The 141,986-nt window shown below is 40.8% G+C and overlaps 10 protein-coding genes across 18 annotated transcripts in view; 3 read left to right on the forward strand and 7 right to left on the reverse strand.

The window, feature by feature from the left end:
* Positions 1–7,151: 7,151 nt before the first annotated feature.
* On the reverse strand, positions 7,152–23,126 carry LOC308410186 (UPF0524 protein C3orf70 homolog B-like). Its single transcript, XM_080903358.1, has 2 exons — positions 22,569–23,126; positions 7,152–9,628 (listed from the first exon to the last, which is right to left on the reverse strand). The coding sequence occupies exons 1-2, from the start codon at positions 22,750–22,752 to the stop codon at positions 8,931–8,933; spliced, it is 882 nt and encodes a 293-aa protein (XP_080759484.1). The 5' UTR covers positions 22,753–23,126; the 3' UTR covers positions 7,152–8,930.
* An 865-nt stretch (positions 23,127–23,991) lies between these two features.
* Positions 23,992–34,516, reverse strand: ehhadh (enoyl-CoA, hydratase/3-hydroxyacyl CoA dehydrogenase). The gene is made up of 7 exons (XM_080902102.1): positions 34,261–34,516; positions 32,876–32,979; positions 31,807–31,976; positions 31,337–31,448; positions 29,870–29,974; positions 26,802–27,143; positions 23,992–26,370 (listed from the first exon to the last, which is right to left on the reverse strand). The coding sequence occupies exons 1-7, from the start codon at positions 34,332–34,334 to the stop codon at positions 25,118–25,120; spliced, it is 2,160 nt and encodes a 719-aa protein (XP_080758228.1). The 5' UTR covers positions 34,335–34,516; the 3' UTR covers positions 23,992–25,117.
* Positions 34,517–34,653: 137 nt separating this feature from the next.
* On the forward strand, positions 34,654–43,599 carry tmem41aa (transmembrane protein 41aa). The gene is made up of 5 exons (XM_080902113.1): positions 34,654–34,944; positions 36,523–36,673; positions 37,155–37,316; positions 39,183–39,321; positions 40,264–43,599. Exons 1-5 carry the CDS (start codon positions 34,763–34,765, stop codon positions 40,476–40,478), a joined length of 849 nt encoding a protein of 282 aa, XP_080758239.1. The 5' UTR covers positions 34,654–34,762; the 3' UTR covers positions 40,479–43,599.
* A 1,685-nt stretch (positions 43,600–45,284) lies between these two features.
* igf2bp2a (insulin-like growth factor 2 mRNA binding protein 2a) lies at positions 45,285–110,534 on the reverse strand. 6 transcript variants are annotated; one of them, XM_080902103.1, is made up of 16 exons: positions 109,964–110,534; positions 108,670–108,730; positions 73,396–73,444; positions 71,319–71,370; positions 66,752–66,815; positions 65,620–65,910; positions 63,359–63,493; positions 56,550–56,672; positions 53,339–53,474; positions 50,036–50,173; positions 49,391–49,483; positions 48,547–48,669; positions 48,096–48,170; positions 47,814–47,945; positions 47,458–47,571; positions 45,285–46,240 (listed from the first exon to the last, which is right to left on the reverse strand). In XM_080902103.1, the coding sequence occupies exons 1-16, from the start codon at positions 110,136–110,138 to the stop codon at positions 46,142–46,144; spliced, it is 1,860 nt and encodes a 619-aa protein (XP_080758229.1). In that variant the 5' UTR covers positions 110,139–110,534; the 3' UTR covers positions 45,285–46,141. The 6 variants fall into 6 exon arrangements, with proteins under 6 accessions (XP_080758229.1, XP_080758230.1, XP_080758232.1 ...); XM_080902104.1 differs by having other exon boundaries at positions 49,391–49,459; positions 109,964–110,529; XM_080902106.1 differs by lacking the exon at positions 109,964–110,534 and adding an exon at positions 109,490–109,638.
* Positions 110,535–115,382: 4,848 nt separating this feature from the next.
* On the reverse strand, positions 115,383–121,424 carry tra2b (transformer 2 beta homolog). 3 transcript variants are annotated; one of them, XM_080902112.1, is made up of 8 exons: positions 121,309–121,424; positions 118,821–118,960; positions 117,175–117,334; positions 116,875–117,063; positions 116,669–116,784; positions 115,948–116,082; positions 115,758–115,828; positions 115,383–115,667 (listed from the first exon to the last, which is right to left on the reverse strand). In XM_080902112.1, exons 1-8 carry the CDS (start codon positions 121,330–121,332, stop codon positions 115,657–115,659), a joined length of 846 nt encoding a protein of 281 aa, XP_080758238.1. In that variant the 5' UTR covers positions 121,333–121,424; the 3' UTR covers positions 115,383–115,656. The 3 variants fall into 3 exon arrangements, with proteins under 3 accessions (XP_080758238.1, XP_080758237.1, XP_080758236.1); XM_080902111.1 differs by having other exon boundaries at positions 115,758–115,825; positions 118,821–121,412; XM_080902110.1 differs by having other exon boundaries at positions 118,821–121,411.
* Positions 121,425–123,540: 2,116 nt separating this feature from the next.
* Positions 123,541–125,288, reverse strand: LOC308409791 (high choriolytic enzyme 2-like). The gene is made up of 8 exons (XM_080902777.1): positions 125,220–125,288; positions 125,081–125,140; positions 124,846–124,998; positions 124,628–124,745; positions 124,362–124,540; positions 124,184–124,265; positions 123,975–124,099; positions 123,541–123,887 (listed from the first exon to the last, which is right to left on the reverse strand). The coding sequence occupies exons 2-8, from the start codon at positions 125,115–125,117 to the stop codon at positions 123,874–123,876; spliced, it is 708 nt and encodes a 235-aa protein (XP_080758903.1). The 5' UTR covers positions 125,118–125,140; positions 125,220–125,288; the 3' UTR covers positions 123,541–123,873.
* Positions 125,289–126,338: 1,050 nt separating this feature from the next.
* Positions 126,339–128,130, reverse strand: LOC308409790 (hatching enzyme 1.2-like). The gene is made up of 9 exons (XM_080902776.1): positions 128,005–128,130; positions 127,885–127,927; positions 127,733–127,795; positions 127,489–127,644; positions 127,271–127,388; positions 126,961–127,139; positions 126,776–126,857; positions 126,550–126,674; positions 126,339–126,464 (listed from the first exon to the last, which is right to left on the reverse strand). Exons 1-9 carry the CDS (start codon positions 128,062–128,064, stop codon positions 126,448–126,450), a joined length of 843 nt encoding a protein of 280 aa, XP_080758902.1. The 5' UTR covers positions 128,065–128,130; the 3' UTR covers positions 126,339–126,447.
* A 471-nt stretch (positions 128,131–128,601) lies between these two features.
* Positions 128,602–132,756, forward strand: LOC308409792 (uncharacterized protein). Of its 2 annotated transcripts, XR_013974081.1 has the most exons (7): positions 128,602–128,731; positions 128,938–129,047; positions 130,543–130,680; positions 130,759–130,880; positions 130,962–131,045; positions 131,735–131,803; positions 131,918–132,756. XR_013974081.1 is itself a non-coding variant. In XM_080902778.1 (5 exons), the coding sequence occupies exons 1-5, from the start codon at positions 128,681–128,683 to the stop codon at positions 131,018–131,020; spliced, it is 480 nt and encodes a 159-aa protein (XP_080758904.1). In that variant the 5' UTR covers positions 128,602–128,680; the 3' UTR covers positions 131,021–131,108. The 2 variants fall into 2 exon arrangements, 1 of the variants encoding a protein (XP_080758904.1); XM_080902778.1 differs by lacking the exons at positions 131,735–131,803; positions 131,918–132,756 and having other exon boundaries at positions 130,962–131,108.
* Positions 132,757–132,919: 163 nt separating this feature from the next.
* On the forward strand, positions 132,920–137,564 carry ankzf1 (ankyrin repeat and zinc finger peptidyl tRNA hydrolase 1). Its single transcript, XM_080902774.1, has 16 exons — positions 132,920–133,019; positions 133,378–133,522; positions 133,606–133,727; positions 133,800–133,902; positions 134,002–134,213; positions 134,316–134,431; positions 134,557–134,710; positions 135,028–135,250; positions 135,350–135,448; positions 135,571–135,738; positions 135,828–135,974; positions 136,086–136,368; positions 136,483–136,594; positions 136,685–136,852; positions 136,937–137,007; positions 137,124–137,564. The coding sequence occupies exons 2-16, from the start codon at positions 133,402–133,404 to the stop codon at positions 137,248–137,250; spliced, it is 2,226 nt and encodes a 741-aa protein (XP_080758900.1). The 5' UTR covers positions 132,920–133,019; positions 133,378–133,401; the 3' UTR covers positions 137,251–137,564.
* Positions 137,565–137,715: 151 nt separating this feature from the next.
* glb1l (galactosidase, beta 1-like) overlaps positions 137,716–141,986 on the reverse strand; it is a 5,999-nt gene continuing 1,728 nt past the window's right edge. The window contains exons 4-16 of the mRNA XM_080902775.1: positions 141,800–141,860; positions 141,638–141,732; positions 141,372–141,552; positions 141,224–141,282; positions 140,404–140,525; positions 139,524–139,564; positions 139,263–139,381; positions 139,109–139,183; positions 138,935–139,024; positions 138,702–138,815; positions 138,413–138,544; positions 138,050–138,277; positions 137,716–137,922 (exon numbers count right to left, since the gene is read on the reverse strand). Coding sequence (XP_080758901.1) covers positions 137,719–137,922; positions 138,050–138,277; positions 138,413–138,544; positions 138,702–138,815; positions 138,935–139,024; positions 139,109–139,183; positions 139,263–139,381; positions 139,524–139,564; positions 140,404–140,525; positions 141,224–141,282; positions 141,372–141,552; positions 141,638–141,732; positions 141,800–141,860 — 1,521 coding nt within the window. The 3' untranslated portion in view covers positions 137,716–137,718. The remainder of the gene's footprint in view (positions 137,923–138,049; positions 138,278–138,412; positions 138,545–138,701; positions 138,816–138,934; positions 139,025–139,108; positions 139,184–139,262; positions 139,382–139,523; positions 139,565–140,403; positions 140,526–141,223; positions 141,283–141,371; positions 141,553–141,637; positions 141,733–141,799; positions 141,861–141,986) is intronic.

The following is a 141,986-nucleotide window of genomic DNA, read 5'->3' on the forward strand; positions in this document are numbered from 1 at the left end:
TAATAAATGAGATTTCAGTTTACTCATTTTGGGTTTAGCACAGAAACATTTTGCTCGGAATAAATTGCAGCAAATCAAGGTCTCTTCCTTATTTGACTTATGCCATCTGATGATTAAGCACTGCAAATGTACATGCAAGAAATGTGAGTGAAGGTGAGCTGCAGTCGGGGTGCATCTATCGGACTCTCTGTAGTCAGGATGAGAGCGTAAAAGGAGGATGATCAAAGGAAACAGAATCAAGTTGGAAGATGAAAAAAAAAATACTTTGGACTTAAAAGGAAGATTGAGCTAAGGTTCTGCAGTAGTTGAGATATTCTCCAGTTCTAAGCATGTTTGTGAGTGTTTATGGAGTGTCTTTTATGTGCGTTTGGATATGCCGTGCCTTTTAATTTGGTTAAGAGAGCATTTCAGCCTTTGGCTAAAAATACCAGCCTAACAGTTCGCAATTAATCTAATTTGTGGTAATTGTGCTCGCAAGGCTCGATGCACAAAAGCGAAGAGCGAGCACAGAAACAGAGCCAGGAAACGGAGCAGGAAACAAAGACAAACTAGCAGCACTGAGAGCAGGGGAATTAACAATCGGCTGCTGTTGCAGGATGTATACGGCTGCGGAGTAATATGAATTATGTTTACAATAAAAACCTACTCATTAACCTTGCTGAAGTATGTACAGTGTTTGTGGAAAACAAGAAATGTGACAATTTATTACAACCTGGGGTGCCTGCATTGATTGTATCACAAAGCCAAATGGACTCTGGAGTTGCATGTTGATTTATTTGCCATTCAGATTGCAGCTTAATGGACTGTTTGACATTTTGGGAATTACTGTTATTTGCCTTCTTGGTAAGAGACGGCTGTAAAGACAGGATCACTTTCATTGCTGGTAAATGTGGAGCTACAGGCAGCAGCTAGCTAGCTTAGCATGAGGACTGGGAACAGAAGCAATGAGAAAAGAGTCCTGGAAGTTCCTGGTGGAAGTAAAACAGTAAAATGAGATTTGAATTTTTTAAAAATGAATTAAGAAATCAAACATGTTATTTTGACAGCCTTAGAGGTGCTGAGAAAGACTTCGGACAGAGACCTGTCCCTATCGTACTCTTGCTAAAACTTACATGAGTCACATTTGTAAACCTCTCTTCAAGAACATTTTCTTTTAATTTTTTTTGTTTTGGCATGAGCTATGTATATTTAGATGAGAGGGTATAGTGTTATAGTATAGGGTGGTGTTAAGTTATAAGCTAATACACCCTTGATATTTTCTTTCAACCTTAAAGTACCTTAATCACTTCACTTTCCTGGACTGTGTCTGTGTAATTCCAGTTTTGAAATTCAGTCCACATTCTTGCTTGTCTGATTTTGTGCTGGACAGAATATTAATGGATGTTTCAATAATTATTACAAAAAAATTTCCTGTCTTTGCTTTTTAAGTTTGATTCAAGCATCGGAAGAATGAAGAAATATTATAAGCTGCTACTTATATACTTAAATAAAAAAGCAGAGAAGGAACTGCAGGCGTTAACTGTGTGTCTCCAAACCTCTAAATGCCCCAAAGCTAACTTTCTCTCCTTCGCTTCTGCCTTTATATCCATTAGAACTGGTGTCAGTCTCAACAACATACCACCTTTGACATTAGTACCAAGAGAAAAACTAGCTCCACTTCTCCCCATCCACCCTCCCACCGCCTAATCCCACAACAATAAAGAAAATCACACTAATGCACCGAGAAGCTGGAGGTCTGGTGCAGCCTATGACAGCTGAGGTGTAGGGGGTGTTCAGCCAGTATTTGCATGCTAATAGCGTTCGTGGGCATGATGGGAAAAAGGCTGGGGCGGGGGGGTGGTTGTGCCGGTGTCGCCGGTTGAAGAGCTTTTTGGAGGGCTGTGGTGGACACGGTGCAGCAGATCCAACCCTGTGATGCGGAAAACCATCTGCTGGTCCTCATCTGGTCCAGTCAGCAGGTCCATTTACACACTGCTTAATCAGATGTGTCTGTTTGATGCTCCTCCTCCTCCTCTCCTCTAGCACACACACACCAAGGTTTCTTTTCAAACCCAAATTAGCCGGTCTTATTTCCTCCTGCTGAGCTGCTGGTATCATGCACCTGGTTTTGGTCGACATCAAATATTTTATCTGATGATGCTGCTTGTCTGTTTCTGCTGTACAAGGTTCAGCTGCCGCTATTGTTTGCAGACATCTCTGTGTGTTTTAAGCTGAAATATTCGAAGAATATATGCGTTTTAATGTGAACTCACAAAACACCTCGGCCTTAAGTAGCATGCAGGATTCAAGGCTACAATAAAAGCAGCCTTTATTTCTCTTCCTCACTCTAACTTTGTGGTGTAGGTGTAATGTCCTCTATTTAGATGAAATTCAAAGGTTGGTGTGGGTGTACTGTAACTTAGCTATCCAGTAGAAAAATAAGAAAGAGCCCAGAAATAGCCTCACAGAGCCTTGATTGAAGCATACCAGTAATGACACCAATCACCTGTGAAACCACCAATTATGGTGCGGTAGGAAGAACCATAAACTCTGTGACATTTCAGAGCCTCTCACCAAGGAACTTTTTTTTTAAAACACAGAAGAAGTTTGAAAGTTTTAATGTTGCTTTTTGTACTTCAGTTCAAGGATTATGTGCTTTTGAGGATAACATTTTCCTTCAAGATCTCTACTCACGTTAATGGAGCCACAAAGCTCGTCCTCAGGTGCCATAACGGCGAAAATCTCATAATGCAATCATTCCCCTGAAACCAATGTTTTTTATGGTTGACAGGCTGCGGGCGTTTAGATTTAGAAAGCTTACGTCCCATATTTTTTCAGTCCTATCTGCTGGAAGCAGTCTGGGTCCGGCGCTGGCCTAGTTCAATCACTATTTCAGGCAACCCTTTAGAAAATATTAAACAGAGGAGAACAATACAATGTTTGAGTGGCGGCATTATGAAATGCTTTCACAGATGGGGGCCACATCTGTCCAAAGTGTTGTGAAGCAGCATCAATCGAGTGATAAGAATCAGCTCATGACTGGTTCACAAAGAGAGGTGCTGCAGTTTGGGGATGTTCAATTCTCTGAATGTTGCAGCTGTAACTCCATCATGAGGATGTGTACCTTACATGATTGGAAACATCGGCGTGCGCTGTCATCAGGGTTTACATGATTGCAAACCCTCCCCCGTACACTCAGGGTGCCTGCTGTTGATGAAATCCTCAAGCCGTTTGCTTTGTTTTCAGCACCATTTGGGCTTGAAAATAACAAAATGATTCTCTTTTCCCATTTAATATTATAATAAAATGTTCAGTACATAAAGTAATAACACAAAAAACATGTCTCTTTGACTTGAAACTCAAATTACACTACAACAGAGAACTAAAACATTAACCTTGTTCTCACGCAAACCCCAAAACTAAATAAATCTGCCTGCTCCTAATAACTGTAGTTCATGCTTCAATCGCCCACGAATGAAATAAATTACAAGGCAAAAAAATATTTAAGGTGCCCGAATTGACTTGCCTGGCTTTCAGGTTTGAAAGCCAGAACAGGCTTCTCCAACATCCTCTGTCTCTTTGATGTGATTAAGATGGATTCAAACATTTCTTCAGCGCACAAAAACCCACACTGGCTCTGTTAATGGCCACCATCCAGGGCCTTAAACCCATCAGCAGTGGTTATATAGGGTGAATGTAAAATAGTTTATTTCATTCATCTTAATGACTGGTTTTATGTATTTATTTATTTTATCAGTGAAGTATCCTCTCTCTGGGAAGGGAAGGTAGAGTCTTATAATTTAAACAAGAAGAAGTGTTTTCGAATTTTATGTGCAAAACAATAAATCATCCATTGCTGTGCAGCCCCAGACTAATCCATCAATGCAGACTATTTTACTACAACAAAGACAACTAATCACATTAAAACATGTCAGTGTGAGTCATTCTGCTATGACAAAGAAACCCCACGAGTTTTTCAAAAGGAATATTGGACGGTGAATCACCAGCTTTAAGCAACACAAAAGAGAACACTTTCAAAAACAGCCCTGTCTATCGACACCAAAGCTTAAAGCTGCTGTCTGCGGTTAGCAGAAGGAAAAGTCGTGCTCTGTGTCTAAAAAGTGCCTGAAATCCATTTCAAAGACAAGGGCAGATGCTGACGAAAAATGTAATGAATATTTCAAAGGCAGGGAATGCAGAGCTGCACTCCAGGTGACACTCGTGTTTATAGAGCTTATCAGACACCCATCACCCACAGAGCACGGCTCGGGCAAAGCCATGTGTCCGACTGATTATTAGCAGGGTGCTGGTGGGTTTTCCCATTACGTGCATGCCAATTGCATCAGGCCAGTGATAGGGACAGAATGTTGAAGCATAAATGGTCCCTTTGAGTGCCGCTGTTGAAGTTTAGCTCTGAATATGTAGCTATAGGGGGAGAAGGTATACTTCAAATATGGTGCTGGTTGTCTGTGAGGAACTGATATGGATTTCTAGGATGTGCGCTGTCAAATTGTAAATAATGGTAACACTTTAACTTCCAGATTTTAGTCATAAACGTTCCCATAAGCAGTTTTAGGTTTTGAAAAGTATCTCACTGTACTCTGTCTGACAGGTGGATGATGTTTGCTTTTTTAACCTGTCTGCCTGCCCATGATTAATGCACATGAATCTAAAACTCTGAAGTTTTAAATTTACTTCAGCTATACGCTGTGCAGCACGACCTGCATCCCTATGACTAACCTGAGGGCATTGCTACTTCGAGTGATGGGTGGGTGCTGATTTGTCTCATTCAGCATGCTGTACTCCAAGGAGTCAGCTGTTCAGTTTTCCTGTTAATTGCATTTTGCTTTAAGGAGACAAAATTAGCAACCTTTTTATTATCACATTGAGCTGCAGTTGTGGTCAAAGGTTTACGTTCTTTGCTCTCATGGAGTCCACGAATTTCGTGGTAAATTTGAGCTGTTAATGATTTCTTTGAACTGTTGCCAAGATGATCAACAATCAATTTAAAGGACTTTTAAAAACCAAAAACTGGGTGAGCATGTTTTAAATTATTTTGGAATTTCCACACAAGTCAAATGATTACATACAAGCTCAAAACTATAGTTTTGAGCTTATATATATATATATATATGTATATATACATACCTCCACTAATATTTGTTTAAATATCTCCTGGCAAAATGCAACTCGACCATATGCTCTTGAAAGCCATCAACAAGCTTCTGGAACAACTCTGGCTGGATTTTTGACCTCTCTTATTGGCAGAATTTGTAGAGTTCATTTAAATTCATTTGCTTGTTGGCAGAAGTAGGCTTGAGGTCGGTGCTTTGGGAAATCTATTCCAGAAGCTTAATTGGCTCTTTCTAAACAGAAAGAAACTTGTACACTCAATTCTTGCTTTTTAAAGTCATTAAACATGTATGATGTTCAATCATTCAACCCTGGAAAAAGAATAGTTCAAAGAAAATACCAGACCTTTTATCCCTTTTGGCAGTTCTTTAGATTTTGTGTTTATTTGAAATACAAATATGTGATTTAGAGACATGGAGTTCTCATTTAAGTAAATATAATGTAATATAGGAGATTATAAACAGAGGTATCTGGGAGTGATGCTTCTAATTTGCTTGCAGTTACACACACAAAAAGGTTAGCATCTATTTTAAAGAAACATTTTTAATAAGTTTCTGAGGATTCCCCATGAGAGCAGATGTATTTGATGTATTTCTAAAATCCTTCTCCTACTACTCAGGTGTGTCCCTGCTGGTACTTCATGTTTTCATTTTGTAACTTGGAACCTCTTTTAAGTATTGGGGATCTGCTTGTTTTGTTTTGCCCCATGTAGAGGAAATTGAGTTGTATGAAATTAAAAGGACATCTCCTTAGGAAGGTAATGTGGTTGTGCAAACATCAGAATGGAAAGAGTGAAACTGACATCCCTCTACAGCTTGTGTGACTCAAGCTGTGCCAACCTGGCCTGTGAAGCAGTCCTTGAACAAGGGCATATTTTCATTTGGTGTGTGACTTTGTGTGTGTGTGTGTGTGTGTGTGTGTGTGTGTGTGTGTACGTGTGTGTGTGTTAGCATGCTGTCACTGCTCAATGGTTCCTGCCAATCGAATGACTTTGCTGTGAGGGATTAACAGTAACAGTGATCTCTTCATGCAATCGCTCTGTACCATTTGAAAAAAATGGGAACTATTTCATAACGCCGTAAAAATGTGTGTGCGTCTGCACAGACCGGAGCGCGCGCGCACACACACACACACACACACACACACACACACACACACACACACACACACACACACACACACACACACACACACACTCGTATGCACACATGAAGTCCATCCTACGACTTTACATGTGCTTGCATCATCATCATCCCGCTAATTGAGCTTCCACATCTCCTGCCTGTTGCTGTACTCCCTCCACAAATTCTCTCTCAGGTTTTCCTCTTCTTCTCCCACTCTATGTCATCTGCTCTCCAGCATTCAATTCCACTCCTCTCCTCTTCATCTTTGGGCAGAATGTTGGATGTACATTTATATAAACTGATTAGCATTTCATCCAAGCCTTGGTTTTCTCTCTCTGCACAAAGGATCGATAGACACAATGCAAGGGGAAAAAGAAGCGTGGAGAAATCAATCTCAGTTTGCAGTCAAGGTGAGAAAGAAGCTTGCATGGTCTCTCATAAAATCTGCTGCTAGACGAAGTGTGGAGAAGACTGTCTGCGACAGAAGCCCAGAGGAAACCGGGAGGGGGTCTCTGTCTCCATCGAACAAGCTCAGTGTTTTCTGTCTTACATAAAGCTGAAGCAAAGAATGTGTCCAATCTTAAATCTTCCACTACAACCTACTCCCAATGTTTTTCCTGCCCCTTTAAAATGTTTAAAATGTGCAGCACAAAGTAATTAAAGCTTTCAAAGGCAGCAAGATACATACCTCAACACAGTTTAGATCAGACATCCACAGCTGAAATAGTGACTCAGTTCGAGTGTATCTCTCACTTTACTTTACTTTGTTTTTTTCTTGTTACCCACTCCAGCTCTGGAGAGCATTAGTCATCATCAGTGTGTCGTGTGGAGGACGTTTGAGTGCATTTTCTTTTTACAGAGGGTGTTCGCGCTGTCCACAATAGATGAACCAGGAGAGAGGGAAAAAAGGTGAGTTTCATTAAGATTTATTCATATGAAAATAATAATATAACAAGAATAAGAACAAAATGCATTTTTCTTCGACTGCATTATAAGGGACTGTGCTCAGTGTAATGTCCAGGGCTGTCCCTGAATAAAAACACCTTGTTTTAATAACTATTACAGGGTTTCTTTGTTCTTTGATAGCATGTTTTTAATTGGAGTTTGACATGAGGGAATCCTGCAAGTGAATGCAGTCATGCAAAATGATTTTTTTCTTCTTCTTCTTCATCTTTTTTTTTTAAACATCTAGTGCTTATAACATTGCAGCCATAAATATTTGTGATAACTGTGGTGATTTTTGCTGATAGCTCTCTGGAAAATAATGTTTTTAAACATTAAAATAAAAGACGCCGCCCAGCTTCATTTTACTATCTGACTAATAAGCTACTTGTTTCTTATGCCAATCACAACATCACAACAGGTATTCAGGCATCCTATCTCACACTCTAATATCTTTTAAGATGTAACCTACTACTCTAAAATGAATGACCTCCCCAGACCCCCCTTTTGGTCATCACGAAAAAGGCATTTCATTCTCAAAAGTCCCCAAACTAGTTAACAATGTAGGTTTATTATTATTATTGTTATTATTATTATGAGATTATAAATTAGATATGTTCCCTCAGCGATATTTGTCTCACTTGTGTCTACTGTGACAACTTCCCTCCCTGTCACTGCAGCTGTACCGGAGACGCGTCCGTGCTATTCAATTTCTCGGCTGCTAATAGAGGTCAGTGCAAGTCATGTTTTGCTTAACGGGACTGTCGTTCAGTTCAGCTTGACCAGAAAAGGTGGTCAGAAAAATTTTCTGTAAAGTCTGAGACATTTTTTAGAAGGTATAAGAGTATCCTTGGTCCTCACTGGCAGGTTCAGTATAGGAATGTGCTTCTCTGTAATTCTTGATTGTCAAACACTGACCTACCTACCCTACTGCCCGTGATGGTGTCAGTAAAGTGCAGACAAACTGTGGGCCACAAATCTTTTTAATAATGCGATAAAAGCAGGTGCGCCTGCTCTGAGCAGCTCAGAGCTAAGTAATTAAGGAGTTAAAAGGCCGGTGTGCTTTAGGCCCACGAGAGGTAGCTGGCCTTGTGGTTATTACGCTGAAGAGTCAGAATTACTAATATGTGTGGGTGGAGTCACTGACCGGAGAACAAGGGATGGCATGCTTATCTGCCACTCGAATGCTGAATTGCAGCGAAGTCTGACAGACTGACTGACTGGAGAACACAATAGTTACCTAACTGCTCATTATCATCATGAAACATACTCATACCACCTTGGTTCATACATAATTTAGCTCCAGTAATATATACCTAAAGAGAAGTGTCACAAAAAAAGTGTCCCCCTTTTCTTGTTTTCCTATTTCCTCTGATGTGCACCTACTCTAGATTCTTTTTTGTATTTTTGATTTTTCTCCACACGACCATGAGGAGGTCTTTTTGGTAAACTGTGCATGTTCTTGATATTCTTGTGCTTCTGTCTTTATTGTAATAAGTTCAGCAAATTCAATCCGTGCAGAGGATGCGGGCAGAGGAGAGGCTGTTTCAGATTGTAGGTGCGCTGTCCTCAGCCACCTGCAGGAAAACAAATTCATCCCAAAACAACCGGGCGAAGCCCTGCTGAAGCGTTAGGGAGGGGTTTGTTTCCTACTGGTCCATATGTCATAAATCCTTGAGAGTTATTCTCAATAATAAGCTTCTGCTCCGTAGATGTTCCTTATAGATCAATTCCACCTTGATGCCATGTCAGTTACACAGTTGTTTCAATCTTTTCGATGATTTCTATCATAGACTTGGAGGGAGAGAGCAGAGAACAGTCATCCTGATCCCAGAGGCTCCCAGGGCTGGAGTTTCCATCTGTGCTCAACTCGTCATCCTCCTCCTCCTCCTCCTCCTCGCTCTCCTCCTCACAGGACTCCAAATAGTGGAGACCGAGGGCGTTGATGCCGGAGTCCTCGGAGCTTGACGGAGAAGAACAGTGGTCCATTTTGGGACCTTTTACCTTATCCAGTGGGGAAGGGTGTTTGTGTTCACCGTATACCTGCTGCACTGGCTGCACAGGTGCAGGTGCGTTTTGAGTTGACGGTGTCGGTTTGGGCGGTTGCTGAGCCTGGCTGGGATTTTCGGGAACCGTAGGTGTAGCTGGAGCAGGTGGTGGGGGGGTAGGAGGATGAGGCGGCTCTGGCAAAGGAGGCGGGGGACGCTGCACGTAGCACATCTTCCCATTGATACGTTTGACGATGTAGTCGTCCACAAACAGGTCTGCGATCACGCAGTACTTCGGGGACTCCAGGTGAGGCGGGGACTTGAAGCAAGGGGCGAGTTTCAGGAAGCGCTCGGCCAGAGAGACGGACAGGTCGATGGTGCTGCTGTACTCTGAGCCAACAGGCGGCACGGTCGTGCTGGGCAGCTGGCACACATTGGTCATGGGCTGGTACACGTACTTGCCTAAAGAAAAACAAAACAAAACAAAACATGCAGTTACATTCATTTGTATTTTAACAATGACACCACTGCCTACTTGTATGGCAGAGCTGTTGCACATAGTGACAAACCCACACAAAATTATCCCCTAAACCACTTGTAGCATTTTTCAGCTAATCGTTTTGGTCTCCAGACCCACACCTTCACCATTTACTCCCACCTCTGGCATCTGCATATGTCATCAGTATGCAGCTGCTTTCAGAAAAAAAAGAAAGGAAAAACTCTTCAAACCCACTAAACTACCTGCCAAACACCAAACAACACAAAGAAAAATTCTGCAGCTAAATGTTGTGAAGGGTTTACCAGCTGATGGCTCAAGTGCTTTCCCATGCAAATGTTTAAAAGGAGGGAAAATAGCAAGGATTTATTATATTCATCTGAAAGTGAGAAACACAGCTCCCAAAAAGGCAAGAAAATGTCAGTATATAGTTAAAAAGAACACTAAGAGAAGAGGAGTGTGTTTGAGTGACACAATGTGCATCAACAAGCATCAATGATATGACAAGAATTTCCTTGGAAAAATCAAATTTGGGTTTTTGAGTAGGTTCTCAGTCATCCATGTCATTGTATTCTAAGGAGCTTGGAAGGAAAGCGACTGGACTTTAAATTTCTTGAAGAAATTTCGGAGTCCAATCGCTTTCTTCCCAAGCTTCTTGGACTACAGCGACCTGGATGACTGAAAACCTACACACCGTATATCAACAGCAAGCAATCTCAGTCACAACAGCAATGCTGGAGACAGCATGAGTACGTGAACGTCAACCACTCCCACACATTCCAGTACATGCCCAAATCTAAGAAAGATGCTAGCTTAACAAATCCCTGTCGATGTCACAGTAAAGTCATGCAAAGTCTTGCAATGCCCTTTGTTTATATTTTGTGACTTGTGGGGTTTTTGTTGTTGTTGTTTTTTTATCCAGCCATGCTTTTACTGTTTTGGCGGTGTGTTTGCGATTATTGTCACACTGAAAAATTTAACCACTGCCAATTAGATGCTTTCCAGATGGTATTGCATGGTCGAGCACAATATGATTGTTCTTTCCTGCATTCATTTAAGTAGTTTTGACAAAGACAAAGTCCCCACACTGCATCTATCTATCTATCTATCTATCTATCTATCTATCTATCTAAAATCAGATGATCACCTATTTAATCTTATGAGTAATTTTGAGATAATAAAGCATTTTCTGCTGCCAAATTAAAGACGCCTTTCTTCTTTCCAACATCTGTAATGAAACAGCAGCCAGACTGAAACAGTGTAAACTTTAGGCCAGCTGGAGCGGAGCAACAATCATTTCTGACCCTTCAATACTGATGCAAGACTCATTCTTCAAATATAAAAAAAATAAATAACAGGGTTTGTGTGTACAATATTTACAGCCGATGTTTTCATGATTAACACTAGAATTACTGACATAATATAAATACAAAGCTCTAATATATGAGGCAGCCTGCATTCTCAATCCAATAAATAGCATTTTTTCTGCACAGTGACTGTGTTTCTATAGTTTTTCTTTTTGGAAGACTCTAAGCCATGCCACATTAAGTTCTGCTGGTGATAGTTCAAAATAACAGCTCCCAGATGTTACTCATTGTTTGCAGCCCACCACCTCCAACTCTGTGCTGCCTGAATATTGCAGTTCAGATGTGTGTTTAACTGGCTCCCAGGAGACAGAGAGAAACTACAGAAGACGACAAGCCAACGCATCACTTCTCTTCCTCTCGTGGTGTGTCCTTGTCCTTTGTTTTAGTGGCTGCCTTGTTCCATTCAAACTCTTCTCCTAGGCTACACTGACAATATCAAACTGCTTCAAATTAGGGAGGAGGCCATCTTTTTTTTGATGAATGAACAAAGTGAGTTTTCAATGCTGAAGAACATTTTTTTTAAAGCAAGCACAAGCCTTACAGATGAGCTGCAGTGTTGTGGAATAACTCACGCGACCACCTCACTATTAAATTATACAAGACTGCGTTAGCCACGTGGCGTGCGAGGCGTTTAAGAGGATGTGGCTGGATCTTCAGACTTTGTAAATATTTTTAATATCAAACACAAGAGCTAATATTGATGCAGACAAAAAGGGAGGTAGAGTAGCTGTTCTGCTTAATGAGAGAAACTCAATGGTCCATGTTCAGACTGAGATGAGCCCATTCAGGCAGGCTTGAAAGCGGCAACAAATGAGAGCTAAAGCTGTAGAAGGAGATGTGTTGACATTTAGTTGCCTTTTTTTTAGCATATTACATCTAATTGCATTCATCCATCTGGAGTTTCAAATAACATGAGCAATACTAGGAGACAGACAGATGCACAGTCAGACAACAAAACAGACAGGCATATGGAGCTAACGCTACACCAACACTCCTCAGCAGCCCTGCAGAAGGAGTGCAGCTCGTCTGTAAATTTACAAGGTGTCTGCACTTTCTTAGAAATATCACTGTTTCTGTGAGCCCCGAGGACAGTACGGTATGTGTGATAAATCTCACTTACAATAATCTGAGAAAAAAAATGAGAAGAGAGAATCTTTATATGTTGGGGGAAAAAAAACAAGCTTCTGTTTTTTAATACTGGGACTATGTGCCGTATCCAATAAACATAAAAAAGACTGCAAGCCGGAAAACAATCATAATGCAAAAACAGAACCTTTTAAATGTTCTCATATTATTCATTCTTTAATTGCCAACGTGTGGAGAATCTGCAAGTGAAAAATACGACGTCATCTGAAGTTCTCGGTTCCTTATAACAGGTTGCGTGCTTGAAATAAATGAAGGCGTTGGACCAGATTTTTGTGAAACCCCCCAAAGGCCTCTGTATGGAAGGAAGAGTTCAAGGGTGACATTTGCTTAGAAATGAAGTCAGTCATGTCAACAACACAGAAAGAGAAACTCAAATATGTCACGGTCTGGCTGGGGCAGACCGTATGTGTTGCAGAGGAGGACTCAAACGCAGACCAAAACGTAGTGTGGATAAACAAAACAAGCCGTTTATTGAGGCTAGCAATGAGGGTAAAAATAATCGGGCATCGGTGAAAACTAAACAATAACCTAAACTGGGTGAACTAATAACAAAACATGAAAAAGCTTAACCATAGTGAACTGACATGGGTACCTGGGGATGAGACATGGATGAGCAGACGACCTGACAACAAATGACTGAAAGCACATGGACTAAATACACACAGGATGATGAGGGAAGTGGGAACACATGGGGAAACAGCTGGCACACATGAACATAATGACGTCACCGTGGGAGAGTAAAACTGAACACGATGAACACAGAAACACCAGACCTCTTCACAATAAAACAGGAAACATAAAGAGACATAGACATGACAACCCGAACTTGACAACGTAAGACACAGACATGAAACGCATGAAGAGCAGGGGAGATTTAACATAGTTGGAAACACGAGGGGGAAATAATAAGAACTAGAAACACCTAGGCATGATAACAAATGAACTTAGGAAACCTGACGGGCTTACATAAACTAAAACATCAAAACGCTGGGTCAACAGACCCAGGATCATGACAAAATAAGGTTTAAAAGAAACTACACCAGCTGGGTTTTTGTTTCATTGAGCGACCTTGGTTTCTACATCAATTAAACGCTTATTGAATTGTTTATTAAAGTCCTGTAGCCAAGGCTCGAGTCAGCTTAGTGTTTTTAATACCAGACATGATGAGTGGCGGGTTAATCTGAGTGAAAAACCGAGGTACACTTCATGCTCATATAGTAGCAATCACAAGGTTGGCCAGCCCTAAAGCATACTCTGCTTTTAATGGGGACCGTAACATAAAAATAAATATAATGTTGTTTTCAGTAAGACTTAACACCATCAGTTTAAACCATAAACACATCAGGAAAACTGTTTTCTGAGACCACAGATCAAGAGAGCCGAAGGATAGTTTTCGCATAGACTTCAGCGTAGCCAAACTTTTTTCTAAAACCCGAGGAGTCGCCTACTGTTGGCTGTTAGAAAGAATACAACTTGAAAGCACTTCCACATTGGCTCCAATGATTTTTCAGACTCAGAAGTTACATCCAAGAAACAGCTGACAATAGTAAACGTTTACAAAATTTACAGATGCTTTTAGTTTAAAATTCCTGAATAATTCTACTCTTGTGCACTTCTCTGTAGTGTGGAAATATCAGTTTGAAGTACCAATCTCTCCATAGCCAAAAACTAGAATTGAAATCCTGTTAAACTACTTTTAACTAGATTTTATAATCCAACAATATAAGTCCTCGCAAGACAATAATATGAGGTTTGGCCTTTTTTGGATGTGATACGAGCAGTCACCCCTCTACACACAAGTGTCCAGATCTGTTGTTAAGGAATTGCTTTCCATCTGCACAGCCTGCAGCTTTGCAGTGGTCATTGGTTATCAACCCAGCATGTCCGAGACATAATAGCAGAGATATGTGGACTAAATGTTTATCCTCCTGATTCAGAAAAGCCTTTTCTACTGCTGGCAGAGAGGGGGCGGGCACTGTCCTCCTGAAATAGCCACAGTGCTACAGTAAGAACATCATAAGTACAGGTTGGAGCACCTCATCTCTGTATGTTCATCCACTCAAGTTTCCAACAGAACAATCAGATCAGTGGTGGTGCTTGGACGCACGATCTGATATCCCCATGTTGGTGTTGATCCTGCATCATCAGGCTCAACATCGCACTGACCAACGACATTGTCTAAGCATTCAAGGGCAGAGATGGGCAGTAACATGTGACTTGTAACGCGTTACTGTAATCTGATTACCTTTTAAGTAGTAAAGTAACGAGTAAAGTAAGGGATTACTATTGCATAAACCGTAATTAGATTACCGTTACTTTCCCGTAGGAACGCTGCGTTACTGCGTTACTAAAACCGTGATTTGTTTGCGAGAACGTCTCATGACAGTGACGTAAGCGAGTGCGACGTTCGTGACAACAGCTGTGTGCAGATCAACAATGGATCATATATCGAGTACAGGAGAGAGTATGAGCGTGCAGCGTTTAAAACGTGGAAGTACTTACTTTGAGTTTGATTCCATAAAAAGTGACAAAAACATTAGTGTCCATCGTTCGTGGGAAGAAAACTTCTTTTTACACCGAAAAAAAACCCTAAACAAGCTCCGAGTACGCAACGACGTAATGGGAAATTCACAGAGAAACTCGCAGATTCTTCACCTGACCGCTGCAGCACACCTGCACCAGAGCACACCTCCGCCTACCCCACTCCTGCTTTACAGGTGAAAATAGAGCAACAGGACCGCTAGTCTTTGATTTTATTTATTTTCTGCTGTGTTTTACTTGCATCTATTTGAAAGAGTGAGTGTAAACACAAAAAAATATTTTATATTATGTGCTGGAATGTGCAGAAAATAGGTTTAAATGTTAAACTAATTTCTTCAAGTCAGAGAATGTTGCATATAATTAAATTTTTTGCTTGATGCATAAAGTTAAAAGATTAAAACTAATAAAACAAGTTTTAAAAAGAGACTTTTCCATTTGATTACATTTTGTATGATGGATTATGTAGAAAAAGTAGAATTGGGCTGAAAGATCTATCGCTTTATCACCTCTTCAGGTTGTAAATCGTGTTTTTAATAAGTAACTAAGTAACTAAGTAATTAATTACTTTTGAAAATAAGTAATCAGTAAAGTAACGGGATTACTTTTTGGGGGAAGTAATCAGTAATTAGTTACTGATTACTTTTTTCAAGTAACTTGACCAACACTGTTCAAGGGGTTAGCTAGTGCTATTAAAGGCTGTAGCAAACCAACATAAGTAACGTAAACTTGGCTAACAACAAACCTGACTTGACAGTATATTTATTATATTGTATAAATTAATAAAGAAAACACATGAAATGTTGATGGGGGGTTTTATACAATCAAGGACCTTTTTTCCCCACACTTGAAAGCTATGACATCACAACAAGAATATAACTATTACGATGCAAGAACAAAACCAACATGTGAATATCAGCTACACTATGCTTCGACACGAATACCAGCACCCAGCATACTAAAAGCCCAGCCTGGTCGCACTGATGACAATGCTGTGCACACAATTATTATTATTTTTTGTCTTTTGAGACCACTAGCTTGAAACTGCAGTAAATTGAGCCAATTTTGAGGTGTACAAATGAGTTCATTTGCGTTGGTAAACCAATTACCAATCCCGCCCCTGTATAAAACCAATCCACCGGAACTGAAAACTACCCACAGAATATGTTTGGGCTTTCCAAGTGATTAAAATTATGTAAGATTGATAAAACTTGCATTTCTTTTCTGACTAAAATAAATATTGCACTCAGCAATAGCTTTTATAGGGTTGTATGTACGTACACTGCTCAGTGACGACTGAAACCGACACCAGCTCTGTCTGAGCAGCTTTATTGATATTGAGCTGTACTCTAACAATGTGCTGCCCGGTGCTGCAGGCCTCGCATGACAACGTCAGACGTCAGTTGTTGGGTGACCTCTGCGTGTGCTGCCCCCGCTCTGTGCATGTTTGTATTTCCGCACTAACAAAGACCACATGTCCCGACAAAGAAAGGACAGTCTGCAACATTCACCACATGCTGCACAAACTCCCGGCATGGGACATTTTTCATTCATGGACAAAGCAAAAATATTCAACGTGTTTCTTTTCGTTTTGCATTTGTGAAATGAAAAGAGCTAAATTAACTATTATAAAGCAGTGTGCGTGCAGGCGATGCTGTGACTCACTGTTTAGCAGTTTTTTGAGGGCAACAGAATGAAAAGTGGAGTAATAACAAAACAAGCTTTATCTACACAGGCGAAACGTGAAGGGGAGGAATGACTCTCGACTGAAAAGCTTTTCATCACGTTACAATTAAAACCCAGCTAAACCCAACAAGTTCACCAGGGACCGATTAAAAGCATTTGGGATATAAATGAGGTCATTAACTAAAGGAGATGTAAATAAGCCAATGAAGAATTAACAGATTTTCATTACAAAATTCTAATTACGAAAGCAGCTTTTTCAATTTGAAAGCAGGGAATGAAAAGTATCTTCAATATATACATAAAAAACATCATCTGGATTATTTTAGTGATTATTTAGCTAGATAAAGTGTTGAAACCGGTACACAAAGAATGTTGCGTAAAGATGCAAAGTTATTTATAGTAAAACTCAAGAGTTGAAAAGGTTAATAAGGAAGTGGAAGAACAAGCAGCTTATCCCTGGGAGATGCAGATTGCTCAGAGGAGGGAGTCGAGTACTCCTCTGCTACCGCACGTCTCCATCTTGCACGCCTCCTCTCTCCTGGGCCTGTAGCTGGCCGAGGGCTGCAAAAACTGTTTTAATACAGGAGGTAGATTCTCTGGAAAATGCTGCCTGCAGCCCATCAGTCCCCTGCTCCCCTTCAAAATCACACTGTAAAAAATATCAACTCTTCTACTGCCCTACCAGCTGCAGCTGGATTATTGTTGACAAGCCCAACATGTAGTCAGCATCACACACACATTATGTCATTTCGATATTGGCTCACGTCGAAGCCTCAGCAGTGAATGAGTCATTAACATCCCCCTCAGTTTGATATTTTGCATGTTTGAGCTGAAGCCAACCGGCTTTACGTAGCCCACTGAATGTGCCACATACCAGTTCAAAGCAGCATGTTGGCAAAACCCATCGAACAAAAACAATTATTTTAGCAGATTGTTATCATTCCTCATAACAGCTGCTGCGCCCAGTCGGCCAGCGGATACTACAGGCTCCAACATCCGCTGCTCTTTGTGTTTAAATCTGGCCAACAAAAAGGGGCTGCGCTAAGGGGGAAACAACACAAGTTTCAGGTTTCATGGAAGAGGACGGTCCAACCCGGCATCGTGCTTCCTGTTTCATGCCTCCGGAGGCAGCCACTTGGAAGTCCACTGTTTAGTCTGTAACCCTAATGAAACACTCCTGACTGTGTCCCTGTGCACACAAAACAGTACACCACTGAAAAGCCCTCCACTGATTTAGCACTGCACTGCTTTAACACAGTTCTTTTATTTATTCTAATTAGAGAATACTTTTTTCTGGTCAATGCAATACAAACGTGACAGTTTGGTTAGAGATTCAAGTGTGTTGTGCAGGTAGCAGATAATGTAGCCACATGCAGAGATAAGGAGCAGGTTACAGATGTCTGTCAAGCTCACTTCTTTTCAACTGCACACCTCCAGCCTACACTGACTCAAGAGGCACTGAAGGGAATTCAAAGGGATTTTTTTTACCTTTACATGAGTGCTCCTCGCAATATGTAACCACACACTGATGTGTAAAATTGACAGAATTCCCCTTTAAGACTTTTTTTGTCCATTAAAAAGAGATACTGATCACTCCTGGCGACAATGGCCAAGAATCGATCTCTTAAACAATCTGTAATTATCTTATGAAATCATTCTGTGCACGCCAAAAGTGATCTATTGATGCTCTAGTGACCAATCAGCAAAGCAAGCCTTTGTTATAGCAGAGATTTTGGCCCGTCACAGAAAGAGAAACCACAGGCTGTATATAAAAAATGGCTGTAGGTGGCCACCGTGATGTCACCCCTTTGTTCGTGCCATCTCGTTCTAAAACCAGACACAAAGAACGGGGGATGTCTCTGAGAAATCAGGGGACACTGGGTGCTCATGCAGCCGTGATAGATCACCGACCTGCTTTATAATTGTTTTCAACTCTAATGGGGACTGTAATTTACAAAATAAACATAATGTTGTTTTCAGTAGGATGTGAAACTGGAGGTTGAGACCATGAAATCATCAGGAAGGTGTCTACTGAGGCCATTTGAGGGGTTTTTTTTCCTGTAGGCTTTTTCACAGTCTAACCAAAGAAGTCCCCAACTGCTGGCCATTACTTGACTCTGCTTTACAGTCTAAGGAGAATCCATAGGAACTAATAACAAGGCGCCGTTACACGCCAGTGTCCTGTAAGCCATTACAGAGACAATGAGCCAGCATGATCAATGCGCCCGAAGCAGCTAAACAAATTTCAGCCATTGTTGATTTTATTGCTTTCTGCGACTTGTCAAAGTGTCTTGTTAATGAAACAGTCGATTGCTTTTCCCTCGGTTAATGCAAAATCCAGGAACGGAACAAAAATGAATAAACACGAATAAAGAAATAATGCGTGGAAGCATTCTGGATATCACATCATGCATAAAAACACACAAAAAGAAACAGTTAAGGCTTTTTCTTGCCCTTTTAAATCACATCACAACAAATTTGCCACCTAAATTGTGGACCTGTTAAAAGTAACTGCATGCCAGCTGCGGTGTTTTCCTCTGTAACGATGTATTCTAAAGTTCAGCTCCAAGTTTCAGCAGTCTAAAGGAAGGGCTCATGTTACTTTCCAGCAACGCACACTAATGGAAAAACCACTAGACAGAGAACTAAAAGGTGCACTCTCTCTCCTGGAGCCTCCAACAAACCCCGAGCTGCATCTGATTGGACAAACAGCTCCTGCGCTGTCTGCCCACGAATTTAAAATCAAAACCATCACAGTGGCTGCTGTGCAGACTTTCCTGTATATAACAAATAGTTCAGCAAACTGTGCTAGCACTATTTGAAGGAAGAAATGCTATGAACCTTCTTCATTTTGATCAAAACACCGATTTGAATAAAGTAGCTGAAACCTCAATTCTATGCAAAGAAGAAGAAGACAATTTGAAGCCCTCTGCATGGGCAACAACTGAGCGTGGAAATTATGAATCCTGTGGACACGTGCTTCTTATTAATTAAGTAAGGACACGACAAAGTTGGAGTCTTTTCAGAACCGACTTGGTCAGGTATTCTTGTCAGATGGCAGTAACACAAACCTGTCCATTAAAACAAAAGCGATGCTCTGCATCCATCACTGATACACCAGCATTTAAAGCGACTGAAGGGCTGCAGATCCTAAACATGAGCAATCAATCAAAAACATCCCCTCAGGCCCGTGCTGACAATATATTGATCCCTTTATAATCGGTGAAGCTTTTTATGATTTGGCAGTGCTATAAATTTTGAACCCGTCACCAAACCGGTCAATACAGCACAGGGCTATATTCAACAAATCTCTGTATTTCCCTTTAGAAATAGTTGCGAGCTTCTGCTGCGTGGTGTAACGGATGAGACTGCCCTGGGAGCCTGACAGAAAGATCCCATTTTCTTGTATCTACAAGTTCAAAATTAGTCCTGGCAGAGTACAAGCAGACTGACAAGACTGTTCAGGACTCATTACAGACTCTGTTAGGCTTTCGTAATGAGTAATTCATTGCTCTGCTTGGTAATTGTAATCAATTCTTAAAGAATAAAGTGTGAGAAGTGAGAGAAGGAGGGAAAAAAAGTGTTCAGCCAGGTGGTTTCAGCGCCGCTTTGAGCAAAAGCCCTCATCAGACATGACATATTGGCGGTGACACTAAACACAGCTAATTACTGCTAATGAGAGGCTTGGACTGATGTTGTCACCAGCTGGGAACATTGCTTCCACCTACATCTAATTCTAGTTTCCACCATCTTTTTTCCGTGGTCGTTTTTGTTTTGTTTTTTGTCAAAAGTTTCCACAACTAAATGGAAAACACTGGAAGACCATCCAACATATTTTTCCTGTGCTAGCCTGCAGACATGATTTGAGTCTGGAAAACTGGAAGAAATGCATTGTGGATGCGTTCAGTTTGCAGCAGGCACATAAAAATAGAAGAAGCCAGGCGTTAAGTCACACCTAATCATCTCACGCTGCTCTACAGGTGAGATAATGGAAAGAATTTTAGTTTGTGAATTTAAATTGCTGAGCCGAGTCTTCATATGCAGTGACCTTTTGTATTTGTTTTGCTGGGAACCTATTAAAAATGTAATTAAAAAGGCAGTCCGGCAAGACTCCCTGTGGTGAATGCACAATTATCAGCTTCAGAATAAGTTTATACTCCAGGCGGCCGTCGCAGGCACATTCAAAATGAAAACGTGACAAGATAAGGCTGTTACAACATTTCCTGCTTTTGCATCCAGTGTTATTATGGATTTCTAGAGGAGAAGGGCGTGAGCCGAGCAGGAAGGCTTTGTGAAGGCGTGCTAGTGTACTTCTCTCACTGGGTGCCCTGGTTCTGCCTGATTCAGCAGTCTTAGCTGGTTTATTTTCACCGTGGTGCGAGGGGAACCTTTGAATTGCAGTGGAAGGAGATGAGAAGGTGAGAAGCTCCATTAGGATATGCCTGGTTCTTTCTCCTATATCATAACAAGCTCTGTGTCTATTTTGTGGCACATTTTCAGTCAGAGTGATGAACATTTCAAAAACAGAAAGGAGGAGCAAGTCTAAATGTTGACAAATGATGAAACACAGAATGGGCTTTGCGTGGAGTCATAAATGCTGTATGTGGCTTGTAATAAACACTGGAAGGAATTCATCATTTTTCTGCCACATCTGATATTTCAAAAACCGCCTGGCTCATTCCGGACGGAGGCGGGCGTCTAAATCCAACGATTACACAGCAAAGATTACAATGTGACTTGTGCAGTTGCACACTATAAGCTCAGAGTGAGTGGTGCAGGGTAGATGGTGATTGTGTTTTACACTGATCTGAGGATTTTCTGGGCAGCCAGAGATGGGGATAAATTAGGGCAGCACAGAGAGAGGGACATCCTGTCAGGTGCAGGCCCGGCTACTGGGAATCTGCGGTGGTCTCAGGGTGTCAGGTCGAGCGAGGTTCAAATGGCAAGCGTGGCGCACAAACAAAGTGGAAAGGAAAGGAAAGTGTGCGTGTGCGAGTGGAGCTGCACCCCTGCACTTCATCCCCATTACAGTCAATGCAATAGTCGATACAAATGAAATTACTACAAGGCTGCAGAGTTCAGTGTTGTGGCTCAAGAATAGCAGTTGAGTGCATGATACTTGTGTGAGCATGTGATGAGGGCTGTGGCTACAACATATTAAAGGATGGTGAAATATTCCATTTCTTGTTGTTGTCAACAAATTGCATTTTTCAGTAGGTAAAAAAATAATAAGGGTTCAGCCCTTCCAACAGTCCTCCCTGTTGTCTTGAAAAAAATGGGTCACAAAGACAGCTGTGGCTCAGGAATTTTCACAGTTAAGGCATAATACTAAAAAACGGGAGTAAATAGTGGATTTAGTCTGGGACTATTTTCAGCAGTGGATTAATACATATTCTACTGCCCTAGTGAGTGTTAACGACACTCACTGCCAATCTAATAAAAGAGTGATCTGCTTTTTTGGACAGCAGTGGCACAGAGAAGTGAATTATCAGACTGTAGGTCAATGGGGGAATAACTGTGTCTGGTCATTGTGTGCTTTTACGGGACTTTTGCTCAAAAATAAAACACGGAATCATCCTGAAAAGAGAAATGAAAGTGGTGACTCGGGTTTGTGTCATCAGACTGTGTCGACCAGTTTCACAAAGCCTGAAAAACAAGCTTAAAAAATAGCAGAGCTGTACAGTAGTAAATCTACTAGTAAATTTATAAATTGTTCAGCCTCCATTGTCTAGACGGCATAAACTATTCATACAGCAAGAAGAAGGGTAGGAAGAATTAACTTCGATCACATATAAACTGATGATGAAGTATTACAGGAGCGAGTACAGCAATAAAATGAAGAAGTTACACCAAACAAACAATCAAATAACAGGAAACGACATCAGCTTCTCCCGAGGGGAAGCCAATGCTGCCTGTAGGCGCATGTAAGAAATCAGACTGACGGACAACCTTTACATAATCTGTGAAGCGTTATAACTTGTTTAACAAATAAAGTTCATATCTGCCTCATTCTGAGCCTTTCAGTGGAGGAAGGCAACAGTGCTTGTGTGGTTTTAACTAAACACATACACATAACAACCAAATACCACGCACATTTGCCAGCAGTGCCTTCGGTGATAGTGAGAATCGATTCTTTGAAATAAATGCAGCTGATAAACTACAAACTTACAGTGACACCAGCCCAAGTGACAGCACCAGTGCAGCTTGAAGCACTTCCCGTGACTGTGCGTGGCGCATATGGAGAGTCCATCACAAGGCAGGAAATCTGGTCTCCCAGCGCAGCTCTTGGCCAAAGCCTGCGCCTCGTCCAACTTCTCGCTCTTCGGACACTTATGTGCTCCCGAGGCAGCCATGCCAACATTTCCTGTATCAAAGGGGGAAAAAAATAAAACACGCACTCAGGCTCCTCTGAGTAACCTACAACATAAAGGCCAGTGACCGAGGCGATGTTTACGGTCCGAGTCGCCCCGTAGAGCTTCTCTGCTGGAAGACAGACGCGAAACGAAACACGGTGGCTGGATGTGTGAATCCAAAGCAGCTCGGTTTACACAAAGGGTGGCGGCATATCCTGTAAAAGTCGAAGGGCGTCAGTCAAACGAGGAGGCAAGGGGGGGTAATGTCATGTGCAAAGCCTCCCGTGATCGTGATCCACACATTTCTCCATCCACCCCTCGCGTCGGGAAGCTCCTCTGTGCCCCTGGTGACGCGCGTACGGAACAACGGCGCGCATCTGAACTTCATCACACAACGGGAGGAGTCCACAAACACAAAGCCAGCTGCTCTGCACACTTCAAACACACACACAGGCTTTCATCAGACCCTCCAAAAAAAAAAAAAAAAAAAACTTCAAAAGATCAACGTCTGACTATGACATTAATATATTCCGCATTTCACCCAAGAGTAGCATTTTGATTGGTGGTTTTGATTCATGAAAGTCTGCTGCTAGATCTCGTACTATTTATTCTTAACACCTACGCATGGGCGTGCGTTATTTAAGTGCATTAACGGTTTCAGAAACTCTGCAGATCGGGGACAAATAAATAAAGAAAGAAAGAAAGAAAGAAAGAATATGGAGCAATACATCAACACAAGCCAGCTGCTCAGCGTGGAGTGTTTTTACCGCTAGGTGGCAACCCGAACATCTGTTCATTGCTGGACGTGGGATGGGATTTACTTGAGAGTGAGCCATTGATTTCTATAAACGCAATTTAGAGTTGCGCGTCTCCCCCGGCTCTCCTGTGTCATCGCTTCGGCTGAGTCAGCAGAAAACACAGACCCAAGGAGACCCTGTGGACAAGTGACGTGGAACCCCGTGAAGAAGCCAAATAAAAGCGGTGCACAACGCTACACTTAAACATATTCAAGCCCCAAAATGCCTGCTTGAAGTAATCTGATTACATGTTACATATATAAATATAATGTAAAATGTTTAATTTAATTGAAATATATATATTCAGCTTATACCGATCACACTTTCCTTAATGATTCATTATTTGACTAAATAAACTTTAGATTTTAGATATTGCATCATTTTGATGAGGACCAATCATTCATTTTTTTGTATAAATCACAACAGATCAACACCTGATTGTATAAAGTCTTTATTGGAAGAGTCAGATTATACTGTGCAGTATCATTAGTGACAACCAGGAAAAGCAAAAAGTTAATTTACATTCAAACGTTAGCATATTATGTGCCATATATGTTTTTGGTAAACAATTTTAAAAGCACAAACTTAAGTAAAGACATTTTATTCACAATTATTAGTTTTATTTCCTCTGTAGAGCTTCATCTGCTGCAATACATTCGCTGGCTTCAAAGCCTGGTCAGGTCTGTTTTTCACTGTGGCCACTCCTAGTATTGTGTCCACCTCCGTGTGTGAATAAAGTAGACAAAATATAAGAAATGATAATACAGTCAAACTGTACAAACTGTCAGTAAGATCAAAATAAAACGAGGCTGCAGTTCAAATCCAGTCTGAGTGATGTTCTTATCCTTTGGGCTTTTAAATCTGTATCTGTTGGTGCCGAGTGCCCATATTTGTTGAGGGGTCTGGCTTTGCAGTGTCCAAGTCATACTTCCCCCATGGGGACAATAAAGTATATGTCTGTCTATCTACAGACAACACTGCCCAGCCTCTCCACAGTGGTCTGGTCCACCAGAGACAGAATGACTAAGTGCTTTGCTGAACGCCACAGGAGGTCCCTCCTCCCCGCAGTCATCCATCTCTGCTGAAGATGTATAATTTCTTCCTTCTGTTATTCTTATCAGCTGACATTTCACGTACACTAAGATGACTTGCTTCCTGCAAATATCCCCAGTACTGTGCTGTTCATCTACTCCCGTCACACTTTTCTTTCAGTTTATTTTTCCAAATTATGGTTAATTTTCCTTAAAGCGCGTGCCATTCTACTCCTGAAGATTTGCACTATAAATTTTTTGGATCAATCTATTGTATCAATCTTTATTACTGCTACTAATACACAATAGACACTGTTTTTATTAGTATTTCATGTTGAACATATTCATCTATGAGGTGAGCAATTTTCCTGTCACGATAAAAAACAAATGCGGTTGGCAAAGACAGGAGGTCCGTTTTTGGTTTAAGGTAAATGCATTTAGTTTTACAGGTGCTTCTTATTATTTGATTATGCAAGTCAACATTTAATCAGCTTGTAAACTCAGAAGTGCATTAACACATTAAAGTTGAAATGTTGTTTACAGCTGGCTGCGGACTTTCTTAATCACTTCCCTCCACTTTTGGATTGGTGGGCTGCCGCTGGCCACCAGCTTCCTGAGCAAGTGGCAGGGCTGCAGGCTGGGCACATCAGGGTGAGCCTGGTAGTAGTGCTCGAGCCTCTCAAGGACTTTGTTTAGGCCAACTGTGGCAGCGTAAAACATGGGGCCTCCGTGGTGTCTAGGCCAGCTGTAGCCAAACACGTAAATGACGTCGATGTCTTCAGGCCCTGCGGCTATTCCGTCCTCCAGGATGCGGAAGCCCTCATTGATCATGGAATAGAGGCAGCGCTCCAGCACCTCCTGGTGGTCTATGCGGTGTGCCACCAAAGCGTGCCGGGCTCGGTACTCATCAAGGAAGCTGTGCAACCAAGGGTCAGGCTTAGCCACCTGACTGCCAGGTTTATCATACTGATACCACCCTCTGCCTGTTTTCTGACCAAACCGTCCCTGCTCGCAGAGCAGGTCTCCCAGGGGGCTGTACCTACGACCTTGTCGGAGCCTCGTTGGCTGTCCCGTTGTTGGGTCGGGCATTGCCAAGCCATCAGCCATCCTCACTTTCCAGCCCACATCAAGCCCAGAGAGGTCAGACATTCTGAACACACCCATGGCAAACCCAAACTCCTCCAGCACTTGATCCACAAACTCAGGTGTGGCTCCCTCTTCCAACAAGAAGAGGGCTTGTTCCAAATACGGCTTCAGCATGCGGTTCCCCACAAAACCCCGACAATTTCCAACCGCCACACTGACTTTCCCAATTTTCTTTCCCAGTTGCATGGCAGTTGCCACAGCAAGAGGAGAGGATTTTGGCCCATAAACCACCTCCAGCAGCTTCATGACGTGGGCTGGAGCAAAAAAGTGCATCCCAACCACAAGCTCTGGGTTGCGGGTTTGACAGGCCAGCTGGTCGATATCTAATCCAGAGGTGTTTGAGCACAGGAACGTGCTAGGTTTACAAACAGCGGACAGCTGCTGAAAGACCTTCTTTTTCAGAGCCATGTCCTCAAACACAGCTTCGATGACAAGGTCGACATCTGCTACCGACTGGATGTTACGGCCGTAATTGATCTTGTCTAGAGCAGGAGCGACCCCACGTCTCTTAGCCCCTCGCTCCAACATGCCTGATATTGCCTGCTTTGCCTCCATCAGCTGCTTCTCTTGAGTCTCCACAGCTACCACGGAGAACCCTGCCTGTGCAAGGGCAACAGTTATGCCTCTTCCCATGGTGCCAAGACCTGAAACGACAAAAAAACAAAACAAAACCAAAAATCACGCTGACTATAGGGGGGGGGAAAAATATCGGAACCAACAGCCATGCAAATGCCAGAGACATTTCTGTTAAATTACAGGATATAAATATATACACGGAACATTTTGTGCAATGCTAGACTGTAAATAGTTTTACATTGGCAGCATAGCGTTTTTCCAAAGCCTGCAATTTTAATACACAAGCTGCTGAGCTTCACATATCCAGATTGTCATACATCCAAGCCTCGCGGCAGGGAAGAGACATCCATTAAAACTCAGCTGAAGTGTAAACAAGGGCTTAGTTTCCATAGGCAACCTGGATGTAGAGATGCCACTCGGATAGTGAGATGAGTCAACGTGCTTGTGATAAATGAAAAGCTTGGGACAAGTAGAAATTAAAAGCCACAAAAGCCCTTACCAATCACAGCTGCTTTATGTACAGGCCTGGGCTTGCTCGTATCCCAGCGGGCTCCACTGGGCATGCTCCACCTGCCGACGGCTCTCTGAGCAAAGAAAAAGTACTGCAGAGCGCGGGCCTGGCCAGAGGTGAAGAGAGTAGCCATCAGCTCTCTCTCCCGCTCCATTCCCTGATTGTAGGGCAGGGTGGCCGCTGCGCGCACCGCCTGGACACACGCAATTGGTGCTATGGCTCCACGGGCAGTCCGGCGCACCTTCTGCATCACTTCCTCAAACAGAACAGCCACATCAGAGGGGCACAGACACGGATATGTGCTTATACGACGTGCATCCAGCGGCTGATCTGCAGGGGGGAAAAAAAAAAAAGAGAAAGAAAGAAAGAAAAAAAGGACGATGTGACCCCAGCCGAATGATCGCCTGCTTTCAGCTTCGTCACACTTCTGACAGCTAAACCTGTAGTCTGCAATTACATTTCTGATTTCTGTGCAGATGCCTCTGCACAATTCAACTTTTCAAACCGAAAAGTGCCTCCCATCTTCCAGAGGTACCACTCTTTTCCACCTTCTCAAATTTGTCAACCAGCTCTCAGCACACACAGTCCAGGTGTAATTGGTTTTTCAGGCACACTCATCCACTCAATCACTAGATAGCCCGGTAGCTTATACGTGCAGAGGGATTTGACAGACCATTCCCAGATAATGGGAGGGACCTTGCCAGTTTACTGTTACCATTCACCTTGAATAACGCAGATCTGAAACAGAATGAAAAGCAAAACAGACAAAATAGCAGGTAAATTTCCAACTGTGAGAGCAAAGAAGAGAGGGGGGGATAAACTGAATTCGCAATCCTTTGAGCAACATCATTTCTCCCCCCACGCGCCAAATTACATGAAAAGATTTAATATAAAGATACTAAAACTTTCGAACGTAAGATTTCCCATCTGATGTGTTCAAGTCTGAGGAACAATGACTGTGAAGAAGATGACCACTCGGCTAAAACCTTGTTAAAAATCTTAATTCCCGTTCCTGTCTCCTCTGACGTGATTACATGGGACAGTAGTCAGAATCCTTCACAGCTCCACTGAATTACACTCAGCCATGGGTCTGGGCCAGAAACTGGGTCACCATGGCAAAGCTTAAAGGGACAGTGGCCATATTTGATTATGAGTATCCACTTAGTAAGGAGGTATTTTGCCTAAAACAACATACTGTAAGTGTGGAATGACTTATGAGGGTCATTTTAAACCAGTTTAATGCACATTCTGTCTACAATAAATGTCTGTGAAGTATTGTGTGTCAGTGCAATGCGATTCCTGTGTAATTTAGGAGAGTATTATTGAAGCGCTTAATCTGTAAATGGTCGAGCTGTGGATTTGTTGCGCAGCAGTTGGGAATCCTGGCCGTCCTCACAGATGTAGCGGGACAGATGTTGCAACCGCTGGGGTAAAAAAGTTAATCTCGTCACCAGCCTCGACTCGCGAGCTTGCGTGTATATGGTGTGTGTTGTGAGTGTGTGTGTGTGTGTGAGTGTGTGTGTACATCTGCGAGGCCACACGTGCATCAGTTTAAGTGCAACTGCTCTTTGGATAAATATGTACCCACACACTGTGTGCACAGACTGATTGTACTCCGTGGGTGTCGTCAGCTGCGCGTCTCGATGTCACAAACAGTCACGCTCGGTTTGTAAAGTTAATTGCACATTTCTCGTCCCTACTTAAAACCCCTGCTAATCAACCTAAAAGACTGGAATATCTGTTAAAAACCTCCACAGATTCGGCCCGATCTCCTCAAATCTCCCATCTTGTACGCCGTTGGCTTCTCCGTCTGACTCACTCTAAGCCTCGGCTTTACCAACAACACTCACTTCCTCACCCACTCAAAGTCAACTTGGCAGTAGACTGCGGAGGGAAAAAAACAAAAAACATTTGTGTAAAAAAAATGTTTTTTAAAAAAAAAAAAAAGCACAAGACTGTAATCATCTTTTGATTGTAAATCAAACCTAAAGACTTAACTGTTGACGTTTTGTGCAGATGTAGTGAGATTGCTGCCAACATAAATGCCTTCGAAATGAGCCGTCACTGCCAAGAAATCTCACCAGAGATGAAGATGACATCTCTGGAATAAAAATAAATAAATCAAAAAAAAAAAAATCTAGCACGCACCCTACAGGGTAGTCATGAAAACATCATCTCACGTTCCTTTCGTGGAGAAGAAACATAAGCTCTCGCAGGGCTATGCCGAGGCAGGACTAAACAAAATGTACCTTCCCCTCACCGAACCACACAGCAGAGTGGGTGGTGTGTGCATTATTCTGCAGTACTAGAGGGAATATAGCACTCATAAATGCTCAAATGAATAAAGGGAATAGGACATTCTGATATGCCTCTCCGCTTTCTTGCTGAGTGTTGGATGAAAGGTTTCATAGTACTTGTGTCTGTATGCCTAATATGAGGTTGCTTAGCTTAGCGCAAAGACCGGTAAAAATTGAGGCTTTTTTCCAAAAAGTAAACTAGATGACTGAAAAATTTTGTCATACTTTTTCATTCAGGCTGAGTCTACCAATGCTTTCTGTCACTATTTATCACCATCTAGCAAATATGAATGGGCCGCTCTTTCCACTGACTGATAAATCATCCTAAACTACAGGGATGTGGCACACTTCGCAGCCCATTCAGCGAGTAAATGAGGCTGGTACGCACGTGTGGGGGAAATCCTCATCCTCCAAAATGACTGGTGAGGGCCCGTTATGAATATTCTAGGAAAGTTTGTCCCTTTTCGCCCTTCTGAATAATACAGCAAAAGCAGTGAAGACATCAGAGCACATCTGACAGATCCATGAAACATTTATGGCTTCTGTGGTGAAGGATCTGGCTGCTGCATTTTCTCCTTCCTTTTACTTCCACAACCTACATATCAGCGCTTCTTGATGTCAGACTCGCCTAAAATAACTGCTCTAGGTGGAATTTCTTCCCTGCTTCCACAGAATCAATTTTTAAACCAGTGAAGAGAGAGAGTATAATAAGCCAGTGAGTACCATTTGCTTCTTTTTTTCCCTTCATCCACATCTCACCTGCGACTCGCTGGGCAAACTTCACAGCTACATTCACAGTGTTGTGATCAGTAATCTGGTCCACTAATCCGAATTTCAGTGCCTCTGCGGCAGTCACGTGGCGACCTGTGGGAGACATGAGTGTCGTCAAGGCTCCATATGAATGATACGATGAACATAATATGAATTAATGATGACCGTTTCAGGTGACCTTGGCATTTAGACGCTTAGCTTAAAACCACATCATCTCCTGTTTTAGTTAAATAAAGGCAACGTCTCACAAAACTAAATAGCATAATAGAGTAAAATAGACTTTTAAAAAAAATCAAAAGATGAAGAATTATAGTTTGTGAGGAACATTTCAGACATTCTGAACAGGGCAGTGAATCGCTCCTGCAGCATCACATAGTAAAACGTTAATTCACGCTGACCTCTGCTGGTCATCAATGTAAACTGTCTCCTGGTTTATTTTGATTTTATTTTCAGTCACATGTGAAAAAAGAAAAAAAAAAACCCTTGCTGTTTCCATAGGAATTACAGGGGTAAGCAGCAGACAGGTGCTGCTAATCAAATACAGTTAAATAAATGATCATTAGCAAGTGTGAGCATTTCTATGAAAGCAGGAGCTTTGGTAGACTGCCAACATCCAAACAAATTCACCTCAAGGTCACAGCGTGCAACAATCAGAGAAACGGCAAAAAATAAAAAATAAAATAAACCAACTTAAGAGCAACATCTTAGGCCTTAGTTTGTTCGTTAAATATTAAAGTCATGGTTGTACAATCAGAGACACACTGAACAAATATGACTTGTTTGGTTTCCAGGAGAAAGCCTCTTCTCTCCAGAGGCAGCACAGCTCTATTTGCAGAATTGCATCTGAACAAAACATAAGACTTCTGGAACAATGTGATTTGGACAAACGAGACAAAGTGGAGATGTTTGGTCATAATGCACAGAAAACAAAACACAGCATCAGCACAAACACCTCACAACAACAGTTAACCACTGTGGTGAAGGGCTGATCATTCAGACTCTGTATACCAAAGTATTCTAGAGTCAAATATGAGGCTCTCTGTCCGTGAGCTAAAGCTCGGCCAAAATTGGGTCATTGAACTGGACGATGAGCCCAACCACAACAGCAAATCTACAACACTTGCTGTAGGCCCAGTGACTAATATGCTGTGTTGAGACCTTAAGAGAGCTCTGTATACTCAAATGCCAGCAAACCTCAATGAAATGAAGCAATGTTGTAAACACATGATGTGAGAGGCTATAAAGTCAAACTATTGCCTCTATAGGCGGTTCTACAAGCTACTGAATAGTTTCTCATTAGTTTTTAGCAGGACTGCATACAGTGACACGTCTGGGTGCTTTATTATCAAACGTTTTAGGGCGTGCTCTTCTTCAGAAACCAAAAGTTGCTGGGAGTCGCCAAGTTTAGGAAACTTTATTAATCAAAGTCAGACAGTGTTAACTTCTTTCTGCTACCTGTGGTGATGAGGTCCAAGGCAGCCGGGACACCGATGAGCCTCGGCAAACGTTGGCTTCCCCCTGCACCAGGCAGCAGCCCCAGAGTCACCTCTGGAAGTCCCACTCTGGCCTGAAAAGACATAAAGGCACAAAATTTGATAAACGGGACGTACTGAACTGTGGAGGTTTAGACATTAGAGAAAAATGTTTCTGGAAATATTCTTTGAATATGATATGTGTTATTCTGCCTGGCTTCTGTGAGTGACATAAATATCAAATGTATTCTGGACAGATAAGAACCTTTTCAAGTCTGACAGACAAACTCACTCTTTTTCTAGACATTTGCAAATTTATTAAAAAAAAACAAAAAAACATTATTATGCAAAAGCTTCACAACATGCCAGATACTGACAGACATCGATGCGTTACATCGCTGACATTAAAGAGACACTGGCTGACAGGGACAGAGATCTGAAGCATGAACTAACTTTAGAGTGTGCGATCCGATAATGACAGCCAAGTGCCAACTCAAGGCCTCCACCTAAAGCGATCCCCTCTATAGCTGCCACCACGGGCTTGGAAGCAGCCTCGATGGCATGGATCATCGGTATCAGGGGAGGCCCAGACATCTGTCCCCCAAACTCCTTGATGTCTGCTCCTGTTGCATAAATTCAAATTGACAAAATGATCAGAAACTTGGAGAAAGAAAGGTCATGATATGCAGATCAGCAATTCATTATTTTGTGTAGCTCTTTTCTACTTTTCTCAACCTTGTCTGACAGACATATTTGGGTTCTAGTTGAGAAAAAAAACACGTTTCTCTATTTTTCATATTTTATAGAATGAAACACAACGGTTAAGCAAATAAGCTCCAAGTTAAATGATGGTGGACATAATGACACAAATAGTTGAAAAATGTACAGTTTAGGATTATTTCTATGTGAAATTATTTACTTCTGGTTTTGCTTTTGTGTTTACACCTGCAAATGCCATGTATTGTATTGTTTACTGCATTATGTGTATGCAACAAATCACCTTTTAATGATGGAATATTAACATTAAATTAATAAAAAGGGCAAAAAAAAAACCTACTGAAAATGTGTTTATTTTGTTAGAGTATCACTAATATGTTTGGTTGCTTGTGAACTTCACTGACACAGCCACCCTGGGGCGCCTCTGTCAGTGCGCCCCAGGGTGGCTGTGGCTACAATGTAGCTTACCATCACCAGTGTGTGAATGGGTGGATGACTGGATATGTAAAGCGCTTTGGGGTCCTTAGGGACTAGAAAAGCGCTATATAAATACAGGCCTTTTTTTTTTTTTTTACTTTGTTCCCTTTTTAGGGACTCGAGGTGCCCACTCTGAAGGGAACTCAAATTGAAGGGAAAACACCAGAAGAACAAAGTGGGATCAACTTGATCCAATCTGTCATGGAGCATGTTTTTAAAATATACTTTAAAAAATAATTTCAATAGGATAAGTGAAAGAAGATGGGCAGACAGAGACACTTACATTATAAAATAAAAAATAAAAAAATAAAAAAATAAATGTGCATACCCCCACAGAATATCCCATTCTGGCCACAGATGACCACAGACTTCACTTCTGGCTCACTGAGTGCTCTCTGCATCAAGTCCACAATGCCTTGCCTCACCGCTGCACTGCATGAGGAAAAAGTCACGACTTTATTTGGCCTTTTTTTTCCACCCTTTGTGAAATTTGAAACTTAACAGTAAACTGTTCTGCTGTAGCCCTTCTTCACAAATTTAAAATAAAAGCATGTAACAAATACAGGCACAGCAGTATAAACTTTGATAATTAACATCTATGTACTTTATTTTTTTGATAATTTTATCTTACGAAGCTAATAAAATGCATCATACAGTCGATTTCCCGTTAAGGTACACATCAGAATAGAATAAAAAAAAAAAACAAAAAAAAAACAAGATGAGAAAATGTCTATAAAACAGGGCAACGATAGCATAACTAAGGAGTAAATAGATTCATTTATTGCTACAGCTTAAGTGACTTAAAGTAAACTTGTGAGGTCCAGTAAAGGTTCCAGGGTCCAGTAGATCACACTGTGGTTGGGTGAGTTTTTAGTGAGCTGTTAATTAATCACAGTTCTCTGTTGTAATGTATTAAGCCTCAAGCTGTTCCTAAAGCAGCGGTGGTAATAAATCACCCTGAAGTAAATGCCGTGAATGAGATTAACCGATCACTAAAATGTACTTAAAGGTATGAAAACCTACTGACTCTATATGCAGAAGAATGGCAGCTGCCAGTTTAGGAATAATCTGCATGATGAGACAGCAGTCTATAAAAAGTACCAACTACAAAACCTTTGTGTCTATTTGTAAACAGGCTGTAGACACCAGGGTTTATGAAGGGGTGTATATAAAATAAACAAAGGACCTGTTTTGCAAGTAGCGACTCTGCGCTCTACATTATAAGCAATCCACTTCTTTATGGCAAATTAAAATATCTTTATACAACTAATATGGTATTTGTTTTAATTTTCTACTTCCCTCTTGGCCAGATTTATTTAAAAAAAACATTAAGTATGATAAGTCTTTTTACTGGATAAATAAAGGACATAACAGTCACTTCAACTTTGGCACAGAAAGACTTGATATCACTCATGTTTGACAGATTATGGTTCAAGCCATTTACAACAGCAATCAGAGGATCACTCTCTCTGACGCCACCCTCTGGTAAAACACCTGAGTTACTATCTTCTGGTGCACAAAGCTCTCTTTCGTGATTTCTACTTTCTACTTTTCTACTTGTTCTTGTGTAAGCTGCAAATTGCTGTTGCAGCTACAGCTCTACTGTATATAAAATCAATCAGGCACATGTGAATTCGCATTACGAGACACGCTAAAAAATAGAAAAATGCAGTATAAGAAGTTGTGCAGACCAAGTTCATTAAATCGGCTCACCTGAGTGCATTAACGGGAGGACTTTGGAGAGTAATCAAGCCCACGGATCCCGAAACGCGAGTGTACTGAGCCATGGTGTCGAAGGAATACTTGGAGTTGTCGCACTCTCTTTTTTGCAGTGCAGACTGAACTTTGAAACTTGACTTTAATCCAGTTAGCAATCCTTCATCACCTTTGTCACACTTCCTCCCCCTCCGTGTAAACAAACGCTCTTCTTCTGCGGCAAACACTCGCGCTTATCGCCCCCTATCGGAAGCAGAGAATATAAATAATTATTTTTTCCCCGCCTTTTATATTATTGATATGTACTTTAATCTGACTATTAAATTATAAGATATACTTGTGGGTGCTAGTGGGTTAGTAATTTGAATATTTTAACTGTTCTATTGACATGGGGATGTGACGTCACTGCGGCGGTTGGTTGCCGCTTCTTGCCGTTGCTATTCTCGCTGACAGCAACCGGGACGTGAAGCTTTTTTCTGGCTATCAAACTCAGGGGAACATGCGTTCACTCGTAGGACTAATTACGGTTGTCGCCGCAGCCAGCTTGTATCTATATTCCCTGTCCTTGTACCTCCCCGCGGGACCAAGAAAGCGTTCTGTCCGGAGCGCCGAGGCTGGACATGTGTCCGAGGAGCAACAGCAGCAGCCCGGCGACTCCTTAGACGAAGAAGAACCCAGCAGGTGACTGGTATATTTAGCCGCTGGCTGGTAACCCATAGTTTGGGGCTTTGTTATATGCTGTGCATAATTTAGCTTTATTTAAATTGGACCCTGCTGGGTCACTAGTAAGCTAATGTTAGCATGCAGCTCATAAGGCACAGGCAGCGTATGTGCAGGCTTTTAACCCCCCTTCAAAAAGCAGTGACTCTAAAAACTAACTAACTCTAACTGAAGCCTCTTTTGGAAAAGCTAAAGTTAAAACAGCAAGTCCAGTTTTTGCTTCTGTTTTAACTTGTGAGGGTTGTCATCAGGTCATAATTGACAAGTGCTGTGTTGTTGTTTACTGTAGAAATGTAATTTGGTTTTAATACAGTAGATTAACAGTGTCCAGCTCTTCCTGCATTATTTTGCGTTTATCTGGGCTCAACCTTTTTTTCCCACTGAAGTGTAGTTTTGGTAATGAATGAAAAAGAACACGCTCAAAGCTGTGTCATCCCAAACCAAGTCACGATTTTTCCCATATAAAAGTTGCACCAAGCCAGGACTCTAAATTACATGCAGAGCATTCAAGTTTTCAAGCGAGGTCCCATTTTTGAGTGAGGAAACCTCCTTCCGGTGTTTGTGTCATTCAGATACTTCATAGAAAGAGGTGTAATGGGATCCTCATATCATTCATTAGCCTAAAATAATACTTTTGCTCATTAGGTACACTTTTTGACTGCTTGTTAACACAAATGTATAATCAGCCAATCACACGGTGTGAGTGGCAGTTCTCTGGGTGAACATGGCTTGTTTTCACAGCACATCAAGCCCTGAATCAGATGGGCTACAGGGCAGAAGATTACATAGGAAAAGGAAACTGATGCTGGAATTCAAAGCAGATTTTCCAGCACCCTCTGGGTACTTTTGTACCAGCTGACCATTGTTTATCACCACAGCCTACCTGAGTGTCATTGTTGACCAGGTTCTTTCCTTTATAGCAGCAGTGTGTCCATTGTCTTCTTCCAGAAGAATAATGCACTGTGTCAGATACACTAAATCTGGTTTCTTCAACATGAAAATTAGGTCATTGCACTCAAATGGCCTCCACAGTCACCAGATCTCAATCTAATAGAGCACCTCTGGGATGTGGTGGGATGGGATATTTGCATCCATAAATGTGCAGCTGACAAAATCTGCAGCAACAGTGTGATGCTAACTGTTTGACTCTGTCTCACAAAGAATGAACTTTTCAAAGAAACTCACTTCATTCTTTGTACTTATCTTGGATTGAAGTGAGATTTGTCAATAGTAAAACAGATGGTAGTTAGAAAAAATTGCAGTTTCTTTAAAAAATAGCTTAGTTTTTTAAGTGATGTAAAAAGACTGTTTTGGTATCAGTTTTAGCAGATTTTAGCAGATTTAGGTATAGGTATAGAACCATGTTTGTAGTCCCATCAGCAATCACATGGGTTACTCTTTTGGGTATTTAAATCTAAAAATAACTTTAAGTTAAAACATTTTTGATCACAATGATATTTTTTCTGTGCTGCCGGTCTTTCTGTGAACATGAAACTGGCCTGACAGAAATGACTAACTTAAATGTGAACGTTCTCACAGGTTAAAGTTCCCTTCAGACTTGGAGGAGCTCCGGGAACTCGCTGAACTCTTGCAGTTCTACAAGACAGAGCACACTGGATATGTCCTGCTCCTCTTCTGCAGTGCTTATCTCTACAAGCAGTCCTTTGCTATTCCTGGATCCTCATTCCTGGTAAGGTAATGTCTTGTGTACAGATAGATCCAGGATGATAAGGCAAGCATTGTGATGAGCACAAAACTGGTAGATTTCTTGTGCTGGTTGTCTTAAAAACACATGTAAAATCCTTTTAATGAAGCATTTTGTATGTTTAAATACATTACGAGAACACATGGGCTAAAATATGCCAAAAGTGTCACATCTTGTAGGTGTGAAAAGATTACATTTGCATGCAAGATGAAGGAAAATTCAAAAGGCACTTGGGCAGCATGCGGTATGCAGCTTGTGTCTCTTGTTTAAATAAATGCGGAGGATAAAAGAATATTCAGATAATGCAAATGACAATCTGAGTGGGCAGAACTGCCAAAATACTGGCTTCACACCAGTGTTAGATCACAAAGTATTTCTCTCCTTTCGCATGTAGAGACGCCACAGAGCTGTGTGTCAGATGATGCCTATTAACGCGGGCTTTTGGTCTCCATTTGTCATTGTGTAGAACATTCTTGCGGGAGCTATATTTGGACCCTATCAAGGACTGCTGCTTGCCTGTGTGCTCACAACTGTGGGCTCTACAATGTGCTTCCTCCTCTCCCAATTCTTTGGAAAACACTACATTGTGAACCTCTTCCCAGATAAAGTCTCCACATTGCAGAGAAAGGTATGACTGGGCTGTCACACAAACAAAACACGCTGAAGGAAACAAAGATAGTAAGTTTTTGAAATACCGGTGGACTAAAATTAAGTTGTTTTCTCAGAGATCAACTGTTAATTTGGCTGTGTGTGCTGTAAATAAACAGTAAAGAGGGCTACGCTTTATCTTATTTACAAAAATCAAAGGTTTTACCTGTCAAGCTATTATTAACAATAATACTTCCTACAAGAAGACATTGGCCATATCATATTATCACTTTAAGAAATCCAGTATACTCATTTTTACAAATAGAATCTGATAAATCAGTGACTTCTTGTCCTTGAAAAGGAAGAAATGGTTGACAGGTGTAATTTCAGACTCTGCTGTCAAATATGTAGAAGCGACATTGTTGTGTTCCCACACGAAGCCCAGGAGAAAGTTTGACACAGAGCCAGCCATAACCTAAAATTTCAGAGAGAACAGCTACCACAATGTCAGCTTTCTTTGTTAGGAAGGCCTTTCTACTTCAGGCTGTATGTGTGCTTATGTGAAAGGGGGTGTTTGCTACATCACTCTTCTTGCTCATAAAATAGATTGAGTCCCACCTACTCCAGTCAGAGACACCTGGTGATAGAGCAGGTGATGGAGATCTGTAAAGAATATGAAATATGTAACCACTGAAGGCAATACTGCTGGCTCAAAGAAAAAAAAAAAAGACAACAGGACAACGCTGGCAGGAAGTCATTAATCTTGTGAATTCACGAGTTTGTGTTGTTGTTGTTTTTGTTTCTTTCTGACAGCTGCACATTAATTCAATTCAATTTTATTTATATAGCGCCAAATCACAACAAAAGTCGCCTCAAGGCGCTTCATAGATACAGAGAAAAACCCAACAATCATATGACCCCCTATGAGCAAGCACTTTGGCAACAGTGGGAAGGAAAAACTCCCTTTTAACAGGAAGAAACCTCCGGCAGAACCAGGCTCAGGGAGGGGCGGGGCCATCTGCTGCGACCGGTTGGGGTGAGAGAAGGAAGACAGGATAAAAGACATGCTGTGGAAGAGAGACAGAGGTTAATAACAGATATGATTCAATGCAGAGAGGTCTATTAATAAATAGTGAGTGAGAAAGGTGACTGGAAAGGAAAAACTCAATGCATCATGGGAATCCCCCGGCAGCCTACATCTATCCGATTGTTAAGTGATGACGTGACGAATCCTACTTCCGGGCCTAAAGTAGTCTGCGTTTAATATGGCTTTTGTGTTGTTAACATGTTTAATGTTATGTATTTTCTTCTATTTAATCAATCAAGTCAATTTTTTTTTTCTCTTAAGTTTTAATAATTAAACCGAAAGAGATCAAATGCAGTAAAACCTGAGACATGGCTTTGCTGTGTGGGTCACAAAAAGAATAAGTTGAAGAGAACTGATCAAACACGCTCCTATGCACAGCTCACATGCTGACACAGCAGTGGCTCTCCCTGACCTAAAGTACTCCCTGGTGCTGAATGCTGAGTGGAGTCAGCTGCAGAGGGCGGTGCCAAGGACAGGAGAGAGAGATAACCCACGCGCACAGGCAAAATAAGGTAGGCCTGCTGGGCCTTTAACGGACGTATATGTACTGACAAGATGAGCTTCTTCGTAGCTGGTGGGTGTTTGGCAAATATCCGAGTATACTGAGAGTTATGCCAGATTTGGATTTGCATTATTATTCACCAAAAGGACTACTTGACTGTAACGCTTTGAAAAGATGACTCTTGGTATAGTTTTGCTGATGAGTTAACTTGCGCGTGACTAGTTGATGTGAACAGGGGACGAGAACAATGACACACACCTGCCGCCTGCCTCTGTAAATATCTCCAGCCCCTCTGATCTGTTCTCCTTGTCTTCCAGGTGGAGGAAAACCAGGACTGTTTGTTCTTCTTCCTGCTCTTCCTGAGGTTCTTTCCCATGACTCCCAACTGGTTTCTGAATATGTCTGCCCCAATTGTAAACATCCCCATCACCTTCTTTTTCTGCTCAGTCTTCATTGGTAAGCACACACAGATTTTCTGCTTGGTGACACTAAGTGAGGTACGTCTAGCACTCCACATTGAAAACAAAATACTGGATGACGATCAGCTTCAGCTTTTAAAATAGTCAGTCACTATTGACAGGCTAAAACCAAGCTTATTAGCTTTAACTTTTTGAATTATCGCTTCCTGGAAAACTCTGCTATATCTATTAATACGCCTCTAGATTTAGATAATTCTGTGCCTATAAAAAATCATAACCATATCTGACTTAAACTGACTGATTTCCTCGTCTTTAAACGAGTTGCAGGCATCTTTGATCTGGTCATGGTCATTAAACTTGCACAGAGAGCAACAACCTCTTTGACTTTGACTTTCAGGTTGAAAGTTAATCATATCATTAATAGAAAAGGAACAGAACAGGTATAAATGTTGGCAACAGTGTCGGCCACATGTGGGCTCTTAGTATCCAGCGCCCATCACACACATGAAAACATTGTTTTTTCCTTACTAATTTTGATAAATGCATTTGTTTGTTTTTAAGGGTATTAACAAAATTATTACTTATATGTTCGAAATAAAAATCGGATTGATTGTGATGTTGTTACTTACCAGCTCGTGCCAGGCCTCCTACAGCTTGCATAAAACCTAATTAAACTCCTCTTCACAGCACAGACTTAAGCCTGGTTTCTACATAGATATGCACACTAAGAATTTATATGGTGGCATATGCCAACACTCCGGTATAACCACATGAGTTGTAATAGAGTAAAAACAAGTAACTGTTTTTTAAAGGGGGGGAAAAACACAGTTTTCATGTGATAGCATAGGGTTAGGATTATGGGTTCTTGGGCCTTACAGGGTTAAGCAACAACAACACAACGCTGCATCTGTCATTGCAAATTAAGTTACCCATCGTGTTTCAGCACAATTTGTTCTTGCTCTATTGTCCGCTTCTTCAGGCCTCCTGCCATACAACTTCATCTGCGTCCAGACAGGCGTCATGCTATCCGAGGTGTCATCGCTGGATGACTTGTTCTCCTGGGAGCGGCTCCTGCAGCTGCTGGCCATCGCCTGCATGGCTCTGCTGCCTGGTGCCCTCATCCGCCGCTTCAGTCAGAAGCGACTCAAACTTGGCATCCAGTCACAGAATGGACTCGATAAGAAGGTCCAGTGATCCATCCTGGGACTGAGTTTGTTTGTTAACATACTGATGCCTTCTGCCCTCGAGAGCGAATGAAACACATACACACACGTGTAAAGTGCTTTACTGTTGCAGAGCCACCTGGACAAATCACAGTGGGAGTATTTGAGGAGAATTATGTCGTACCAGATATTTCCGTGCCACATGTTGGCACAGCAGTAAATGTTTATAGATGTAGGAATGTACAGTGGTGACACGAAGGGGCGGGGGGCATTTTAAGGAAATTTTGCTCTTGCACTCATGTTCAGAAAGCAAGTGTTCAAAGTGCCTGTTGTGGAGTTTTGAACTCACACTTCTACCTCCATGAGCACCAGAAAGAGATGGTGTAAATGTTTGATGGTTTTGTGGGGCTTTTATGATTTTTCTTTTTGGTTTATATGAGTATGTTATGTTTTTTTTTTTATTGTTTTGACAATCGCTTCTTGCAGTTTCAGTGTTAATCTTTCTTTTTTTGGGGGGGGGGTCATTTAGAGGCCAGAATTTGACCTCTGGAAAAGAAGCGTGACCGGATTAAATGGCTTGTTATATGGGACGTGTTTAACGTGTTAAGGTGTTCTCTGGTATTGTCTGAAAACCGATGTGCAGTTAATTTGGGTGACTGGAAGCTTTAATCCTGCTAGAAAAAAAATCCTTCTTTGCAGTCTTTTTGTTGGTTTAGCAGTAAAATGTCTTTCTTCTGATTTGTATATTTTGTTTTAATGTATGGGTTTCAAATTTAATACTTGGTGATCTTGTGCACGGTGCAAGATGAAACAGAACCACTGAGGAGAAGCTCCAGTGCACTCGGTGGATGAAGGGATTTTTTTTTTAATGGTTTTACTTACATCGGGCTTTTTTTCAGTGTGACTGACCTTTGGTGTGTCAGATTGTGAGAGGTACAAAACCTTTGAAATAATAAAACGTGAAAAGTTTTCTTTCAAATATTCTTTATTGCTCAGATCCAGGTTGCTCAGCAATACAGTTCACTCACAACTCAAAACAACAGCATGGCTGTTACCAGAAAGGCACGGATCCACGAGATGTAGTAACATTGGATCATATGTCTGTCCAGTGCACAGTCACCAATTACCTTGAGGTGTTTTTGGGACCTTTTGGCCTGTGGGAAATGTAGGACGTGAGGGTTTGTGACCTACTGAGGAAACAAAAGGAATCTCCCAAATGGTGAAGAGCAGTTAAGAGTCGGATCGATGTAAAACCACAAATTGAAGTATAGTGCTATATGACGTGTAGTACATACTGGATCGCCTGCAATAGTCTCATGCAAGTCTTTGCATTTTTCTCAGTTCACAAGTTAGGACGACAAAAAAACAAAACAAAAAAAAAAAAACCACTGCTGTGGTTCTGCACATCTGACCAGACTTGATCCTTCATCACCTGATCCATACTTGTTTTTGTTAATTTGGATGGTGTTGAATATTCAGTCCCATAGGCAGAACAACTTTTACCAGCACTTTTATTTTCAGACCTGGTTACTCTGCCCACTCATATCTACTTTGCATTTTCTTTTTCTTATCCCCCCACCTCCCCCATCCCAATCTTAAAATCTGTTTAAAATCCTAGCTAGGACACAATTTAACAGCAAGTAGTGATCTAACATGACTGGATAATAAAGAATCCCAGCTACTGCTCCAGACTACATTTAATCAGTGTAACTGACAAGAAAACCAGATCAACAGAAAACGAAATAAAGCCTAAGTTATTCAACCGCTGTGCGATATGACTAACAGCACTGTGCGTCCTTAGTGATGCGAGTGTGTTTTTTCTGATACTGAAATTAATGCCTAGCAACACCCTACTGAACCTAGAAACGCCAAAATCCTTGGAAGTAAAAAAGAAAGTTACTATGATGTTTGCAGGTTTTGCCTCAGATTGTGGCTGAGGGGAAACCTGCTCTTCTAGTAAAGAGCCAAAAACACAAGAGAGGCGGAGGCCTGAGGAGTCCTCTGCAATGCGAGAAAAGAACTTCAAATCTGCTCTAGGAAAAAAAAAAAAAGAGGGGAAAAAAACCCTACTCCTGCCAGTCAGACAAACCGTAAGTGACAAGATTCAATTTTCCAGTGCTACTGCGAACAGACATGCCCTACTAAAGTGAAGCAGCCCACCGCAGGAGTCAAGCGCTCCAACAGAAGCACTGTACTGCATTCGTGTGGGTAAGGTCAGGGTAATTGAATCAGGTCTGGCGAGCTAACATCATCAGTATGAGGTACTGTACCGGCTGTGGTGGAGGCGTGCTGAAGCAGCCCCAGGCATTGTGTGAGTTTGATAGACCTTTATGTTTTATTTTGCTAATCTGTGTTCACTGGGACCAAAAAAAAAAAAGGATCCTCATCTGATGGAAAAAAAAAAAAAAATCCCTAAAATAGTGCCAAAAACAAACTAACTTTTACTACATCATTTATTTATTATATTCCTTTACCCTACACTGGTTTTAGTAACTAACTAAGTCAGCCTTGGATTCAGAGGTAATTCTGAAATGTACAGCACAAAAAAAAAATAAATGTAATAACCGGTAGATCGATGAGAAAACCATTTAGAGGTCAGCTTGAGGGAGCCTGTGACGCTCTAAACTTCTCCCACCATTTCTCACAATGCAGGCGCAGACTTGTAGGTGTTATAGAGAGACAGAAAACGATGCATTAATGTGCGACTATTGTACATGTTTACAGATATACAGTTATCCTGTCGTACACAGTGACATTTCAACGACTAGAGTTGTTCTACATTCTACACAGAAGACTAGGGCTTCACACCACGTTCAAGAGTCCTGTCAGTGTATTTTTGCAGCTTTGTGTTTTCATCAAATCAACCCCAGAGGATGCTGTTATCAAATAGAGCTGGTAAAATTGGGTTGTTATAAAAAAAACAAAACAAAAGTAATTAATTTTTTTATGTTATTTTTTTCCACAAGTGAATAAACGTCGTGGTTTGTTGTTAAAAGTCTCAAAAAACCTGGAGGTACGGTTGGGAAAAACAAACAAAAAAAACAAAAACAAGAGGTACAGTCGGTTAGTTTCTGTTTCTATCAACTGATTTTTCTTTTTTTTTTCGTTCTCTTTAATTTCTTTGAAGGTGAAATCAGTACACAACATCCACATTCAGAACCACATCGGGCAGGTATGTACCCCTTAGATCCTGCTCTTCATTCCTTTCTAGCAAACAAAAAAAAAAAACTGACTTGGAAATTCTTTTGTATCATTAAGAGGTTGTATGGCGTCCAGGCAAACAGTCCGACAACGTTGACTACGGTTATTTTAGTTGATTTTTTCTTTTACAAAGTTTCACTAGTCGGCTGGACCTGAAGAGAGTAGAGATTACTGTAGATCTTTTATCTTTTTTTATTTCATTAAAAAAGAAAATTAAAAACGCTCAAAATGATTAGTTAACAAGGCATACAAAAATGTGGAAAAAGGGAGAAATGAAAGATTGGACTGAGGTACCCTGAAGCCTGAGGTAGATCACAATACTGACATGCGCACTGTTCACATCCCGACCACAAGTTAACGCGGTGGTTCACTTTTACTGCTTTCCTATTTTTTCAGGTTTTTATTCATTATATTATTATTCATAGTCTAGTTTTTGTTTTAGTTTTTTTCAAGAAAATAAACACTTCCCTTCAAAATAATATGGCAGTGTCCCACTGAGGAAAAAAAGAAAAGGACTTTGTCTTCTTTTTGTTTCTTATCAATAGCTCTCATGACAAAATAGGAAAAAATAGATTCATAAATATTACTCTCTCTTTTTATATATATATACACACACACGCACGCACGCACGCACGCGCACACACACACACGGAGGAAGCTGTGCGTATTGGCAATAACCTTGCGTCTGGAAGATGAAGCTGATGGGTGATGTATGAAAGGTGACAAAATAAGGCAACAAGCTTCTATGTTCTTCAAAGTAAAGCACAAAGGGACACCAGGACCTGCGTGTCCAGCGTGCCCGCAGAGCAGGCGGCCAACTCGCCAAAATAAAATTTTTTAATAAAAATCTTTTTTAAAAAAGTGAAAAGAACAGAGAGCAAGAGGATGACAATCTGTGTCGTGTGCCGTTTGGCCTGGCCTGCTGGACACGGCAGGGGTGATATCTGTATTTTTTTCTAAAAAGGCTGCATTTTGTACATTCACAGCTGTCATGCCATTTTTAGAAAGCTCCCTGACAAGAGAGGGTTAAAGCCAAACGCGGCTGCGGCTGGTCGTGTACCACAGGTCATACAGCGCCTCCCTAAAATCCAACCTCGCTGCCACCCCACACACCAGAGGTCTGCACCCTCCCTCCCCCTAACCCTCCCAACCCTGCCCCGAACCCTGTCCCCCTCCTTTACCGGGCCCTCAGCTCACATTCTGTGCTGGCCCTTGCGACGTCCTCATAAGGCCAAGCGTGTGGCGGCGCGCGTCCGAAGAAGACCGGTTAACGGGCGAACGCGCACCGCTCGTTAAGACGTCAGTTTTTGCTCTGATTAAAGAGGAGACGACGAGCGTGAACACAGACGATGTCTACTGCACAGCATGACAGAATTTTACTGATTACAAAAAAAAGAAAGAAAAAAAGAAAAATCCCTCAGTTGCATTTAACCTCTCTTGAGCAAAAGTGGCAGTCAGTTCAAGGTTATCAAAAAGCTACGGAAAATTTTTTATCCCATTTTAAAAAAAAAAGAAAAAAGAAGAAAAAACCCAAACAAAAACAAAAGAAAAGACATGGTGTCTGATGAGAGAGAGTGATGAGAAGTGAAGCAGAAATTAGAAGAAAAGAGAGAAAAAAAAAAAAAGCTTAGTATCAGATATGAATGGTGAGATATATTTGAAAGGGACGTTATCTTTTGCGTTGGCACACACACAGGCTTGTTACAAAGACTCAGAACCATTCACCTTATTTACTTATAGGGGTTTTCTTTTCAAATTTCAGTGGCCTAAAAATGGGAACAAACAAGGGGAGGCTGTCAATCAATCGATTACTCAGTCAATCAATCTCAGGTACAAGCAAAATACTAACACCAAGCTCTACTGTCATTTTGATGAATAAAATAACAGAGCATGCTCTCAGTGTGTATCCATACACGTTTCTACTGCATTAATACTGCTAAGGATATTTGATCTCACAATCTAAATATCTCAAACACGCGTGAGAGAAGGAGTCCGCTGTCGCTGGCTCTCGCTCTAACCCAAAATATCAATCACAATGCCTCGTACACGCTCGTGTTAAAATAGAGTTGCATTTTCTCCTTTTCTTTTTTTAGGCCTATGTTAGTCCAACTAAAGAGATAACGTTATGCAGGGAGACAAACTAGTTTTTTTTTAAACCGTGAAGACAACAGTTCCCAAATTTTCTGCCATTTCCGCCTTTCTTGTAGGTTTTTTTTTTTTTGGTCTTTTTGTTTCTTTATTAATTTTTTTTTTTTTAAGCTTCAGTACGATTTCTCCCAATCTATCTGCTCTCACAGGGCTGGCAGTGCACACAATGCCCTCAGCCTTTGGCTCTCACTTGTGTCCCCCCTAGCGAAGTTCTTTGGTTTTGATCCCGGTGCTGCTGGTCAGCCCTGCATGTCCCCCTTGGCCTTGGCCTTAGTCTGGATAGGTCTCTGTTCATTTGGGAGGGCTACATTCATTGGCTGGTGCCCACTGGAGCCACCCGGCTGGTCACTTGGAGTGGTGCGGTGACACAGCGGCGCCCTGCTGGTGCTTCTGTTCCTGCTGTTTGACCTGCTGAATGATCTCCCGGATCTTCCTCTGTGCAGTCTGTAGGAGAGATCAAGAATTAACACTGCAGCAGAACATAACAGGTTCAAGTAAGAATAATGAACAAAGTAAAGGACAATCATCAATAAAAATACAAGTGTAGACAGATACATTTAGGTAAATGCAGTATGCAAGCTTTATCTGAAAGAAAGCGTTACAGATATGAGCAGAGCAACATCCAAAGCTGTGTGTGTGTGTGTGTGTGTGTGTCTCCGCTTGTTTGTCAATTTTAATATTGCAGAAAATGCATGAGCCGATTTAAACTGCGCTCAAAAAGAAAAGAAAAATACAATTTTATACCATTTTTAAAGCACTTGGATGCATTAATCTGACTGCAGCCAACTGAGCCAACTAAATGTGATACGTGTGAAAGCCAGTGAACAGCTACCCATTTGTTTTCATTTTATTATTACTAGTTACTCATATAGACAGTTACATAACAGTTACATGCAGCACATTCAGCTTTGGGCTGATTAGATTTCTCCAACATCAGAAAACTTTCATGTCCAGCTGGTTACAATGAAAACAAATTGTACTACCAGCTGTCTACATCTGCCAAGCAAAAGATATGCGCAGCTAAGAGCTCAGCCAAGGGGGGCAATATTAATGTTAACATCCTCTCCTGCTGTCACAACCATGAGCCTCTCATTACAGGCAGATGGATGCTGCCTTCTACACAGTGATAGTAACGGCAGGCGGCTCGGCAGAAAGGAAATCCTTTTTACATAACAGAGGTCTGCACAAGTTTATAATAACTGGGTCACGAAAAAGGTTTTAAGGTTTTTAATCCATTACAGGCACTTTGAGCAACACAATATGGCTGCCATTTAGTTCAATTGTAGCAGGCAGACATTTATGCATCTCAAAAAAAAAAAAAAAAAAAAAAAAAAAAAAAAAAAAAAAAAAAAAAGGGGGGGGGGGGGGGGGGGGGGGCGGCTGCTCACACTAAAATAATCTAGATGGTTTTAGCACTGCAGGCCAGAAGAGAATACACATAAACATAGGGGAAGCATGTTGCGGCTGAACAAAGAGCCATTAGACAGAATACACCAGGTTTTATGATCATATAAAAATGTGGACATTACACCGCGTTTTATTGTTTTATGCGATTTAACAATGCCTTTTGTACGCTGTGGCTGCAGCTATTCTTTTGATACCTGTGCAGCAGCAGAACTAATTAGCCAAATAATGAGTATCGCTGGTTTAATTTTGGGTACCTGGCTGGCAAAGAAATGCCCACTGATTTTCACAAAGACCTCGTCGTTCTCATCAGGAGTTTGGTCCCGCGGTACGATGACCTCCGCGCTCGTAAGGTTCTGCAACTCGTTTACCTGAAACACCGACACAGACTCCCGTTATCACAGCCTCACTTTGAATTTTACCTCCAACCTCTAAATTGTGTTTAACTGAAACACCCCTTGAAGCCAATAAGTAATTGCAGTAAACACCAGTACGTGAGACTCTCACAGATAAAAATTTTATCATGTAAACATAACTAGCTCATTTAAATAAAAAGTTGGAGCAAGGCATTGTTGTTGCTGCAGTTTAAAGGACAATTCAAGCGCATGCTTACCGTCTTACCACCTTTACCGATGACCCTGCCAGCTGCACTTGAGGGAACCTTTATGTGCGTCTCCAGTTTGACCTCCTCCTTCGCAGAGAAGAAGTTTTCCTCTTTCAGCTTTCCAAATATCCGACCTTGGGCCTGGAATACAGAGGAGGGAATGAGGCAAGGAGAGACTGGGGAAAATGGGGACAAACAATGATCCACTGCTGTTATGAAAACTATTTATGAAGTTAATCCCCCCTCAAAAATTATTTAACACAAAGATTCATGCACATATGCAGGTTTTACCTTAAACTGAGCTTCTGGTGTTCCAGTAATGATGACCATCCTCTCAGTAACATCTGGACTCTCAGCCGGAGCAATCTGACACACACAGAAAGACGCAAATCAGATTTCTAGCTTCTGAACAAATTCATGCAGTATGAGATCATGTAAAGCTTGTGGCCAATAAAATCATGAGAAGAAAATCCCACAAATATATTGAATGCAACTGAAGAATCCAACAAAATGAATTGTCTCTGATTGCATTATCTGAAATGTTTCTCTTTCAACATTTTGAAATATGGAAATTGCTCCACCCCAGATCCATGAAATGCTGCTGGGTGAATGATGAGTTGAGGTTTATTTATAAAAAAAAAAAAAAAAAAAAAAAAAGACACTCGCTCATTAGATTAGCAACACTCCATCCTCCTCTTTCCCCTTTCTTACTGAGCACACTGTTGACAGGCAACAAACGCACCTTGATGGAAGCTCCGGCAAAGTGGGCAAGTTGTTTGATGTGCTGACCCTTCTTGCCGATCAGGGCCCCGACTGCCTGAGTTGGAATAAAGAGGTAGACAACCTCCTGTTCTGGAGCCTGTTGCTGAAAAAGGACCACACAGAAAAGAAAACATTTAAAGTACTTTTATTAAACTTTACTATTTATTTGACTGTGAAAGAAAAGAAAATGATTCAAATTGTCGCAAAAACGGTTTTGAACACACTTGACAGATACTTGAAGAACGGCCGAAAAAGCTGACACCACATGCAAGGGAGGCTAAATTAAGCCCTCTTTGGGTAAACATCGCCCTCTGGCCACGTCTGAATGGAATATTTCCTATTAGGGGTGATGCCTGCCCTGTGTTTTTGTTTTTCTTAGCATGGTAACACTCATGTAGTTGAGGTTTATAAAGTGAATTTTTACGAGCCACGGGATAACTCTGGGCTAAAAAGTCCCCTTCCAGGAATATTTGTGGTGTTCTGGTGACTGGGTGATGGTAAACAGGAATCCAGACTCTCTGTCCTACACAGACGCTGACTGAGGCGTTCTAACAGTCTGCTATTTACAAATCCACCTCATTTAGATCTGCCTTTATCTGTTTTACAGCAGGGTTCATGGTTTTACCTCCCATGCATAGAAGCTATTTGCAGAATCCACACAACCAGAAGAAACGTAAATCCTAAAGGGCTCTCTTTTCCAAAACATGGATTTCACCTGTTTTTGATTATTAAAGCAATCATCTATTAGGACAAACAAAAAACAAAACAAAACAAAGGATTCAGAGAGGAAACACTGACTGTAGTGCAGATTTGAGGGAACATACTGAGTGCTGGTGGGGGATGGCACTTGCTGGAGGAACCCCATACAGGCCACTGAGATGTGAAGAGTGACTCTGAAAGTGAAGTGACAAGCATGCCTATCAGATGGCATGTTAACACACATGTTAAAAGGCACAGGCACGAACACAAGTCAAGCTCTTTCTTCGGGGGGAATTTCAGGGTAGAAACTCGCAGTGAATCACACACTGAGTGTCTTGACTACGAAGCACGCACATGCATTCTCACGCACTGTCTCACGCCGCTTTGGCTCGCGCTTGTCAGGCAATGAGTGGAGACTTTGTTTTACTGACAGACTGACTCATCTCTGGAGAAGATGGGGGAATTCTGGTTGCTTCAAACTGTGTACAAAATCATGCAGGAAGACCTGAGTCAACACTGTAGTGTATTTTAAAAATGCACTTCAGAGGAGCCTGGTTTACCAAGTGTTGGAGATAAATTGCTTTATCAAGTCAATCTTTATCATGCACTTGATGTGGGTAAACCAGCAAAGGCAAAGTCATGCTCAAAGAAGCATTTTCAAAAATAACTTTTTCTTCCCTTTTATGGCCATGCGCTCAGGTAGTCTGTGGGAAAAGGGGAGGGGGGACCAAAAAAGCCTTCCCCCCCCAAAGAAAACAGAGGATACTCACTAAGAATGGGTTGTACCCTGCTGGCGCCACAGCAGGCACAGCGCTACGTGGTCCAGCAGCAGGGGGAAGCACCGGCAGACCAGAGGAGAAGATGCCCAGAGCGTTCAGGTTCAAGCCCGGGATCAAGTTGGCCTGTTGCTGAGCGGACAAAAAAAGAAGTGGCAGTGGCAGAGTTTTAAAAAGTTATCACAACAGAAGACAATTGCTTGGCATTTAATTAATGCGATTTTTTTTTTTAAAGAAGCTGATCGGATTTTAACTTTCATTTAATATCCAAAGCATGCAAAACAAAAAGAAAAAACACTGCAGTGATCTTGGAAAAAACATAAGTTGAAGAAAGATGAAGAAAACATACCAAACACAAATGACTTGTCCAATTAAGCACATTTTAAACTTTTTTCTTAAAGTTAATAATGCAAGCAATAAACAACAATTTTTCAAGTATTTTTTAATATAACAATAATAACAACTCTGAGCCTTTTATTTAATCTGATACATTAAAGTTGGTCACAAGCACAAAAAATATTTTCTGTTCTCACATCACTTCAAAGAACACCACATTTGTGCTGACAAATAAGGATGCAGAGCTGGAGGAAGTATTCAACAATAGTTATGATGACTGAGGAAATGTCTGAATAATTTATCAATGAAAAATATGTCCTACACGTTATTAATTATTAGAGATGGACCGAGCCGATATTACGTATCGGTATCGGTCCGATACTGACCTAAATTACTGGATCGGATATCGGAGAAAAATAAAAAATGTAATCCGATCCATTAAATATCACGAAAGCACCTCACAAAACTTGCAACACGCTGTAACTCACCTCAGAACGTTAGCACGTCGGAGCAGTATGCATCACGTGATAGAGCGGCTGTGGCATGCGGGACCTGTCGGTGGTCTGGATAGCATTTGGAGCTTCGCTAGCAACCCAGCATTTCATCTCCGACAAAGTTATCCCGAGAGAAGTACAGCAAGTGTGTAAGTCCATCTCTGAATGTTTGTAAAGCATTCCTGCGTTAAGCTTAACAAGCGACTGCCTCTTCTTGCTGCTACTTCAATCATGAAACTGCTTAACGATCAGCTGATCGGCTTTTCTGTCGCGAGTCCGTCTCTCTGGTTTGTTTTTGGCCCACTTTGCACCAGAAAGAGGAAACCAGCGGCTGAACAACAGCAGCACGTTTAAGCTTGATCAGCTGTTGTTAGAATGTATTTAATATTACTTTCTACTCGAGGATCTTTTTCTACATAGCTGACGCTGGTAACTGTGCAGGGGCGGATCTAGCAAAGTTTAGCCAGGGGGGCCGATAGGGCATTAACAGGGAAAAGGGGGCACAAAGACATACTTTTCTTTCTTATTCTCATTTAAAATGTCGAGCTTTTAATAAATAATTATCTGACAGCCAAAGTTTTAATTTGATGCAAAATGTATAGAAGTCCATTACTGTATATAGTAACTATTAAGTCTAATATATATACCCTAGTAAGCTATAGTACTTTTTCCTTTGGGAAGGTACCATCTGTGCAGTCTGCAATTTTGTTGAAGAAAGATGTTGAATCTATTTAATATTTCTTGAAAAATAATTGATTTCTGTGCATTTTTTTTTTCACACTGCATCAAATTAAGGTTGATTACGTCGATTAAGCATCATGAGGTGGAGCGTGAGGGGTGGTTCCCTATTTTTTATTTATTTATTTTTGTTGTTGCTGGGAGTTGGAACCCTATTAGTTAGGTTGCTTAATATTTATGCTAAGTACTCTTTAAAATACCAGAATAGGGAGGATGGTGTAGGTTTAAGTTTATTAGATTGATCAGTATTGCTGTACTATGAAATATTTTTTTTTGCATACAGGTATAACAGAATAGCTTTAGTGTAGTTGTTGTTTTAAACTTGAGTATGAACTTATACAAAATGCAGCAAAATATTTAAAAAACAGTTTTGTTGATTAAAAAACACTATATCGGATTCATATCGGTATCGGCAGATATCCAAATTTATGATATCGGTAACGGTATCGGACATAAAAAAGTGGTATCGTGCCATCTCTATTAATTATTACCATAATAATGACATACTCTGCAAAATCCTCTTCATTTATTGATAATTAAAATACTGTTTAGCTGCATGTCTTTTAAAGAAAAAGCGAAGGAATAAATCTTCCTCTAGGGGTTTAGAAAAATCTTCTACTGCATGAGCTACATTACAATAAAAAAACCACTAAACTCTAAAAAATGCTTGTTGCAAGCTTAAAATTGGTCTGTTTTCTTAACTCCTTAAAAAGATCATGCTCCTGTGGTACATGGTTTTTACAAGAGAGATGTTTTAAAAGCATAACCAAAAAAAACCAAAAAACAACAACAACAAAAAGCAAACAAACCCCAAAACAAACAACAACAGAAAGAAAAATCTTCCCCCAAAGGCAAGTCAGCTATTCTGGTTTCATGGCCATGACAAGACAGGACTGCCTCCTTTCACTTTCTTTATCCCAGAACGCTCTCTGTAATATCCAGACTGTCACGCTAGATGGCCCTAAATGCTTACTGTAGAGCTGACACTCAACCTGACAGGTGCCAGAACTGCTCTTAACATCCAGAACAACATGGCAGCACGCTGCGTTATGATTATTTCTGAACAAATATTGAGACTGTCACTGTGAAGGAAAAACTAATCAACTAATGCGCTAAAGGGAAAGAAACCAACTAATTCCGTGTTACTACATGAGTCACATCCTGAGGAGCATCGTCATCGTTAATACAGTCACTTTATCAGCATTCATCTCTTTGCAGTACAACAGAGAACATGCAGAGTGTGCCATCATGGCTATCGCTCTTCCTCAGAGGATGACCTCTCAGGCTGCACCGCTGGTGATGTCATTGGGGCAGTGTGAAAGAGGAGCTGGGCGAGAGGGCGGCCTGCACATATCAGGTGGATGCTGGGAAAAGCAGTGTGTTACAGCAGTAACACAGACACATACACAGCGGGGAACTAAGTGTGAGTCAGAAGCTCCATGAAAGAGGCAGACACACACACACACACACACACACACACACACAGACACGGAGCGCTCAAACACTCGACTCACTGATGAGCTGTCCAGCGATCGTTTACTGTTATCCATTTACCAAGCTGGTATTACTAAAGCTGGCGCTAACATGCGCTGAATGGGAAGGCAATATTATCCCGCCGTATATCATCGCTTCTCTCTGTTGTTCACCTGTCAGTCTGCGTGAGTCAACATACTAGCACATACTAACACAAACAATCAGGAGGCCTGCAGACGGTACCCTCAAGACTTACATTTATAGCAGCAATATCATTCTCGTAGGCTTCCCTCAGCTTCTTCATGATTTCCATCTCAGCTTTACAACACGCATCTACGCTGCCCTTCACCGTGATGGTCCTCTCAGGGTTGTAAATAGTTAAGTCTTGTAACCTGAAAGGAAAATCACACACACACAGAAATGATTACTGTATAGACGTGCAGAGGATTCTCAAAACAGATTTAAAAGAATAATGATATATTTAGGTTCTGACTAAGTTTCCACAGGCTGGATACTACATTTCCCATAATGCAACTCAGCTGTGTCTTTCAACATGCTGCATTCACGTCATACAGGATGGATGGCAGTGAAGAGAAGCTTGCAGCGTTGTTAATAATAACTTGGCCGAGTGAGAGTTAAACTGCACTGACAGTAAAACAGAATATCAATTAAATTTAGGTTTAACGCTGAACAACATATATTGGCTGACATGTTTTGTTCGTTTTTAGATTCTTGTTTATTACTAATATAACTCAGTCAAGAATATGGGAGCTTTAAAAATGCAGTGTTGGCTTAGACTATGATTCACATGTCAAAAAAAAGACAGATACGATGATTTGTAGTCATGTTCCAACTATGCTCTGGGTTTAAAACATAGCATCTGATACATTTTCACTTCACCAGATTCTAAAAGAGACATTTTTGGAAATGCTGTCAACAAAAACAAAAGAGGTCTGCATTTCAGACTGGACGTTTTTTTAAACCACAAGAGACATCACACTTTGTTTCCTGATTGGGTCTTGTTGGTCACACGGTGGGCCGTCACAGACTCATCACGCACCTACCAGTCACATGACCCTTTCACAGAAGACAACAGCTTATACCACCGGACAACATGCATGGATAATGCTATGCTAGCACCTGATTTAAATCAAATCCTGCATTTTACATTACGTGAACATAGGGCTGCTCAATTAATCGAATTTTAATCACGATTACGATCTGGGCTTTCAACGATCATTAAAAATGACTGAGCCGATTATTAGCCCCTCCCTCGTGCTTTACTCTCGCGCTGCTCCGTGTGGCAAATCTAGCGCACCTCTCTGCATTTCGAACACGTGTCACAACAATTAAGAGCAGCGGTCCCAAAACTTTTTTGCGCCACGGACCGGTTTGTGCCCGACAATATTTTCACGAACCAGCCTTTAAGGTGTCGCGGATAAATACAACAAAATAAAACTAGTACCGGTACCGAAAAAAAGAAGATTTATTCATAACACACGTGAAATGACCCAGGAAAACCGAGTAAACGATAAAAACGATAACAAAATAACGCTGAAAACCGATAAAAACCCTGAAAACTATACATTTCACACCTGAGCCTCAACTCTTGCGGCCCGGTACCGGTCCGAGGCCCAGGGGTTGGGGACCGCTGATTAAGAGGACCCGAGGGAAGCTCGGAAAGCTAAGCAGAAGTTATTTGGAGAGGAGAGTGACTGCCGTTGGTTGAAAAGAGAGGTTAAACAAAACTTCAGTGGTGTGGAAGCATTATTGGTTTGCGGAGTCAGACGTGGATCAAGTAGACATAGTGTGTAAACTTTGCTACGGTGTCGTAGCTGCACCACAGAGCAACACTGCAAAGTTCACTAAACATAGATGTTTACATTTTTCATTTATTTTTTATATTGCAAACATCTGCACTGTTATCAGTATTTGCACACTATTTTATAATATTTTATGACAATCTTTAAAGTCATTGTTCAATACATTGTTATTGTTAAATAAATATCGTCAAATAATCGAGATCTCAATTTCAGTGAAAATAATCGTGATTATCATTTTTGCCATAATCGAGCAGCCCTACGTGAACAGTGTAATGTGACATACTGTTCACATTTCAGGCTATTGAAAAAGTCTATGTCCCTTTAAACTACTACTGCTTAATTCATGTTACTCCTTTAATTCTCTGTATTCTGGCCACACATTCCCTGAAACCTAGCGCCATGTGGCAGCAACTCAGACCTCAACTAGTGTGACAGGTCTGTTTGGTTGCAACACAAAGATAATATGTCAGCGAAACAAAACAAAACAAAACAAAACAGGTAAAGCAAACATTAGTGACCTGCCAGTGTGCTCACATGCCATTTTTTCTTGTTCCACAGCTTTGACAGAAGTGCACACACTGTCTGTTCTGAAGTCTTTTCATTTCCCTCCCTTTCAGTAATCGACTGTTGTTTAAGATATATTAGCTTAACGCCTGACATGATCAGCTCAGGTTTCACTCGCGATGGCGGAGCACTGCAGACACATCAGCACATGAGCATAAATGCAAACAACTATGTCGCCCACTACAGCAGAGGCTCCGCAGGGATCCAACGCAATGCTATAAATTAAGCTCAGCGAGTCAAGTGGATTAGCAGCAGAGGGACTTACATATACAAATGGAAGCCAAAAAAAGCAACAGTGTGATTGATGTTTTTCTTCTATTTGTGCAACAGCCAGATAATGACTTAATTTGTACATTTCAATGTTAACCTGAGGAATATGAAAGGAAAAAATGCTTATGTCTATGGTTACCTGTTATCTTGAAAGCTGCTGGCAAATTTTTGAAATTCAAGGTGTCTGATACTCAGCTGAACCGGCACCAATGAGATAATACTACTCTAAAAAGTCTGTTACATGAATCAAAGATGCAAAGCCCCATAGACCAGTTATCCTGGACATTACACAAATGTTAACACCTCGGGGCCTTTGAAGCTCAAACTCTCTGCACTATGTTGGTGAACACAGTTGACACTGCAAAAAGACTTAACAGAACCATCAATTCTGAATCTACTATTTGAGCTTCTCTTTTTCAAGGCTCATTACATTCTCAAACCTCGCAGACACAGAGCAATTCATTAGCAATAAATGAAAGAAGGTTGGGGAGCACAGTCCGTTAAATGGGGTGCAATCACTACCTCTCTAATATCATGTTCTGAAAAGAAAAAGCTGTAATCGAATCGCCACGTTACTTCTCTAACAACTCTGTTAAGTGTAACCACATGCCGAAGGGTTAAGGAGCACAGACGAAGGAGGTTACAGTGAAAAGGGCTTGAAATCACTGTCTGTTATTTGTGATTTGGTTAAATCAGCGACAGTAAAAATCTTTGATCTCACTCAAAACATAAATCCACTGAGGAGAATTGCAAATATGAGAGGTTACACATGTGTAAGAGCACCATAAGCAAGTTAAAAGCTGGACTTACGAGGAGATGGTTATCTTGGTCCCTGTCTCCTCCTCGATCTTCTTCAGGTTGCGACCCTCTTTGCCAATCAGCCGACCCACAAGGCTGTTGTGGGCAAGGATTTTCAGAGGGATGTCCTCCGTCCTACACAGAGACACACACACACACACACACACACGTGTAAGGTGATATAGTAAAAGGTAGGTGCTACAGAGTATCACCTATGAGCTATGATATGGTGTCATGCAGAATGCAGAAAGGTTAATGCTGACATGCCTCTGTTACAAAGTGTATTGTTCTATGAAAAACAAACCTGTGCTGATGTTAATTTTACTATTCAAAAACTGCATTTCACAGACAACTCCAGGCTCCATCCCCTCGAGCTAGCAGCACCTCGCAATTTGTGTGTGTGAGTGTGTGAGAAAGAATGAAAAGTCACTTTAAAGGGCTTTGTAAAACTTAGATATTGTTAAATGGTGCAAAATCAGTGCAGACTATTTCCTTGAAACTGAATATTCTCTCCTGGACCTTTGTGTTTTGCCAAAATTGAATGTGACAAACTGTTTATTGCCAATGCCACATGATAACCTACCACTTTCCAAGAATTTTTTCTCTGGTATGAATCAAGCAAATTGGCAGTGATTATAGGTAAACAATGTAAAAGGCTGTTTAAGCCACTTACTTTCCACTAATTGAGTCTGATTTATTACTAAACCAACATAATGACTAATAAATATAAAGAATCAAGTTAGAATAAAGAATACCATTTCAAATAATTATCCTTCCTATCAAAGTTGAGAAATTAATGCATATAAGTCCACTGTTTGGCCCTGAATAATATATCACAGCACATTTATCTAGAAGCCAAAGCAGTGATTTTGCTCTCCGGCTGCTGAGTTTAGTGAATTTAAAAAAATATATTCAGGAGGAAAACAGATTGTGTAAGCTTTGTAATTAGAGTGAAACGGAAAGCGAGTCCCAGTTTCTTTAACACACCACAAATTAGGATGATTTGACAAAATTAATTTTCCATGACTTTAAAATATTCTGAAGTACAGACAGGTATAAAAAAGATTGCTTGTATGATTTTGACATTCAAGTCCCTAACTAGAGAAGGAAGAGGCTCAATAAATTAACTACTGATGATTCATGTATGATAGTATCTGCTTTCAGTGTACTGTACCTAAACTGTACATGGTGCAGTTATTACTTATTAAAACAGAAGGACTATCATTACTGTATGATTCATATTCCTCTCCATTGTGTGCCCACGACCCGCTATAGCCATTTTGGCCTGCTGGGTGAAATTGGGATTCGATTCCCCACACGACCACCACCCGCATCTACCTATGTAACGTAATGATAACAGCAAATATTTTTCCATTGCTACTGGGCTACCTGCTACCATACATTAGTAGTCACTTTAATGATTAAACAAGCCTTGTTATATAATGACACTATCATAAATACAAATAATAATACAAAAGCACACCATGCTGCAGTATTGTTTCGCCCGTTTGTGCTATTGGTTGTAAAATTAAAACTAGATGTTTTCACAAGATATCCCAGCAAAAACAGATCCTTCTAGCCTGTTATGGTGGATTGCCAGTCGGCCTGGTGGTGTCATGATATATCATGAAGAAATTAAACTGTGTAGATATAAATTATATTACATTTTAGTCAAATATAAATGATACAATGCTTTTATCAAGTGTTATAGCTGCATAAATACTGAAAACAAGTCATTGTAGCTATTTGCTGCCTGGTTGCTAGGCAACATATTGCCATCATAATAGCTGATACATTAGATATTATTAGATATTAGATAGGCTCATGAAGGTTCTTATCTAATACCTAAGATGTACCTCTTTGCCAGGTTTGGTTGCTCAACCCCTATAAAGGTAGGAGGAGAGAAACTATTTTACACTAACAGAAACATTTCCATGAACTGTGGCAGACTTCATAACTCCACCTGAGGACAACCAATGTGTAACAAATCATTTAATTAAACCTCTGTGTGTGGAACAGGTCACCTGTCTGAGATGCAGAAAGGTACAGATTGCAAATGACTGTCCTGTCTGGAATGATTAATAGTTATGAAGATTATTAATGCTATTGTGCTACATTTAGAAATGGACAACTCTCCTGCTTTGGGTAAAAAAAGAAAAAGAAATAATAATAAAAAGAAATAAGGACATAAAATAGGGATGTTGTAGGAAACGCCCTTATGCTCCAACTATTTAAACTTAGAGGAAACACTCCTGCAAACGTGCACAAGCAACAAGCACACTAACCTAAGAAACCTCCTGGGGTGTGGTGTTTAGCAGCCAGATGCTGGAGGTTTCTTTTGTGCTAGATGAAAGATTTCATGATAGTGATGGTGGTGTGTGTGTGTGTGTGTGTGTGTGTGTGTGTGTGTGTGTGTGTGTGTGTGTGTGTGTGTGTGTGTGTGTGTGTGTGTGCATACTGTTCAATTTTGAAAGGGTGAGATTAGTATGGGGTGAGCTGTAGGTCAAGTAAAGGGAGATGGCATTGGTGTAGGTTAAGAGGCCAAGTTTAGTGGTTTGGGTTTCACTAAGTGAAACTACAGGGTACGGTGTAATTGAGGTGTGGCACTGGGTGGTGTTACTTCACAGAGGCGTGGGGACAGAGGCGTGGAGGTTATTGTTACGTGTGACAGCAGGATTTCTGACTTTACTGGTTGCATAATACTTTGACAGGCACTTTCAGTTAAAGAGACAACATTCATATTTAACCCTTCGGTGTTCCTCGTCAAAAAAGTTACCCTTTTGGGTAACTTTGGATTTTTGATTTTCAATATATCAGTCATTTTAAAGACTAGTTGCATGAAACTGACTTATGATGTGCATTTTAGGATTATTTTTAAAATTCATTGATCCCCTCTATGGTGTGGTGTATAGTAAAGGAGATTCACATAAGTGTTACCTTCTACATTCGTCGTACCATTTTGGGCCCCATTGACTCCCATTATAATCACATATTTTCGATATACTGTAATCCTGACATGTGATAATTTTTTTCTCGTGAATACCTAATGGATCTAAGCCTCAGCCTTCAAAATAAAGGAAAAATAGGTTTTGGATCCAATGAGCACAATATTAGGTACAGCACCACCATAGACATTTTCAGTGTTTTTGAATGCAGGACATGGTTATCTTATTATGCAAAATACATGACAATAAAACAGCTAACCACCATAAAATAGTCTCGATGTAGTGGAACTGATATAAGAGAGTGGTGTGAATGTGATTGAGAATATATTTATATTTTATATATATATTTATAATATATATTATGGGTTTCCCCCCCAAAAAAATAAATAAATAAATAAACAGGGGTCTTTATGACAATAAAGCAATAAAAACATAAAAAATATTTACAAAATTATGAAAAACTTTATATCTGTGGTTAGGTCTGAAGTTGTTTAAAAGATCTGATGTGGAAAAAAAATGAAAAATTAATTCATATATGATATTGCTATATCACCTTTTGGATGGGGACCCCTTTGGGTCCCGAGGGATACCAATGGATGTATAATGCAAAAACTCTTATTGCTCCAAAAATAATAATGCAGCCAAATCAATTCTGTTATGAATTCTTTACCCATCCAAGGCTCTAATAACCTCATGCCAAGTAGTTCCATTTGCAACTCATTTTTTGAAAATATTGCATATTATGGTTTTTTACCCCCCAAAGAAAATAAACAGAGGTCTTTATGACAATAAAGCCATAAAAACCTAAAAAATATTAAGAAAATTATGAAAAACTTTATATCAGTGGATAGGTCTGAAGTTGTTTAAAAGATCTGATGTGAAAAAAAAATGAAAAAACAATTCATAAAATTCATTGCTATATCACCTTTTGGATGGGGACCATTTTGGGTCCCGAGGGATACCAATGGATGTATAATGCAAAAACTCTTATTGCTCCAAAAATAATAATGCAGCCAAATCAATTCTATTCTGAATTCTTTACCTATCCAAGGCTCTAATAACCTCATGCCAAGTAGTTCCATTTGCAACTCATTTTTTGAAAATATTGCATATTATGGTTTTTTACCCCCCAAAATATAAACAGGGGTCTTTATGACAATAAAACCATAAAAACCTAAAAAAAATTTAAAAAATTAAGAAAAACTTTATATCTGTGGTTAGGTCTGAAGTTGTTTAAAAGATCTGATGTGGAAAAAAAATGAAAAATTAATTCATATATGATATTGCTATATCACCTTTTGGATGGGGACCCCTTTGGGTCCCGAGGGATACCAATGGATGTATATTGCAAAAACTCTTATTGCTCCAAAAATAATAATGCATCAAAATCAATTCTGTTCTGAATTCTTTACCCATCCAAGGCTCTAATAACCTCATGCCAAGTAGTTCCATTTGCAACTCATTTTTTGAAAATATTGCATATTATGGTTTTTTACCCCCCAAAAAACAGGGGTTTTTATGACAATAAAGCCATAAAAACCTAAAAAATATTAAAAAAAATTATGAAAAACTTTATATCAGTGGATAGGTCTGAAGTTGTTTAAAAGATCTGATGTGAAAAAAAAATGAAAAAAAAAATTCATAAAATTCATTGCTATATCACCTTTTGGATTGGGACCATTTTGGGTCCCGAGGAACATAAAAGGGTGTAAATTTGAAAAACTCTTATTGCTCCAAAAATAAAAATGCATCAAAATCAATTCTGTTCTGAATTCTTTACCTATCCAAGGCTCTAATAACCTCATGCCAAGTAGTTCCATTTGCAACTCATTTTTTGAAAATATTGCATATTATGGTTTTTTACCCCCCAAAAAACAGGGGGTTTTATGACAATAAAGCCATAAAAACCTAAAAAATATTAAAAAAAACTTATGAAAAACTTTATATCAGTGGATAGGTCTGAAGTTGTTTAAAAGATCTGATGTGAAAAAAAATGAAAAAAAAATTCATAAAATCCACTGCTATATCACCTTTTGGATGGGGACCATTTTGGGTCCCGAGGAACGTAAAAGGGTGTAAATTTTGAAGTGTGCCCAAGGGACAGAAAAAAAAAAAAAAAAAAAAAAAAAAATAGGGACAGAAAAAAATACATACTATTTAAAGGTATGCTGATGTATACGGAATTCACAGTGTACACATTTACTTTAACGTTTATCACTTTCAGTACATGAGTACAGTAAGTGTGAAACTACAGCTAGCAACCATGTCGCGTGAAAACAGAAAACAGAGGGAAAACGCTCCACTGACACTGTCAAGAAAAAAAAAACTCAACTCCCCATCTTACTATTTAGAATGCAAAACATTATACAGAGATTATTTTCTATAAGTCTAAGCCCATCTGTGTGCAAGCAAAATTTCATTTTTATAACTTGTAAAAAATGAGTACGGTGGTCTCTGCAAGTACTCTGGCTTCCTTTCACAGTCCTAAGGCATGCATGTTAAGCTAACTGGTAATCTTAAACTGGTTGTAGGTATGACTGTATGAGTTGTTGTATGTCTCTGCATTATGGCCCATTTATGCTTGACCCATAGGTTGCTTTCCCCACCAATGTGACACAATCACAGAGCTGTATCCGTCTATACTCGCCATCACCGCGCTTTTGTCTATTTGCAAACTTCTTCAGCACTGTTATAGAACTCTCCCTCTCGGAGTTCTGTGCTATCTGGGAATCCCTGCACTCCAGCACAGATGTGTCATTTAAATGTCTGCACAGGCACCTTGAGTTCGGCCATTTTGAGGACACCTGTGCCAGCAACGGAAAACGTGCAAGGTTTCAAAAGTTGGAAGGCTGAAATGACACCAACCACACAGGTTGGTGCCTATGATGTCATCATTTGTAATCCGGCACTCTTTGCTTGGGTGAGAATGAGGAATATAAATAGGTTCTTAGGTATGTGGCACGCCCAATGTGCCCTGCCCCTTTTCCTGGGATAACAACAATAGGGTCCAGCCCCAAACAATGGAAGAAAATGGGTGGATGGATAACTTGTAACTGTAGTGAAAACCTTGTGATTGTGCTGAAATATGAAAATACTGCAGCATAAAAGTTAAAATCATTTGAATGTTTTGGGGGTGGTAACACTTTTTATAACTCCTTCTATAAGTTTTGAGTTTTACAGGTGCTGGTGGGCAGCTTTATTTCTTTGGACAAAGAAGACTTTCACTTCCTTCCAATATCAAAGTATTTTTGTAACTGCATTAAACACATCAAAATGTAGAGAATGGCTAAAATATATATTCTGAACTAGTTTTCAAAGCTGTTCACACAGATCTTTAAGCATTGCTCAAACAGCCAAGGACATAATCAAAAAAACAAAACAGTCACACAAACACATTTAAGCGCAGTTTTTACTATGTATCATCTCAGGGAAATTGATTTGTTTTTTAAAAAATAAATTCAAATACTGTTACACCAGAGAGCAGCCACCCCTGAAAAACAGCACACTTTCAAATAAATGCAGACAAACGTGAGTATTATGTGTTAAAGGTTGACGCTCAAACAGAGCAGAAGTTCCGAAAGTTCAAAAGGTGCAGCTTCTCATTAAAGTTGTCAGCCCCAATTAGGCATGTTGACCTTGTTTCTTAAATGTTAAGCTGTGATCACGTGTTAGCCTATGTGAGAGTGTCACTGTGTTTACTGTGTCAGTGGTCCAACCGAGAGAATGCACAGTGAGATTAAAAGGTGCGCAGGCAGGTAAAAGGATAAGATTATAGCCCTGCAGACATTATGGCTAATCGCCCTGTGAGGTTGTAAACATGCTCCACAGGAGCACATGTGAGCATGTTTATATAAAAGAATAGTTGGGCAGACTCACGTCTTGGTCTCGTTGGCCTCCTTCTGCATGATGTCCAGGATCATGCGACAGGCGGCGGAGCAGCCCTCGGGTGTTGAGTGGATGGTGATGGGTTTTTCAGCTGCACCTGCATTTTCCTTCCGATGAATGTCTACCCTGATAGAAAGAGAGACAGACATATATTGGCATTGTAGTAGGTAGGGCAGGGCAATATGGCCAAAAATATTTATCACGATATATATTTGAAAATTTGCGATAACGATATAACTGACGCCAGAAAAAATACTTTACAACTCCACAACTTTATTAGTGCAAAAAAAAAAAAAAAAAAAAAAAAAAAAAAAAAGACCATCAATGTTTTTTCACTTAAACAAGCAGCTGTTTTTTTTATGCAAATTCCTTGCTGACAGTTTCACCAAAAGGCATTTCCAGTGGAAATGGGCTGACATATCCTGAGCATAACCATGTATAATATCCACAAAACTTAAAAAGAGGTTACACACACACACACACACAATATGGTAATATTATGTTGAAGCACAGTACGTATCACTCCGTGAGGCTCTTGACTACAATCCATCAAGCGGTGCGGCTTCGTAGCTTATCAAAGTCTGACAGATTTTCGAGCGCCGTGTACCACATAAAATCGGTTCGAGGTGAGTAAGCACAACCAGAATTCATACATAAGACGCACCGGATTATAACTGTCGATTTTTCAGAAAATCAAAAAGATTTTAAGAGCGACTTATTTTCCGAAAAACACGATAATAACAACGGCCCGCTTGCCTGCTCTACCAAAAATTGTGCTTTGGTGTGTATCTGACCGACAAAAACCAAACCATTTCCACACCACTGAAGTTGCACCATTTTTACAAACCAAATCTGGTTAATCTGTCATTCAACGCTTTCGCCCTTCTTATTGACTATGTGCACGTTAGCATATGCTATTTCCGGTGCGGAAACTCCTGTGGGGAGCTTTGTTTCCGGTGTCCTATTCGCGCCTGGTTTACAGTCCAAAACAAGTTAAGCAAATGAATGAATCACGCGGCGATTTACATTTCTATAGATGTCTTGGGCATTTACCCAATATATCTGTAAATGATGTTCATCGACTTGTCAATATTTTTCCCCCGTGCCTCAGAGCAAAAGAGCAAAGGGATTCAAATGTTATATTTCTCAGCGGTCCCTCGTTTATCGCGGGTGTTATGTTCTAAAAATAACCAGCGATAGGTGAAATCAAGTAGCCAATTTTACTTTTTGACGGTGCAAAACGTTTCGTGGACATACAGTACTGCACTTCAGAGTCACACTGCTAGAGATCGATGCAGTGATTCTGTACTGTACAGGAGAGACGTCACGGAGGAGATCGTCTGCAGCGATCAGGACGCAGGACACAATGTGACGTAAAAAAAAGCATGCAAACTTGCACTAAAAAATCCGTGAAACAGCGAGGTGAAAGGTGAACCGCGTTATAGCGAGGGACCGCTGTAATTTTGAAGGTAAGTCACAACATACCCTTCGTAAATACTAATGTATAGAAACCGTTACCAGTAATCATTCATTTTTTGTGTGGCTTTTTTCACGGTTTGTTAACATGCTGTGTAGGTGTGTACTTGACTAGCTGATATCGACATAACGGGGGAAACATCTGGTTTGACTATTCTTCACCTGTAGTTTGAATGCTGAACATTTGCCTGTTTAAATCATAAGACCAGTCATTATACAGAGATACTTCTGAATGTGGACGATGTGTCTTCTGCATAGAGTAATGCAGTTCTGCTTGTGTTGAGTGATGTAAACAACTGATCGATCTAAACGCTTTAAACGTCAAAATTGATCATTCGATTTTTTATGACACAACAGCGGTGAGTGTTCCCACCTTCTGCTCTTTGTAACTTAACGCAATCTTTCAGTTTTCGAGTTTTGGACATGATTTTGGAGTATATCTTCGCAGTAGCAATTGACCGCAAAGCATTTTCTCGTGCACATAGTCAATTCTCCGTCACTGACATGCTTTTTCCACCATGTGCGTATGAAAACAAAGGCACTGCGCATGCGCGTTTTACCCATTTCTATCGTGATATTTCATTTTATTATCATTGCCTAACATTATACCGGTGTTACTGTGAACGGTATGATATGGCCCAGCCCTACATTATGAAGAAGATGATGAAGAAGAAGAAGCAGCAGCAGCAGCAGAGGTACATGCTGCTGCTGCTACATGCTAACCCAAAAAATAAAAGAAAGGTTAAACTCCAGCAGGGTGAGGTGCTGTTGCTTACTTTGACTGCGTCTGTTTGGTGACATCCTTGATGGTGTTGCCTTCCTTGCCGATGATGGCTCCCACAAACTGAGTAGGCACGAGCATGCGCAGTGGGAAGTCGTGTTGTCTGGGGCGTGGAGATCCGTAGCCTCCTGATGGCCCGGGCTGAGAGGAGCCCTGGTCCCGGGAAGTTCGACCCCCACGACGCGTGCGGGGAGCCTGGACAGGTGGAGCAGCATCCGTGTCCATGATATATGACACCTTGAAGGAGTAGTCGTCGAACTGGTGTCCTGTCAACTTCTCGATGGCTCTGGGTGGTAGTAGGAATGTAGAAGCAGAAGTATCAGGAAGAGAGAGGGGAAATAAATGAACAGATGCACTAACACAAGAATATCAGAATACAGGTTCTCTGACAGTTTGACTGATTAATTTCATAAGCCTCTGATATACTTGCTTGTAAACACATGTTTGTTACACATGATGACTACCTCAGCCGAGCAAAAGTCACCAAAGCGGCAAATTACACCTGACATCTGATTATTGGTGGACAAACATTAAATATAATTTGATTTCATGCATCATTCACTGCGCTTTTTCATGGGAAATGCAAAAAAATTAAAATGCAAGATCACACAGCAAGCTTCTCAACTCTAGCAACTCTAGCTCACCACACACCCACCGGCAGTGACCTGGTGAGCTTACATCACATTATTTTCCTTCAAAAAAAAATTTTCCCCTCATAAACACACCAACACAATGCTTTGAAACACATCTACTCTGTTTTCACAAGGCTAAAAAAGTTGGGAAAATGTGACCTAGGTGTTCGATGGACAGCTAATGGAGAGAACAAACATGTTTGCCTTCTACCTTTTAATCCTGTCTTTTTCTACAGTATAGTAACCTCCTCCAAGCTTACATGTGTTTGTGTAAAAAGAAAAATCAGTTCACAAGGAGTTTGTTACTGTGTGGGCCACAGATGAACCAACCCTGCTCTAACCTTTATGGATACACATTTGAAACCGCCTGGTACAAAGAAAAATATACGAACAGCAGGACCAATACTCCTTGTATTGCAGCTTCTTGTCTGTGCAAGTATATCATGAGTTTTGCTCTACTTTCATGCATCAGTGTCACTATTATGTGCTGCTTACACTTTAGCTTCCTCCTTGGTTGCGTATGTAACATTCACCACTGCTGTTTCTGTATCAGTGTTCACTGCAAAACAAGACAGAAAGAGAAGGACATGAAAAAAAAAAAAAAAAAAACACACCCAAAAGATGACACACAGTAAACAGAGATTCGGTCACATGCACATAGCAGTTCTTTGTTGTTCCCGTAGGTGAGTCAGAGACGCATTCAGGTTCCCGTGGTGACCCAGAGTAGGGCTGCTCGATTATGGCAAAAATGATAATCACGATTATTTTCACTGAAATTGAGATCACGATTATTTGACGATATTTATTTAACCCTTTAAGACCTACCATAGAACCAAGTCGGCCAGAGCTTGCTTATATATATATATATATATATATATATATATATATATATATATATATATATATATATATATATATATATATATATATATATATATATATATATATATATATATATATATATTTTTTTTTTTTTTTTTTTTTTTTTTTTTTTTTTTTACACATGTTGTAGTGCCATTTGTGGGAGCATTTCAAGTTGCTATACATCAATACAACTGTTATAGCCCATATTTTAATAATATGTATGTATTAAGTCCATAGTAACTACATTAATTGCAAAAAAGTGCAATAAACTAGAAAAAAATTGAAAATTATTTTTGTTTTTTTTACATATATTTCTACTTGGATAAATTTAAGAGGTTTATCCCTCAAAACTTTAAATACAAAAAAGTTGCAAAAAATAGTTTACAACAACAGGAAATTTATTTTGAGTGTCCTCATAGTTTTATTTTGGAGATACAGCAATTTTTATATACTGCAGGAAAAAAAAAAAAAAAAAAAAAAACAATCCTATGATGCAAATTTGCAAAGAAAACAGCAGGTGCATCAAAATAAACTATTTCCAGCAGTGCAATTCGAGTTCTAAGCATCCCAGCAACTATTCAGAAAAGTCAAACATGACTTATAAAAACACCAGTATAGGCTTTTAAGGCCTACAAGTAAAAAAAACTACATTTCCCGCGAAAATGACGTCACTTCTGGTTTTGGGCAGGAAATGCGATAGTTCGCGTTGACGTCTTTTTCAATGTGGGAAGTGTTACGAACAGCTGATCGGATCGGCAAAGCGTGTTTCTGGAATATTATGTTTTTGTTCCTGCAAGCGCTTTTTATGCAATTTTTGCAAAGCTATATGTGGAAGGAAACCGTGACCGAGGACAAGCTGATGGCATAAGATGTAAGTACAACTCCTCTGGTTTCATATGGAAAAAAATTTATTGCGCTAGCTTAGCGGGATTTAAAAATAGTTACACAAAACGGAGCTTGCTGCTCTGACCGGCTTTAAAGGGTTAACAATAACAATGTATTGAATAATGACTTTAAAGATTGTCATAAAATATTATAAAATAGTGTGCAAATACTGATAACAGTGCAAATGTTTGCAATATAAGAAATAAATGAAAAATGTAAAGATCTATGTTTAGTGAACTTTGCAGTGTTGCTCTGTGGTGCAGCTACTACACCATAGCAAAGTTTACACACTATGTCTACTTGATCCACGTCTGACTCCGCGAACCCATAATGTTTCCACACCACTGAAGTTTTTTTTTACCTCTTTTCAACCAACGGCAGTCACTCTTCTCTCCAAATAACTTCTGCTTAGCTTTCCGAGCTTCCCTCGGGTCCTCTTAATTGTTGTGACGCGTGTTCGAAATGCAGAGCGGTGCGCTCGATTTGCCACACGGAGCAGCGCGAGAGTAAAGCATGAGGGAGGGGCTAATAATCGGCTCAGTCATTTTTAATGATCGTTGAAAACTCAGATCGTAATCGTGATTAAAATTCGATTAATTGAGCAGCCCTAACCCAGAGAACCACTTGCCTGTGTGAATCCATTACAACCATCACCACACTGGCTCCCCTCCAGACCCTGCTGCTTCCTCTACAGACAGGAGCAGCTTAACACAATAGCCTCTCTGCCACTTGCACAATAACTATTTAAGTTTGACATGACAGCCTTAACAAAGCAAGTAATCTGTGATAAAATGCAATGCACCGCTAAGAAGCACCTCGCCGAGACTTGTGGTCCGCTGAGGAAAGAACAACACGGATACCGCCACACTGAAGGGTTTGATTCCTGCTGAGATCACGCATTCTTCAATTCTTCAAAGGTTGAACTGTAAGTGGAATTCAATTCAAGCGAGCCTTGTAAAGTACACGCAATTACAAAGGAAGCTCACAATCGATCGATTGATGAAATTGTCCATTGATCAAACAGCTCAGATGCTGAGTTGATCACTGTAGCAATTTAAGGAAAAACGATAAGCAAGCACAAACGTTATATTCTTTTTCTTTGTCTTATAATAAAGAGAAACGCCATCAATATTCATCACTTAATGAAATAATCAACAGATGCAGTCTAGCTGAAGCCAAGAGCTGGGCTATGAATACTGAGACTCGACTGCAAAACATTTTTCTTCTCCTCTCTTGTTCTCTAAGAGATCACAAAAAAGGTTTTGTTTGCTCTAATATTAAATGTTTTCAGAATGTTTTGTTTTGTTTTTGCTGTTATTAACTCATGCAATGCATAAATACAAAAAAATGTGACAAATTAAAGAAAAAAAACATTATAACAGAGTTCATTTGCAAGATGCAGAACCACCACAAGCTGCCAAAACAGCTTGTGGTGGTTTATTTTACCTTTATTTTAAAAGATATTTCTTCATCTTATATTTGACAGGTGTAACCGACCAGCACACAATCTTTTGACATGGGAAGGTTAAATACTGCTCACATGTACCTACACTGGATAAAGTCTAGAAAGATTTAGGGCTGCTGTGCTAGTGCATGTGTGAAAATAGATAAGAGCCACTAGTTCTCCTGACTATGTGCGTCAAAATTTGAGTTTCCCTTTAATTTGTCACCCTGGTATACATGTTTCCTTAACCGGTCTTAGCACATTGTACTTCAGCATGTTTTATTTAACTGCATGATACCTGTAATTTGAGAGAACAACAGTGATACTAATGGCAAAAGAACAAGGTCTGAGAAAGGCAGCTTGTGTTATTGATGAAATGCTTTCTGCCACAAGAGACAACAGTATCTACGTTTTTTCAACTACGCTTGTGAAATCAAATAAATGGCAAATAGAGCAGGTCTTCAAAGCTCTGTAAAGATACTTCTGAGGTTTTAGATAAAACAGGCACATAAATGCCCATGCAAGCCAAGAACAAAACATGTCAATTATAAATAAGTCTGAGATGCCAGGTGTACCACAGAAGTAGTAAAATTATGTTTCAGCTTGCTTTTCCTGTGAACAGTCATAAGAGGCATCAATGTCTAAAAAAGAAACTTCCGAACCTGTTAGCGAGCAGCAGATAGCAGATTTTAAAGGGTTAAATCCAGGGAGAGCGCCCAGCTGGCTTAGAGAGGGCGAGTGGGCTGAGCCTGGCGTGGTGCCCGGCACCGGCACTCACAGCCATTTCTGCCCCACCCCGCCACCAGCAGCTCTGACCATGCCACACAAGAACACCGGACTTCTCTAAAACCTCACCCCTGTAACAAGAGTGCACAGATCCAGGCAGAGAAAAGTGACAGAGACTGCAAGCAGGGACGGACACACGAGCAAGCTGGCTCCATTGATAATTCACTGCAACTAGCGATGTTTGGAGAGCCGGGCTGAGGAACTGAAAGAGGAGGTGAAGGGAAAATGCTGTGCCGGTGTGTGGTACAGCATGAAGTAGACTGTTTAATGGCAGCGTGTGGTAAACTCTGAGTGGAGTATCTCCTCTGTCGGATTCTCTTTTAGCACCTGTCATGACAACAGTGGGTAGTAGTTGGTTGTGGCTGTTTTGATATACAAGGAGACACTGTGCCTGTATGTGTGTGTGTGTGTGTGTGTAAAGATTTGTACATGTGCATCTTTGTTGGTGCTTATACCTTGCGGTGCATGCCTCTATTACTCATGCATGCGTGCTTAGTCAGCAAAAAGTTTGCAGGGATTGCTCTAATGCTGCCTACCCCCCCAAAAAAAGAAAAACACCACACACACAAAATCAGACAGTGCAAAAGCCTCACCACAGGCGCCTGCAGTGTCCTCCCCAGTTACCACGATGCACCTCCCCAAAAGAGATCCATCTCGCAAACACATGCAGGCATAAACACACACGTGGACACATTACTACTGGATTACTGCCATGTCTGCCCACTTCAATCTATACGCTGGGGCCAACGGGAACCGTGGTAGTACACAGTGCTTATTATAGAGGCTGCATGCAATTCAAACACTCGACTCTTCGGGTCAAACTTATAAGACACACGCACACACGCAGACAGACAAGATGATAAAGGCTGATTCATATGCAGAGATGGGTTATGTTTAGATAATGGTTGTGTGGGATGATGGTAACGAGGAAGTGAAGTCACAAAGGGAGACTTGACTCACTGGGAGGTCTGCGTGCGTGCATGTTTGTGTGTGTGTGATGCTAAACAGTCTCATGTGAATTGAACAGTTGGAACCAAATGAAGATGACATGCACAGCAAACAGGGAGGAGAAGAATTCTGTACCTTGTTCCACATTTTCTACAGTACCATACTGAGCTAGAAGGCCATCCAAAACCTGATGGGGAAAAGAGAAAAGATAAAACTCAGACACACAAAATAGCACTGACATACATACACATTAGAGTGAGATCAAGACTTTAAGATCTGATTGATCTTTAGATTAAAGCTTATTACTGGAAGGCCAGACCTTTAACCTTACATTATTTTAATTACGTCACTTCATATCAGCTTATTCCTCTACAATGCATGCGTAATAAAAAGCACTGTACGTTGATGTACCTAGCTCCAAACAAAAACTTTTCCTAATGTCAGATGAGTAGCTGCAGCTAGTGCAGACTTGTCTGTAAATAAAGAAAATGAGAGCTGAATGGCGTCTGAGATCACAGCTAATACTTGCAGAGAAACCTGGAGAGGTGGCAAAGTGCGTGCGTGCGTGCATGCGTGTGTCAGAGATGTCATTCCCTGCAGTCACGCAATATTGGTAAAAACAGAGATACTTTAATATTCATAAGTGTGATCAATCAAAGTATTATTCCAAAAACTTGTATCTCAGTTGTTATACTTGTGGCTGAAGAGCCTAATCTTGCTGTGCAAACATTATGTATGGTGCAAAGGGGAAATAAGGCAGACATAAAAGACATACTAACACCTAAGATGATATAAGAATGTGTGGCAGCGTTCCATCATAATATGTTAAATAATAAAAGGTCACTGTTCAAACGGAAAGAGGTCAGATTCATGTAGGAAAAAACAAAAAACAAAAAAAAAAAAAAAAAAAAAAAAAAAAGTAATGTAAAAAGAAAACCACCAAAGGATCTTTCCTGGACCGGCAGTGTGCAAAGAGTGACATCAGTAGAGAAGAAGGGCCGCCATTTTGAACTTTTCACTGTATTTTGCGGCAAGGAATTGTGTTTCACGTATTAAGAATAAATCACATCATTAGAATGGTTAAGCCAAGGAGCCATTGCAGCACATTCTTTTATTCACTACAGCAGCGCATCTTTGATATTTTATTTTATTTACCAGAAAACTCTTGAGATTAAGAATCTCTTGCAAAAATGCCTGGGGCAAGACAGATAGGGTTACCATTACATGTTTTTCAATGGCAGGCAGAACTGGAGCTCCTGCAGAAAACCTGTGAAAGCCTCAGGAGGACATGCAAACTTCACACAGAAAGGCCCTTGTGGGTTTGAGCCCAGGACCATGCAGATCTGAGGCAAAAGTGCTGAGGCACCATGCTGCTAAAAGTCGCCGCAGACTGACTGAATGCAGAAAAACATATCTTTTGTTTATTTTTTAAAGACATTTCATGCTGTCCACTATCTGCTTTTAAATAGCTGGGTTTCTTTTAAGTCTTCAAAAACTGTACTTTTGTTTGTATTTTATTTTTTATTTAGGTTATTATGGAAACTAATTATTTTACTCATCTGGTCCAACAGAAATGAAATAACTCTGAATGAGCCACATACAATAAAATGAGCTGCCTCTGAGCGTCTCTACTAAATTTCAGAAACAAATAGATGACACTTGGATCACGTGTTTTCTATCAGATATTCAATTCTTTATCTATATACTAATACAAAAATACTGTGTTATTAAATGTGAATAAATTCTTTTGTACAATAAAACTGTATGCAGTACTAAAAGATTGGGGGGGGAATAAGGCAAATTGTCCTAATCTGTTCAGTAAACACAAAGCGTTTTTATCCGCTAATGTTTATAATATTAAAAACAATAAAACCCATTTAAACCACATGCCCAGAGCTGTGAGCGCAGACAGGCTGCAGATATTAAAATAAGAAAAATGACCGAGTAAAGGCTTGAAGACAGAGACTCTCACACAGAGAAAACCAACTTGGACCCCAGCAAGGTTACAGATGTCGACACACAGACGCACTGTCATCTGCACACCGACACAGACATAAGCGCGCACACAAGTACAGACATAAACACACAAACACAGGATAAAGGCTGGTGACTCATCGTCAGGAAACTGGTTTATGTGCTACCTGGTGCTGATCAACAGGGCATTACTGTCACACCAACACACACACACACAGACGGAGACACACACACTGACCTCCCACTGTAGATGAGGGGGAATGTTCCGGATCTGGATCTTCCGACTCCTGCAGAGATTAAAGACACAGACGGAGAGAATTTAACAGACCCGAACCACAAACTCACATAAACTTACACTCATCTGTTGTGTTCAGAGCAAAGGCAGCAAACTGTGCTCTCTCTCTCTCTCATATATATATATATATATATATATATATATATATATATATATATATATATATATATATATATATATATATATATATATATATATATATATATATATAGCAGCTGGATAGCGTAGTGGTTAGACTAGTTCGCAAGTTCGATTCCTGCCTGGGGGGCGTCTGTATCCAGTAAGGGTCCTAAGGCTAGACCCCCTATGCTAAGCGAGCCTACCGCAGACATGAGCGAGACAGATAAATATGAAGGCATGCCGGCTCGGACGTCGCCCGGATCAACAAGGTCCGCGTCAGGTGTTGAGGAACCAGGGCACCCTGACGAAAAGTGGGCTACTGGAACAAGAAGGCATCGGTGGGCAAGGGACGAAAACAGGGCGTTGTTGGAATGCTACTACGCAAGTAACCCCGGCGGAAGGGGCTACATGAATAGGATGAGGGACCTATGGATTCTTCGATACCCAACATCCACAATGACGGCGAAACAACTAGTAGCTCAGTGTTCCAACATTCGAAAGAAGGGACTGCTCTCACAGCTAGAGATTGACGAGGTACAACACAAATGCTACGGCAAGGAGGAGTCAGGACGCCAGGTCAGGGGGGAGATATCATCACCCCCACCCGAGATTGGGTACATAGCCCCAAGTGCGATAGGAGAAGGATCGTTGAGTGCGAGAGGAACTGACCTGAAAAATAGGATCATGGCCAAGCTTGAAACCTGAATCCCCCGTAGCAGGTTACCAAGATTACGTGAAGTACCCTCAGAAGGTCTGCTAGATGATGTTAATGCAGCACTACGGGCAATACCTACAACCACGATTACCGACACTAACAAGCTGATCTACAATACGGCAGCAGTGATCAGTGAGATGCTTGGCTACAAGTTGAACAGCGACAAGGGGCAGTACCCTCCATGGAGAAGGAGGCTAGAGGGCAAGATCAAAGTAGCACGGAGGGAGGTTAGCCAACTAACGGAGTTGCAGAAAGGTGCGACAAATAAGGTGCCTAAGAAATACGGCAAGCTGTCCATACCTGAGGCCTTGGAAACTGCCAAGCAAAGACTCACAGCCTTGGCCAGCCGCTTGAGGAGGTACACCAGAGAGATCGAAGGCAGGAGAATAAACCAGCTGTTCTCCACAGAACCAGCAAAGGTGTACTCTCAGTGGCAAGGGAACAATAAGAGAACAGCACCACCAAGGCTGGAGACGGAGCAATACTGGAAGAGCATATGGGAGAAGGACGCAACCCATAACGGCAATGCTCAGTGGCTGGAGGATCTGAGGGCAGACCACAGCGACCTCCCTGAACAGGGTCCAGTAACCATCACAGTGGCAGATATCCAAGAAAGGGTCTCCAGTATGAAGAGTTGGACAGCACCAGGGCCCGACATGGTTCACGCCTACTGGCTGAAGAAGCTGACTGCACTCCACGAGCGTCTGGCAGCACAAATGAACCAGCTGCTAGTTAACGAGAGACACCCGGAATGGCTAACTGAAGGCCGGACGGTCCTGATCCCCAAGGACCCCAAGAAGGGACCGGTCCCCTCCAACTACCGACCAATAACCTGCCTCAGTACTACATGGAAGCTCCTGTCAGGCATCATATCGGCTAAGATGAACAGGCACATGGGTCAATACATGAGCGGGACACAGAAAGGAATTGGCAAGAATACCAGAGGCGCAAAACACCAGCTACTGGTAGACAGAACAATCAGCCGAGACTGCAAGACCAGACTGACCAACCTGTGCACTGCCTGGATTGATTACAAGAAGGCCTATGACTCAATGCCCCACAGCTGGATACTGGAATGCCTAGAATTGTACAAGATCAATGGGACCCTAAGAACCTTCATCAGGAACTCAATGGGGATGTGGCGTACAACACTAGAGGCCAACTCCAAGCCCATAGCACAAGTCACCATCAAGTGCGGGATCTACCAGGGAGATGCTCTGTCCCCACTGCTGTTCTGCATAGGCCTGAACCCCCTCAGTGAGATCATTAACAAGACTGGCTACGGATACCGACTACGGAACGGAGCAGTTGTCAGCCACCTCCTGTACATGGATGACATCAAGCTGTATGCCAAGAGTGAACGAGACATCGATTCACTGATCCACACTACCAGGCTATACAGCAATGACATTGGAATGTCGTTCGGACTGGAGAAGTGTAGTCGGATGGTATCAAAGAGAGGGAAGGTAGTCAGAACTGAGGGGATTGAACTACCAGAAGGCAACATTGCAGACATAGAGGACAGTTACAAGTACCTGGGGATCCCGCAGGCGAATGGGAACCATGAAGAGGCCGCTAGAAAAGCTGCAACCACCAAGTACCTGCAGAGGGTCAGGCAAGTCCTGAGGAGTCAGCTGAATGGTAAGAACAAGATCCGGGCCATCAACACGTACGCCCTGCCCGTGATCAGGTACCCTGCTGGGGTAATAGGCTGGCCAAAGGAGGAGATAGAAGCCACTGACATAAAGACAAGAAAGCTCCTTACCATGCATGGAGGGTTTCACCCCAAGTCCAGCACCCTGAGGCTGTACGCTAAGCGGAAGGAAGGGGGCCGGGGACTGGTGAGTGTCAGCACCACAGTCCAGGATGAGACAACGAACATCCAAGAATACATTGGGAAGATGGCCCCAACTGACCGAGTGCTCAGTGAATACCTCAGGCAACAGAAACCCAAGAAAGAGGAGGGAGACGAGGAACCATCATGGAAGGACAGGCCCTTGCACGGTATGTACCACCGGCAGATAGAGGAGGTGGCTGATATCCAGAAATCCTACCAGTGGCTGGACAAAGCTGGACTGAAAGACAGCACAGAGGCACTAATCATGGCAGCACAAGAACAAGCTCTGAGCACAAGATCCATAGAGGCTGGGGTCTATCACACCAGGCAAGACCCCAGGTGCAGGCTGTGTAAAGATGCCCCAGAGACAATCCAGCACATAACAGCAGGGTGCAAGATGCTAGCAGGCAAGGCATACATGGAACGCCATAACCAAGTGGCCGGCATAGTGTACAGGAACATCTGTGCCGAGTATAACCTGGAAGTCCCGAGGTCAAAATGGGAGATGCCCCCAAGGGTGGTGGAGAATGACCGAGCTAAGATCCTGTGGGACTTCCAGATACAGACGGACAAAATGGTGGTGGCTAACCAACCGGACATAGTGGTGGTAGACAAACAGAAGAAGACGGCCGTAGTGATCGATGTAGCAGTTCCGAATGACAGCAATATCAGGAAGAAGGAACACGAGAAGCTGGAGAAATACCAAGGGCTCAGAGAAGAGCTCGAGAGGATGTGGAGGGTGAAGGTAACGGTGGTCCCCGTGGTAATCGGAGCACTAGGTGCGGTGACTCCCAAGCTAGGCGAGTGGCTCCAGCAGATCCCGGGAACAACATCGGAGATCTCTGTCCAGAAGAGCGCAGTCCTGGGAACAGCTAAGATACTGCGCAGGACCCTCAAGCTCCCAGGCCTCTGGTAGAGGACCCGAGCTTGAAGGATAAAACCGCCCGCATGGGCGTGCTGGGTGTTTTTTTTTTATATTTATACACACACACACCTCTGCTGTATCAGTAGCTCAAAAGCAAAGACATAATGTAGAATCAGACCTGTACTATATTTACTCTATGTAATTTCACAGTCACTGTAAACACCCACGGCTCATTATCACCAATCAAAGGGCTGTCACAGATGTGCTGAAGGTACCGTAGGTATGTAAGGTGAGGGTGTTTATTAGACAGCAGCATGTGACTCCTGGTAACACCATCTTACAAGCACTGTGCTTACTACTCTCAACTGGAGAAGTGAAAGTATCACATGACAAGGAAAAAAACAAAAAACAAAAGAGGCGCTCAGACCACAATGATGGGTTTCCTTCGTCCTGAGTGACGTAACTAGAGCAACAGAGGGTGTGTTTTTGGTTTGGAGAACAAAGGAAACAAAAAGCACCCACATTCAGCAATAAACAAGATATTCATGTATTCCCTGAAAATTTATTCATGTGTTCTTTTACAGTTTCTCGCTCTGGTTTTCAGTTCATATCCCTTTCATTTGTATCTTCAATTTCTGTAATTTAACACTGAACCCCTGGTCTTTTTAGTTTCTTGTCAAACTATATCAGTCAACCAAGCACAGTCCATCACTGGCCGGTCCATTTGGGATCAGAGGTCCTACAAAGCACCTCCTCTGCCTCCTGTGAGCGTTTCAGCTCCAACAGCAAAGCCACACAAACCGCCTGTGACCACAGGCTGTTAACAACTACATTAACGTGAGAGAGCCCAGCTCTGCGATGAAGGCAGCTGATGAGGAGCCGGTGGAGAGAAAGCCATGCTGCTGAGAAGCATTTTGGTGGGAAAACAGGAGACACTACAACGAGTGAGACTGAAGGGCTGAGATGCAGATATGAAGTGGAGGAAGAAATGTAATGAGATGTGATAATGAGCGATAGATTTCAGTTCAGGCGGGATTGCCATGGGACCCACAAACAAACACGCACGTCGTATCAGCTTTTCTGCGCCTCGAATGCCTGTGTTCACGCACTGGCAAACATTTCTATTCTGCATTTTTCTCCTGAACCAGGCTGGGCGTAAAACACTGCAGGTCAGAATTTCCCGTCAGTGGCTGAGGAGAGGTTGGGAGCACTGCGCGGGCAGCTGGACACGAATGAATGACTCTTTTCTGATTGTCCGGAGAAACACAGTGTCACGTGTCTTCTCCCCTTTTTCTTAAAATACCAAGAAATAAATTAACAAACTGACAATACCAATTTAAGATAAGCAAAGGGGAAACGGCAGCAAAAAAGCAAACTTAATTTAAGAGTAGAACACCTTTTTATATGTATATTTAGCAATAAATCTTCCAACTATAACTTTAAAGTCTCTAAAGCGATAGACACTTCAGATACTGCCTTCATTCCGAAATAAAACAGAATGCACAAGGATAAAAAACAAACGGACAATTCCTGCTGTGTTGTACAGCACAGTGGCCTGCAAGCTTTCTGTCACTGATGGCAGTTTAAAGCAAGTGGCTTGATGAAAGATCTCTTTTGGCAGTCAATATCCAAACAAGGGTAAACCAATTAAAATCTGTCTCTACCGCTAAAACACATCACTTTTTCTAACGTTGTAAGCAAACCCGTGACATCCAAAAAGCAGCCAGTAGCTGAAAAGGATTTAAGACCAAGTCAAAACCTCAAAACAGCTCCGAATGCTGGCATCCCCAACCTGCAGAATATGGAAACTGAAAGGTCCTTTCATTCGGCGTAGTCTCCCTAAATAGTCCGTGAATTCAGAAGTACCACTTCTCTATAGCGTCTGTGCTAATTAATTATTCCAACTAATCTTGATGCCCGATGCTGAACACTTACTTTATATTAGAATGGATACTTTAGTGAATCTGATGATGGGAGAGGCTAACCCGAGCAGGACACTGGGGTAAACTTTGCAAACTCATTCTTCAACAGGAAAACGTCGCTGTAAGAAATGCACCATTTCTTTCAGCATCTCTGTCATAAGTCATTATTTAGAGCCACCTGTTTTCCTGTCAGACTGAAAGCATCCAAAGGGACATCTTGAATAAGCAGTGACACATTTGAGGTCTCACTCAGCATACACTGGATAAGCACAAGATGACTGCTTTCTGTAAAATAAAATGCTGCCTGTCTACAGTCTTCAGGTATCCTCAACTTATTTGTGTTCCCTTATTATCTGTGGATAAACCAGAGGCAGTCATCTGCTAATATCTCCTGTTTTCTTGCATTCAAGCTTGAACCCAGTGCCCTTTCTCAGCTCCTCCTTTCCCAAGTCCAAAATGAACTGCAGTAGAAGATGCAGACTGAAGTCAATGGTTACTTAATGTTTGTTGAATGTAACCAAGCTGTCTGCTGCTGGTTTGGAGCTGCCTGCCACGAGAAAAAAGAAAGCCTCTCAATTTCAGCCTTTAAATATCCGAGGGTGGCCATGTTCATTTGAAAAGCTAATATTTACTGCACCCACCTGTACGAGCTAAGGAACCGTGTCTGCACACAGGCGTGCATACTAATACTCACACGCAAGCGGTGCAGTCGAAGGAATTTTAACCTCTGAGAGAGCAGGCAGACAGAGGGGTGAGAAAGAGGGTATTCAACCCGTGCCAAAAGTTTGCATTGCTCCTAAAGATGACCCTATGATCATCAACCATTCTAGAGGAATCCTTTCACAGGTTCTCTGTTCTCCTCTGTTCTGATCTGTGCTTTCAGTTCTACCTTCAGATTTTAAAACCTTCATGTGTCTGGAGCAGAGACTCAGCTTGCTATCGGCACATATCACTTGGGTGCAAGTAAGATTAAAATAGAAGCAGCAGAGCTGCACCAATTGACTGTTTAATCTATTTGTCAACAAATATAAAATTAATCATCCATTCAAATTAATCTATCGCTAACATTGCACTAACTGATTAATTTGTACCCAAAAATGTCAAAAGTGAGACATTGATGGTTTTTCCCCCATCAAGTTATGAAAGATTAACTCCACCTTACATTAGAAACATGGCTACATGAGACTACAGCTTATGTCAATGCAAATGGGCAAAGACTGAAATTGAACTCATTTTATGGAGGCAAAAAAGAGAAGTTGGACAAGGTGTCAACATCAGTCTGGGAAAAGTTTCAACAGGAATGACACGAGATTAACACAAAACACAACCCGAAACGCAGGCTACATTTATCAAATACTGCAGGTGCTTCTGGGAGATATTGTCTATAAAATTTAGACACAACTAAAACAAGCTAGACATAACTACAGCTGGGGCTGATCTATGCAGCGTTTTTACTTTGATAAAAGTAGATTCTATAAGAGCTTATAAATTCACATGTGCAAGTATTAAAAAACAGTTACCATGCAAAACAGCCCCATGCTGTTAAAAAAAAAAAGGCAGTTTAATGCAACATATTCTAGAAGTAACCATATTTGATACCATGGGTGACTTGATAAATATAAACTGCAAGTGAGGTGGATGACAAAGATTCTAAATTATATCATGATAGTTCAAGAAAACTTGCCATGATATTTCTGACAATATATGAAAAAATAAATGAATACCAAATTTTGTGTTTGGTATTTGCTTGCAGGCAGCAGCATTTTTAAATCTAAGTAAGGGGCATTTTCAGTCCTTCTTTTCCAGTAAGTTTCTGTCACTGATGACACACTCGTTAATCTGAAGTGTGAATTTACTGCAAAAGTAAGTCAGCATTATATATCCTTTTTTCCATTAGTAGCTACTCAGGTCAACTCTACTGGGTTTTGGTTGGTGGTATACCTGCTGCTCTGTGTGTGTGTGTGTGTGTGTGTGTGTGTGTGTGTGTGTGTGTGTGTGTGTGTGTGTGTGTGTGTGTGTGTGTGTGTTCCAGAATCTGGGACCACAGTGTTGTTTTTGTGTAGAAATTTCCCTCTTTGCTGGATTTCAAAAAAAGGGGTTTTTGATTTTTATGAAGGAGATACTGTCATGAGTCATCAAGTGACGCCACTGACTTGCTAATCAGTGGCATGCAATCAGCTGACGTCAAATTTTTGGACAGCTTCACATCACTTGGAGCGTTAAAGGATTAAAAGTAGCTCCCTGCTATTACTGCTGCAATAGCAGTGAGAAAGCATTACATCCAGTTACACAGACTAAGTGAAATATAAGCACAAAAGTAGCCCAGATACCATTTTCCCTGGAAATTTTATTTAGTAAACGTATAAAATAACCGTTTAACATTTTCAATTTAACAGTAGCTAAAGTGACCTAACCTTGTAACTCTTCAGAAGCTGCACAATGTTTTCTACATAGGATGTTGTATCTTTTGGTTGAGCGTTTAAACCATCCAGAGCCATGGGAGTGGCCACGATGTTGGGGTGTTGGTGTGTGTGTGCGTGTGTGTGTGTGAGAGAGGACTGTAAAGCTGTAAGGTACAGAGGCTTTAATATTCCATTCGTCTTGTCACATTTTAACATAGGGCTGTTCGATATAACGATATACATCGGATGACGATGTAAAAACATCTATCGTTTCATTTTACGCTATCGTTTGTTTCATGGTGTCGCAAAATAAACTGTTTACGGCAATATTTTTTCACCATTTTGATGGTCACTGTAGTGGCTATATTAATTTCTTAAAGTTCTCTCTATCTCTTATATTTAATATAACCACACTAAGGACAGACAAGCGCCTGTTTTTATGCGTCATCGTTAGCAACAACGACGGTAAAACCATCGCGTGTCCACTTGTTTATTTTCCACATAAACCTTTCAGAATAAAGCTCAAGATCCTGTTGAGACCTTTCAAAATAAACGGAATCACGTGAAATACTATGCAGAGTGTTTACGGATGAGAAGCAAAAAATAAACCTTAGACTCAAACGTTAGAACAGGCTTTTCCCCGCAGCACGCTGTGTAATAAATACTCAGAAAGAAAACGGCGGCCGTTACAACTTATGTCTAAAAATGTATAGTTTCATGCATCGGTCAAAACACTCGACTCCAGGTACACGACACCTAGCTGGAAACACTTCACGCAAGTCAAGCTGCCCGAGATTCACTGAACTTTCAGAAAATGTTTGTGATTTATATCATTATCGGGACGATAGATGTCTTATATCAGGATATGAGATTTTGGTCATATCGCACAGCCCTATTCTAACATACCTCTTAAAAAAATAAAATAAAAATATGCCAGTCTTGCAACTACCAGACCCTGTAGTTGCACACAAGAATACACAGGGCACACATGTCAGGCACCCATACGGGTGGGCAAATTCATTATGAAATCATAAAAAAAGCATGCCAATCTTGCTCTTAAGACACAGCAGTCAAGGTAATATTTTACCAACATCATATTTTACTGGGCCCAAAAGCAAAATCTGCACAGCTTACAACACAGTGAAATGCCCTTTTGCAGCAAAGGAAGTAGTGTGAAATTACTGCTTAATGATAATGTTAAAGTGCTCAGCAGCAGCTCATAATGGACCAGAACGTTATCGTCGTATCATCAGCGCTCAGAGATTTAGGCAGTAAATTTCCTCATGTCGGGCACCGATGTCCAAATTTTTCAAGATAACCTGTGAAGACACCTTAGGGACAGGTGTGTGAGCCTGTTTTGCATCATGGTGATTCACAACCATGTTTATAATCACAAACTAGAGAATGATCACTTGGATGGAGCCAACAGAGACAAATCCAGGTTTTTACGGAATTCAAGCTTATCAATCTGCTGGTCTTCTGATGTGCCCTCTTTTATGGCCTAGTACCTAGTGATAGGTATTGGCCAAAAGCTAATTTAGAAAAAAAAATGCACCATTGTAGCCATTGGTTACTAGTATGCAACCTCATTTGACCATGATGCGTGGCATTATTTAGAGAAGAGAAAAGAATTATTATCGATTTCTTCTACTTATTTATGAAAACATCCTACAGACTTTTAAGTTCAAGTTCACTTTGCAAACTTTAACACTAAACAATTTGTCCAAGGGGAACCATGATGTGACATGCTGCAACAACCCCAGCACCTTGTATGTTTTGTTTTTCCATGTATTACAGCCCTGTAACCAACTGCTTATAGCATTTCTTTTCTACTGTGTAACCACATCAGTCATTTCCATCTAGCATTTGCTCTTCCTGTCCTATGGACTGCAACAAGTGACCGCTCCAGCCACACTTTGTCAACGTATTAGTTTACTTTTGAGTCACACGTGTATCAAGTGGTGAAAAACATGCATTGTTTCCACATTTAGCAGAAATAGTTTTCTTGCATGTTTTGCAAAGTACTGTGCTGATTCTAAGTTGCTGAGTAGTTCACTTTTTAAATACTAAATCACCACTGGAGGCTCTTGCCCTCAGACATGCTTGGGCTTCCCTCGTTGTTTGAGACACTGAATCTAAATGGATGGTGTTCCTATATCATTGATACTGTGATATAACACTTTTATATCATGTAAACTGACATGACAGGCACGGACCTAACTGTATGTCAGAAGAAATATTTCATATGAAACAAATTTTCTTTATGTTCCTAACACATGTGCTTTTCAAAATGTCCTCCACGCTCACTCAGCATGCACAGTGCAGATTTCAATTTATCATAATCTCAGTGTACTTTGTTCCTAACCCCCAAAAATCAAACTCACTTATGTCATTAGAAACACACTACAACACGATAAGTTTTGCTTTTTTTCCCCAAGGCCTCTTTTGGAATTTCGGCTGAGGGGGAAACCTTTTTTCCTTCCTTTTTTTCCCCTCTACACAGAAACTCACAAGTGAATAATTAAACGTTTCCTTCTCTGCTAAAGGTTTCTTTCTAATGAGATCTTTAAGAGCCTTGTTTACCTTTCTCACCCTGTTCTGTGTGGATGCCCAGGCTGTCAGAGACGCCTCACAAGGCATGCTGTCCTGCGCCCAGCAGGGTGGCTCACTCTGGACGAATAAAAAGGCATCTCAAATAGTCTTTCATTCCGGAGCACGCTGCCTCACAAAACGCACACAAACACCTCTGCACACTCACTCACTGCTACTGCAGTCCTCACATAATTGTTTGCAACATTCACCTGAATGATAAATGTGTTGGGAGTTTTTTCTCCATTTAACTGTCATTCCCCTCTTTCCAGCATCCATTTAGCTGTCAACACCGGCTGATTGTCAGTGCAAACATGTCATATTACAAAGTCCTCACCACTGTTTCACAACAGCTTAGGAACATATTTACTGCTTAATGCTTAAGGAGATAATCTCTTCTCTGGGATAAGATAAACAATATTGCCGAACCTATTTTCTGTCAGAAAACAGAAAACAACTCTAACAAAACAGTTCAGTTGCTAGCAAAAGGCTCTATTAGCAACTGACGGCCATGCTTGAGGATATAACGCACACACACACAGGAAGTTCACAGCATCTAGAAACAGCTTGACGGAAGACTTCATATTTTCATGCGAGTGATGGCTTCACAAAATGAAAGATGACCCGGCCTCCATCACATCAGCTGTACTATGCAGATAAAATAGGAAATGAAAAACTCTGCGGTCGTAAATCACACTGGAGGCATGTGATTACGCACCTATTACATGCTCATGTTACTAATGCAGTGATATATACTGTGCAGGCAACACTAATGTCTCAGTTTCTTTTATGTATGGTAGTGCAGTGCTGAGTGCAGCATAATGTGATCAGCGAACAATCAGCTGCATTTACAGCTGCCAGCGCATGTATGTGAGTGGCTGTTGCTCTTACATCTTCAGTCTGGACTGATTTTACGGTAAATGCAAGTCTGCACTGACAGTTTTCATTTACGCCGAGACTAGTGGTGAAACAGTATATGGCTCAGTTTGGGTGGGTTGGTCAAAAAGCCCAGTGGTCCTTAGACACCAAGGGGATGCAGCGGATTCATCTAATCTGAATTAACCCACTTTCTGGTTTTGACCCTTAAGCTCCTAAACGCCCTGAAATCTCAGAGAAGGCGCAACAAGTCAACAATATTCGGGACACCCTTCAGAGTGGAAGACGTCCCCCCGCTTCTCCTTTCAAACTCTGTTGGCACTCCCACAGTGGCCCACTCTCTGCTGCTGGATTAAGACGCTGCTCAGACCATTTCTGTTTAGTGCTCCTAAGCGCTTCTCTAAGTCCCATCCAATTGTTGTGGAGCAGAGATAACAGGATTTGTATGAGAGTGGTGTCTATACGTTGTTACCGTCCTCTAGCCACAAAGATTTGTTCCTGCTTTTCAACCCACAAGGACAAACAGACTCTAAAGCAAAACATAAACAGGACATCACACAAACCTATGACGCTGTTCGACAAAATTTTTCCATTTCTGCACACTGGTTTGAGTTTGTATATTGGGTTGTGTGAGCTCTGTCAGGACACATCTAAGAGCACAGAACAAATATAATATATTGGAGATAATGGCTGTACAAGGCAATTTGAAAAAGAAATGTGGCATTGAGTTTTCTGACTCAGCAATCTTCCAATTATTTTCCAGAAATTCTGAGAAGAATGTGCAATTTTGCAGTCATTGGAGAGGTAAGAAATAAGCAGTGACAGTGCAAAATATGGGATTTATCAACATCAACAAAAAACAACTGCACAAACAAATGTATGGTAAATAAATCTATTCTTGGGTTTTAAACTCCTATAAGGACATTCATATTTTTGATACATATCAAATAATTATTAACTCTATCCAGCGAATTTCTTGGGAAGAAATTTCCTGGAATCATTTCAGAATCATTTCCTAATTTCTTAGGAAATGATTCTGAATTAATGACTATTTAATAATATCTGAGTTGAAATGGTTTATGGTTGGGCACTGGTGCAGCTGTGGTTCATTTTCTTCTTTCCTAGTGGAGGAGGCGCATGAAAAGAACGACACTGCAATGACTTTAGTTTGCAATTTACAAACCATTATCAGATGTCAAGACTGAAGCACAATATAATCATAACCAATAGACAATCAGCAAAACCACTGCCTGTAAGAATCAAAGGAGGGCAAAAAGCCCTCTGTTTTTTGCTTTCCATATTAGTTATAGATAATCAGTACCCTACAGTCTCATACAGTTAGATATAAAATACATCTTTGAACCTATTTTAAAGTATTTTTGGAGACATGCAGCCCTGAAAATGAAACATAACTTGCCACTGTAATTTACTCTTAAAATGGACTGATTATGCTCATTTCCACCTCCATGTTTTTAATCCCAGGACTCCACCAAAGTAGTTCTAAATTATTTACAGTTTGAAAAATAGATCCTTTTTTGACCTTATATAGAGCCTAACAACCTGTCGATCACAGATCATTAGCAACAGTTAGACCCGCCCCTTCTCGTCAAATCCAACTTTTTGTAACTGAGATGGCAATGGCAGAAATCCTCTTTTTAAGATTTCAAAAACGTATGGGTAATATCACAGTAGCTACATATACTTTTGATACCATCTATGAAGAGAACGTAGAAAAAAAAAAACCTGTAAAAGATATACATTTACCACATACCAAGACTATACTTGTGCATTCTAATTTAGAAAAAGCAAGAAAATTCAACTGAACTTCACAATGGGAAAAAGCTCATTTTAAGACACATCCTAATAAACCCCTAAAAGGCTGCACAGCATTTTCAAGCATAACGGAAGAAACATTTTCTGGGTGAGCCATTTTGTTCACAGAGTCACAGATCTAGTGGTGCCTGACACGACCATATAAGCAGCTGACGTCAACCTAGCCCAAAAACAGGGAACAGGAAAAGAAGAAGTAGAAGGAGAAAAAAAAATTGAAAACTAAGTGTTTACAGCAGTCTGCAACCTAATGGGGATTACTTGTACGCAGGCTTGAAATTTTGGCCGTATTAAATATAAGCATCCATCATTTCCAGTTATGGCAAAAACTGAGGACTGTTCAGTGGTGGGCAGATAATGTACTGTCAGAGCTTGTTCGGTGAAAACTGCTTGGCCAGATAAAAACGTCATTATAAGCAATGAGAAGACCAAACCAGTGAGCTGAAAGGCACTGAAATGCTCTATACGCCTGAGGAAAACTGCAGGGTCAAGTTAGATTTCAATCAGTTTATGACTACAAGACACTTCTTTGACAACATACGTCTCACACCTACATGGACAGGTTTCACAGGGTAAAAACACAGTCATATTGTAAAGAAACAAAATGCTTGTTGTTTTTTGACTAAACGTATAGTGACATATCAAATATATTGAAGGGTGTTACAGTCAACATCTTCTGCACATGCAGCTTCACTTAATGGTGTTTATCCCTCCAGTATATCCCATGATCATCAGGTAGAAAACAGGCAGTTGGTGTCCCCTTTTCCATTGTTCCCTAACTACATATTTTTCACACTGATGCTGCAGAGTGAACAAAGCTGCTGCTCCACGGTAGTGCTAACCACCTCATCTCGGTATGTAGCACTCAGGTGCCTGCTTCAGTTCCCCTCCCAGACCTCGTGGGGCGAGAACTCATCAGAATGCAGCAGGCTTACCTGCCTGCCCGTTTCTCTTCACGCATTAGTTTTCACCGTGGCACCGAGGCGGGGAGGCACAGGCCGAAAGGCATGCAGGTAGGCGCATGCGGCTCAGATGGAAGCCACAGCCTTCCTGTTGACATTTGCTGTCGACGCTCACTCGGCTGGTTAATAGAAAGATGTAAATAAGGCAACACTGCGTGTTGTTCCTCGTCATTTACATGTACGTAGGGACATTTCAAGATTAACTGCTGAACCAAGCAGTGACTCTGGGTTATATAATGAGATAATTACAAATGATTCAACAGATTTCAGTGATTCAGGTAAAACACAGCGTTCATGTCTGAGGCCCTATTGTAGTGAAAGCTGGCAGTCCAAAGTCATTAACTTTTCTGCCTGTACAATACAGGTAAGCTTGAAGATAAGCAAACTGCAGTTTGACTACAATAAAAGAAAAAAGAAAAAAAATGAATGAATGTTTACAATACCACCGGTTCACCTCTTGTTATTCCAAAAGTTATTTGCACAGTGTTGCAGATATAAAAATCATTTTCAGCTCTCAGGTGTAATCATCACAAATTAATTTTATTTTTTTTTAGTCAGAGCTACAATGCCACAGGGTGCCCAGCTGACACAAAACGCATTTTCTCCCGTCATGCCTGCTAAGCCAATGAAATGAGTATTTTTAAAAAAAATGTTTCATTTGCCCATAACTGTAGCATAATCCATTTCTATTTAAATGACAATGGTTTGCTTCAAACAAAGCGACGGAGCACTTCATAATGACTGTAAAGTACATTCACACACCTTAAATCAAACACATTTTTATTACTATATAAACACTTGTTTTGCTAAATTTATTTTTGAGCAGGTGGGAAACTGACAAATGGCAATAACATGTCAGAGTTGTTTTAGGCCTTAAAATCTATTCTCTTAAGAGCTTAATAAATAAAAACAGTGTAATAAAAATTTTAAATTTCACAATTGGAAAAAGAAAAACCACAGCAAAGTGACTGTTGGTCAGACAAAACTTTGAGCTGTGAGTTTCACTATTTACTGTGCAGGGTGTGGGCCAGCACACAGGCTGGACTTAAAATGTCCCTCCGCATTAGGGAAATAGACATATTTACGACATTTCTTTAGCGCATAAGCTACAACTTTAACTAAATTCACTATATTAGCCTACAAGCACTTTTTCAAATTTAAGTCATATTGCTGATATATTACACTTATTTTAAGGTTCTACTGTGAATTATCAGGATTAATTATCTTTATTTATTCCAATACAGGTAGAGATGTATGTATGTCCCTGCAGTGTAGCGCCAATAAATGTGTGTCACACATTTATTTTGAAAGGGAAAGAAAGTCTATTTTGGACACTTAAAGTGAAGAAGAAAAAAAACGTGAAAAAAGCAGGCAAGCACAACAAGAGGAAAGATCCAAGAAGAGATTACAAGTTTTTTAGACTAATGTAGCAAATTTAGGAGGAAAAAAATGTCTATTTTTCCCATCAAGGAGAATACCCTTTCAATAACAATAAAGAGAAATATGATGTCAATAAAATAACATGTAATAACTAATCTTACCATTAACCTCCTAGAACCTGGCATCCACATATGTGGACATCACATTTTGAGACGTCTAGACCAAAATACTTAATTTTTCTCTACAAGAGCCTAGAGCTGGGCGATAGAACGATAACGATATGTATCGCGATATAACTTTTACTCGATAGAGAAATTAAGCTATCGCGATAGACCTCGCCGCTCTTGTCCTCTTAAAAAAAATAAATAAATATAAAAAAAAAAAAGGTCAGCCAATCCAAATCAAGTAGCGCAGAGCCGAACCAATCACAGCCGCAGCGTCACGTCGCGTGACTTGTTACGTACAGCACAAGTGCCAAGCCGCACGTGTGTTTGTTTGGGAAGCAGCCAGCGGGTAATGGAGCCAGCGCATAATGGAGGAAATGAGTGTGCCGACTAGAAAAATCAACCGAGCGTGACCGAAGAGAAAACAGATGATGGTTCCAATGCCGGAGAGATTGTCGAACGGAAGAGCCATAGAAGTTCCGTAGTGTGAAGGTATTTCGGCTATTTCAAGTCTGACAAAAAACAGAGTAGTGTGCACTGTAAATTGTGCCGAAAGCAAGTCTGGAAATACAATAAACTGGTGCATGCGTCACACTGTGCGCTACGTTATTGTTTCGGTGAAATGAATTTCTACAATACTGTTACTGTTAATTCTACTCTCTGCAGTGTTTAAATGCTTACATATGCACACAGTTACTGTCCGTCCACACATACGACTCTGTTCTGCTTCTATGCCCCAGCTTTGTTTACTTTTTCCCACCGAGGCTTCTAGACTTCTGATTGGCCAACATTTCTGCACGGTTAGGAATCTAGCGCCACCTGCTGCTTTGGCATGTTCATAGCAGCGTTTTCCTTCATTTCTGCCTTTATGTGTGGACGGGATTATTTTTTAAAACGAAAACGGAAAATCTCCGTTTTCAAAAATACCCGTGTACGTGTGGACGTAGCCTCAGTCTCTGACTGGAAGCGCTAATTCGTCATTCGGCTTTTGTCAGACTAAAGTAACTGTTAAAACTGTTTGAAAAGCTAAGCTATACAACAAGGAGAGATTGAGAATTTCCTTTTAGTTCTCAGTTTATTTGATATTGACAAAGGTTAGTCAGTTTTGTCTGTTCTTCTGTAAAACAAACTAAGATTTATTTTTAGAATTAATATTTTGTTTCTAAGTGGAATTGACAATTTAGTCTGTTTCGTTTGTTCTATTTTGAAACTTAAACGCTTTAGCGGCTGCCTTTTGTGTAGTTTGCAATATTTGCCTTTATTTATCTGAAAAAGTCTCATGTTCCTTAAGTACATCTACCCTGTTGAACTTATGGGAAATAAATATTTAAATAAAAACAAGCTGCTGATTATTTCACATTTTACTTGTGAGCAACGGCACATTTAAATCTTACAAATATAGTTATTTGGCTTATATCGTGATAGATATCGTTATCGCCTGAAATGAAAAAAACATATCGTGATATGAAAAAATCTCATATCGCCCAGCTCTACAAGAGCCTGATATCCACTTACGAGGACATTATACTGCCACTGTTCTATCAAAATTTGAAACAAATGTACTTATGCGTGGATCTCATTTTTTCACAAAAACAAAACTTAAGTAAAAAATAAAAAAAAAATCTGGTAACTCTTTGTTTTTACATTCTTTAGGCCCCAATCAACCAAAATAGCAACGAAAAATTAAAAATGCATGCCATGAAAGAGGTCGGGTCTTAGGAAGTTAAGGCTTCAGCAGGCATGTTGCCAAGACTCTGATTACGTATCGACTAGAGTAATTTGAACCAGGCCTTGTAATTACAGAAGTTTTCAAAATTAAAGCTTCTATTGATAACACGCAGACAAATGTTTGTGTAAAAATGAAGGAAACATAACTAATCTATCACTGTTACTGTGTGATTTTGTGCGTGGTGAGGACCAATATAGGTCATCCATTCACTTAAACACAGAAATTCAAAGTGTAATTAAATACCTTCTTATTCAAATGACTATTGTCATATAGAAGAGAGAAGGAGTGGGAGAAAGAAAGAGGCTGTCGGGTGAGCTACACTAACTGGTATCAACAGAGAGCGAGAGAGACAGCAGCGCACTGCGCTGTAAATTCATTAACTTCTCTCAAGAGAAACCGCCTAAGCTTTCAAGGAGAAAATACAACAGGCACAAATTTTCAGCTAACTCCCGTCTTCTCTATTGTTCAAGGTTTTTCTACTTTCAATAGAAAAGGTAGCTATCTGCTGCACTAAGTGACTTCATCCTCACTCTAGCCCATTACATGTTTTTTTTTTTCCTGCAGAGGCAGAACCTGACGTAATATCCCTACTGTTTAAAAATAATAATTACGTGAAAGTCTAAATATAAATGCAAGAAAAACCACATCCATTAATTACAGGTGACCTACTTCTTAACAACTCTCGAGATAAAATGTTTTGTTGTGTTTTTCCACTGAGGCTTCTGGTGTAAAAAAATCTCAAACAGTATGAGAAAACCATCCAGGCTCAGTGTACCTAAAAACCCCTGAAGCCCTAGAACATCAAGCTCAAGTCAGGAGGTATGGGATCCACATCAGTACACAATGCATTAAAAAAAAAGATAAAGAAAGTTTCTTCGTCTCTTGAACAACTGCTCTTAATCGTGACATGCATGCTCCAAACAAATAGGTATCTGTCAGCGTGACATAGGCCGTTTATGCTTTCAGAAAGGAAAACAAATTCATATTTATTTTAACTACTTCAAATAAAAGCTGATGAAAAAAAATCCTCGGTTGCTTGTTGTTAAAGGTGGGGCCCTAACCCCTTAGATCCACCTAAAATACTGCTGTAGAGCCTCGGCAACATAGAAACACACTAGGAAAACAGTCAACAACATCCTGGCAACCATAGATCACTAAAGAAAAATGTTTATTCCCTGAGCACTTGAAAACGTACGCTGCACACCGGAAACAGAGAATGGCCACCTTCTGTAATACATTTCAAAGGGTGCAACATTTTGAAAGAGTAGATACCTGATTTCCTGTGTGTGAGACACTTTTCACACTTTCACTACCACAGCGCAGTCGATGAGTGGCTGCCAGCAACCGCTCGCACACCAATCTGCGAATACGCATTCGTCCCTAGCAACCACAGGTTGCCAGGCCTGCCTGAGGCCAGCAGACAAACTACAAAGAAGATTAACAGCACTGGTGTAAGGGACTGTTTACAAAGCACAACACTAAAAAACAAACACATTCTGGTATAAATTCACTCACATACAGTGGGGTTTTTTCCCCTCACCAAAAGCATTTTACACATTTGTGATATCCTGCCGATGGTACTGCCATACAATGTGTAAATGTGCTTCCAAGCCTTTTTTTTTCTTTAAATTTAAACTATTAAATTTCAATGTACAATAATGGGACTAGAGAGAATTGGAGGGAAAATTATTTACAGTAGATGTCTATTAGAAAGTGCAGTAACTAAATTTAAGGAAGGGCCTCCATTCTTATTTCCTTCAATGCAATGTTCAAGCACAATGGAGGACCCCTACATTCTGGTGACACTCCAGGAGACGTTATTACTGAATTTAATAAATGTAATACGTATGTATCAACTTTTTTAAATAAATGGTAAACTTACCCTGAATGAATATACATTTGGAGGAAAAATGTGCCTTTAATCTGACTTTTTTTAACCATTGGCCTTAAGTGCACTAATAATACAACCCTTTTTGTTTTTAAGATAACACAAACAAATGTTGTGCTAACATTTAAAAAGAAAAAAAATGTAAACATGTTCTTTACATGTAAAAACAGCCTACTAGATTTAAATGAACTCAAGGCCTCTGAACACAAAGACTTTCCGCGCAGCCGCCATCTTACCTTCCATTGATTTTCCTTTTTAAATACTTATCTCAGATAACTTTCATTTCAACGGTCACCAGGAAATGGGAACTGTATGTTTAGTAACACTAGAAAAATATGATAAAGCAAGCCTAAAACTCTTTATCCACGTCGCCTCAAAAATACCGTTTTAAAGAGCTTATTTGTTTTTAAAAAACCGGAAGCTCGACCACCCTTTGTCTGGGAATTAGTGCCACGTATCTCTTCTGTAATGTCTCTGGTGGAATAAAGAAGTTTAAATTATTCAAAGAAAAAAAAAAGTTAAAAGAACCAGACCTGTTTTAACTGACCAGGCTTTACATAAAACGTTCAGTTGATATCTGCTGACTTACATTCACTAATTACTGTAAGCTAAACCATTCATAGTTAACGAGGTAAACACAATACAGGCTAGCGCTCTTTTCTTGCTAATGTGCCTTACGTTACCTTTTTTTCCTCATGCTGAGAGAAGCTGCTGTTTCTTGTTTGTGCTCACAATTTTCCATGTAGAAACCTAGCAACAACAAACGTTGGGGGTCTGAAGAGCTTCTAGACACGACTGCGAGGTCGCTACCAAGCGCTGACCAATGAGGAATGTTTGAGTCCGTCCCACATCATTTCCGGTTTCACACACACTCTCTATTCCCACTTTCGTATCAAATCCCTACTGTACTGAGTAATAAAGGAGAAAACATCCAGAAAACATAACATAAACAGCTGCTCTTAAGGGAATAGTATTCTATTAGCCTATATTAGTCTCCCAAATTAATACATATAAATCTAATTTTCAAACTGTTGTTATACTTGAATGGGATGGTAGGGACTGCAGGATTCCCATGTGAAAAAAAAAAAAAAAAGTAAAATAAGGTCTTAAAATCTCTTCTATTTTGTGTGTATATATTAGCATTACGAGCTTCCAAAGGTTTATGGCTCAAACGAGGAGCCACCTATTTACCTGTATTTTGCAAATCCAAATTATTATAACATAAGATAATCAGTAAAAAAAATGTACATTTTTTTTCCCTCAAAAACTTCTAGAATTATATTTATTTCTAAAGTTAAATACTGGACACAGACTTCTGCTGCACTGAAAAGTAATTTCTCTGTGCTAATTTAAAAAAAAAAAAGTTAATTGTGTAAATTGCATGGCTGCCAAACCTGCTGTGATTTCACAGATCACGCTCACGGGAATGAGTGTTACACTCATAACTAAGCGTATAGGCTAATTCACGAGGGACGTGGAGCATTATGTGTAATCCTGTTCAAAAAGTAATTTCTGGTAATCACGCAAAATGCAGAAAACATTCAATCAGCTGCAATTACAGCATTTACATTTTAATGCGTTGGGGCTCAAACCACTTCCCTCACCACTGAGCCACAAGCAACAGAACAAAAAGGGAGGGGGGGGGGGGGGGGAAGGAAGAATAATAAACAGAAAGATAATTCAAGAGTGCTCCTCATGTGCCGTCCTGTCCTGTGCACATCAAATGCCTGCCGGCTCCTCCAGAAACCGAGGACCCTTCTGTCCCCGTCACAAAGCACAAAGTCAGCACAGTCAGTGACAGACATACAGCCAGACAACGGGGACACACATGCACATCCAAAACACATTAATGTACAGTATAGCGGACTAGTTTGTCTACTCCTCTCTACATGCACACACTGATGCATTTCCTGTGTCTGCCTCTCACACACCTCAGTGCCTACAGCTACTGACAGGTGGATACCAGCTCATACTGCGGCGGTGCAGTGTGTGGGTCCGCTGCTAGCTGCTCCTCATGGCTGCTTCTGTTGCTTTATGTTGAGTTGTGCAGCTTGTTCCTGAGGTCTCATCCTTTAATCTGCCAACCATAAGGTATTATACCGTAGCTGGAAGGCTCAGCGCGTCTGCCATAGGTGTAGGTCCCAGGATCAATAACACATGCACACCACTCAACATTACGCAAGCCCTCAAACTGTTCCTGCTTTCTGTCTGCTGCTCTCTCTACAGTCTGTCTCTCAACGTCTCCGTCTTACTTCTCCCTCCAGCTCCCTCTGGAGAGCAAGCTTTACTTGTTCACACACACTTGAATGCACTGCCCCCCACCTCCCCCACCTCCATCTGCAGGGAAGTTCCTAACAGAGAGCGAAAATACGCACGGTAACTAGCAGGAGGTGAGTGAAGATTCATCCTCTGGGAAACAGAAACCCTGCACGTCTGGTCAATGAGCAACATCTTTCAAAACACCCCTGCCAGTCGCAGCTGCCGTCACTGTGGAGTCCTTAATCTCCAAACATCGGCACAACGCAGCTTTTGGAAAGAGTGTGTTCTCAAACACCGGGTCAGGAAATCACCGCCAAATTGGGGGAAATATTTATTAACGATGCCTCGGTCGCCATGTTTATTTTAAAATTTGGTGGGTTAACTTTATTTTAAGCCTACTTTGTATATTTATACAGGTTTACACCTATTCTTTTGCAGTCTTCCTTCTCACCTTTATTACAGTTTAGACTAATTAAATTAAAGAAGCAACACCTGACCTTTAATCCTGCAGTATTTAAGTGCTTATTTAAAAAGCCGCAAATATCGGAAATAATAATTCATTTAAGAGTTGGACAGAAATAAAAGCAGTTAAACATTAATTAATCAATAAATATTCAGCTGATTGTTGAAACATTTTTTTTAGCGCCTTTAATAAATGCAAAGTCCCAGCAGTTTTAGGAATGCAAGAAAAACAAAAATAATAATAAAATAACAAGCACACATTAAAAGTAAATTCCTTTGCTTGCATTTGACAAGAGCAAACTTAAAGTAAACTTTCCACGAATGTGACACCTTTTTAAAAATAACAATGCTAGTGAAGAATACGAAAAAGATCCAGTGACAAGTAGGAACAGTAGGATATTAAATTAGCTGCTGACTTGCAGCAATTTTACATAACTGGGTAAAATGCAGTAACGGTGATAAGCCATCAGGAGATTAAGAAGGAGGTGGGATTATGTACAGTACATAGGACGCACTCGTGCGTGCCGGTTTAAGGTTAAAATAACGTGAACAGGCCGCTCTATTTAGAAGAGGGAGTGTGTGGAGGGGCAGCAGCGTGAAGGAGAAAGAGGCGCTCATCAACCCCTCTGTTTTCCTCACTGTCCTCTACGGGGGAAAAGAGCAGCTTTTAAGGTTTATGGCCATCCGGCTCCACGAGGGGGTGGAGTCAAATGGATTAGAGCCTCCGATACATTAATTACATTATAGTGCTCCTCCCAAAACCTTAGATCATCTTGTGTCACGTGACTCACAAGTGGCTGAAGTGGCATTATCCCTGTCAGACTTTAATCCTGCGGCTAAAATGGCTCCAAATCCTGATCTGCTCTGTGAAATGAAGTGGGGGGCTCGACAGGAAGCGCACAGGAAATAGAAAGGATTCAGAGCTACGTGTGCTTCAGCGTGAGGAGCAGTTGATTTGGGTGAGGAAGGAGGAGTTTGGCAGATGCCTGCACACTGTGTGGGAATGTAGTATATAGACTAATTCAATTATGGAAGCTGCTGACAGGGATACCGGCCCTGATCGATAACCAATAAATACTTGTGTAAATATCCTAGGATGACATCGATACCTCGGGTTAGAAAGCCGATCTGCACAACAGCGGGTAGCGGGTGGAAATGCCTATTTACGTGGATAGCATTTAAAGTGAGACAGAGAAGGCGAGAGAGAGTTATTGGCGATTGTGAAAAAGCCTGAGGGAAAGGTTTGTTGTTCTAGTCTCTTATATATGGGACTAGAAGGAGCTCAGTGGAGTCTAAACGTCTGCCAAGCTGCAGCAACTCTTCAACGCGCATGAAGTTGCGGCCCGAGTAGCAGTTTATGTTTCTTTACTGTTTGCTTTCCAGGTTTGATTATGTAACAAACTGCTACAACTTGCAAACGCAGCAACACAAAAACAGGATATATTGTATACAAGGGTCAGACTTCTGCCAAATCTAATGTGCAGTTTTACTTAAAGACAATCACAGGCTGAAAATAACCCCCTTTAAAGATCTGCATTTCTTAGATCCACCTGAGTTGCAACCAAAGTATTAATAACAATGACAGGCAAGCAGGATGTCAAAGTCCACTCATTTAACAACTGTTTCTAGTCGCACTCGAGTTTACGCCACTCCTCCACAGAAACACCAAAACAAATCTGCAAGTATTTACAGGCCGGCTGCTTTCATCATTCCTGGCAGAAAACAAACGAGCCTGGTTCCCCTCTTTAACAAACACCCTGTCTAAGTTGAAGGGGTTATTAGGAGTGAAGGCTGTTCTGAAAAACGGGCTGCCAGTTCTTCAAGACAACCACAACAACTGCCCTGAAAAGCACCATCTCGGTGTGAAGGCCCTGGCGGATTCGAGCTTGTGACAGCCACATAATGGTAATGGGATCATTCGTCGTGACCAGACCTCACATCTGCAGCGGTGGATTGTATTTTACAACAACGAGCGAAAAGACGGCAAAAGCAAATAAAACTGCATTTTTTTCCCCTCAGTGGCATTTCTGTGATTTGATCAAATCAGGGTCCATCTGTGTGTGTGTGTCTGTGTGTGTGACTGTGTGAGAGAGAGAGAGAACCTGGCTTATGAATCCTACATAGGCATACGCCATCTTTAATAATGTACCATAATAAAGGAGGAAACTGTAACTGTGATACCGTAAATGCTTCACCAATGCCCGGGGTGCGTGTCTCGGTGCTTCTATCAAAGGGTACGACAATTGCGCTTGACAAAAGGAAGAACAAACACAAGTCCCTTCTAATTACACTTGTGTCATCTTCAGTGGCTCCACATCTGCACCACCACTGTCTCTTCATCAACAATCTACCCTCTGAAGCTTGTCACTCTATTTCCCTGTAATTTATCGTCCCGCAACGTTAAGCGACCGGAAACCTCCCAGCCTGGAGTCACTCCTCACACCACTTGAAACAAAACCATCTCAGTTGCCATCACTGAAATGAACTCTTGCTTCCCACCGGAGGGGCGGTGGTGGGGGGAGAAGGGAGGTTGGCAGTAGCACAGAGGCATAATACACACACGCAATGACACGGCCACACATACGTCTACTGTTGTTGAAGGATCTGAATGGCGGCAACCACAACTCTACTAAGAATAAGTCGCTTGTCTCCGTTGCGCTATCTGATATGGCGGCTCACATTCAGCTTACTATACATAACATACAGTTCTAAGCTATTTACACCAACTCATGCTAAGACATAGCAGGCTTCATTCTGCATTACCACTCCGTGCCAGGGGAGCAGTGGCGTCACAGCCAGCGGGATGCAGTGGGAGACAGTTCACGCAATCTAGGTGGCAAAGCATGAACATGTGAGAAGGAGGAGAGGAAGGAGGAGGATGCAGGGAAGACAGGCACCAAATACTGCAGTGCGAGAAGTGTGTGACAGTCCCTGGAGAGAGGAGGTGAGCTGCAGCTGGATCTTTTGGAATTTATAATTATTAAAAATAAAAATCACCTGAGCAGAAGCGTGTTAACAGAAGCGGCTCTGGTCGCACCGTGCTTAAAGGCAAAGACCCTCTTTAACTTTCCCAACACTCTGAACAAGAAGACACGCATGGCTGCCTCAGTATCAAATATTTATTAACCTGGTGGGCTGAAGATGCCCTCGTGCTTTCCTTCAGGTTCTTAGATTGTGCTCCTCAATGCACGCTTGCTTCAAGTTTAATTGGATTTGTGTGAGCGTGTGCTTCGTTTAACCTGACAGGGAGAGCTCATTCACCAATCAGTGTCATAATGTTGTTTGCATGTGTGAGACAGAGGCTCTGCGTTGCTGGATGGGCAACAACGGCAGCATACATGCAAGGAGACCACGATAAACGCACACACAAATGAATCAGTCAGCTGCTAAATCACATTGCTGTTTGGCAGTTTCCTGCATGCTGTTTCACCACGACGTAATTACAAATATGTGAATGTAACAATTTAAAACTCACAGGAAGGACATACAGTTGTATTCCTCGTGTACGCTATGCTACGCAGCAGCTCCTGCACCCACAGGAATCCCTTAGAATAGACTTTTTAGTTAGATGCACACAGACTGAACACTTCACAATAAATTGCTTAACTCCTCCTGAAATATATTAGCTAAGGGTCAGCAAGACGACAACTATTTACAAGCTGATACTGTTTCTTTCACATTCTGCTCACGGCTCTTTTTGAGCAGCTCTGCTGCGTCTATATGAAAATACTCTCCAGCTCTGCCTGCAAACTGCCGTTTGGTCTGATACGATCAAAAGGACTCCCTTAAGGTCCTTTGTGTTTCCATGCAAATGCGAGACTCCTGTCATTCCATTTGCTTATCGCCATATCCAGTTTTCTCATGCATGTTTTTCTCATCCAAAAGCAACTGACTGGGTATTGGCGTGAACTTGGCCACTTGGCAGGGCCGCAGACGGATTTGTCCTACTCTCCAGCTCCTGCCTGTTGCTTATCACCCAACTCATCACTGGGCTCACCAAGTCAAAGTCAGACTCAGGCATACCAGTGTAACACAACAGGCTTCACTGTATATCACAATTCACAAATGCAAAGCAGCACTGCTAACACTGACATGGCCCAAGGACACTGTAGCTAAGAACCACAATTTTTAAAAGTGGCAAAAACTGAATCACAAAGACAGAATAACCATGTTTCCTTTCAATAAAAATGAATAAATCAGTAAAAGAACAGATTGACATTTTGTCTAAGGCTTATTAGTTTTCATGCTGACACTAAGTCATATATGCTGCTAAATACATAACTACAAAAACACTAAGTCATATATATATATATATATAATTTTTTATTTTTTTATTTTTAGTTAGTTTGAGGAACAGCTTCAAAAGAAGACCGTTTAATGTGACTGCTTCCTGTTTAACATGCAAAGTAAAAGTAGCTGTTTGTGTAGAGTATCTGAAAACAGCATACTAAACATTTAAAGCAGTCTGATATTCACTCACTCGGCTTTAAAACTAAAATGTGATTTTAGGGATTCGTCCAGCTCTGTGTGGGTTGGGATGTTTTTGCTAAGTTTTATTTTAATGTTACAGCTGGATACAAGTGAAGGAGGTGTCTTGCATTCAGCATGGGGAAGAAGATCGAGTATCTTAAGATTTCAGATACATATAATTTGATTTCTTTTTCAAGAAGTGGGCATACATGGTTAATGTGAGAATATACATGATTTCAATGTGCTTTAACGTTTAATGTGATTTGCAACAGCTGGAAATCCTAATGATTGCGAGCAGACCACACATACCCTGCTGAGAAAGGACACTAACGGCCTCACACAGCCTCCCCATGAGCCTCAGTGACGGGGAAAGAAATGCTGCCCTCTATCAGCAGTGCTCATTTCTCCCTATAAGTATGCACGTGGGACATGCTCATCTTTGACTCGGAAGTCCTCTCTGTGGCTTCCTCTTCCATCAGAAACAGTGCGAAACAGGGAAAGCACAATAGCCGGACTGTGCTCTAGGTTGTGTCGGAGGCTCAGCTGTGCGATGACCCTACTGTAGATGACTTGTTCTGATGGCGGTGGCAGTGGTAGTGATTCTGCTGCATACATATGGAAAAGGGTGGAAATGACGGCCGCGAGAGGGTTCATAAATAAGAAAGGTCACAAAAGGGCTGCGGCTGTGACATAGATGGACAGCCCATTCAGCAGTTTTCCCTGCTGCACTTGTGGAAAGAAAATGAGCACTTGAAGGTTTGAAGTGCCAGCTTTGCACAGGCATTTTTATTGAGGCACCTTACTCGGCTGTGAATTCACTGTCATATAAAATCAGCACTCTGACCACTGCGCCGCCCATATCCCAAGCCACGGATACACGCCTGGACTGCACTCTCCACTCTCCTGGGAATGGATGGAAATTACAAGATGCCCAAACTGACAGCAGTTTGTGACAAACAAAATCTGTAATCTTGCAATTTTGATATCAAGAGTTATTAAAGTGATCGGCTGCAGGGTGAATCTCAGGGGGTTCTATAAAATAAATAAATAAAAAGCAGGAAACGTTTTGTTTTGCAGCTTGCGAGGTCCTTCTATTCACCGGAGCGCTTTGGGTCTAATTTCTGAAAGTTCGAGCTCTGCTTCTTTAACTAAAGCAAAACACTCAAAACTGGTTTCCGTGGCAACGCGGAACAGTTGGACCTGAATAAAGCCCGACCTGTAAACACACATGGACACACACGCGCATTCAACAGCACAATGACACAGTTTTGCTCCCACATCAAGATGCTGTAAATGTCAGAGGACTGTATCTTGTGGCATTTCTCTTCGCGGATAAATATCAAACGATGTTACTGCCGCTACATGGGGAATAAATTTTTTTTTAAAAAGCTGTCTGGAAATCTGGAAGTTCCTGGAAATGAAACTGGGTTTAGAAACTTTTGAGTGGGGCGACCAGCCTAAAGCGCACTTTGTGTTCAGACTCAAAGGAGTTGGATTTCTGCAAGAAAAACTGCCTAATATTGGCAATAATATTGGTTTTCAGGGTAATAAATGCCTTCTGAATAAACACATATAGCTGCTATTTAGCTCCTAAAAGCAAGGCTTCAGGAGAACTTTCCCTCTCGCCTCACCAAATGCCACCAAAGTCTCACAAATGGTAGCACCACCACCAGATTTTGGTGCTATTGCATCTGTTTTGTGCTCTAACGTGAATAATAATGTATATTTAAGATCAAATAAGGGCGGCAGGCAGCCGTTTACTGAAAAACTCCAAACTCAGGCATGAAAACATACCAAATGGGCAAAACCTTTTCTTTTTTTTCTTTTTTAAAACAACAGTTTTAATTTAAAGATATTAAAAGTCATCTTCACATGATACGATCATGCAAGTTATGTTGTTTTGTTTGTTTTTATTGAGTTTTTTGGTCTTATTTGCCAGGCGACCCTGTTAGTAAATGCTTGTGAGAAGAGGCGCTGCTTTTCAAGGACTCCACGAATCCCTGCATAGCTTGTGTCATATGGTGCCATTGTGCAGTTAGATAGATCGTTTCGAACAATGCATTAATCATACTCGCACCGCCACATTCTGCACAATTTACTCAATGCATCTCGTTATTGTACCTCGGCCAGTGAAATCCGCGTGTCTTTTAAGGTTCTTTCTATTTAAGCTGTCTTCCTTGCCTTCAGTGTCTCCACATTGTTTTGCAGCTACAGGGCATTTATATCGGAACAACAGCACGTGCAATCTCTTGCCATGTTACCCAATGTTAACAGTAGCCTTACAAAACAAGCTGATAAAGAAATTTTCCCCATAGTTGCCTGCTAGGCTGTGGCTATGTCTTTAAATACCATTTCCATTCAACATTCAACTATAATTGTGTATTTTTATTTTCCAAAACATATGTACAGCCTGCATTAAAGAAAATGAAAAAAACAAACACAAAAACGCCTAATATAATGATCATAAAACCTGACCAAACATTGACAGTCTGGAGCCCTGAATAACACAGGAGAAAAAGAGAAAAGAAACAAGTCAACAAGTCACCCAGAATCTTGTTTTATGGATGTTTGTGGAAAATGTTCATGTTTTTGCCATCAATTTGAGTCTACCTGGTAATTTTTTGCCTGTCTGCTCTCTCCTCTTTCTTTTTTCTACCCATTTGGTTGTTTTTCCTCTCTTTGGAGCATTCAACATTTTATTCATTTATTTTAAAATTGCTGTAAGTAATGTTAATTACAGGCATCCTGGTACCAGGGCTCTGGATTAGACCAGGTAGGTACAATAATCATCTCTGATACTGACAGGTCAACTACCAGTCAACCAACGGGCAATCATGTATAAGAGAAATTAATTCCACTGCTACATCTCTACTTTAAAACCAAGGTAAGAGAATGAGAAAAGGGTGAAAGCCTGACAGGATTATGAAGCCCATTTGACCAGGGTGAATCTTTAGGCAGACCGTATTTCCAGCTCACAGTTTTAAGCCAGTGACACAGTGCCTCCTCTGCATGTAAGCATTTTTGGCTCTGGGCTCGCTCCATGTCAGACTCTGATTGGCTCCTTGGAAGTTTTCACCTGTTCAAAACCCATCAGAGCTCTAAAGTAGTATCAGGGTAGCAGTTTTATATGGTGATGATATGGGACAAGGACGGGATCTGCCTGTGTGAGAAATGCCACCTGCTGTACGCCTCAGCTGCCCTCCCCTCCACGGACACCACGCCCTTGTGTGCTGGCACACTGAATGGCAGAAACACTAAACTTTACATCCGGCATGTTGCTTTTAGCTGGGATTCCCCACAGCTTCTCTGTCTCTCCTGTGTCATCCTGTGTCATGTTCAACCATTATATTCACATGGCGCGTGCACACACACACACACACACACACACACACACACACACACACACACACGAGGGAAACCAGCCTGAGCAACAGAGGGATGATGTAGAAAAGGAAAGAGAGACCTAGCAGCTGTTACAACTTTCAAATGACTTCCTTAAAAAAAGAACTTGGGTACAAACTGTGGCACTCATAATCATGACTTATAAAGTCATTAAGCATTCATGTTCAGCACGTTTTAGATTCCAGTATTTCATCAAACCCTGTTTAGCATAACGGCGTCCCCAAACAACCACTCCAAACAGCCTGACATGGCAGCGCTCACACTTATCTCCAAGCAACCGGTAAACTAGGTGACGTATCTGGCATACCTGATGGACAGGTGTGCCACGGAGCACCTAGTTGATTAGAAATGCAACTTTTTAGTCTTGATAAGTTCAGAACTTCAACTTTTTCTATCATCTTCTACAGAAAGCCAATGACAGCATATCTTCAGGGACAAACTTACAGATTGAAATAAAATGTCTTCAGGTGTCTCAGTTCAAGGCAACTTTAAGCCTCTCGTCTTTAATCATGAGGGTTTCATTTCCCTTCACAACAGACTTCTTTTTCATTACACTTTTTATTCCATCGTGATAAAAATTGCAGCAGCAATGCACGATTGTGAGGTCACAAACAAAAACACAGAGCTGTCCCCTTCATCTCCCATTTGGATGATGATGATGATACATAGCACCTCTCTAGTTCTTTCTCCCGCTGTCACACTCTCCTTCAGGTGAAACCATCTCCAAATAGTGACCACTCCTGTTTTACTTCCCTTATTTCTAGCATATTTGGACGGCTTAGTCAGAGACTAAGTCATCAAGTCAGAGCAATCCTCCTCATTCCAGCCACGCCTTCCACACCTCCTCACTATGGCTCTGGAGAGTCATCTAGCCGATTATTTAAATCCTGGTTGTAATGGGTGTAATGCTACAGGAACTATTAGTCATGCAACAGGTTGCAGTGAAATGTGAGTGGCAGCTCATTGAGAAGTGAGTTTCTACAGACACTGCTGTGATACACACGCAAGCTTCTGTTATAATAAAAAAAAAAAAAGTAGATCTTTTTTAAAAAGGTGTTTCAAACTCTCGGGGAGCTTAAACAGTGATCCCACAGCTACAATAGACACACAATGAACTCACAATTCTCTCACATCTAATCTCGCTGCTCCCTTAAGCTATGTACTCTGTTGCACTAGCAAGCCTGTTATCACTTCAGGAGAGAAAATATACTCTTTCACTTTCATGAAAAAGTTAATAATTGCTATACAAATTTAGCAGAGTTGTAGAGGCGCTGAAATTTGAAATGCAGTAGCCTGAACACAGAAAAAATAAAAGCCCAAGGCTAATTTCTAAGAAGAAAATTGTCATTTTTTCTCCTGTAATTGCTAATGAAGAGCAATTTCATAAGCCATAACTTTTATAACACAAGATCTCAATAGGGGATACATTTGTATGGAAGATTAAACATGTGTGGCATCTCCTCCTAAATAAAACAGATCACTCTGAGGGATCACTCCTTATGGACAGGTGAGAGGAGACAGGAGGAGGAGGAGGGTACAGCGGATGTGGCTTTGGAGGAGAGCAATACAGTACCTCCTGATATCACTCCAGACAAAACCAGAGCCTGAATTGGAGAGCTTCCCCTTCGCCCAGGATCAACTGGGGAGTATTAATGGATTCTGAGTGGATCAACTGATGGCTATCGTATTTCGGTGTTTTGACTCAGTGTGCACAGACAACCCAACACACACATCTGCACGGGCACCACTGTGGTGCAATGCAGATGTTTACACCACGCCGTAGTATCCCATTATTAAAAAAAAAAAAGAATGCACGTCTTGTAATCGGCCTGGCTTTATTAAACAACTGTTAGCTAGCTTAATACGTAGATGAAGAGCACAAAACAGCTCATTAGAAAGACAGTGGAGTGTAGCACAAGAGTTAGCACTCGGTCACAAATGTATCACATTTTCATTTAGGCATGTCGAAGGTGCCGGGAGATAATTGGAAGGAGGAAAAGTCTGTTTTTGTCACTGAACAAGCAAGTAAACAAACCTGCATGATATTACAGGAGGACAGCTTTAACTGTGTTTACTCCGCAAGCACCACCTTCATGTGCTTACTATCACTGACTGACTATTGATCAGGCTCACAGCAAGCGCTCACATTGGTCATTTTGCGTGCAACTCCAGCTCAGGTTTGATAGACAAGCAACACTGCAAACGGTTTATGAAGCTCCAATATCAATTAGCACCAAGTCCCACTCTCGTGTGCCTCGTGTGCAGCACGAGCAACGACTGCAAGAAACTTAATATGGAGGACAAACCTTTTTTAAAAATGATTTCTTGTGTAAAAACAGGCCACCATTAAAAAACAAAACAAAACACATGAGCAAAAATGCAACAAAGATATTTTGCTTAACTATAATATCAAAATAATTTCCTTTGCAATTGCACTCTAATTAGGAACATATAAATTAGGCAACTATAATAAAAGAAATATGGCTAATAATAATTATTCTTAAGCATACTGAATTTCTGTTTCATGAGTTCCACTGATTATTGCTGCAATAAACAATTATTTTTAAAACCTACAATTATATATCAAGCTCATGTCAAGGCAATTAAATATATATGTAAAACACAGAAATTATTTAAAGTATGAGTCCATTAACATAAATATATACATTTGGAGTAACAATTGTCTTAACACTGAAATCTATATTAAGTAATCCATATTTTTAAAACACTAATAAAGTGCTACAAACAAACAGTTTCAGCAGATACAAGCCTCATAATTGTAAAAACTCTTTAAAATATGACTATAAATTTGTAACTAATTATTCAACATTTCCCTGACAAGAAGCTTCCAAACTTCCCCAAATAAAATCAAAAGCTACTTTTATTCTTATAAATTAGCTCATAGCTCCAAAGCTATTTGAAATGTGAACACATAAACTGCACAGAGGTGAAATAATATTTAAATGGCAAACAGGACATCAAAACCACATGAACTCACACCTTTGTTTTTGATCAGGTGATTTAAAAACACGTTTAAAAAGGCCCAGGCTTTCACTCATTAGCAAACAAAAAGCTAAAAAGTCACCATAATCAATCTGAATTTTACCCTTTAAAATGGGTACAATTTAACTGTGAATCCATATATGGCTGTCAGCACAGGGACCTTGTTACACAACAAAACATAACTAAAAATATATAAACAAGCAGCAGCTGAAACTACAGCAGCCTCACAAAACCCAAGAAGTGTCAGCAGGCCTGAAGATGAGACATAAAGCTCACACAGCTTCCTAAATAACAGGACAAAAACTGATGAGCCCTGTGTAACTATATGCATCGAGCTCAGCTGCAATTAAATCCACGAGAATTCCTGCAGTTGTTAACATAATTATTTAAATGCAAGATTTAGAAAATACCATAAATAAAGCAAACAGCGTAGAATCGTCCTATATTATTACATCTAAATTGCATTTTCAATGATGTCTCGTAGAGCTTGAATACATGTAAAAGAAATTATACACGAAAAAGATGAGACATTTGCATTAACTGGAGGCCTGTAAATTATGATAATTAAATCTTATAGTGAACACAAAAAATACGCATTTTAATCTTTTTAAAATTTAAATCTGGGCGAACGTTTCTGTCGCAAAATCTCCAAACAAATCGTGGCGAACTTCTGCGGAGAGGGTTTCAAATTTAAATTCACTACTTTTTAAGGCATTCTGTATTTAAACCAAGCGAACAACAACAACAGCAAACTATTAAGTTGCACCTCCACGTGTCACGTTGAGGCAGGCTCTGCGTTACAAAATGAACACCTATACGTATTCAAACAGCACTAGTATTGATCTCGCTCATATGGCGAGGATTCCGCTTTAAGGCCTTTTTCAGCACATGCAAGCACATCCAGCAGCTGTACACACTGCCGATTGGACACATCGGGCACATGTATGGACATTTGCTCCATCTGATTCAGCCTATAGCCGTGCAGTGTGCAGGGCCATCATGGCAGCCATTATGAGGCTCTCCAACATTGCCATGGCCTACGTGCACATTAACTGTGGGGAGTGGCGCAGGCTTTTACACCATGTTGCGCCTTGCAGCTTACAAAACGTCTTTAGATCGAGCCATAAAGCAAGGAAAACGACACAGCAGCTCGATCATTGTATATGTAAAGCATGCAGATTTTTTTCTACAATGTTGTTAAGCAAAAAAAAAAGAAAGGAAAAAACACGAAGGGGCTGCTTAGGCAGGAAAGTAGAAAGCCTGCACTAGAGGGGGAGGACTATGCTGGAAGCACATAAAGTATGGGTCACGTGTTCCTCCACAAGGGGCTTGAATATTTACCTTTTTGTCACGCAATGTAGTTTTTCCCTATAGCCAATGGCATTGTTGTGAAAATGGGTGGATCTATAGATGTCGAGGGAGTGTTTAGGCTGCGCAAACTGCCACATACGAGTGACTTTTTCAGGCGTTACGCGTAGGGGTAAAAAAAAATTAGTTTCTTTCTTTAATATACCCAGGCATTTAAAAGAAATTAAAAAGCTCGTGGATTTCTTACGTTTGTGGGCAAGCTGACACAAACACAAGTACACAGCAGTGGTGTCGTGGTTGTAAAGCTGAGGGGCTGACCTATAGATTTACGCACTAAAACAGTCAACCCTAGCTGCTACTTCTTCTCTCTTACACACACAGCGTGACTCCCACATACATCCACACGCATGCATATAGGGGAGAAAGAGGCAGCTGATTGGTATGCATCACGTCGTGCATTGCAGTGCAACAGTCAATAAAGAAACCCAACTTTTATCGCCTACATATATGGAAAAATAACCTTGCGTAGGGAGAGGAGGTTAATACATAAACGCATTTGGACCACGTTAATTTCAGCCTAAACTTGAACCAAGTTTAATTTCAGCCTTTAGGTGAGATTTAATTAGGATATATTAATTATTACACGTCAAGCGTGTGCGCGTGAGTCCATGTTTTAAACTGGGATAGGCCTTGCTGCAAGATCACGCGATATGGCAGCAGCCACCGTGTGTTGTGCGGATGTTGGGACTAAACTGTTTCTTTATCGCCCTTTTCTCTCCCCCCAACACCCACCCACCCCTTCAACTCCCTTTGTCTAATCACCACACAATCGCAATTTAATCGCCAGGAAACAAAGCAGCAACAGCGTGGCAGAAATCACACACGGCAGCCGAGAAAAGAGGGAAAATCTGCTCGCTATATTTCACAGCGGAAGCCTACAGGTCACACAAGTCTGCCATGGGGCACAGTATAGGCGTATGATACAATGCGTGTGTGTTTGTGGAGAACGTGTGTGTCACAGATTGTAGGCCTACCTTAGTTTTTTGGGAACAGAGTAGTCTACCTCTATCACCTTTCCGTGTAATTCAACTTTACCTGTAGGGACGAAAAACAATTGATAGTGTAGCGTTAGCTGTTGTGTTCATAAAAGTAACAATGCAAGCTGGGTAGGCCTACACACCAACACTTTGAATCACTTCACCAAGTAGGTGCGTCCCCATTCAAAATAGCCAACCCCTGAAAAAAGTAGTGTACACGGGCGCGTTGTGTTCGCGGCGGCGAACAAACTGTATACGTTTACATTAATCCCAACTCGGGGTGAGGTCCTGTGGGTGACAATTGGGGGGGTATCGGCGCCAAAATGAAGCATGATAAGCTTATATACTATGGGGAAAATGGGCAGCCATGCTTTCCACTCCCACAACCCTCACAGTGCAATGAGGGATATTTTTTCAGCTTCCAGTAAAGAATGCAACATCAAAAGAGGAGATGATTTGCAAAGGAGAATTGACTTGTACTCTTTCTATTCTAGGTAGGTGTTTTTCCTAATTCCCCGTGCTGACCCGGCTCGGAGGGTGAATTTGAAGCGCTCTTCGGCGAGGCTTTCAAACACGGCTTTTCGTTACTATTGAGTGGCCTGGCGCAGCACGGAATTAGCGTCTCACCTCGTCCCCCCTCAGCTACCTGTTTATTAGCTCTTTCCTCTGGACCCCCGTGACCCACCTCCAAGACACCTCGTAAAAACATAGCCAGACATCAGAGGAACACGAATCTGACAAGTTTTCCGCGCTCGCTTCGCCGTGCTCTCTTGAATAAAATCAAGATAAAAAATAAGTGAAAAATAATTATGCCTACCCGAACCATCAGACCATCCCATACATTCCAGTGGGTGATTGCAAAGTAGCGCCCCGCACTATCGGAATCCCCAAAATATAGGGTATTGTGCGCGTTAATTGCGTTACGACGACTCGTGCTTTCTTTAGGCAAATGGGCACTAAAGCCCCAAGTGTGTCCTGTGATCGATAATTTATCCAATTTTTGCTGGAGCGTGCATGAGTGAGCGTTCATCTAAACTCTGATGGCACACACGGATGTGATCGCAAACACTGTCCCGAACAACATACACAGACACACACACACTCTCTCACACACACATATACATATAGATATAGATATATGTGTAAAAGAAATAACACAAGAGCTGCTTAACAGCCTATTTCACATTTCGGACACTCTGACCTATTGTGCTTTTTAAACCTCGTCTTGCAGTTAAACTCGCTGTGAAATTTCCCTGTCACCAGCAGCATCACTTATCAAATCCACACTTACCAGAAAGAGTCTCTATAGCCTTTATGGCCGAGTTCTGATCGGGGAAGTCCACAAAAGCATAGCCGGATTTCAGTAGGACCTGGTCGGCCACTGGCAGCTTCCTCTCCCCAAAGAGCTGCTTCAAGTCCTCGACAGTGACCGAAGGACTTAAATTCCCAACATATAGTTTGTTCATGATCTGAAAGGAAAAATCTCGAAGGGGTATCAGATCTTAGAGTGAGAGAATGGCGATATTCAGAGAAGTAGAAAAAAATTTAAAAAATAAAATAAAAAATAAAATAGAAAAAAATCTGCTGGGATTTAAAAAAAAAAGACGCAGCAATCACCCCCCAGGATAGTACTAAGCTATAGGCGACCCCCCGGCACCAACTGGCCCTGGCCAAACTCTTTTAACAGGGACTGAGGGAGAAGTGTCGTCGCTACGACGCTACTCTGGAGCCAACAAGCACCGCCTCTAAATAAAATCTCCCTTAAAATCACAAGAAAAAAATTGTTTGGAGGTGCATGTGGGTTCACTGCTGCTCTCCCAGCACAGAAAGTGCAGTAGGGTATGAAAGTGGCATGATGAGCAGTGGGTACATTCAGCAAAGGGATGGGCTTAAAGGAGGCAGAGGGGTTATATTAACAAATCATAATAAGGGCCGTGCCACGGGTCCCTCCAGGCTGGGGGAGTGAAGAAAGGAAAAAAAAGAGCTACTGTGTGGAAAATCAAGTCGTTGTCACTGCACTTGTCGACTCAAAGAGTGTCACTGATCCCCACAGTTTGCCTTTTATTTATTTATGAGCCACATAAAAATATGGATTTATGGCGGCGTGTAAGATGTGGGCCCAATCCTCGACCGTGAACACCTGTTATTACGCATATATTACACTCCAATAAGACCACCTCAGGTAATAATTGTGATCTTGTAAAATCTGAATATAATTATAAAGCTGTAACAAATCAAAAAACAAACACCAACAACAAAAAAGAGAGAATATGAACGTAACTGTCTTAAGTAATACAGAAAGTGAAAGCTTGGCTTGCCTGTACACGCCGTCCTTGCAGGAATAATGGTGAATTAGCTACTTATTACTACTTATATTCATGACTTATACAGCCTTACCAGAGGCATCTGTTTTGGCACCAATATCTCTTATTGGCTTTTACACTTTTTAATTAAAGGTGGCGACAGTTTCCATTTTTAAGCCTTGAATAGTACCAACAGCCCCAGTGCGCAAATTGTAAAAAAGGAGCAAATATTTATTTTAAGCTGCTGATAAGAAGGAGCGAGGGGATCCCAGGCCTTGTGCTGCATGCGCCCTCCATGCGGTGCCACTCAGGCCACTCATTTAAATATATATATATATATATTACCCTACGCATGATGTAGCATCCCGTCTCTTTTGTGTGTGCGCACGGATGGGTGTGTTTGGGAGGGAAGCACGGCTAAACGTAAGGCGAATTTCAAACAAAGGCTGAAATGTCAGTGAAAGGTTGTGGCTGCAGGGCTCGTGCATGGATGTGTAGTCCTTCTACCTACACTACCGAAGAAGGGGGAGGAGCCTCGTGCTTACAGCAGCTGAGTGTTTCTACATGTGACTGGCCTGTGCCTTGGAACATTACTGCCACCCCACTGTAGTGGAGATAGTGCCAACAGCAGCAGTACTGACCATCCCTGCCCTGTTTACGTCAGTATGCGAACAGAGGAATGTCCAAACTGTGGCCTATTTACAAAACAAGCTCTTTAGTTACTTTCCTAGGTGACCTGCTAACACAGTTGTCTTGGGTCTTTACGCTTAGAGATAAGAATCACCATTCAAACAAGTCATTAAGTCGCTTTGAACGCATTAATAGCTACTTTATTAATGTTACCACTCCCCATGATCAGTATAGAAGTCATAAAATCACATCCATGCGTCGCATTTGCATTTCCCCGTGAAAAGCAGGGTTTGTTTACATGTGTTCTTTTTATGTGTTATGCCCAATTAGGTCAGTGTGCTGACAAATCACGCCAGCCACCCAAAAATTATTTCCACTCTGAGGGGAAAATTGAGCTGAGAGTGGAAGGGATGTGACATTTGGGGAACGTGCTGAGAACTGCTGAACAAAACTCACTACACACATACTGCACATGTAGACTTGTGGTAGAATATGGAAATAAATAGGCTTATGCACTTTCCAAGGTGTGGTCACTGGTTGCTGGTGTCTTTCTGCTGGTCTTCCCCTTTTTTGGTAGTGAAAAAAAAAAGAACATCTTTGTGAATTTTTCTTGCTTCTAACTTGCATTAATTTTTACGGTATCCTTGCCCAACACTGTTTTATTTATCATTTCTAACATCTTTTACTTTAATTCAAGGTTTAAAGTACTAATTTATAAATTATGGAAGTTACAATGCTCCCTTGCAAAGTATTTAATTTTATTAATTTCAGCACTAAAGCCACAAAAGTCCACAATATAAACTGTTGAATAGGGTTTGGGGTAAAATAACCATTCAAATCAGAGCTGAATTTAGTGATATCGATATATATTTAGTGAATCTATTGTTGTATCTTCTGTGTGTCTATTACAGGGTCAATTTCTTGCTTGGTTGTGCAGTAAACCAAAGTGTAAAGCATCCATTTACTCAGTGAAACTCAAACAGCTGGAGGGCATCAAATACATCAGATATGGCTAATTTTAAGATTTAGAATTTTTAAAAATTGTCAATATCTCCACCGTGGGAATCTAATTAATTTTATCAGTTAATCACCCAAATTTTGGACAAAACCAAAAATAATTTGAGGTGCTTGTGCGCAGTGCACCACAAATGAAGTCATTTCACCTCAATGGTCTTGGCGTGAAGCGAGGAATCTCAGAACGGATATTGCAAAGCCTGGACAAATAAAACAAAAATTATCTGCATGGCTTGATCTCACTTGAGATAAGAGGGGGGATTGTGTTTTTTTTAATAATTTGGGTGAACTGACCCTTTGAGTAAAGAAACTGCCTGTTTTTACAAGACATGAGCTCTGCCTCTCCGCCTCCCCCTCTCCTCTCTGGCAAAAAGGGAAAAACTACAATAAGCGAAGAATCCAGCAAGTAATATTTTTCCATGTAATGTACTGTATGTCATGGATACAGATTTGGACCATTTGTGACCAGCAGGGGTAGATGTTGGACTTTGCTTTCCTGCAGCTAGGTGCTACTCCGAGGCTCTTGCTTCACCTTGTGGTGAAGGTTTAAACAGTGTGCTTGGTGTAACTGACTTGATTTCACAGTGGCTGTTTAGCTGCATTTAGTCACGGATCAATTTTCCTCAAAACCACGTTAAAAAAAAAAAATCATAAAGCAGTCCAACGACTCACCTTCTTCTGACATTAAATAAACGTTTTCTATGGCTATACAAGGCGAATCTATTGTGGACAAACCTGCTGTACTACAATTTGGTAACCTTTGACCCTCAACAAAGCAGGCTGGAAAATGATATTGATATTCTAGTCTTACTGACAACCTGAAGCACTTTACGCTGCCCACCACATTCATAGTTTTCAGGCTATTCATGCAGCACTTTAATCCTGTATCTACAGCCAGTTTAGAAGCACCAATTAGCCTGATAGTACTCCAGCTTTTTATTGCATTGGGAAACTGCCTCAAACCCTTATTTATTATCAATCATTAACAATTAAAAAAAAAGGATCCATATGTAATTTAATGTTAATAAGGGTCAGCATGATTGCATAAACAAACTCCTCTTTGTGTATTTTTCTCCTAAGCAATCATTCATTTTAGATCATTCCCCTGGTTGACTTGAAACCTAAAGTTTGCATTGAAGAAGCGGATTTATCTGCAAACAGTCCCCACTTGCTGTCTAAGTTGTAGTGAAACTTGGAAATTGTGTAATGGAAACCAGAAACAGAGACTATTCACTTTCAAAGAAGAAGTTGTACATTACTGCTGCAACCAACAGATGTCAAAAGGTCCAACTTTAGGCCATTACACGGCAAGCATGTTGCAAAAAAGTGACACGAAAGCCCAGATTTTTCAGTTCTGAATTGGTCAATCCATCCATCCTCTACCGTTTAACTGGGTTCAGTCTGAGCAGAGAAGCCCAGACTTCCCTCATCCCAGACACCTCCAGCTCATCCGGTGGGTCAGGGTGCATGCCTGGCTACTTGTGATTGCTGTGGTTATCTGCAGTTTGTATGGTAGAAGCTGAATTATCTGCAAACATTCACCATTTGTTGTCAATCCAGGAGGTATCCTAGTCAGATGCCTGAATCACTTTAACTGGCTCCTTTCAACGTGGAGGAGCAGCTCTATTCCGAGTCCCTCTTGAATGACCGAGCCCCGCCACTCTTCAAAGGAAACTCATCTCTCCCACTTGTATCCGCGACTACATTCCCAGAGCTTGTGACCATAGGTGAGGGTAGGTACGTAGGGGGACTGGTTAATCGATAGCTTAGCTTCTATACTCAGCTCTCTCTTCACCACAACACATCTGTTCAGCATCTGCATCACTGTGGACGCCATCCCAATCCATCTGTCAATCTCATGTCCCACTCTTCCCTTACTCTTGAACAAGACCCCAAGACACTTGACCTCCTCCACCTGCACAGGAATTAGCACATCCAAGTCCAAGACCATAGATCTCAGATAGAAAACGGTATAGTGCCAGCTATGGGTGAGGGATGAGTTACTACCCTAGGTGGAGGAGGTCAGAACTTGTAACGTATAAACATCAAACACGTTGCGTTTCTGCAGAACATCTGTCCTCCAAAAACACACTGTTGACACCAAGCAACGATGAGCAGGTCCTGATGTTTCTAACCAGAAAAGGGAGAAACTGAAATTCTGGATTCATTACTTTGATTTCAGAGAGCCAACTGACCCAGAGAAGCATCTAGCTGTGTTTGAGGTTTAAAAAAACCCCAACAAAATAGTATAATTTTACCATTTGTATATTCAGCACAGAGACGAGTTTTAAGCTATGCTTGTTGCCAAACGAGTTGTCTAACTGGTCAGATCTGTTTACTCTGGTCTGAAAAGTTAGGGGGAAAATAAATTAATTAAAAAGTTCCAGCTTGGTTTAAAAAAAAAAAAAAATCCATCCAGCTAAACGTGGTCGGCATGAACAGCTGCAGTAAGGAAAGGACGAGGCCCGAGTGATTGAGCTTTTAACAGGAAGATTAAAATACTTTTGTGTTTTACTATTTCATCAAAGCAGTTTTATTCCTGATGTCATCCTCACCCACTTGACACTATACGAAGCCCTCCAGAAAATTTAACTTAACTCAAATCAATAGAAATGCCTTGCACAAATTCTGTAGAAAGAATATGCATAAATATCATAAAGTCAAGGCTTTAATATATTCATGTCAGCATTACAACTATCTTGCAAATGCAATAGTCTATTGTAAAAGGCATAAAAATACTGCGAGGAAGGACACGAGTCAAGGTGGGAAAAACAGATCTGCTTTTTAATCTGCTCCACTATACAACAAAAATCTGACATGAGTATAACATTTACAACAGGCGTTCAAAACATGAATGCACCGCTTCATAAATTTACTATACTTTTGTATTTTAAGCAAAAAGATGTTTGATGATTACAGTAAGAAAGATGTACTCTGAAGTCAATCATATCTGTCTTTACAAAACGTAACAACCCCCCACAAAAAAAAACAAACAAAAAAATTCTGCACGTTTGGGAAGATAAGGGGACAGAAGCCTTCAATATCGACCTGTGAAACAAAACAGGGTAATTAAATGACACAATACAACATGCTGGATTCTTCAATAAAAACTTCTGATACTTTATTGAAATGACTTACGGGGAGAATAAGACCGTGACCTCGATCGAGACCTGTAAGCGCCTCTGTAGTAAGGTGAAGGAGATCGCCTTCTAGAGGAACAAAGACCATTTATCATTTTTGTCAGTGTCAGGGGGATAAAATAAAGAACAGCAAACCCAAATACGACACGATGAGAATAAAGTAACCGCTGATATCCTTTAACAGTCACCTGTATGATCTGTAGTAGTCCCTGTCATCATAGCGGTCGTATCCACCTCGGTCATATCCACGGTCGTATCCACGGTCGTAACCACGGTCGTAGTCACGTGAATAGCGTCGGGGACCGCTTGGGCCGCCTCCTCCGCTACACAAAAGCAATAATATAAGATTTTTCACGCTACACAAAGCGTACTTTTGCATTATTTTACTGTTACATTCTCACCTCCAATTAAAAAGATTTAAAAGAAGGTTTTTGGTGCAGCATTATATACCTCTTTTTCACAAATTTCACCTAGCAACTGCCAGAACCTACTTGCTTACACTGTTCTCTAGTTACCTGTGGTTATCAGGGGGTCACTGACTAGACTCTAGGGCTGTGTGACTGAGACCGTAGCAACCACTCGCCAAGAGGTTGGAGAAAGCCTTTGAAGAGGTTAGTTGTGTCATTTTTACCATTAAAATCTCTGCGTTCATTTTAGGTTCAACTGGATACAACTTATGACACAGGGACTAATTTTGTAAGAGCCTGTTTCTATTTTCTTTTTTTCCCTTTACTGTTGACTGATTAAATGTTGAATAAAAACACTACTTTTCAGGTTTAGTAACACTAAGAATTTTATTTCAGATGCTTTGATGTGTCCATAAGTTAGAGCTGTCTTATATTACAAGCATTTTCACTGTGTCTTTGTTTAAAAACATATTTAATTATTCCACACAAAGAGATTGCTTACTATGTGGGCCGGCCCATGTAAATTCCAGGTGTTGGGGTGTGAGGTCTTTTTGTGATGGAGAAGTCCACCCTGATTGTACGCCCGTCCAGCTCCATGCCATTGGCTCGCTCCTTCGCCTGAAAGTGAACATAAATTACACTTGCAGTCCTAGAGGATATTTTAAGTATAGGTGTGGCAGGCGGGTTTATTTATTATTGTTCTTGTACCTCTTTGGCATCATCTGTGTTCTCGAAATACACAAAAGCAAAGCCCCTGGAGCGCCTCGATTGCTGGTCATACACAATGGAAACATCCTCCAGGGGGCCGTATTTGGAGAAGACGTCCCTCAGATCCCTCTCTGTGGTGTACAAGCTCAGGCCAAAGACTCCCAGGCAGCAATTCGGATCTGGATTAGCCTGCAAATTTGAAAGGTTTCAAGATTTGGATGTGATCATTTTCTCATTAAAATCATTCATTAAACCAATACATCCTCTGTTTTTAGATATCACACATTGCTAAGCACATACACGGTTGCCAATGTGCCTCCGACGATTGGACATGGGTGAATGGCTGTGGCTTCTGCGCCGACGCTCTCCGCTGTAGGACCTACTGTGAGATCGGTGATGATAGGACCGTGATCGGGAGCGGGATCGGCTGTAGTGTCTCCGTGAGCGGTGGGAATGTGACCTATAGAGAGCGAGAGAAACAAACAACCCATATTCATACGTTCTCTGGCAATTTTCATGTAATTCCACAAATTTACATTTGTCTTTATGAAAATTATAGCATGGACTAAAAAAAAAGAAAAAAAAAAAGCATGAAATATTTAAAATAACTGCCAAAACATCCCAGACTCTAGTGAAAAGTAACCCCACTTACCACTGTCACAATCTCTAACACTAAACCCTCTGTGACGTCAAATTTCCAACAAGGCTTTATTGACATTGTCGCAAACTTTTGAAAAACAACAATTTACTTTGGATTTCTGTGCAACTTAAAGTGTTTCTGTCAAAAATACACCTGGTGCTGTATTGCTGAATGACAGCGCTGCCCCTGCACCTTACAAACAGAGTAAAAAGTCTCTCTCCTGTGAATGGGGAAACAGAATGCACAAGTCAAATGTCTTATTGGAGGTACTTTAAGCTGCTCCCTTATTTCCCAAGGGGCTGCCACAGTGTGGATTGATCTGCATGTTTGCTTTAACACAGCCCTCCTATTTATCCAGGCTTGGGACCACCAATAGGAGTAATAATATTAAAGAGATGAACAGGTGAAATATTTTTTAATAGCCTAAAAGTAATAAAACAGGTAGAAGTGCACACAGTCTAATGGATGAAACACTGCACACAGAAATACTGTGTATGTATTTAAGAGCTATTTAAAACCATTACTCACAGTCTTCTATAACCACATCATATTTAAATGTTGATGAAATGTGTGGCACTTTGCATCATGTAAAACACGCACAATGTCAGATTAATTTGCAGCGTGTGGCTAAACCTAGCGATGCTAGTTAAATGCCAGTTTCCTGTGACGTAGCCAACACACAAACCTTCTGTTTTCTAAGATCAAAGTACTGCAAAACCCGCCGGCTCGTGCCTCTTTCGCTTGGTAACAACTTCCTGTCACAGAGATTGAGAGTGAGAGATAGAGACAGGCTCTCACCTCAACTACGTAACATCTGAGACTGAACCGTTAAGCTGCGTTGTGCCTCAATGAAATATGAACATATAGTTTAACTGAATAGTGTTTGTTGTCAACCATCAAGAGCTGCAACACTTAATTCCCCACTGAAAATTTGCACTGAAAGTGTAAATTTTACTTGCATGGTCCGATCTACTGACATTGTCACTGCGTTTGTAGCACAGTGACCAGGACACTCATTCACACATGATGCAGAAATTGGCAGACAATGCAGATGTAAATGTCTTTTTTTTGTTTGTTTGTTTGGGGTTTTTTTCAACAACTTGGAAGTGAAACTCTTGAACTTTTGCAAGATTTGTCAATGGCCAGAGAAACGGAAGAAGTCAGCTCCACACAGAAGTCCCCTATCTGGGTTTGAACCCAGGATTCTCTTGCCGTGAAGCCCTGAACAGGGTGGGTATAACATGAAAGTGGCCATATTGAGTCTGTTTATTGATAGTAGAGAATTTTATGCCAGTGTATTACTCACCAAGATTTTGACCTTGACCGAGATTTGGAGCGGGAGCAGTGGGAGCCTCCTTTTGAGTGGGCAGGGGATTGAGCTGGGGACTGGCTCCCCGACTTCCCAGAGCCCCGTGGGCTCACGCTCCTGGATGCAGAGCGAGACTCCTGAACGAACCACACACATTTTTTTATCAGCACCAATGAAGTGATCAACACATACATTTGCCAAAATATTACTGTGTATTTAAAAATTAAGACTATCCTGTGAAAAGTACAGGAAGGAAACTGAATTTAGGGTTGTGAAATAGGAGTGCTGTGTAGTCATGGATAATATGACATCAATATGTTTACATTAATAAGTTGTTAAATAGTGGGGAAAAAAAGAAAATGGTCAGTTGTGAGATAAAATTGCAATGATTTAAACTAATGTGTGTGTATTGAATAAGAAGAACATGCACGCATTTGACAAACAGACCAGAAATTTACTTAGCGCAGTGACCTTATCCAGATTACTTCCTTAACTTCATTTCTGTAACTTCATTACTTGACATTATTCTTCTTTCTTCAATTGTCTTACTTCTTCTTACTTCCCCATCTCTCACACACTGCCCATACTTCTTCCCTCCTCATGTTTTAGCATGCATTCAACAATTCAGCTTCACACATCTGAGCTTCATATTATTGAAAATAAAGTGGACTTCTTCCGTATTTTCTTCGTCCAACCTTAACCTTTATGAAAAAGAAAAGGATGAAGAATATATGACTGCAATTAAAACTGCACGCTCATTCAACGTTTAATGTGGTATTATTATTATTATTATTAGTAGTAGTAGTAGTAGTAGTAGTACGAGCTAATGACATTAATGGGAACGTTAAAGACCACATTATACATACGGTCAGTGTTTTTATTAACATTCACGCTCAGTGGTTTTGCTTTCACTTTTGTGTTTTTCTGGCCACTTTTCCTAAGAACTTCCTCAAAAACAATTTGGAATAATTGAGAGGTAAAACCGGGGGTGATCATTTTTTAAAAATTACAACTAAAACTGAAGGGTAAGGATGTGAAGGTAACTTCTTGTGATTCCCTTTGCCTTCCTTTAACAATATATTTTCCCAAATGAACCCTTCTTACATAATTTCTGACAAATGGCCTTTAAGTCACCATAGTGTTCATCAAACCACTGACTGTGAATATTTTATAATCAAGATTAAAACTACCAACACTGTCTCCATTTTTTTAAGCGGATAACTCCAAAATAAAGTGTAAAATTTGCTCCAACGACCTCAAGATGTAGCAGTCACTCATTTGAGCAGCCCTTAAAACCTGTTCTGGAAATGCAAAGACAGAAAACTGTTGCTATCTGTTACAATTACATAATATATTGAAAATCTTAAAGATTAAATATTAGCAAAAGAAAAGGAATCCAATAAGAGGCAAAAAAACAAAACAAAACAAAACTTGTTAGTTAAGCAACAAGCACCCAGCACCTTGCAGGAACTAATACAAACCAGTTCAAAATATGGGTTTACATGCAGAAAATAAATTCTTCATTTCTTTTTTCTTAATCTGCCATTTACCCTCCCACATGGGAACACAGGGCATATCACACGCCCATTAAACAGACAGAAGCATTCAGGAGCTGTGCAAGGTGAGGGGATATTAAACAGTTCACTACAGGAAGGATATTACTGCACACAGGTCAGTCAGCCCAGCAAGTATTAATCAAACTTATCCATAATGCTGGTGCTTGTGGCGTATCAGCTTTAACAGTTTTAAGATGGTGTGGGAGAGCTGCATGAGTTAATAAAAATGATTTTTTTTTTTTTTTATAAGGTCAAATCTTGAGGTCGTTAGTTTTGTTTTAAATTGTTGTTGTGCCTAAGAACTAAGGAAACCCACAATGACATTCAAAGATTAATAACCAGCAGACGTAACATGATATAATTCAATCCGGGGAACAGGGGGGGGGGGAAACAAAACAAAAACAAACGAACGAACAAAAAACAACATCAACAAAACAGCGAAAATATAACAGTTCGTTAGGCAAATGTCTTCCACTGAATCCGCGACGACATGAAATATTTATTTTGGTTTCTACGCACAATAATCAGACAAATCAGACGAAGAAAATTACTGAGTTTTAACAATTTAAAAACGTTATAAAAATGTTTGCCGACATTGTAGTGTTTTCAGTGCAAACCCCGGCTCGTAAACAAAAAAGCACCAGGCCTAGCTTTCATCTATAAGCTAGTCTTAGCCAGGTAGCTAAAGATGAACTAAAAACTCGCATCCGTTGCGCATAAAGTCGCCTTTTATTGTTTAAATTTGTGCAATTTATTTTCTTTCTAAAACCCAGCTTTCGACCAAAGAGTTGTGCCAACAAGGTAAGCTGGGTACTACTAGCCAACAAAATATGAATAAGGTTGTTACCGTTACAATTTCAGTTACCCTGTCAAACCCAATGATTTGAAATGTTTAATGCATTACAAACGGTAATAAAATGTATACGTACCCGGCCTTTGTCGTTATCGCTCATTTTTGAAATTTAATCTATTGTTGACAGATACTCTACAATCTACACTACACAGTCTCCGTGTGTGAGACTCTAGCTCCACCCCCAGGTCTGCATCTAGAAAGATCCAGCAGTCTCGGGGCTGGCTATCGCGTTTTTACGTGCCAAACACGAGATTTGGTTACGTGTAGAATTTCCCCCAAGAGGCCACGTGAGAAACTCGGAGTGTTGTGAAACAAGCTGAACTTAATTCTGCACGATGTTAATTTTTTTTAGTTTCTTTTAAAACTGGTACGGTAGGAGTAGATGTAACAGTTAGGCAATGAAAATGTAAAATAGGCACAGCAAATATGCCAACATTTTTATCACAATTTAATCCAAAAACAACAGTAAACTTTTAACTTTATAGCAAGTCCTGTTGCTATTTTGCTTGTAGTTTAGTTACTTCATCAGCACTTTTTCAGTTCTTTTATTTTTATTTTTTTTGCATTTCTTCTGTGAGAGAAATAATGTCTATTTTGTACAATGCCAGCAAATAGAAAAACTCTGTGACAGAAGGTGAATAAAAAAACAAAACAAACACACATACAACTGAAATAGCAAAATAAAAATTAAAACAAAAGCTCACAAAACACAATGGAAGTGATTGAGGGAGACAGTAATGTGACAAAACAACTGGGGAAGTGAAAGAAACCGAAACATGCAAACTCTGCACTAATCCTTATTAAGGAAATACAAGTATACACATTCCCTGGCCACTTTATTCTGTATACCTGGTCAACTGCTCTCTAATGCAAATATGTAATCAATAAATGGCACAACAGCAACTCAAAACATGTAGGCAAGTAGACATGGCAAAGACAACTTCCTCAAATTCAAACTGAGCATTAGAATGGAGAACAAAGATAATTTAAGTGACTTTGAATGCAACGTGGTTGTTGGTGCCAGATGAGCTGATTTTAGTATTTCAGAAACTACTAATTTACTGTTATTTTTTGCACATTTCTATGGTTTATGGAGAATTTAAAAAATTGAGTGGCAGTTTTCTGGGTGAAAACACCTGGTAACTCAAAAAACACTCATTACAACTAAAATGCAGGGGCTCACCAAAACAAGATCAGCTCCTTGTTCAGCGTATATGGCATAAAAGATTTATGTAGCTTTAAATGGAAAAGAAGGCTCAATCTTTTACTAGGAAGGTGTAAATAATCAAGTGGCCAAGAAGTGTACATAAGTAAGTGTTAGCTTAACACTACAATAAGATAATTGGCAAGTTTTGCTTAATTCTACAGTGAGTGGTGCATAAACTCCCAGACATTATGTAGCCTGGCAGAATGCACAGTTTAATGCTGCAGCAGCGTAATATCGGCACCCTTAAAAGCTACAAAAAGAGAGTGACATGTGTTAGTTTCTCTAGGGGGTGGCACCATTGTTATTGAAGTCCCCATTGCATATATAAAATCCTAATATATTTATCCATCAAGACATGTCAGACATTTACAGCAGTGAAATTGTGAAAGTGAGTAAAATTAACCCAGAAGTGAAATTCATATTTTTCCATCGATTTATACTGTGGCAGGTGATGTGCTAAAAATTAACCATACTGCTGATTTTGCAGTTTGCATAGTTAACTTCACCAGGGCAAGAGCAGTGAATCACACAGTTTGTTGCACTTTTCATTCGGTTTTGAGCACTTCAGGTCAGTATCACTGCTAGTTTTTATTATCTCAAAGAGGAGATCATTTTAACACATAAGGACACATGCTCAGAAGACATTGGTTCTCTTTCTCAGGGATGAAGTTCAACAAATCCAGACACAGATCTTCTCTCAGTGAAAATCACCTATCCAGTGTCTTTTCCATTTGCACCTGGGACATTAATGGACTTGCACAAGTCCAAAACTACAGCGGCCCTGAGAGATCAGAGATATCAGCTTACTGTGAAATTAAATGTCAGTGACTTTGGTTACTTCAAAATGGTAATATGTTGAACATCTTGTTTACCAGCTCTTGACAAAATTTTTTTTTGCCTAATAACATCCACTGTTTATTTTTCACATATGTGAAGTTTATACTGTTTTCATTTCACGTATGTAAGTGCGAAATCATTTACTCTACTTTTACACCTGAAAGCAGTGTCTATTTTTTACAACTTGTAGTCTGTCTCTGGAAAATAAAAATAAACCATTAGCCATTTTTTATTTTTTATTTTTAATTTAAAGTAAGCAGAAGATAGACAAGAGCCATAAAATAGATCGGAGATCGGATACAATGATGTTACTGGCATCAGCGGGCACTTAAAACTGGTGAGTTTTGTTTTTGGCACTTTATTTATACTAGAGAAATGCAGCCTTTAGTTGTTATCTAGTAATTTATAACACCCCACGGCAGAAGGTCTTGAATCAATAAAAGCTCAAAGTGCAGACTAGACAGTGAAAATAAAATATACATTGCTATAGACTCAGGTTAAACCACTGTCGCCCAGATTATCATCTCAAGCTGAGAAATTGTAATAAACTATTTGTGACATCTGGCAGGACATTACAGCAGAGGTTTCTGGATCCAGTTAGTCATCGGTAGCTGTAGTGAGAAACAGAGAGGAAATCCAGTCAGTCCTTTTCAAGTTTTTTTCTAACAACTGTCAGTTTGCTGTATAAATCTACCAACCGCAGTTATAGAGGATATTTATTTTATGAAGATCCATTACGCTAGGACCATCTCGCTGGCCGATGGGGATATAGGGATCTGGTTTGGGGATTATTGTTGGTCCGCCATCTTCAGAGAAGGCATATCTGTATCAAAGATGCAAAACATATGATACAGTGATGCCCGAGTCTAAATGACAGATAATTATGTTGAATCAGAGAGCAACTCACCGTCCATAATGCATGACAGAGGCGTAGTCATATGGGCTGTTGAGATTGTTTGTCACCTGTTTCCTGAAGTTATGTATGTGCTCTGCCAAAAAAAAAAAAAAAAAAAACACCTTCACACTCATTTTGTGAAAAATCGAGCCACTGCAATTAGAATGACGTAGTGATAAAACGTGCGAACCTGGCATGATGTTTTTCCATATAATTGTGACATAGTTGTCACGGTCTGATCGGGATTGCTCGTGTACGAAGCCGAGAGCATGCATGAATTCATGAGCAGCGATTCCCGACCACATGCACCCAGGAGTCTGCAGTGACAGGGTCTGGCTTCCCCCAGTCTGCCCCAGAAATGACCAGCAGCTAGGGAGGGATGCAGAGCACAAATTCTACGGTATGTACAATCATCACGGCACACTGTAAGAAGCCATAAGCAGGAGTCACGCTCACCCATATCTAGGCTGAACGTCAAGGAAGTTGCCTTCGTGAGTGCGGGGAACAAATTTAACGCATGTTCCAGCGGAAATGTCTTGCATTCCAGTTTCTATGGTGATTCTGTCCATGTCGTCTAAAGTTAGGGTGAAAGAATGCACAAAAAAGGCAGAATATGAAATAATAAAGGGATATAAGAAACCGGAAGCATCTCCTTAAGTCTTAAAGCTTCATACCATACAGTGGAGAGATGATGTAGGGTACATAGACAAATCCATCTACAGATTTAGGCCACAGACAGGTGTTGCCGGGGCAGGTTATGGCACTCCTTACATGAGAAACAGCAATATCGCCGTCCCTTATTGACATTCCTCTTGGGGCTCGTATCTCTGATGAGAAAATACATTCTTTTCAATATGCAGGGGAAAAACTGACATCAGTACAATTCTATGTAATTTACAGTTTACTTACTGTGATTGACCTCCAGGATTTGATCCATTGTGGTCATTTCATCATGCTCTATATTTTCCTCTGAACACAAAAATAAATATGGAATAAACAGAAAATCACTGTGAAAATGCAAGATGAGGTGCAAGGAATCGTGACCCACCAGAGAATTTCCTTTTCAACCTCACTTTCCCCTCGTGCACACCAGTCGAATTCTGTCGCACAAAAAATGTTGACATATTTCAGCTGCAAAGCATGACAAGACAAGAAAAAAGGAGTCTATATACTCCTCTTAATTACATACTTACTTTAACAGGTATTGTGTTCGCCTGGGTCAGCAAGCCAAACAAGATAACCAGAAGTATAATGGAAGAATGCATTGTTGTGTTTCAGGCTGGTTCACCAGTTTCAATCCAGCGCTCTCCTGATGCAGGAGCTAAATGAACTCCTCACCTCCGCTGAATCTATATACCCACTTCTCCTCCGCTGCTCTGTACTGATTGGGCCTCAATTCAGATGATGAAGCATGATTAAGATGCCTCATCATGCGGTGTGTGTAATTTACTCTAAATCCACTGCTGATCCATAACAGGTGGGCCTGATGCTGACCTTCACTTATGCCCTGTACTTATTGCGTGCAAGATTCAGCACTTTCAGAAACAAGGCACTTAAAGGTGTTTTTGCTGTCCGAGTTCAGCCCGACAGACCAGCAATTTGTGTCTGACTGAGCTGGCAACTAGTGATTTTGTGATATGCTATCAGATGATAACTGTCTTGGCAACGGTCATTTTTTGTCACACAGTTAAATATATAAAAACAAAACTTTATCCTCTTCCAAATATTGCTTCTATTCTTATCAAGGGGCTAATTTTGAAGGGCAGTGACGAAGCGAAGATTCTCATGTGTCAGCACTTTATGAAAACTTCCCTCGTGGTGATTGGACGAACAGAAGAAACTACTGCATCTTGAGTTAAGGTAGCACATTTTTAAATATAGAGAACATGTCTATTTATTACCAGAGACTTTGTTCTTTAACCTTCCTCATTAAAACAGATTCAGATCTCCTGTTTAATGTGATCAAGTCACCCGTTCTAAGATTCTTCACATACCTTATTACCCTGCCTCTGCTTTATTACTCTTTATCTCTTATTGATCTGTAATATTACTGTTGAGTGCATTACCACGTGTCTATTTCAAACCAGGCTATCTACTGTGAGACATATTTTTACATAAAGAGAAATATCCAATTTAAAACGCACAAACTTTCATGTACACCAAGGATTTGCTGATAGAAGGTTTGAATCAATCTTTATTGAAACTGTTCATATAATTCAACTGCAGTTTTGTTAAATTGGCCTTTACTCCTGGTTCACTTCCATTCAGCCGGGTCTCTAATCATCCATGTCATCTGAACAGAAAGACAGAAAGAAATTACATTTGTGACAGTGATGTGCAGTGTGTTTAGGAGTTAATTCAGGACATTTGGTACTAACCACAATTATAAAGTCTGTTGATTTTTAGCTTGTCAATGTGGCTGAGAGATAAAGCCTGGCCCAGCTGGATGTTGTTGTTGTCCTTTGGAAGGATGGTTGCTTCCCCACGCTGGGAGTAGGCATATCTAAACATATACATAAATATGTATCAGCTTATAAATATATTTTAAAATAAAGGGGGTAAATTATAATATTTTGAGTGATTAACAGATCATTTTTTACTTACTTTCCAAAGTGCAGAATCGAGCCATAGTCATAGGGCAGATCCAGAGTGTCAGTCTTGAACTTCTCAAAGTTTCTCAACCGATCTGTTGGAAAAATGAATTTTCTGTTTTGAAAATCGGTGCAGAAATACAGTTAAAGCTTTCATTCCCTTTCCACAATGCCAACCCCTGCACACTTTAAAATTACCTCTTGAAATATTTGGCCACATGATGGTGACATAGTTGTCCCGATCTAAGCGGGACTGCTCGTGCACAAAGCCCAAGGTGTGCATGAATTCATGGGAAACCACTCCAACCTGGACGCAGTTAGGGATCTGGAGAGACACAGTCTGCCTTCCACCACGCGCACCAAGGTAGGACCAGCAACTGGATTAACACATAAGAGGACAGAAGAGTAACTTCAAGTGGTGAATTCACAGCTGGAGAGGAAACAAAACCTGAATACATTTTACAAAAGGAATTTTATGTAATCAAACTTTCCACGCTTCAGCTCTCACCCTGACTTTGGCTGGATGTCGATGTAGTCTCTCTGGTGAGTCCGTGGAACAAAACGCACACAGGTACCTTGCTCTATGTTGGCCATACCTGTCTTTATCAGCATTGTATCCATGTCATCTGTTCAGTTGTTTAACAGGGGCGAGTAATTCATACATCATTAAAAAGAAGACTGTAATCCATTGCATGTACTTATGCCTCGAACGCTAAAACAACATACTGTATTCAGGTGAGAGGTTATATGCAATGTAGACATGTCCATCCACTGATTTGGACCACAGGCAGCTCCGTGCAAAGCAGATTCTGGGGGGTGTTCCGGAGGAAACAGCAATATCTCCCTCTCTGAGGGTGGTGGCGCCATCGATGATTTGCGTAGCTGATGCAGAAATCAGATTAAAGTTTTTTAACAGCAAGTTGGGGAATCTGCAAAAGAAAACCCCTCAAGTAAAGTGTGTGCAACTTACCTTTAAGCTCGTTGGTTTTAATGATTTTATCCATTGCCGTTTCTTCATTGACCCCTCTCCATTCTTAAAAAAGAAAAAAACAATTTGTGAGGGAGTGTGCAGTTTTACGTCAGTCACAGTAATAATTTAAATTAAATCGAAGCTGAGTGCACCTTTGTAGCCAGCGGGACCCCACTTTTGGTTGAACAAAAATTTCTGCAGAAAGCACAGACAAATTTATTTACAGCTCTGTTCATGAATTCATTAAATTCAGTGGTCCCAAGCACATTTACCTGAGCTTGCACAGCTGAGAGACAAATAGAAACCATGCAGAGGAGTATAATCCGCTCCATCTTTACCAGTCAGGTATGCCTTCAGTGTTACCATTTGACATGCACTAACACCTAGCTTTATATGTGTTCCCACTGCTGTCCTTAGATAATACCCATAATTACCTCAAGTAAATAACAGGGCTGGTGTTAGCTGTTTGTGAGTGAGCCTAATCTCCAAATTAGTTTGATTCTTTCATAAACAACATCTGCAACAGTGGCATAATGTGAGGTCTCACTGTGTATAATAACAGCTTAAAATCAATGACTAGCTTTAAATGAAATGGTTTTAATGTCTGGCAGAAATTTGGTACAATTTTAGGCTTTAGGTGTGTACATGAACCAAGAGTGCTGTTTTCTTTCTACTGAAACTAAGCTTACCATCAGTTCACGTGCAATGCATGAACGCAGTTAATTTTAAATCATTACTAAGTTGTGCAAAATTTTTGTTGATAATGTAGAAGAAATAAAAACTCTGACGCCCGAACAGGGACTTGAACCCTGGACCCTCAGATTAAAAGTCTGATGCTCTACCGACTGAGCTATCCGGGCTCTGCTAACTCAGCCGGAAGCAGTATTTATAAAGAGGAAAAGCCGAGTTTCCATCCCAGTAGGAATTCTTCCACGTGAAAATACCAGCATGACCGCATTTTCTGGCCATACATTTCTAACCCAGGACGAAGTTTCTGCGGTAAGTCGACGCTGTTTTGTAAGCTAGCCTTCCTGCACATGACTAGCTACCTGGCAGCTACGTACACTGATGCTAAAGTTACTAATTATCAAGTAAACAACAGAAGTATTAACAAACTAAGATGCCAGTTCGTTAACAGAGCAGGATTTGACTCTTTGCCAGCAGGCTAGCTGTGAATTACGGCATGCAAACTTTGCAATTTGCAGGAGACGCAGGAGCAGGTTAATGAGCTGCGGCGTGCTATCGAAGAAACTAATCGTGAACTGGAGAAGGTCCAACAGAGAAGACTGCATACTGAAGAAGAGATAATTAAACGGTACACCGCCCATTTACTTTAGTTTCCAATTAAATTGGGTGCCTGTCACGCTTAAAGTGTCCCAAAAAACCTGATATTGTCTCAACCCGTATAATGCTTCCTGTGATGTGATACCAGATATCGTCGGTGGGTGCACTGAAGTCCACAACAGGCTGTTAGTGTAGATTAATCGACCAGTCTATTAGGTACACCTCGTGTCTTGAACTGCTCCCTCATGCAATCTAATCTAATCGGCAAACTCAGTGCATTGGGCATGCAATTCAAGTTTCAAGGTCAAGCTGAGCCGCAGAATGGGGAAGAGAGGTGATTTTGAAAATGGCACAGCTGTTGGTGAGGAAACTCCTGATCTACTGGGAATTTGCTCCTCAGCCAGGAGTTTGCAGAGACTGGTTAAGAAAAGAGAAAATCCACTGAGTTTTCTGGGTGAACATGTCTTGTCAAGGAAAATGGCCAGACTGTTTTAAGCTGACAGCAGTAATTAAAATGACCACTGATTACAGCCAAAGTATGCAGTAATACATCTCTGAATGCACAGTATGTTGAACTGGAAGTAGAATGGGCTACAGCAGCAGAAGACCACACTGGATCCCACTCCTGTCAGCTAAGAACAGGAAACTGAGACCACAGTTCACATGGGCTCATCAAGCGTTGCCTGGTCTGATGGGTCGCCATTTCTGCTGCTGTAAACAACATAAAAGCATGGATCCATTCTTCCTTCGATCAGTAAAAAAAAATTGTTTTCAGGTAGATGCTATCCAGACTTGCTCGGGGTGTTTTTTCCTTTTTTCTTTGTTTATTTATTTATTTTTTTTATAGTAATCAGTGACGTTTAGCTTTCCCAAGTCTTAACTTGGAGTGTTATCCAAACTATTTAACATCATTTCTTCCTCCAGGAATATTGTTGATGAACATAGAGACACATACAAAGATTTCCCTCATGTAGGTCTATTAGTGAACGACATTCATAAGCCAGCTGGCGTTAAAAAAAAAAAAAATTAATTAGTTTGTCTGGAATAAAGATTTATCTCTTGTATTAATTTGAAATATAAACACACCTCGAACTTGAATTCCAATATAAGTTTTTCCATTTCTATTCTTAACTGATCACCTTCTGAAAGGTATAGTATTTTGTCCTTTAGTTAGGGTACAGTTAGTTAGGGTTTAGTTAGTTAGGGTTGGGTAATATTTCCACAGATGCTCTGGTTGTCAAAAGCAGTGGACAACTGTATGCTCATTCTGTTTTGGTTGCGCAATCGAGCCTTTCTGGGAGAGTTCAGACAGTGACCATCTAATTGCTAACAGTGTCCAGATCCCAAAGCCCTTACACTGAACAATCAATAATTATTTCAAAATAATAAGTTAACGTAAAAAAGAAAAAATTACCTACTGCCCATTTAGATTTAGTCAAACAGTTAATTATGCATAACCAGGTGTGATGTGTGCCTTTGTTTCTAAATGTGTAGCCCTTACATAATGTATTTGCTGTCTTTCACAGTACGAGAGAAACTGAACGGAGAGTGGATTTAATGATGGAAAAATTCGAAATCGTTAATGCACTGCAACAACTGGGTCATCTGCTCCAAAGTGAGATGGATCTCTTTGAACAACTAAATAGCCAAAGCTCTCCAGACAGGTATTCCGAAGTGCTGTGTGCAAAACCGAAGCAGACGCGACATGTGCAAACCTACAATATATATTTTATATATTTCAGGAGTGAAAGGCTCAGTTTGCAGGACCAGAGTGAAAGCGCCAGCATTAAGGCAAGCCAGCTTCTTGCTGAAATCCTGGAGGTGAAACAGCAGCTAGAAGAGGTTGAGGATCGTTATTCAGCGGGTATGGGGATTACTCACAGAATACGTACAGAATTTACTGTATACAGACATGGAGTGAAATGTGCTCTCTCTCTGTCAACAGGTCAAGCTTTGCTCCCTGGGCCAACCTACAAGTTGGAGAGAAATCACACGAAGCAGTGACTTACAAACACTGTTATTTTAATAAGTACAATAAAGTGTATATAAGTATTTTTAACAGCTAATAAAATATTCATTTTTATCTTTTAAACGTATTTTATTGTTTCTTAAATAACACTAAAGGGGATGATTCTGCAGTGAATATCTCCAAAGCTTCTCAGCTTCTCATTACTTGGGTGCTTCACATAGTTACAAATGGTCGACCTTCTCTATGCAGTGATTAAATAAGATGACAAATATAGCAAAATGTTTATGCTTATCTCAGTTACAGTATGGAGGAGATTAAAATTTCTCATGTCTCATGAGATTTCAGTGATGACAGAATTGACACACTGTCAGCCATTTGCAATATTTTGCAAAACAAAACCTTTATTCCCTATTTTCCCCATTTCATCTAGTCTTCATTAAAACCCAAAGATATCATGTCTGGATGACATGTTTCTTTCTTCCATCATAATCTAGCAAACTGATGAGGGTGTGGTTGGGTCAGTTTGAACTGCTGTAATCCTGGATGCATTGACAGCTCAACTTTCTGACCCGTGACTGCAAACAAAATCAAAAAAAACTCAGATTTCCTACTTCATAACTAAGGTTTTGCAACCCCAAATTTTGCAGTTTACATAAATCCAGCAGGCAACTTGCATAGTAGATACAAAATCTTTCTGTTTTTCTTAATATATAAATATATAATACATTACTGTATGTTGTTGCTCACAGAAAATCAACAAGGCAATCTTGGAGGCTCGTTTCCATGACTGGGAAAAAAAAAAGTTTTTGCATCCATAGGTAATAAATTTAAGTTATTATCTCAAAAATTTGAGAATAACTTTAAAGTTATTTTGTCAGACGTTCGCTTTGGTAACCCGAAATTTTGACTTATGGATCCAATTTCTTTTTCAGTGGCAGAAGCAAGCTTCTATGCAGTTACAAAACTGCAATGCTGGAAAAACTTTCACACTCTCCACATGCTCTCACTTATAGCAAACACATGTTCAATCCTAAGTTCCTTAGCTGGTTAAATGCACATGCTGATGACAGCTTCAGCAGCTGCAACCAGGCTGCCACAGCTGAGAGCAAGCTGCAAAATCATTCAACAGTCACGCTATATGTTCTTCAGGAAATGCTGTCTATAAAAAAACCAGACAGTGAAAGGAATTCTTTTCTTTTTTTTGTACTGAGCAGGATTTTTGTTTTTGGTTCAGAAACAACGGCTGACTCTTTGGGCTCACAAACAGCTCTTTGTGTTGTTTACAGCAAGCTCTGGTTGGCCCTAATATCCAGATGCTGCAGCAGAATTTTGATTATCCTGTACAAACTATTTTTAGTTTACTGTTCTTAGCACACCTTGGTTGTAACCAGTCATTATTTGAGTTATCATTGCTTTGCTATTAGCTTGAATCAATTTGGCGTTTCTCCTTTAACATCAGGTATCAGCAAGACATTTTCTTACAGAAGACTGACGCTCACTGGATGGTTTTTGAAACGTATCTAGATGTAGTTGGTCTCATGTGATTGGCCGATTAATTATGATTATACATAGTCAATGATCGGTTCAAAATGTGTACCTAATAAAGTGTCTGTAATCGCCTTTTACCATTAATCAGGCAGATTAACTCAACTACCGGTAACTGTTTTATGTAATTTAGAGTCAACTTTGTTTGTTTTTTTATTCTTAAAACACAAACTAGCGTTTTAAGTTCCATCAGTACTTTTGTTTAAGTACTGGTGGGCTACGTTTGTAAACTATTAGTAATTATAAAGAAAACTTGTGTATGAACTGAATAAATAGTGTAATCTGTCATGTAAATGTCTGCAGTGATATATGCACGTTGCTGAAACGCGGTGAAAGCAGTTTGAAAGGAAAGATCGGCTAATTTACAACCTTTGGTCTTTGAACGCCACTCGCTGAAGCATTCATGACGCTCTTGGGCTTCCGTAGAAATGTCAGCGTAATCACATGTTACCCTAAGGTTGGCTCAGCTTTTTGTCAGTTCCTTTTATGGTAAGTCGTTTACTATTTTCCCAGTAGTTCATTGTAACTTTTAGTAGTTGTAATGTCCTTAAAGTCCCGTTTAAGGAAGTGGACAGAGTCGGTGTTTTAAATAGATTGTGGCTGAACGTGTCGTTCAAAGAGCACACACTTATGTTTACATTAGCAAAATTGGGTTAGCCTTGTAGATCAAAACTGTCACTATAAATATAGGCTTGAGGTTGTTGCCAGCTGCTCTTATGATTCGTGCAGGAGAGTAAGTGTTAATGATCTGGTTCAGTTAACTGTCGTGGATCTGCCCCAGCCAAACACTATTTTAGGGGATCGCCAGCTACAGCTTATAGCAGGTTTCTCTTTCTTTCCATTACAGATGAGATAAACCAACCAGCAAACGATGACTACCCGCAAAGATTGTCGCTCCATCTTTGATTTGTGCTTGAATGATGAGGCTTTTGGATTGAGAGAGGTGAACCCCGTCCTAAAGGAGGGTGTAATTATTGACCTCGCCTCAGATTGTATGTATGGAACACATATGATGTTGTGGGGAAAAAGATGCCCAGTTTATTCAGTCGTTGAATAAATGTCTTTCCTCACACAGGTGTGGAAAATAGAAGTGCTGAAGATGACAGGCGAGAAGGCGAGTCCAGCCTGGTTAGAGAGGTGTCTGAGAAGATGGTCTGCTCAGCCTGCAGATGTCCCTTTATTAACCGCGAGGAGCAGGTAACCACGCAGTACTCTACAATCTGTTCATGCATTGAGAACCGGTGCCTGAACATGCACTTTGTGTTGCAGAGGGAGCACTACAAGCTTGACTGGCATCGGTTCAACTTGAGACAAAAGATGGCCATGTTGCCGCCCCTCACAGCGGAGGAGTTTGAGAGGAAGACGGGTGCAGGTGAGGAAACTGGAGTAATACACATCTAAGATGGAGTTTAACTAGGAAAAAAAGGTCTGAAGCAGTTGGAACAACTGACCTATTGTTGTCACTTTACAGGAGACTTATCAAGTATCTCGGGCTCAGAGTCCGATTCAGAGGACGAAGACTCGGACAGCGATGCTGGAGTTAAAAGCAGAACGGTCTCTGACAAAGACATGGAGAGCTCAGGTGAAACTCCTTTAACAGCTGGTCGGCTCTCCAGCAAGTTGGTTTTCCAGAACTCAGTGGGAGATTATCTGTTAGTCTACCGCTGCATACTTAAGGGAAAGGTGAGGATCAGTCCAATGAAATCTATAATCTGTTAAAAAAAAAAAAAAAAAAACACACTTTAGATTTATATAATTTAATATTTTGTCATTTTTCCTGAAAAGTTTCAGTTGGATGACGAACACGATGCAGGATCCTCTCTGAAAGCTATAACAAAGAAGACTACGTGGGTCATTCTCATGACTGGTGGAGGTCATTTTGCTGGTGCTGTATTTGAAGGGTAATTTTTTATTTCCCTGCTTTGTATGCTTTCATATTACACATTATGGCTGAAATTTAAAGCACAACAACACAGCCGATTCACAGAGATGTGAAGCGTCCAGCACAATGTATTTTATGTTCCAGAAAACAAGTCCTTCTGCACAAGACCTTCCACCGATACACAGTGCGAGCAAAACGAGGCACTGCCCAGGGACTCAGAGATTCTCAGAACCGCAGTCACGCACCAAAATCTGCAGGAGCTGCACTGCGACGACACAATGAGGCGGCGCTAGTCAAGGTCATACTGCGCTCCATCAGATCGCCTTTTGAGTGAAAGCCATGCCTTATCTGTTCTTCTTCATAAAGTTTGGTTGATGTTTTTCAAACAGTGGCTATAAAAGCTCAAGATTCCTTTGGCTGATTCATTAGTTTTTCTCCTCCAAGAATAGATCATGTACTTTTGTGAGGTTGCGGTAGTGTAGCCATGGAGCCAAGTATTTCGTTTTGGCTATGTGGTTAAATTCTCTGCCTCACTCATAGGATGACGTAGTATTCTTTTTTTATTTATTTTTTGTTAACCTGGATTTTTATTTAAATTTTTTTAACTTTTTGCAGGACATTCAGGACCTTCTTGTAACCTGGGCCGAACACTTGAAAGGGGCCTCTAAAATATTCATACGAGCTCCCAGCTACAACAAAACTATCTTTTTTGGTGGTCGAGGAGGTCCCCTTGATAAAAAAGATCCCAGGATCTGCACAATCCCCTTTGCAACACGCAGGGCAACTTTTCGAGAGGTACAGAGGGTACATGAGGTCCTTTCTACTGTTCATGTGTATGGTAAGAAGCACGAAGTGCTTGAAATAATAACATGTCTCCTGCACATGTTTATGCAGCTTAGGTATATTTATCGCACAATCAGTAATATCTTTTTTTCAGGGAAAGACACAGACATTTCTGCAGTCTTCAGTCCAACTAAAAAGCTGTGGAAAAAAGCTGTTAAACCCACAGCAGAACTAAACACAGATCAAGAGAAAGGTAGGTTTAAGATGTTTAAACATGGTCTGTAAGCTCTCTGTTGACCTCGGTGGATAAACTATAGCATCAAATAATAATGTTAAACTTAGTAAACCTGACTGCAAATTTATTGCTTGCATCAGCTGAAGAAAACCGCGAAAGCACTGATGAAGAAGAGTGTGGGGAGATCCAACTGGAGATGGTGGAAATGACATTAGGAACACTGGACCTCAGGGAGTGTGAAATCCATCCCTCCAGGCACAAAAGGAGGAGGAGACGAAAGGAGGAGGAAGCTAAAATTCCAATTGAAGGTAGATCTGATCAACTATCTCATCGCAGGTGGAATCCAAGGCATGCTAGTTTATTACTCAATTGTTCTGCAAAATTTATGAAATACCAGATTCATTTGGGACCAATCCAAAGAGCATAGAAGCAGAAGGTAAAGAAGAGGAACTGCCAGAGGCTACACCAGTAGAAGATCTCCCTCAAGAAGTGCAGTCAAAGAGCAAGAGGAAAAGGAAGGTACAGAGCAAGAAACAAGTGGATGGTGAGTAGGGGTTTAAATCTGTTTTTCCACTTGTTTCTCAGTCTTGCAAAAGCTGTGTAATGCATTGTTTTCAAGTGTGAAAACTCAACATTAAGCTTTCTTTCTTTATAGATGTTGTTGAAGAGTCATGTGAGTATAGCCTCAGGGATGCACTCTTTACTGCCTGCAAGGTTGGGGATGTGGAAGCTCTGCGCACACTCCTCCAGCTCCCTGTGGAAAAGTCAGAGGGTCAAGAGCATTTGGAGAGCAAACTTTCTGATGCCTCAAGTCCTCATACTCTCCTCAATAAACCCATTGATGCTTCAGGGTTCACATTACTGCATGTTGCCACAGCTGCTGCACAAAAGGCAGCGATCGGCCTCCTCCTAGATGAAGGAGCAGACCCCTCCTGCAGGTATCAAGAATATTATCGTCAAGCGTTGTAAAAGTGTGATTGTGTAGCAGCTGAAGTGAACACAGTGAAACCTTGCCCAGGTTTAATTACCATCTCTACATTATTCCTTTACAGGGATAATAAAGGGCAGACACCGTACATCGTCGCCCCTGACAAAGACACAAGAAACGTCTTTCGGAAATATATGGGGGATAATCCCGACAAATACGACTACAGCAAGGCCCAGGTAAGGTTAAACTCGTGCACCTTTGAACATGTATTGCATTAAACGGAAGCTGGTAATTTGACTAAGTGTCTTACTCCTGTGCAATTAAAGATCCCTGGGCCGCTGACGGCAGAGATTGAACTGAAAAAGATGGAAAAGAAAAAGGCCCAGAAGGCCCAGAAAAAACAGCGAGAAAAAGAGCAGAAAGAGGAAAAGAGGAAACAAGAGCTGGAGGCAGAGGAAAAGAAGCAGTTTGTATCTCTGACTGATCGTGAAAAGGTAGGTTACTGCTAAAGGTCTGCAGCTGATTCCTTGTAAGAGGCTGTTTTTTGGAAATGTTCATATTTGGCTTATTGATTATAGAGAGCTCTGGCAGCAGAGAAGAGATTTGCAGCGCAGGTTGCTGCAACAGGAGCCAGCATCTCTAATATCAAGTACGTCTCTCAAGAGCCATCCTCTCGCTGAGCTAATGCATAATGTAATAGCAAGTTATTTAAAAGCTGCACTGAAATACGGTGTGACTCTTCTGTGGGTTTGTCTTTGTCAACAGGAGGTGCTGGCTGTGTGGGGAGTCTCTGCTTGGGAAGATCCCTTTTCAGTACCTGGATTATTCATTTTGTACTCCCCGCTGTGTTCAAATGCATCGGAAAGCAAATGCTCCTCCAGGAAAGACCTAGTGTCCATCTAGGAACTATTTTACTTGGAGAGGAGTCTACCTCATTAAAAGTACTGGTTAATTTGGCTTTTTTTAGGCTTTGACTTGCCTTAATTTTATTGTGGCAGGTGATTTTAGACACTCGGATACATATACTGTATGTAATAAAATCAATGTACAATTTATTTACAGCATCTGTAATCGGGCAAAAAGAAAAGCAATAATTAAAAACAACAGTCAGCATATATTTCTTTTGCACAGGCTTGGTGAATATTGTAACAGCAAGTAATTGAGTGTTTAGTGTTTCTGTGTCAAAAATTAAAACTGCTGACATCAGATTGTCTCATATGCCATAGAAATACTGTTGTGTAGCAGCTCCTTCAGGTGAGATCATTTGTTCAGCGTACTATTGTGCTTCAGTTAGACTGATAATTATTTTTAGAGCTGCAATGTGAAGAAAATGTAATACTTCAAAATTCAGTGGGCTCCGTCAAAGCTTTTTAGGCGTGATGTTGAGCTGAGGTCGGTCCATAAAAAGAACCCTCGAGTGTCCTGGAGCTCCTTCCAGCTCCAGCACCGTGATGTTGTTGGGCAGGGTGGTGCTAAGCAGGGGTCCGGGGACATAGACAGTCTGCTGAGGCCCTCTGGCTGGCCAGTATCGTCCCAGGTTCACACCATTAATCCAAACCTGACCCTGATGAAGGAAAAAGAAACATCCAGAAGAATACAGTTATTTTATTCCTTGCTAGAAACGTGGGGTAAATAAACAAAAGAATAAAGTCTGCCAGGTCCAGAATGTCCCCAAATATAGTCAGCATTACCTTAGTCCATTCATTGAGCTTGAGGAAAGTGTCCCATGCTAAGCCGTTGGGCTGCAAAGTCCCCATGTAGAAGGTTGGTCCACGTGTAGGTTCTCTCCGAGGAGCAGGGTCAGACTTTCGGCTGTTGCCGTGAGGCCATCCACCAGTAACGGCTCCGTCAATGTCCAAAGGGTAAATCTTCCAGTCAGTCAGAACATCTTTACCCAGGATCAAGTTGCTCAACAGGCCCTGAAATTCACACAATATTTACCATTTAAAACCCGTAGTCCATGGTTTTACTTGCTGCAACTTCCAAACAGCTGCAGGGAAATGTATGTTTTTAAATGCTTGTACTCTGCTTGCTTGCTCTATTAATTGCCTTGCCTTGTAGTCATTGATCTTGCTGCCAAAGTTAACCCTGCCCATGTTCTCTACGAGGATGTCCAGTGTGTCCCCCTGCTGTCCTGTGACATTCATCACCAGCACAGTGTCTCTCTCTAACAGGCCCTGGAAAACCTGTTCAAACGGTTGTATGTTTCCAAAAGCGTGAACAGATACAACATCATTTATATTTGAAACTTCACAATTTGACGCAGACAAACAAGCTCAGATTTAACCTACAACGTTTTTCCCCTGACGAGGACATCAACAAAAGTTCACAGTCAGGCCTTACCCCATTGACGGACACATATGCACGGTCATGAACCCCATTCAGTGGAGAGATAAGTGGTGTGGGCTCTGAGAGGTTGTGCGGCAGTGTGGTCCGATATAGCACGTATCCATAGTACTGAACACAATAGACAACACAGGTTGCAGACACAACAGTCTAGAAGTTCTCCATGGTTCAAGAGTTACAGTGTTTCTACAATAATGCTCTCCCCACTGTTTCCCTCAGACACCCCATACCTGTTTCACCTCTTCAAACGTAATAGGATACTGAGATTTGATTGGTCCCAGAGGTGAAAGGGTGTTCAACAGGCCACTAATGTCCCCAACCTGTTAAAGTGACACTTTTTTGAGTTTTGAACATTTTTAAAAATATTTCTTGACATTGGGATTAATTTCCTGAACTGATCCTACCTTTTGCAGGGTCACAAAGCCATAGACAAACTTGGGAGTTGCTGGTGGCATGGGGCCAGAGGGAATCTCTCTAAACTGATGGGAAATGGTGATGAATTAATCATGCATTAATCAGGACATCAGCCTTAGCAGGTGGCTGTTCAATCAGTTCTACCTGCTTTATGACATCTCTAATAGCCAAGAGCTTCTCTGTGGGGTCTCCTGCCTCAGTCAGCGGGGCGTCGTAATCATAACTTGTGACTACTGAGCGAAACCTGGTGTCATGATCAGCACCTTAGTGAGAACAACAGAGCGTTACTAGAGATCACTAAACTGCAAACTGAGCTTTTATCTGCCTCTAAAACATGAAAACTGTGATATAATCTGGCACTGAGACAATGAATGAATGAATACTGAGATTCTGTCAATAAGTTACCATTCCAGTAGCCAAAGTTTGTTCCTCCTTCAAACATGTACCTGAGAAGAAAGAGACGTAGAGTGTAATATCAGAGGAAATTAGCAGTGGTGTCTTAAAGGATGAGGTTGCTGGCTTTTATTTAATCCAAATTAAAGGATCCCAACGATCATTACATTGATTGCAGTGGCACTGTGATGTCCTTTTAGCCAAATTTACCTAGCTTATCCGAAAACTATAAGAAAACATAATCCGTCCATTTTCTTAACCGCTTATCCCCACAGGGTCACAGTGAGGTTGTACACCGATGCCCATTTTAGAATAAAACAGGTGGCAGTAAAAGTATCTACCTCTCCTTATGTCTGTTAATCTGTCAGCTTAATCCAGTTCAAACATTTCAAAAAAGAAGGCCTGTCATGCCACACCGTGTTAAAGATTCTAATGTGTGATCAGTGTAACACTTTTGAGCCAAAGGCTAGTCTTGGCTCTGTATGATATGAGTGGGAATCCCTCCATCAGGCACAGCTCTGGCTGTGATCACAGATTTCCCACCTACCTCCTGTTTCAGTAAATTCAAGTAAATAAGGAATATTTTGAACTCTGGATCATGCAAAGGTTCTCTAGTATGGTATAAGGACAAAGGCATGAAGTAGGAAATGAGTAGCTGTAAATGGACAGTGGCCTTTCGCTGTAATTTAAAAGAGAGGTATGAAAATCCGCATCTTCAGTTGGATTCAAACATGACTCATGCCACTGATACTGCAGGTAAGCTCATAAGCTGGGAAAATAAACCAGTTGTTGTGGTTGTTGGATCAGGCTTTTACATTAGTATACTAACACAGTTTTATTATTTGAATGTGTTTCTACAGAGAGGAAGATTTGGGGGTTTGTGGAGACATACATGTTGACGTTGGCCCCCATGGTTAGCATTTCTCCTAGCACTCTGCTGACCTTCTGAGCATCAACCACAGCATGCTGATCTCCCCAGTGATCCAACCAGCCAGTGTAAAACTCTGAGTTCACCTGCAACGTAATTTAAAACAGTTTTATCACATATACCTGTGAAATCATACGAACGAGTTACAAATTCATTTTTACTTGTGAAAGAGGTTTTAACTATAGTACATTATTGACATAATAGCAGGTGGTGGAAGTGCTGCACATGATTGCATTGCATTCAAATATTGTGTCCACCTCACTGTGCCTTTCTTTTCTCTAACTGCTTTGACTCCACCCCTGCTGGTCATGTAAGATAGCTGTCCTACCTGAGCCTATTATGAGGTTTGTCTTTGTATGAAAGGGGACCTTTAAGACAAAGACAATTAAAAAGAAAGTTGTTAAAGGGGAAGTCGTCCAGAACGAGACACACCTAAAAAAGATTTGTTTTAGAAGGTGATGGAGAAACACCCTGAAAGATTCATAAGGATTATTTTGAACTGTGAATCATGCAAAGCTACTCTAAGTGTATCCAGGAAGAAAGGTAAAGAGCTCAGCTTTTCCGTTTTAAATCATTTCTATATCAATCAATAAATTAAAAGTAACTGATTAGTAATGCACCACCACCCACTGTAAACATCAGCAGAATTTTTTTCTGCAGCTTTTTTAATTGAATGTCATTAGAATACACAAGTGTACATAATAAAATGGCCAGTGAGTGTGTATTGTGTATATTCAGCCCCTGCTTCTTAGGATTATGTTTAGTGAATAGATATGTAACGAACCAGGGGTCCTCGAGGTTCAAATCGTCGTTGCCGGGCGAAGGCTTCAGTGATGTTGGTGTCTGAGAAAAGAACATGTAGAAATAACAACGATCTCTAAAAGAACAAGAAGATGATGTTTTATCTTTGGACACCGTCACACAATACCAACCTGTCCCAAAGTCTATTGTGGCATATAATCCTTCCAGAGTCCCACATATCATTTCCTTGTTTGTGTTTCCATCAGTGGTGAACAGGATGACGTCCTCGCCCAGAAAGAAGCGGAAGAGAGTGCGCAGGTGACGCATGTAGTTGTAGTCACAGCTGTAGTAACTCCCATATTCATTCTCAACCTGCATTTAAGATTGTATATTTTCAAATCCAATAATAATACACTAACTCTTAAAAAGCTTTATAGCGACCCACTTAGAACTCTACCTGGACAGTAATGATGTTTCCCCCGTTAACATAGAGCCAAGGTTTCACTTTGGGGAGGAGAACAGCAAGCCAGTTGCTGACTGCCTGCAGGTAATCTGGGAGAAAACAGATAATGTTCATAAAGCAATACATTTCAAAAAGGGTCATAGGTGCATGTTTTACCTGTGTCTGCAGAGCGCAGTATGATGTTTGGCTTTTGAAGTAACCAGGCAGGCAGTCCACCCTGCAAGAGAAAATTAGAAGAGAATGAAGGCAGAAACGTGGGCAATCATGTGATTAGCCAGCCTCTTTTATCTCACCACAGGGATTTGGAGAGCAGTGTAAAAAAATACCTCCACACATTTTAACT

This window comes from Rhamphochromis sp. 'chilingali' (genome assembly GCF_963969265.1).
Source record: "Rhamphochromis sp. 'chilingali' genome assembly, chromosome: 14".
Classification (NCBI taxonomy): Eukaryota; Metazoa; Chordata; class Actinopteri; order Cichliformes; family Cichlidae; genus Rhamphochromis; species Rhamphochromis sp. 'chilingali'.

Coding starts and splice junctions, on each gene's coding strand:
- igf2bp2a (XM_080902103.1), bottom strand. CDS start 110,138: ATGAACAAACTATATGTTGGGAATTTAAGTCCTTCGGTCACTGTCGAG. Junction 56,673..63,358: donor GAGGCCAACGAGACCAAGAC/GTGAGTCTGCCC, acceptor GTCTCTGTGTAG/GACGGAGGACATCCCTCTGA. Junction 49,484..50,035: donor CAGGGTACAACCCATTCTTA/GTGAGTATCCTC, acceptor GCCATCTGATAG/GCATGCTTGTCACTTCACTT.
- ehhadh (XM_080902102.1), bottom strand. CDS start 34,334: ATGGCTCAGTACACTCGCGTTTCGGGATCCGTGGGCTTGATTACTCTC. Junction 31,449..31,806: donor ATCGGATCGCACACTCTAAA/GTTAGTTCATGC, acceptor ATGTCTTTTCAG/GCCAGAGTGGGACTTCCAGA. Junction 26,371..26,801: donor ACATAAAGCAGCTGTGATTG/GTAAGGGCTTTT, acceptor TTGTCGTTTCAG/GTCTTGGCACCATGGGAAGA.
- LOC308409791 (XM_080902777.1), bottom strand. CDS start 125,117: ATGACCACAATGGATCAAATCCTGGAGGTCAATCACA. Junction 124,999..125,080: donor AATCCTGGAGGTCAATCACA/GTAAGTAAACTG, acceptor TTTTCTCATCAG/AGATACGAGCCCCAAGAGGA. Junction 124,266..124,361: donor ATGGAAAAACATCATGCCAG/GTTCGCACGTTT, acceptor TTTTTTTGGCAG/AGCACATACATAACTTCAGG.
- LOC308409792 (XM_080902778.1), top strand. CDS start 128,681: ATGACCGCATTTTCTGGCCATACATTTCTAACCCAGGACGAAGTTTCT. Junction 128,732..128,937: donor CCCAGGACGAAGTTTCTGCG/GTAAGTCGACGC, acceptor TGCAATTTGCAG/GAGACGCAGGAGCAGGTTAA. Junction 130,881..130,961: donor TGAGGATCGTTATTCAGCGG/GTATGGGGATTA, acceptor CTCTGTCAACAG/GTCAAGCTTTGCTCCCTGGG.
- LOC308409790 (XM_080902776.1), bottom strand. CDS start 128,064: ATGGAGCGGATTATACTCCTCTGCATGGTTTCTATTTGTCTCTCAGCT. Junction 127,645..127,732: donor TAAAACCAACGAGCTTAAAG/GTAAGTTGCACA, acceptor TTTCTGCATCAG/CTACGCAAATCATCGATGGC. Junction 127,140..127,270: donor GACATCCAGCCAAAGTCAGG/GTGAGAGCTGAA, acceptor GTGTTAATCCAG/TTGCTGGTCCTACCTTGGTG.
- tra2b (XM_080902110.1), bottom strand. CDS start 119,017: ATGTATGTGTTGATCACTTCATTGGTGCTGATAAAAAAATGTGTGTGG. Junction 116,785..116,874: donor ACACAGATGATGCCAAAGAG/GTACAAGAACAA, acceptor GTTCACTTTCAG/GCGAAGGAGCGAGCCAATGG. Junction 116,083..116,668: donor TACATGGGCCGGCCCACATA/GTAAGCAATCTC, acceptor GCTTTTGTGTAG/CGGAGGAGGCGGCCCAAGCG.
- tmem41aa (XM_080902113.1), top strand. CDS start 34,763: ATGCGTTCACTCGTAGGACTAATTACGGTTGTCGCCGCAGCCAGCTTG. Junction 36,674..37,154: donor TTCCTGGATCCTCATTCCTG/GTAAGGTAATGT, acceptor GTCATTGTGTAG/AACATTCTTGCGGGAGCTAT. Junction 39,322..40,263: donor TTTCTGCTCAGTCTTCATTG/GTAAGCACACAC, acceptor CCGCTTCTTCAG/GCCTCCTGCCATACAACTTC.
- LOC308410186 (XM_080903358.1), bottom strand. CDS start 22,752: ATGGCTGCCTCGGGAGCACATAAGTGTCCGAAGAGCGAGAAGTTGGAC. Junction 9,629..22,568: donor TCACTTGGGCTGGTGTCACT/GTAAGTTTGTAG, acceptor GTTTTTCTTTAG/GCAAGTACGTGTACCAGCCC.
- ankzf1 (XM_080902774.1), top strand. CDS start 133,402: ATGACTACCCGCAAAGATTGTCGCTCCATCTTTGATTTGTGCTTGAAT. Junction 134,214..134,315: donor GCTGCATACTTAAGGGAAAG/GTGAGGATCAGT, acceptor TTTCCTGAAAAG/TTTCAGTTGGATGACGAACA. Junction 135,449..135,570: donor AAACACAGATCAAGAGAAAG/GTAGGTTTAAGA, acceptor TGCTTGCATCAG/CTGAAGAAAACCGCGAAAGC.